Source organism: Lampetra fluviatilis, chromosome 28 (assembly GCF_964198595.1).
Source record: "Lampetra fluviatilis chromosome 28, kcLamFluv1.1, whole genome shotgun sequence".
In the NCBI taxonomy this organism is placed as follows: domain Eukaryota; kingdom Metazoa; phylum Chordata; class Hyperoartia; order Petromyzontiformes; family Petromyzontidae; genus Lampetra; species Lampetra fluviatilis.
This window is the reverse complement of record NC_136302.1, coordinates 10,798,779-10,942,957: the sequence shown is the minus strand read 5'-3', so window position 1 is coordinate 10,942,957 and position 144,179 is coordinate 10,798,779. Positions and strand designations below refer to the sequence as shown.

Sequence of the window (144,179 nt, the reverse complement as noted above, 5' to 3'; positions counted from 1 at the left end):
CCCCTCCCCTCCTCCAAAAAGAAATGTATTTTGTTCGGCACATGCCTACAACACCTTACATACAATAGAGTCAGTAGTATCTGCACACATTGACGGGGAGGGTGAGGGTGGTGGTGGGGAGGGAGAGGACATAAGTGGTGATGAAATGCCCTCCGCAGGAGTTAGAATTTCCGGCGGCCGTCAGACGTAGGCTGCCGGAATTCTAATCGTATTTACAAAAAAAACGAATGCCAAGATGTCACTTTTAAGTTGGAGATGGAGGCAAGAGGATCCAGAGTGAAGGGCACCTGAAAAGACGGCGTGGCGGGGCAGCCTTTAAGTATTGAGAGTGAACAGGGCTGGAGATTTTGAGAGAGACGGACGGAAGATGAAAAGATGAGGAAGGCACGGGGAGACGTTTGTCTTTGGCGACCGATCGAGTTTCAGGCAGTTCCTTGGACACGGTGTCCAATGATTGGTGAACGAGATAATGAGTGGATGATTGACGTCGGTGATGGATGAGGATGGATCTCTGATAGTGATGGGTCACTTATAATGAATCACTAACTGGGTTAAGGTGATATCTTTGAATTATCGGTAACCGCTCGAAACAAAAAAATGTCAAACGGTTAAAATTATCATGATGATCAAAATGTATTGATAATAATACGCTATTACATCTAATATCTAATAGTACGACACGTTGGTTCATTAACTATCTGTGTCCGGTGGTGAAGGGTGAAACAACACAACATTGTTCTGACGTATTCTTTGGGTCTTTCGGTACAGTCACGTAGAACTAATTTTTTTCTTCCAAAAACTGCTGATGACCATTGATTGCGTTGCGATCGAAACGTCGTAGTTTTTTGTAAAAAAAAAAAAATGTTCTACGTGACTTGACCGCAAGACCCAAAGAATATGAACTCCTGCAGTCACGAAAGCTTTACTGGTAGAAACCTCCTGGTTACACCAGCCCACAGGGGATTATTGTGTCCGTCCGTCGTGCAGGGAGGGGCTGGGTGGGGAGGGAGGAGCTGGGTGGGGAGGGGAGGGTGGGGAGGGGCTGGGTGGGGAGGGTGGGGAGGGGCTGGGTGGGGAGGGTGGGGAGGGGCTGGGTGGGGCTGGGTGGGGGGTGGGAGGGGTGGGGCTGGGTGGGGAGGGGCTGGTCACCCCGTGGTGCCCTTATAAAACTCAACGTTTAACCTACTCACGCCGGCTTGTGCCCGCCCTCACAGTCGGCCATATTTGCGGAATACACCACGCCGCCGTTGACCCTGGCCATTGACCGAGCAACCCAACGTTCCTACCAGCTTCCTCCGCAGCAGGAATGTGTTAAGTCAAGATTGTTCTTACTCTGCTCTGACTGACGCGCCCCTACAAGCCGTTGCCCTGAAACGTCGCCTACGATATACACTTTTAATCTTAATAGGGCGGCCGTTGGTATTAACGAGATCACAGAATGTCGGTGTTAACTTCCCCAAGACGAGTCTTGGGTTCGCGTTGCGCAGTTTGTCGCGAGAGTCCTCCGCGTGATTCCGTTCAGCCGTTGCCGCTGTTGTAGAATCAGTCTCTCTCGGCCCTTGTGGACGAATTACATAGATTTTGACTTAAAACTTTCGTGACTGCAGGAATTCATATTCTTGGTTCTTTCGGTAAAGTCACGTAGATAGAAAATAAAAATAAAATAAAAAATAAATGTATTAAACATCAATAAAAAAATGTTTGTATTTTTATTTAATTTTTATTTTATTTATATTTTATGTCTACGTGACTTTGACCGAGAGAACCAATAAGACGAATTACATCCTCAGGTCCCCCGGATCCCTGGCCCAACTCGTTCCGCGCTCATTGCTCGGAGAGGTAACGGCATGCAGAGCGGCTCAGGAGACTTCGCTTCCAGGCAGCCTCTGTCCCTCTCCCCGCTCCACGCGGCGAATTAAGGACAGGCAACACAAACTAATTCACGAACACCGCGCGCACTTTCGTATACTTCAGAAAGTTTGCCCACGCAAAAAATAAAACGCGTCGCCGAATCGCCAAGGTTCGTGTTCAGGAGTTTCCTGGTTTGGGTTGTTTGGCTGCTTCCTTACCGAACACTCCGGTTTTGAAAGAAGCGTCGTCTTGGATCGATCTTTAAATATCCACGACAGTGGAGTTATTCCGGCTTAAATCCCAATCGCCCTCACGAATATTCGAAAGTTTTCTATTTACGTAACGCGTAAAAGTAGGACGACCAGGATTGGACCGGACGTCATATATTCAACAATGTATGTTGACGGAAGGTGTCTCAGTAGAAAGATGCTGAGACGAACAGAGAGAAGTGGAGAGACACGGCAAGGAGATGTCAGCGATAGGAACGGTCAAGGGGGTCCCAACAGTCCAAAAGGCCACAGCAGGATGAAGATCTCTGTGCGCGTGGTGTTGGCGATAGGAAATGTTGCATCGAACCTCGGTGCAGGTGTGTCCAAGATCAGTGCGGATTTCCAGGAATTGAACTCAGGTCGCCAGGTGCACAGTGCAAACGACGCCTCCACTCTGCCCCTTCTTTGCCTTAATGTTTTATCACAAAGGTGATTGAACGAACAAAACCGGAGTGCCTGATTGACCCTACCAGGCCTGGCCTCAACGTAATTGGTGTCCTGGGAGATCAAATGATTTAGTTCCGCGTGCTAGAGTACTCCACTGATAATAACCATCTGGCCATTTGTTATTCGTAATGTGACCCTCGCATTAACGTTTAAACTGGGTCACGGAAAAGCAGCTCATGGGCCAACGACATCTGGGATCTTGGTGCAGATATTGCAAAGTGTGCCTAATTTTAACGAGCACCTTATTTAAAGTTCGCCTACTGTGCAAATCGTCGCGGTTGTGCTGATGTGCAGCCACCCGATAGGCCTTCAAGTTGAACCGCATGTCGTCCGCCCCGGTGTCCGACGTTTCGCTGCACGTGCCGGGAGCTTCCAGTTCAGTGAGGGTCCTGGTCCTTGGCATAGTACTCCAGGGTCAATGCTCATTTCCTGCGCTGATCGGAATTTTTCCAAATGTGCAGCTCCAAAGCTTTGGAACAACGCTTTGGCTTTGCTAACACGGCGATCGGAATCGTTAGACATTTTCACTTGTCTTGAGAAGTCGCTTCTTTACATTAGCCTTTAACCTCTAGCTCTGGCCGTTTGCCCTGCAGGTTTTGTTTATTTCCCGGCTTTCCATACATGGTGGTGCATTGGGACCTACGGATTAAATGCGCCATTTTCACAAATATCAATTATTGTTTATGGAGAGGAGAGGATTGTGAGTCTCGCTGCTGTGGAGAGATCTACGGTGAGGTGTTAGCATCTCAGAAGTTGAGGACAAATTATGAAGTAATGTGTACCCGTATATTTCTGACACCCCACGCAGTTTTGCGTCATGGATGGGCCACCCTGATTTCCCACCCCTGAAGGCCAGGGCCTACGGCGTTCATTGTCTGGATAGACAATGGTGTGGAATTTTGGATGCAAATTAACGTCGGTTTTTTTAAAATGAGAAAAAATCATTGCCCGGGTGAAAATTGAGCCAAGTTTGTCCATCGAAATCAGTGTCACGCGTTTTCCAGAATGCCATGCCCACTCGCCGGTTACACTTCACATTTTTTCTGGAAGATTTGCTGGTTTATCCCAGGATGTTTCTGTTGCGCGTCGTCGCTTTAAGATGTTCTCTGTTCATATTTTGTTTGTTGCGGTTGCACCCGACTCAAGAGCCGCATGGCTCACAGGGCTATACCAAACAAATGCAACTTGAAAAATGAAAACTTTAAATCTCGCAGGCGATGATTGTTATCTCACCGCAGGCTCTTTGGGTAATTAATTTGACGGCCTTAACGGGTTGGGATTTAAACGAGTCTCACCAGGGCTTGCGGCGCGAACGTCACTCGACAAAGAAATTGCACGGGCATTGTTATCCTAACTTCGCACAATGTACGCGCGTGTTTTCTTGCGCGTGTCAACGAATGCTACGAACCCGGTGACCCGAGTTCGATTCCCGTTCACGGCCACAACACCGGTGACTGCTATCTGAACCGGTCCTGGGCTTCCCCTAAGTTGACTCGGCCTCAAATGAGTTACCTGGTGGCAATGTGTAAAAACCGGCACTGGGGAGACATTGATCAGGCGTGATGCTGGCCACGCTAAACCTCCCGTGCCCCTGGGGTACATATGTAGTGGGTTCACAAGCGACAGAGACGGTGTAGTCGAGGCACACTATTTATTATAACTTTACAGGGTTACAATGGAAGGGGTAACGGCCCCTTCACCCGTATTGGACTGGGATACACCCCTAGGCTATCTGCCTAACTGGTCTGCTCCCAGGTCCTCCGCTAAGGGTGCTAGGGGAGGCTATCTGACCCGGCCCTGGTCAAGGCACAGGTCACGACACCCAGCCACACAGACCCGGCTCTTAGAAGAACATCGGCTCTGAGGCTCTGTGGCCGCGCCACTGGCTTGCTCTGCCCAGTCCTGAATAGAACAGCGGGTCAGAGGAGTTCCAGGGCCTATCTGCCCGGTCTTCGGTCTTCACTGGCTCTTCGCTCCTTAGCTCCCCAACACTACTCCTCGAGCTCTCTCGCTCCCCGCCTTTTATACCAACTTGCCACCGAGGGGCGGGGCTGTGTGGGATCACAACATCCCCCCACAGCCCCCCAGGGAGGTAACCGTTTGCGGACGTGGATGTAGACACCCCTGTGTACCCGTCCGTTTTCCTCCCGTAACACCACTACACATACGGCTAGACTGGGGGTGGGGGTGCAGGGGGGATAGGTGCTGTCGAAGGGAATTTCTCTCAGCAGACTACAAGGCAGAGTAGAGCGATCTTCGTGTGTGTGTGTGTGTGGAGGACAGCGCGAGAGCAGCCCTGTCTATTTCATTCTCCTGCCACTGCTGGAGGAGAGGTATCCACCCGAGGGCAGTTTGGCCTCCTCGTTCACGTCTTGGTAGAGGTCAAGATCATGGGGGGGGGGGGGGGGTATCCCACCGTGTGGGCCCCCTTCAAACTAAACCGGAAGTATTTCATATGACACTGTGACGTCGAAGCGCGCCCCCCAAATCACAAGGCCCGGGGCAGTCACCCCGAATCGCCTTGTACCCAAGGGACGGCTCTTGTTATACTGCACGGCCTTGTAAGTAGGCTCCGTGGGCCTTACGAGCTGAAATAAAATCCGAGTCTTGAGGACGCTGCTGGGTAGACAGAGGCGGGAGGGATTTGAGAAACGTGCCCCGTTGTTGTTGTTGTTGTTGTTTCAAGTGCCGCGCCGGGAGGCTGAACGGGCGATCGCTGCATTGTAAGTCCACCGTGTGTGCTGTTCCACCATGGGAGGTGTTGGGGGGAATCTCCGTTCTTCCTAACGAGATGTATTGGCTCCTCCTAGTGGCATAATGTCCAACCGCAAACGCAGGAGCGCTCGTTCAAAATAACACTCGAATGACACTTATTTTATGGAAACCGATTAAATAAAAAATAAAAACCCTATTGCTTGAACAAACTTTTAAGGAAATGCACGAGCACACATTTGAGTAAACTCGTCACATCCATCGTGAACATCGCCTATTGCCATTTGTAGGCAGAACCACAGGCAGTGCGATTGTGGTCGTGCAACCCAAGCTACGGTCCCACGTGGCGATCAGCTGGAGTCTGCGCTTCTTCATCGGAGGAGGAGGAACAGCAAACACGACACCAGCTCTCTCTCGTGAAGCTCCTCTCTTCGTCGTGGCGGGCGGACCTCGATATTGGCATCTCGCGGCAGTCATGCGCAAGAAAAGAACGCTATACTGTAGAATGAAGTTGTTGAATAGATTTGACGCTGTGATTGGCCGGCATTCCAGGTAATGTTACACCTTCGCAGACGGGAATTTGATTCATCTTTGCCTGAAACGTCAGCCTATGGAGTTTTTCTCTTACAAGAAACTGTTAATAATGATGAACCTTGGGAGGTTTTTTTTATAATTTGTATAACTTTGCTGTTTAGATTATTGTTGTCCGCTCCCGTATTCATCTCGAATGCTGGGCCCCGCTGCTTGGAATTCCAAGCGTTTGCTTTGTATGTACGTTGGACTTCTTTCGCACCGTACGTGGCGAAGCGGTTCGCCCACTTCACTACGAACCCAGCGACCCGGGTTCAGATCCTGCTCACGGTCACCACCAGTGACGATTATCTGAACCGGTCCTAGGCCTCCCCTAGGTCGACTCAGCCTCAGATGAGTACCCGGTGCAATGTGTAAACGTCGCTACTGGGGAGACAAAGGCGGCCGGGCGTGGTGCTGGCCACCCAACCCCCTCGAGTGCCGTTACGGCCTTCATAGGTGCTACTCGCTAACAGCACTTGCCCCAACAGTCTGTCAAGGCTACACGGGGGTGATCTTGTCTTTGTTTGAACTTCTTCGCGCCGTACGTAGCCAACCGTGCTAATCGGAGGTGCGGTGGTGGTTTGCGTTGTGCCCAGCGCCCCCCCCCCCCACTGCTTCGTGTGCCCCCACAAAAGCGTTACAGCAAAACGTTGGGGGGGGGCTTTGGCCCTTTTTTGTATAGCGCATGAAAAAAAAGGATCGTTACCGAAAAACTGTCGCCTTGTTTGAACATTTTTCTTTATTTTAAAGCCGCGGTGTTATTTGATGAATGCGTTGCGTTTTCATTGTCGTTGCTGTTGTTTATTTGTGCACCACTGCCAATGCAGCAGCAGCAGCATCACCAGATTCTTTGTTGAAGTTGAGGAGCCGTCTTGGTTGAGTGGCGCACGGCGATTCGGGGCATTTCTCTGCGCGGAGCGGAATTGCAAGTGAAGTGGATATTTTTGTACTGAAGTCATCTTATCGAGTGTCTCAAATGCTATTCATTATAATCACAGCCTGGCGTCTGCTGATAGCCTCCGAAATGGAAACGAGATATTGAACTTGCTATAAGACGGAACCAAACATCCGGCAGTACCAGCTGTGACTGATTGCCACTCACGTGGACCGCTACAATTACATATACGGGGAGTGTAACGGAGCGGTGGTGGATAAGCACGTGGCTTGGAATCCAGCGGTGTGTGTATGTGGATAAAGCTCGGGGTGAGTGCAGTGGTTCTTCTTAACATGGGGTGCACGCGCATTCTGTGGGTGCGAGATGCCCTTTCTGTGGGGGTGCGAGACGTGGGCACATTTTTTAGGAGGGAAATCATCGAAACGTAATTTTAGCACGGACACGTAAGTACAACTAGTTTGTTTAATTAATCCCTCTATTTATTAACCGTATCGTTTTTTTTCTTCACGATTGAGAACCAAATGGGTGCAAGGCTGCAGTAAAGGTTAAGAATCAATGGGTTAGTGAGTTATTATTACATCACAGGCTCGTGAGCTTGGGGAGGCCTCCATCCAGCAGGGGATTGGTCACAGCTGATGAGGATGATGATGATCTTCTTGGTTCTTTCGGTAAAGTCACGTAGAAGGGAAATAATAAAATAATAAAAATAAAACATTATAAAATACAATGAACAGACTCGAGGTCTGTTGATATGCAAATTCCTTTGTCAAGGCGCCCTTTCCCCTCTAACCCAGCTTAAATATACGCTACCAAGCTTGGTGGTGTTTCATTCAGACGCTGTCTTTCCGACAGACCTGTTTTTCACCTGAGGACGGCTGCTTGCGTTGTGGTCGAAACGTCGTGAGAATTGTATTTTATTATGTTTTATTTATATTATTTTATCATTTCCCTTCTACGTTACTTTACCAAAAGAACCAAGAAGATGAATCCCTGCAGTCACGAAAGCTTTAAATCGAGATAATGATGATGTTGATTGAGGCGTTGTGTGTCGTGGCTACAAGGGACGATGGCAGATGGCAAAGAATGTTGACAGAGTGGCAGCCAAAAGGGGGGGGGGGTGATCAAACCAGTGAGAAGGAGCCAGGAATTCGGCCTGTGTGCAGGTGCCAAGTTGGGATTGTTACATCACGAAAAGAGTTGAGCCAAACTCGCTAATTATTATTGTTGTGTTTCTTAACAGTTTCAATGGTGTCTTTAACAAGCGTACGTCCTCTTAATCCACGTGTACCTCGTTTGGCATCTTTTAAATGTGCTCGTCCATCAGTGCATGTCCCATGAGGCATGCTGAATCGCGTTTCAATTCGGCTTCAAACACCAGGGTGCTCATCTAGAAGAACAATGAACAGACTCGAGGGCTTAACAAACACATTGTCCTGCGGAGGGAGCTGGTAGGAACGTTTAGTTGCTCGGTCAATGGTCAGGGTCAACGGCGGCGTGGTGTATTCCGCAAATATGGCCGACTGTGAGGGCGGGCACAAGCCGGCGTGAGTTGGTTAAACGTTGAGTTTTATAAGGGCACCACGGGGTGACCAGCACCTCCCACACAAGTTTTTTTTTTACCAAATTCGAAAAAAAATTGCCCTTCTTGTTATTTGGTTGCCGACCCCTTGACCTCGGGGAAAACCTCTCGAATCTCCAGACTTATTCAGGAGGGCCCTGCCACATCAGCACCGGGGAGACAAAGGTGGCCCGGCGTGGTGCCGTCCACAACCACCCCATCGTTGCGCCTACCCGGCCTTCATTGGTGCTCGCGAACAGCGCTCGCTCCCAACAGTCTGTTGAAGCCGAGACGGGGGATCTTAGTCGTTATATGCACCGGCATGCAGCGATGCTGGGAATGTATGCCGTGCTAGGCGAGGCTGCGATTTCAGCCGCGCCCTACGTGGCCCGAGGGTTGGCCGAGCAGTTTAACGTTCCTTGAGTCAGCACTTTTAATTTTAATCACTTGAGTCTCGTCCACGAGACACCTGTGGCATCTTCAGTGAGGTGTCATGTGGCCATTCCCTTAATCCAGCCCACTCAATGCAGGCAAGCGTTTTGTCGAACAGACCACGTTTTATATAACTCAACACATCCCGTGTCAAGAAAAAAGTACATGATAGGCGACGTTTCGGGTAATGACCCTTCTCCACAGAACATCGGAGACCAGAGGGACTGCTTCCCACTATACTACCTCTCTGGCCTAGGTGTTAAACATCGCCACTGGGGACACAAAGGCGGCCGGGCGTGGTTCTGACCACCGAACCCCTTGCCGTGCCGGCCTTCATAGGTGCTGTTCGCTGACAGCACTTGCCCCTAAAGTTCTGTTGAAGCCTTTACCTTTGTGTAACTGTATTGACACCGGGCACAAGTCTGCGTTGGGGTGCGTCTTCCTTTTTGTCGGAGCATCTTACAATCGCGAGCATAACGTTAAGTGCTGTTTGTTGCTGGCAGGTTGACATTTCGGTCCCCGTGGCTCAGCCGCCCGTGATAAATCAAAACAAAAAGGCAGCGACAGATAAGTCCAGGAGATTTATTCACCCATTTGAGGGCTGTGCGATCATGGAGGCGAGTGAAATGCACGCGGAGTATAACAACAGGTGTCCTTTGCGGGTCGAGTCATCATTGTCGCCATTGTCATCAGCCGTGATCCATCCACTGCTGGATGAGTCCTACATTTTGGTAGAACCGGCGAGGTCTGCTCTTAGCCGGATGCTAAAAGCTTTAAAAAAACAACAGGGCCTTAAAAAAAAGTCAAGTGACACCCCACTCTGATAATAAAACTAAAAAAAACCGAACCAGATTTACGTGAATCATATGCCAAATCCTGCAACAGGCTTTCGATGATTCCAGATATGCGTCAAAAATTTGTGAAACAGCTTGACCCCGTATGGTTGGGATTCAGAATGAAGAGTAAATCGAAGTTCACTATCAGAAGTACAACTCGGATAAACTGTTACCACTTCGTACCGTATTCTCCGGCTTATCAGATGCACTCCTACCCAACCCCTATATTTTAAAACAAAATTTGGAGGTGCGAGATCAGATTTGTATAACTTTATCGACAAGGGGGGCACGTGTGGTTTTTTTTAGGAGCGTCTTATAATCCGGAAAACACGGTAACAAACACGTACGTTGAACTTCTTTTGCACCGTACATAGCCAACCGCGATAATGGGAGATGCAGGGGAAGGACAGCAAACTCAATACAAAAAGCGGAATAAACAACGGCATCACAGCGTTTCATGTCAGCATGAACAGCCCTGAACGGTGCTCCCGGAACTATTTTAGCATGTGCCAACATCCATCTCACCACCTTAATTTGTGCTCAATGTTTCCTCGACTTTTTGTCCGTAGGATTATAGCAGATATAGGCAGCACTTACAAAGGGTGGTCACGGATAGGCGGTGCCGTGCACTCAAGTGGTAGTGCCTTACGCAACCGACCACCCCTGCTCCCGAGACCAGCCGAACAGCGTTCTGGGAAATGTTGAGCAAGATGTGACGGCAATGCCAATGCTTTATAGATGACACGCAACCCGTAGCATGTACAGGGTGCTCCAGATATCTTGTGACCCACCATTTAATTCTCTAAAAACTTACTTTTTTTTAAAGCAAGGTTTGTTTAAAACAGAAACGAATATGCAAAGAAGAACTGAAAAAGTTAGGGGTCAATTAATTGGGGGCCACAAGACATCTGGACCACCCTGTGCAACATCGTCAGTCGCATGAACCCGGTCGGAGTTGGCGGTCTCCATGAGAGACGCCGTGAGGCTGATGTCAAACATGACCACGGTCTGATGTCAAATCGTGGTCGTGTTGTACGCTGGCCGCAACGGCGGCCTCGTCAACCGTGATCTGCCCCCAAGGTCGGCTCCCATCCCGCGGTAGCGCCGCAGATGCGTGAACGTGTTTAACCTTTGACGAGAAGTCGTCGTCGGCACCGTTCGTATCCCCAGCTTCAGTTCGTCCCAGTTCTTATCCCAACGAAACGGTGAAATGTACGCACGCCCTCCGTCAAATACGAACACCAACGTCCAGGGTGGTCACCGAAAGAACCCACCTGCCCTCTAAAATACAACACCCAAAAAAGGAACAAAATGTTTCCTACAGGATTCCTATATTTTTTGGAAGAAAAACAAAAAAAATCTATTTACACTCAAGAAATTCGGTGGGATCCGATTGCGGTACGTTGCACATCCGACGTCGCTGGGGGCAAAAGTGCAGGCGGTTTGTGAAAAGGACTAACACGTGAAACATCTTTAGAAAAATTACCGTTACACCGTGCGCCAATACTGCGCGAGCTGGAATTGGGTGGCGGTTACTTGGTTCGGGGCAGATGTGCGACGGTCGGATATGCGACGTTGTACCGCATGCAAATTTTTTATTCGCACAAAGTCTTACGGAAATGTTTTTTGGATCCCTGCCAGGTTATTGCTGGGAGGGTTTCAGCGCTGAGCCTTTATCTCTCCCCGTGAAATACAAGCAGATAAAACAACAACAACCAAATACGAGATGCTTCACCGTCGTTATCATTCAGGTGATGTTACCCACTGTAGCAAGTGCCCCCTTACTCTCTGGCAAATTCTTAATCACGGCTTCAGGGTTGGCTTTTGGCTCGACTGAGCCGATTCTGAGCCATGCCCTTAACTCGAGTCGGCTCCGAACTGGTCTCAGCCGTGTTCAGGATTTTCCGTGAGCCGAGCGAAGCCGTGGCCGAGCTGCTCAAAGCGACTGAGTGGCTCAAGCCTGAGCTAGGCCCCGACTAAGAACACGGCCCCGATGTGCTTGCGTTACTACCACGCCCTTAACATGAAATGTTTACGGTGAGTGCGAGAGAGTAACCTCTTGATAAGAGCAGCGCCGATCATTAAGGGACGGCGCCTCTTGCTGAGCTTTTCCAGATGGCAACATCTCCCCTCTGTCTGCGTAGGTTTTCACGGGTTGCGCTGTTTGAGACTATCCGATGCGTTTGCGGGTTGTACACCGCGCGTAGTTTGGCGCGGCGATGTCCGACATTTCGCTCCACATCCTGGGAGCGACTTGTTCAGCTCCTGTTTGCGGTGGCGTGGGCACTAACCCTCGACTACGATCAGTCACTGATCCTCGACAAGTGACGAGCAGCTGATTACAGAATCCGCTAGCACGCAATATGAAACCCAGATAATTCACCCGTGGGTAATTACCAGTCAACCCCATTGCAGCCGTGTCGGGGTTTCGCGGTTGAGGTGTACACCTCTCCGATGCGCGTTCGTGTTGTGCCGCGTGTCGTTTTGCGCGAGGTCCGACGTTCCGCTCCACGCGGCTGGGTGCTCCTTCGGCAACACGGGCTGCGACATTTCAGCTCGAGGGAAATGTTGCAACACGAGTTGGGAGCCCCTCAACCGGGTTCCTGGAGGAACCGAAAAACACCGCGGCACAACCCGAAAAACACATCCTGAAAGAGGCTGCCAGCACGTGGAGAGCGAAACATCGGACATGGCGCATCGGACATCTCTCGCCGTCGAGGCTTTATCCCGAATCTTCTATTTCCGCCAGGGCTTCTCCGGTTTTCCCCAGGCTCTGCCGGTATCTGAAAGGATGAGCGAAGCGACCGTTAGCGTGAACGCAGGCCACCCATCGCGTGGCGCAGTCACTAAAAACAACCGGCTAGCGCGTTTTAATCTCCAACCGCACCAACCTCTGAGTGTAATTTGCATCGTTCATCGTGACGTTTAATTTTAACCAAACTGACCATAATCATCGCCAGCGAGTGGGTGTGTTGTTGTGACCTGCAGTGTGGTGGTGGTTGAACACAGCAATGGATGAGACGAAACAGTCAGTGTCTGTTAGACCGTGTTGACGCACACCCAGTTAACGCTCAACAAATACCAACAAAATATACGTTAAAGAAATAGCAAAATAATATTCGTTAAAAAACTTTTTCTAAATCGTCATTTCCGCCTCTTAGAAAGCATCGCTGAACGTCGCTGAAAGTCGCCGAGCGGCGTTGCGCGACACTTACACCCAAATGCGGCCCAGCTGCACGGTGCCGCAGCAGCCCACGAAGAAGTTGACGGCGAACAGGGCCCAGGTCCGCGGGATGATGACCAGGGTGTACCGCGACCAGATGAAGCCTGCGAAAAAATTGTAAACGGCACCACCACCGCCGCACACCGTCACTCGGGCCTCCCCCACAGGGCTCTCTCACACGCACGGTGGCGGCGGCGCTAGGCCAGGGGTCGGCAGGCATGTAAAGACAAAGATCCCCCGTGTAGGCTTTGGCAGGTTGTTGGGAACGAGTGCTGTTCGCGAGCACCTATGAAGGTCGGCAAGGCGTAATGATGGGGGCGGGTGGGTGGGGGGGTTGTGGCCAACGCCATGCCTGGCCACCTTTGTCTTCCCAGTGCTGTTGTGGCAGGACCCTCCTTAAAAAGTCTTGAGACTCGGGAGGAGGCTTTCCCCTAAGTCCAGGGGTTTGGCAGCCAAAATAACAAGGAGAATAATTTTTTTCGAATTCGGTAAAACAGAACCTGAATATTTCAAGAGCCGCAATGCGCGTGAATACGAGACGGTGGGCGTCTTAAATAAATAATGTCACGAAGCGGTCCTTAACGAGCTGCGGAGCTGCAGGTTGCCAACCCCTGCTTGAGCTGCTTGCCCCCCCCCCCCAGTCTTCGTTAAGGGCGCATCAAATGTCAAGCTTGAAAGATTCAGATTCGAATCAGCATTGCGAGTTAATTAGCATGAAAGCGAAATAATGAACATCTCTCATCTTGATCATTTTTTTTTTACGTCTCATCCCACTCCCGTCTCTATTTTTGTCCACATCTCTCCTGTCTCACTGCATCGCTATATCTCTCGTCCATATCGCTTCTCTCATATCGATAAGAGCTTAGAACCTAAAATAAGTAATATTTAAAAATACTTTTTTTAAACACGCTTTACTTGTAATGGCAGAACTCCACGACTCCAGGAAGTGACCGCAACGCTTGCCATAACGTGCGGGACCGTGGTGATTTACAGCCAACGTCAGTTGAGCGTGGACAATTAGACCCAAGCCGGAAAACATAACATATAAAAATGAATGTTTAAAAGGACATTTTTTTTATAGAATATAGTATTGCCATCAATATGACATAAGTATACCAAGTTTGCAGTCGATAGCACATTGGGAAGTGGGTTAAAATTGAGTTACAAGATTTGAGGATACGACAACAACAACGACAACAACAGACAGAGTGAGTTAAATTAAAGTGTGTAAAAACGGGGTCCCCTCTGAAAAAAATATTTCTACTTTAAAGGCCCAAACCGGCATGACACCACCACAGCCTGCTACGCTTGTCGCTTCAAGTCACATGTGCATTGAGTCACGTGTGCCCATCCATATTCTTGTCCTGCGGCCCTCGACGAATGGACCGCTCGCCTGTTCACTCGAACGAGTCACACGCGCCGCCCCTACACGTGCCAGCGTGGGAACGGTAGCCGATCTGTCCGGCGTCGCATCCGACGCTTCGCGCCCCATCGCTGGCAGCTCCTTCGGAAGCCTCCGGGGACGTGGAGTGAAAAAATTAAACCGTTGAAAAACTCCGGACAAATCGTGCCGGATAACACCGCGGCGGTGGTAGTTACAGCCCAGACGGCGCGTGCACGCGCGCACCGGAGAGCCGGAGAGCACGATTGCGGAAAACCCCGCGCGGCGGTGAATTCGCAACCGCTTGGGCGACGTTTGCAATAATGCATGTCGAGTGAAAGCGTCTCGGTTATAAACATGCGGCGGCATCAGGAGGGCGGCGTCTCCGTGCCTCTCCCGAAATGGAAATGAATTTGGCGGATGCGCGATGATTTGACAGCGAAGAGGGTGGGGAGGAGGAGGAGTGCACCCGGCTAATCTGTCGCGTAAATATTAATGCTCCACTGTGTTTGACATCGGGAACGCGCGTCGCGCGTGAACGGCTGGGGAATACAACAAGCTGCATGACTAATTTATCACTGCGACTAATGCAGAAAATAATATCGCGCAAAACTTTCTTCCGCAGCGGCGGAAGTAATAGGTAGTGAGATGTTTACCAATTACGAGTCACAAATTTTAAATTGAAATGGAGCCAATTATAACATCGTGCCGAAAAGTGACTGCGACATGCACGTAGTTTTGTAAATATTGACGCAGCCTGCAACCAAATCATCCTGAATGTGCCCGGTTTCTCGTCGTATCTCAGAAGCTAAGCGGGCTTGAGCCTGGCTGGAACTTGGACGGGGTGACCGTGAGGGGCTTGCAAGGTGCTGTAGGCGCGAGGCTGCTCGATACGTCCCAGGAGATGGATGAGTGTCACCCCCCCCCCCCCCGTCGCGTAACACGTGGTGTGTTTTTGTGTTTTTTCTACGGATTCCCGGCTTTCCTCCGACATGAAGCCCAAGTCTCCTCAAAGGAATTGGCCAAACGCCCCAACGTAGCAGGGGGAGCCTCCTGAGAAAGAGTCTTGAGAATTGAATTTGGATCATATGGACCGGGAGGCGTGCATTTCAGCTTTTTAAACCCTGGACAAATGTTCGAATCGCAGCGTTTGTGTATTGTGCAAATACCATCAGCAGTTCCTGAATAACTGCATTGTGATCCTGTTGCCTAAGGTCACCATCACAATAAATTTCAGCAAACATGACGGTGGCCTATGATGACAAGAGGACCTCAACACATTCCAAGGGCACCCTTAGTGGCAGCTGTCCCTGTGCGGCAGAAGACAACTCGGCACATAGCCTCAGGGCAGGCTTAGTCTGCCAGCAGGGGGCGATGGTTACTGCTGTGCGTAATCCCAAATTAATAATGCGCCGTGTAATTTTTATTCTGACATAAAACTATTAAACGTCTAGCACGGTTGGCTAAGTCCTGTGCGAAAGAAGTTCAACATACATACGTACGATAATCATAATTTACAAGCACGATGAGCACAACGTGTTGAGTTTTCCTCTTAAGCTCTGCAAGCCTGGCTAAATGCCAGGAGGCGATACACATTCCTTATTCTGCTGTGGCTTCCTGGCTGTGCAGCGCAAGTGTGTGTGTGTACACGCGTGTGTAGATACAGTGGAGAGGGGTGGTGTAGCGGCTAGCGAGCAGGGCCAATACCAGTGACGATTACCTGAACCGGTCCTGGGGCCCTCAAATGAGTACCTGGTGCAGTGTGTAAAATATCAGCACTGGGGAGACAAAGGCGGCCGGGCGTGGTGCTGGCTACCCACCCCCTTTTGTGTGTTGTTCCGGCCTTCATAGGTGTTCGCTGAAAGCACTTGCCCCAACAGCCTGTTGAGGCTATACGGGGGATCTTTGTGTATAGTGGCGATGCTAGGCTTAAGGAAACTATGCAAATGCGTAGGGTCCCAGGTAGCTCAAGGGCTAAGTAACACCATTGACCAATATCTAAAACATTGCTGGACTTCCCCCCTAGGTTGAGTACTGGGAAGACAAAGGTGGCCGGGTGTGGTAACAGCCATACCATTCCCTTGTGCGCTATTCTGTCCTTAATAGGTGCTTGCTAACAGCAACTGCCCCAACAGCCTGTGTTGGCTACACGGGGTATCTTTGTGTGCGTGCAAGTATTCTGTGTCTGTCTTGGTACCCGTGTGTGCGTGTTAACTGGGGGCGGCGGCGGTGGGGGGGGTGTAGCAGAAACATCCTTGCCGGTTATTATTGCAAATAAAAAAAGATGCAGCTCGCTAACGGCACGTGCCGCCACGACAGCCTGCATGGCTACAGCAAGATCTTTGTCTATACTCATGTGCCGATGAGGTCCTTGCATGCAAGCGTGTACGTGTGTATGGCGCGATTATGTTACCAGATAAGCAGAGGACGCCGGATTGGCTTGCGCTCAGCTTGTCAGCAGGTCGCGCCATATCGGCCATTCCGGCCATCACCAGCCCCTAGGGTCAGGAAGGGTTTGGGGGTGGCGGGGGTGGTTGGGGGTGGTTGGGGGTTAAGCGAGACGAGTGGGGTTCGGGTGAGGTTGAGGAACACAGAGCTGCACAGTGGTAACAATCGTGCCTCGTAGCGAGAAGGGCCTGGGTTAGATTCCCGACCCGGGTGCCTTTCTGCGTGTGGAGTTTTTAATGTTCTCCCTCTGTTCTGCGTGGGATTCCTCCCATAGATAAAAACAGTTGGAGTGTCATCGGCGTTGGGCAAACTTCCCAGTGTGGCAGGACCCTCTTCAGACTCAGTGTGGCTTAAATTTTTATTTTTATTATTATTTGATATACAGTTGAGGGACGCAATTCCACTGCAGTCACCTTACATTTCCCTTGACGTTTCTGTCACGGAATGTTTTTAACCGAGAATGTTTTTTGAAAGCAATTTGTTCGATCCAACCGTTGTCACTGGAAGTGTATATTTTTTTTTAGTTGCTACGGACTTATGTTTTGTGCACCGTTTTCGATGTCTTCCCTAAGGCAGTTTGTTTTTGCTCCGATTTATATTCGCTGCACGGCCGTACGTAGTTTAGAAGATCTTTTCTTTTGTCGTTTTGGTGACCCCGTCTCACCTCTCGCAAATGAGACTGCGTTCTCGTGTTTAAGTTCCCTACCTGGTTCGACGAAAATCAACCTGTGACCGGTCGAAACGGTTCAAGTGCGACCGCTGCGATGGGGGGAACGAAGCGGTTGCCGCAGAGAGAGGGGTTTGGAAAACGGTGACGTTAAACAAGGTCATGAAACCGCAAACACTGCGTCCTACGCCACATGTTTACACACGCGTGGGCATGCGACAGCCACTGTCACTAGGGGCTTGCTTATTCACGATTAATTCGGTTACTGTATTCTACGTGTTGCCGAGACAATACCCGACAGCATTCTGACGATGAGCTGAACTATATTACCCATCCTAAACGCGATTCAGGAGATGCAGGAGATTTGTAAACCTCACGTTTGATGTGTGTGGAGAGCAGTGGTGTCGCGGTTTAGCGCGCTGCACGATTAACTTATCGACCCGGGTTCGATTCCCGCTCACGGCCAACACCAGTTATGATGATCTGAACCAGTTGTGGGTCTCCCCTAGGTCGACTCGGTCTCAAATGAGTACCTGGTTCATTGTGTAAACATCGCCACTAGGGAGACAACCACCCCCTCCGTGTGCCGTGCTGGCCTTCATAGGTGCTCGCTAACAGCACTTTCCCCAACAGTTTATTAAGGCTGTACGGGGGATATTTGTCGTTGTGTTGAGCTGGTGACGCGACCCAGGTGTAGTGCATCCGCCGCCCGTTGCAGAGGTTCGCGGTTCAATTCCGGCGGGCCACCCTGGTAATCGCTGCTTGGGGTGTCTGAACGATCAAAATGAAGACGTGCCGCCTGCTTCACGGTGGGCGTTAAAGATTCTGTGCTGTCGGTCGCAAGAGTAGCGCCATTGCGTGCCAGCGTTAATGGTTTCACATTTGGAAAGGTTGCTCGCAGGTTACTCCAATGGAATATATAGGAAGCAATCATCGCTACCTCCCCCGCCAGCACTGTGGAATATTGGCAGGACCCATTGAGATTCAGTGAGGCTTTCCTGCATAAACAAATGTAATGATAATGATAAAATCACTTATAAGCACTTTTCCCCCCCGCTTTATATAAAGATAACATTTGCGGGGTGCGTCTTACAATCCAGTCGCTGTGAGTGCGATCGCAGTAACTTTATTGACTTTCCGGAGCGTCTCGTAATCCAGAGAATACGGCAACGAGCTCACCCCGATGCGCGCTTGCTCCTCACCTTGTCGAGGGGCCGTTGCCCACGTGGCCACAAACACGGCGGTCAACGTGTACAACCGACTCCTCGAGGACGCAGATGATAAACGGGCGGCGCTCGTCCCACGTCCTAAACCCCCCGATTCTACGTGGCCTCAATCTAGGAATATGTTTTGCGTCATCGCCCCGGGTGATTGCGAGCGGACGGGAGCGTTTGGCGAAGCTGTGGCGCCGTCCCGACGTAAATCTCTCCGCGAGGGCTTTGCTCACCCATTTGACGAGCGGGGCGTAGAAGAAAACGGTCTTGGGTCCTGAAAAAGAAGAATGCCGTTCGCATAATTAATATACACGGCGTACGGTTTCAAAACAAATATTACATCGCTACTGTATATATGTGTTCATCCACTGCTGGATGAAGGCCTCCCCATGCCGTGTCGGTCGTGGGGGTTGTTTGACCATACTTTACCGCATTCATGACAGAAGGGGGTGAAGGGGAACACAGAGACTAGTTAGCCGTGGCTGGGAGTCGAACCGGGGTTAGCCAGGTGCATGGCCAAGATCGCTAGCCACCGCGCGAATAACAATTTTGAACATTTATAAAAAACCCGGGTTTGTTTTCGTAGGGCCTTGCACATGTGCGAGGCTGCCAAGTGGCCCCGCCGAGATGCAGATGAAACGCAAGACGGGGGAGCAGACGCACTCTGCACACACTTGGCAGCAGAAGGCCCGGCACGCCTTGCGTCTCCCCGGCTCCGCCACACACACACGCGCGCGCACACACACACACGCGTCTTCACGAGTTCGCACGCGTACAGACTCCGACGAAGAAGAGCAGTGGCGCAGCGGTTAGCGCCCACCCGCGTCCTTCGAACCCGGCAACCAGAGTTCAATTCCCAGCTGCGGGCTAGCGGTTAGTGGAGAGCGACATCCCAACCAGTCCTGAACAAACACCCCTCCACTGGGCTCTTTGTCAGCAATCCACATTAACCAGCGTGGCGAAGTATGGTCAAAAGGACACCGAACACCCGTAAATGATGGACTGCACCCATTCAGTTATTTTGTTTGTTGGGGAAATATGGTGGTGAACGGGGCAGAGCGGTGGGACAGCGGTTAGCAACACTGGACCATGAATCCCGAGTTGAATACCCGGCTAACATCAGTGAAGAGTCCCATCCGAACTGGACGTGGACACCGTCACCCCACACCCGGCCTGTATTTACCAATCCGCATTGACAAGCGCGGTGAAGTATGGTCAAACATTCCCCATGATCAAGAAGATTGATGGGGAGGGCTTCATCCAGCAGTGGATTGGCAATGAACTAAATATTTTACATTTTAAAGTCATTAAGTAAATTAAAAAATGATCAGAATTTTTGTTGTTGGGCTTGGCTGCTGTTGAGAGAATGCGATGGGTTGTTTTTTTTTCCACGTTTGATAAACAATCAGAGAAGTTCATAAGTATTTGTGCCAATTCATCGCACGGACAAAAGGAGAGGAGCGGAACTTGCAAGGCAGCATTTTTGGGCATTGGCAGCACAGGGCACAAGGTACTACACCCACCCACCACCACCCCTCACCACCACCACCCACCCACCAAAACCCACCACTGCGACCGCCAAAGCGAAATTCATCGATAAAATTCGATTCCCCCCGCTCGCGATGAACTCCGTCGAATCATTCACGTAAGATTTTATTATTCGCGATTCAAGCCACGAGCAAATAAATGATGCCGATCCTACGGTTGTCCTGACGGGGCAAACAAAATTGTAGGAATGAGTCGGGGGCGGGGGGAGATAAGGCGGCAGCTGGTGAGAAACGAGCGCCGGTAAAAACAGCAGAAAATAATCGATTCTTGAAATGCATCCGAGCCACGTTATTTTTTATTTTATCATACTTTGCCGATCCACAGCTCCAATGACCCAAAATTGCCAAGCAGCCTGCCACTAACAGCACCATGGAAGATACCGTAGCTAAAGAGTTAATAAAATCAACGAGTAAAGGTCATGGGAACGGTAGCCATGGTGGTAGTAGCGATAGAGCAGCGATAAGAAGGCGACCGACCGCCATTGCGCTCACGTCCATGACTGGAGTGATTTGGCGAGTACTGGATCATCAATCGCCCCGACTGCTTTACGTTGAACTCTATCGGGTGCGGTGAGGTAGGAACTGGAGGCTCCACGTCAGATATAACAGCAGCAGGATTCCAACTTGGGCCTAATCTGTAACTCTGTATAGCAGCAGTGATAATTGTTCAGCGAGTTACAGATGAGGGCTTTGCAGTGCAAATACAAATGAAGCTTCTTCGATGCTTCCTTAGCAACACGGACATTTCATCCGAATTGCCGGGTAAGTGAATGGTGAAATCTTATCGTGCCTCTTCTTATTTTATTTTTATAAAGAGCCTTTAAACAACTTTCTTTAAATAAAAAACAAATAAACTATTTCGATGGCAGGGGCGTGCAAAGGATTAGGAACCGGGTGCTTATAAAGAGCCTTTAAACAACTTTCTTTAACATAAAAAACAAATAAATTATTTAGATGGCAGGGGCGTGCAAAGGATTAGGAACCGGGTGCTGACGTTGGAGGGCGAGTAGGAGTTAGAGAAGGTTAGGGGGGAGGGGAGAGATGGAGGGGCGGGAAGAGGAGCAGCATGGCCAATGGCAAAGAGGCGAATCGTTAACAAGGATACACCCTGTAGGTAAGCACGACAATGGGCGCCGCAACGAGCGTGGAAAGAACGCCAAGGGCACCTTGGAGGCGCCTCGTGCGGGCAGTCACGCAGCCCACAGCCGACCCCGGGCACGCGCGCGCGAGCCCGCCTGCCCGCTGGCGGAACGGCTCAAGGGCCCACGGTCAAACACGCCCCAATGCCACGAACCCCGCGGAGCCGCAGACTGCATAGCCATAACGACGGCACGTCGCCCGTCGCCCAACAGAATCCATGCCGCCGTCTCCTGGAAGCCGAAACGCTGCGTCACACTTGAACGGTGGTCCGAAGGGGCGGACAAGAGCAAATGCCAGGGAGAAATTTCAGCCACGGGGTCAGTCCGGGTCAGCGGCCCGTAGAATATTTACGCACCCGGCACGCCACATCCAGGATACGCCTCTCACTTATTGCCGTGGTATTCTGGTCACGAGCCTCCTGCTTCAGTCTTAGATAGGCACCCGAGTCGGGATTCAAACCCAGGTGCTCCTTTCTCCGAGGCACGAGTGTTACCACCACGCCACGCTTCCTCCCTATTGGTGCGGTTGTGTTTTTATCGAAGAAACTGAGCTGATGTTCTCGCTCGTGAATGTTCTGAAGCTACCCAATAATCCATAACCGTACTGTACACCAAATGTCCAAATGATCTGTGCGGTGTTCACGCTGTCCGCTATGTCAGGTTTCAAATCTTCTGGGCTCTGATCAGAGGTATTATACCAAACTCGGGAAAGACGCGCCCTAAACGCGTGTCAGTAGAGTTCTACAAATCTGGTCTTAAACACGCATACACACAACACACAAGCACACCGACCAGATCATATACGATAAGATGCACCCACAAATTTTGCCTTAGAATACAAGGGTGGTGGGGGGGGGAGGTGTGCTTTGTGATCCAGAGAATACAGTAAATGTTACAAGGAAATTGTTAAAAACTAAATTAGATGGATATTGTTGTTGTTGTTTCATTACGCATAGTATGTTTACAGCCCCCTTTCTTTAGAAATCCGCTGCTGGATGAATTCCTCTACAAAATTAAATCGGGCACGGGGAGTTGCTTCAAATATAATTCGCCGGCTCAAATATCACTCGCCGCTGATGTCAGCCGTGGGCGGGATTTGAATTCGGGTTACTGGGTTCATCGCATGGTGCGATAACCACTGGGTCTCGACCCCACCTGTTAAGCACTCCAGAGTACCAATAATGATAATAGCACTGTATTTTACAGCCCCTTTGTCAATCCACTGCTGGATCAAGGCCGCCCAATGTTCACTACCTCGCCTGGTATACAGGAGGTCGTTGGTTCGATCCCGACCCTGACGCCTGCTGTTTGTGTGTCTCTCTCTCTCCCGTGGTCGCATTGGTTTTTCTCCAGGTCCTCCGGTATTTCTCTCCACGTTTAGAATCAACGTGTGTTTGGCTGCTATACATTTCCACATCATAAGCCACTTTGTTGAGCCGTCATTTGTGGCCAGGTCGCTTCTGAAAAAGAAACATATAGCTCAGTGGGCCTAACCTGATCAAATAAAAAGTGAATGGTTAGTAGTTAAGATCGGTCACAAGGTTTGTTTGGTTAAATGCGTGTTGGTGAAGTGGGGGGCTCATACCGGTTTGCATGCCGCCCGCCACTGTTGTTAGCCGTGAATCGATCTCAGGTCACCGGGTTCACAGCCGCAGCACGCTAACCAGTGCCCCACTACTCCACTTCTTTATCAATCCACTGCTGGTTGCAGGCTTACATCATCGTAAAGGTCTTGGGGGTGGTGGTGGTGGGGGGGGGGTGACCATACTTCACCACTGTGGTCTAGTGCGGGTTGGTGAAGGGAGGGGGCGGGAGAGGCAGGACCACACGCCACTGAAGTCAGTCGTGAGTGGAATTCGAATTCGGGTCACTGGCTTCATAGCCCAGAGCGCCAACCACTTCACCACCGCTCCATCTCATATGATAGTCTACGTTTTATTTTCCCCCCCAATTATTGTGCTCGTTTAATGTTCGGTCAAATTGAAGAAATTTAGACACAAACCTTGAATGCAACTTCCATAGACAACCCTGTTTTAGTCAGAGATGTCTTTCACCCGTTTTAAAGATGCAGCAATTGAGGCAAGTTAAAGAGTGAGGCCCTTAAATAAAGTTGCGCAAACAGCCGCTGTGCAAAGGTTTGTTTACGCAAGTTAAGCATCTTGACCAGAAGGCCACCATCATCTGTGCCCGTTTGTTCAACTCTGTCTGGCAGCGACACTGGACATCGGACTTATCATTGTCTCAGGGTCACAGACGCACTGTGCCAATGAAGGGTTAACTGGATGATCACGAGTGCAGACCGCATCGTCTGAGAGCGGTGACAAATGCGTGAAGATAAAGGGTTGGGGACTGACTACCGGAACTTCCTGCTCGCGTTCCACGACTGCAAAACGTCGCGTTCCGCCCCTGACCAGTTAACCGCCCGCACCCAGTTGCAGTGTTTGTGCTCGGTGGAGATGTCCACAAATCCAGGGCGGCCTGCCGGATTCCAACCTCGAACCTCTGCAAACGAGTGTTTATCCTGGCCACGCGTAATAAAAAGCAAGAATGCGAACTTGGAACGCGCCTTCCGCAGAGCGCCCGCTCGCCCTCGTACACAGAGAACCACGCGGAGGCACGAGGAGCAACCACACGTGAGCGGGGAAGGCAGCCACGTGATGAGCCGACGCCAATAATTGCCCAAGCTCTGCGGTCCTCTACATATGAAAATATTTTCGGCTAATTAACGAGCGAAGTCTAGTGTGTATACCCAGGATCTAGCTATACTTTGGGGCTGAGATGAAGGAGGCTGTGGAGCCTGGTATCTGGAGGGTGAGTGGTGTGACTTAGCCTTGACCCAAGCCTCCGCGAAGACCAAACTTTTCCCCATCAGGTTTAATTTGTTACCCCGTGGCTGGCTGTAAGTCAACGTATGCCGATGCCACAACGCCCAGCGGCACTGTTTGTCCTGCACGCGATTTATTAAAATGTAATTTACATTTTTATGATGCCAGGCGCTGAACATACCGCACGGTAATCACCGGGAGCCTGGCTCTAGCGTGCAGGCCCGAAAGATAGCGCGCACCAGCAGCGATGGCATCTCGCTCTCATTTACGGGAAAACATTTTTTATATCAAGTGCAGCGTCGATGGTCTCAGCATGGTCACCAATGACATTAAGTCTGGTTGTGCACTTAATTCGGATAAATTCCAACACCGAGAAATGAAATACCCTTTTGGCCATCACGCAACGAACTTTACCCGCATGCGGCACAGCAGGCGGGACAGTGCAGCCCTCTACGGTGAGAAGCAGCAGTCCGCTTGAGGAAGGAATCTCAGAGGTAGTTCTGTGTTCTGTGATATCCTCTACCGTGGTCCGCTGTCTTAACGCGACGGTGGCTGTGGCGGCGCTGAAAGAGATCCGAAGAGATTTTTGTCGTCTCAGGACTTGACGTCGCGAGCGCAACGGGGAAACAATCGATGGGAAGACAACAAATTAGATATTTTTTTAAATTAAAAAAAGTGGAACGTAGACGACGGCGCTCTGACAATGCCAAGCCTAGACAATGTTTGTGAGAGGGGCTGAAGTTTGGCGTAAAACTATGGAGGGTGTGCTAGTTGAAAAGTGACTGGGCCGCCAATTATACACGATATTTTCTAACGCTTTCCAAATCGGGTTGAAATAATTTATGCTTTGGCCGTGCCTGTCTGTCCATCCGTATAACTGTGTGAGCATGGACTATGACAAAGGCAAAGATCCCCCGTGTAACCTTAACAGACTGTTGGGGCAAGTGCTGTTGGTGAGTAGCACCTATGAAGGCCGGTACGGCACATGGAGGGGGTGGAAGGCCAGCACTACCCCCCACCGCCTTTGTCTCCCCAGTGCTGATATTTTACACACTGCAACAAGTACTCATTTGAGGCTGAGTCGACCTAAGGGAGGCCCAGGACCTGTTCAGATAATCATCACTTGGTCGCCGGGTTCGTAGCGCGGCACGCTAACTGCTGCACTACCGCGCGTGAGCGTGCGTAGGCGTGTGTGCGCTATCAGTGACGCAAACTCATTAGCCCTTTCTCTCGCTTTGACGTAGACGTCTGTTTCTGATGAAGGATTTCACGCCAGACGGTTGAAAAAGCCGGGCCTCGGTGGGGACAATTAGGGGAAAGATCATGCTGGGCCACGGCCCATTACACTGGCAGGCTATGAAACCCAGAGCCAATGAATAAAACATGTAAGTGGGCAATGAGTCCCAGGGACGATGATTTGGGCTCCTTCAAAAGAACATCGACTGGGGGCGCAGGGGTTGAAGGCGCGGTGGAAACGCTCGTGCCTCACAGCAAGAGTCGTCTGGGTTCAATTCCAGACTCGGACGCCCACATGTGTGGGAGATTGTACATTCTGCACCTGCTCTGCATGGGTTTTCTCCAGGTTTTCTGGTTTCTTCCCATAGCTAAAATAAAATAAAAATGCAACAGGTATTGGACAAACATCCCAATGCTGAAAACAATACGTTTTACTCAATCTGGATGACACACAGCAACATCACCCATACTGCCCGCCTTTTAGTTGGAAATGTTTAAGTCTGACACTCGTTTAAATATAAAATTTCAGAGCGTATGGCATCAGGGCTGTAACTTCACATCGCAGTGAGCTGCCTCTGCTGAATACAAAATCTTGTAGAGTAGGAGGCCCAGATTCTCAGCCGTGGCTCTTCTCAGGCTCGGCTCCGGTTGGACTCAGAGGCCGGTTTGAGTTGCACGTGGTTTACGAGTCAGCTCACTGTAGCCAGAGGCAAGTCTGAGCCAAGCTGAAACTCTGAATACAATGCCTGAATCTTTAATGCGGATATTTAATATTTTATTTTACCAGATAAGGCCCACTGAGCTATATAGCTCTTTTTTTAGAAGAGACGCTGCCACAAATGATGACTGTGGTTGTGTTTGCCTTTTATTTTGTCTATCTCTGATTTCAATGAAAAACGACCGTAATTCCCCAGATAACAAGAAACTCCCGAAAAATGCGACATACACCAAACTTGTTCAGGGTATCAATAAAGTTATGCCAGTCTGATTACACATAAACCCACACAGCTAGCTTCCAGATTATAAGACTTCTGTTCTAAACGTGGACATAAAGAGTGCATCTTATAGTCCGGAAAACACAGCACCTGTACAGCCCTTTTGTCAATCCACTGCTGGATGAGGGCCTTCCCACGCCATGTGGGTCGTGGACATGGATAGATGCTGGACATCTGTGAAAAAAAGTTTCATAGCACATCGGATTCCTCCAGTCTAAATACATTCTGATTCAGCGTACCATTGGGCCCCATGTATGACTCAGTGACCCGGGATGCACCCCGATCTCGCCAGATCTCGAAGTTAAGCAGGTCCGAGCCTGGCTCTAACAGCGCGTGGACAGGGGAAAGGGGGGGGGAGGGCGTCCACCGTACGTGGTGCCGGCTCACGACGCGATGTCCGGAAAACCGCGCCGGTAATTGAGCCGGCAACCGAGCTGGCAATCGAGCCGTTCTGGTTTGGCTTAGCGGCAGCACGCTGCACTCTTGCGGGGACCGACACCAACTGTGCTCTTATCGTCAGGGTCAAACTGACCCTGACGTAGTTCCACCCAGGACAAAACCTGTATTTTTTTTGTGCCGAAAATACATTTGGCGGCACCTAACTGCCCACACGCAACGGCGGGGCTGGAATTGTGCGCCCCTCGTTTTTGAAGTTGAGTTTTATTTTAAGTTCATCCTTACGTGTTATCCGTGTGACCAAAGCCCTGATGAGACCAGTCGGTCACCTCTTAAGGTCAACCCGTGGAATAAACCCGCATGCAAGCCTTGCACGCACGCAGCCAGATTATCAAAACAGGTTCCGCTCGCTCTATGCGGGTTCGGTTTATGCGATTTTGCGCTCTACACGCGGCTCAACCAGTCTCCACCAAAGAATTCGCCACATTGTGCGGTTTAAATTCACTCCACATGCGGCTATGCGGTCGCACGTGGGACAGAGTGCCGGATGATCCTAGTAGCAAGAGTAGCTACATATGCTACGGGCCCCGCACTTTCAAGGGCCCTGCGCTAAACGCTTTCAAGCTATCAATTCCGGTTCAGTGATTCTGCACTTGCTCTATTACTATAGTACTATACTGCCTTCAACTTTTACGACTGGGTGTTTAAGGTTAGCCATCTGTCGTATTATCTGGCTATATAGCAAATGAAAAAATTAAGTTACTTTACTATGCAAGTAAAACATTTGTGTTTTAAATTTTGTGTCCTGTGTGTGGTGTGTGTGCTACTCAGCAGGCAGCTGTCTCCTCGTGCAGTGCATTGTGGGTTGAGTGACTGTGCACTACGCGGTTTCGCTACGTGCGCCCTTTTTTTGGAACGCATCTACTACTACTGCCGCGTAAAGCGAGTGAGACCTGTACGCTGTCGAATGAGGGACTCCCCATCATGCCGTATTGGTTATTTGACCATACTTCACCGCACTGGTCAGTGAAGCAGGCGGGGAGCTGTAGTACAAAACAAGGGTGGTTTTTTTGCTGCACTGCCCACGACTGCCCACAAATGTCGACACCACAAGTTAACTTCTGCGTGGTGGTCACCCATCCCCAAGCGCTCGTTATGCTCAACAGCTGCTTAGCTTCTGAGATTCGGTTAGGTCAGGCAAGTAGATCACTGACTTGTTCAGGGTCTTGGAAAATCTATATAATGTGACTGGCTTTACAAACCACATACAGCTTGCATTCGTCCAGCGGTAGATCGATTAGGACGTTTTATTATTGCGATAGCTATCATGCTCTGGGAATTTGTCCAATGTGGCATTTGTAATTGCATTCAACGGATTATGCAATACAATGTTCACCCTGTACACATTACTGTATAGGCAAAAGTTTTGGGTGCGTCTTATAATGCGGCAGGCACGTGTAAACCTTTAACACGTAGGCTTTCGCGACCAACAGTATTCATCATAAAGGCTTTAGGGTTAGATCCCGCAAGCATGTGTCGTAACGACGTAACCCACCACCACCCGACACAGCCATTAAAGGGATTTGTCACGTGAACAAAACGGGCCAATTAGTTACTGCCTTGGCCCACCGGCGTGTTGGAGAGTAAATCCACGTGGTAATTACATCCAGCGTCATCGAGCGTGTGCAACCAGAGTTGTGTGAACACGTTTGGGCGCGTCTTACTTTCCAGACATTCTTATAAAACTGGCGCGATGCGGTATGTGCGGTGTGGAATTCGTGAAAACTGGGTTGGGTTCCTGTGCTGCATGATAAGGCAGGGCTTGTGTAGTCACGGTGACATGGCCATAATCTCGCGCTCACCTATACCGGTGGCACGGGGCAGACGGTATGGGTTAGCGTTGCCCGTCTCACGTGTGTATCCGCTCAACGCCCCTCTAGGTGGACTCAGCCTCAAATGAGTACGTGGTGTGGTGAGAAGTAAACATCGCCACTAGGCGGGAGACAAAGGTGGCCGGCCGTGGTGCTGGCCACCCACCCCGGCTTTCATAGGTGCTCGCTAACAGCACTTGCCAACCAAAACATCTGCCTAGGCTATACGGGGCATCTTTGTCATGAACACGTGGCAGCGCGCATATTAATTAGTGCACGTGTACAAACTTGCAAATACATAACGCGCTGGATGGAGGCCCTCCTACGGGACTCGTGTAATCATACTTCGCCACACTGGTGACGTAACACGACCAGCCGTGGGGAGCGAATGGAACTCGCGCACGGGTTCAGATTGCCGGGTTCAAAACGGAGTGCGCCAACCGCTGCGCCACCGCTCCCCTCCAACAAAACAGGTCGCTTGACACGCGGCCTCGTCTCGCTGCGAGCGGAGTGCGCCTTAAGGCGCCACGTCACACGGACGCAACTGAACTCGGTGTACTGTATAAACATGTGTGTTAGTATACAGTACAAGCGTGGGGAGCGCGAAAAACCCGGCGACTCCCGCTCACGGCCAACACCGGTGACGATTATCTGAACCGGTACCGGGCCTCCCCTAGGTCGACTCAGCCCCTTAGTGAGTAAATGACATCGGCACCTCGGGGAAGACAAAGGCGGCCGGGCGTGGGTGGTGTTGACCACGCCTCCCACTCAAACCCCCCAACAGAATTCTAAGGTTATACGACGTAGGGGGGGGGGGGTGTTCTGCGGCGGATGCGTCTTATAATCGATGTCTATGATTTATGTTGTTTTGTTAAATGTGTCTGTGCGCGTTATACGAGCCGACGCGTGATCGTTCGGGAAGAAAGTGGAACAAAGAATGAAAAAGCGTGCACCGAAATTGGCAAACGCGCGCTCGAGATGAGTGAGTGGAGTGATGGGTGAGATGAGAGAGATGAGCTCGTGGATTAGAGAACATCGCTCGGATCCGTGTCGTCGTCAATCGGGGCTGGCTACGTACGGTGCGAAAGAAGTTCGGCACACGTGCGAGAGACTGGTTTGTGCGGAACAACGCATCGCCAGAAATTCTGGGAGAGGATTGATGGCATTCGGTTTAAGAACACGAACGAAGGTGACGGCCTGAGAAGAACGTCCAAAAGGAGATGGAGCGAGCGATAAACTCAGCTTTGATTGTGGATTGACCATGGAAGTTTGACGATGATGGTGGTGATGTAACTGCGTGACCACACACACACACGCCTTGTCCCACCCGCTTTTCTCACCGCATTCGTGGTTCCAAAAGGGTCGCATCTTCGCCGGTAAAGCAAGTTCGATCCTGTTCAATGACCGATGCAATGCGGCTCTGAAAACGGCTGCCATCCTTCCTTGTTGTTGCTGCTGCTTCTGCTGGTGCTGCTGGGTTGGCGGTGGTAATGCCGATGGTGGTGGTGGTGGTAATGCCGATGGTGGTGGTGGTGTGGTAAGGGAAGGTAACGTCACCCACCCTCCTCTTTATATAGATTCTACGACAGTATGTGTGTCTCTACACTCGAGGCACACACACACACGCAGACACACACAGGCAGACACACAAATACCAGGGGCCCGGCACTAGACGGACAATTGCGCTGTGTGTGTGTTCACTGATGAATAGCTTAATAATTAAATAAACGAATGACCCACCCACCAACCCGACACGTACAATGGGCACAGCACACCTACACACAGCACACACACACACAAACCCACCCCCCCCCCTCTCCCGATCTCAAGGACAAATCACCCCCCCCCCCCGCTTCCAATGACACCCGACCTGCTCAATACGGAGCAGATCTACGGAATGCTTCCTAGGATGATGATGACGACGGTGGCGGTGGGGTTTGGCGAGCCGTGATGCTGATGCTGCACGCAAAACTCGGGAGCGGATTCTTGCGGAACGGAGTGGAATCCGCAAACCACGCCACGCTCGCTCGCTATACCGGCACGGAGCGCCGCGTTGCGACTCCATTCCGAACGAAAGGAGACGCCACGCCGGGATTTTGTGATAATTTGTTCTGGGAAGGAACGCGTTTTGAATGTGTTGCAATTTTTTTTTGCACTTCCGTGTAAAAGAGTGTAAGGGGGGGGGATGGGCTCATAATCATCCCTCCCCGCCTTCACAGGGCAAGGCAGTGGTCAAGCGTGGGATGGCACCATTGAACCATTCGTTTCGCAATTCGTGCAATGTGTTTGCTATAATTTGTGCGCGTCCTTTAAATTGGTTTGAACCGGTGTCTGGAGGGAGGGGGGGGAGCGGTGGCGCAGCTGTTGGGGCGCCGCAGAGCACGCGGGGGGGGGGGCCCAAGCAAGTCGCTTCAAGCAATTCGACCAGCAAACAAACAGCATGAGCAAAGCAAGACGCGCTCGATCGTTAGACGGGGAATATAAAAGGGTTTGTTTGAAGTGACGGAAGCGTGCGCGCTGGTAACGCCGGTGGTTGAACGCGGTAGTGGATGGCAGAGGTCGCAAACGGGGTTTGATACCTTACCTGTACCCGGCCGCACCAGGGTCGCAATCGGGTACCTGACTGCGACCCCTGGGATGAATCCATGTTGCAGGCGCGGGTGGGTTGATTCTAGGAACTTGAATTGTGAGAAGAGACTAGACGTTGGGAAATGAGTGACAAACGGTGACTCACCAGTGACTCACGGCCTACCCGTACCTGTACCCGGCCGCACCAGGGTCGCAAACGGGTACCCGTACCCGGCCGGGTACGGGTAGCCGGGTATCGGGTAGGGTACGGGTATCGGGTACCCGGTTGCAACCTCTGGTGGATAGGAGACCGAGACGGGTCGTGAAACCCGGGTGACATCAATTCGACTTGCGATCACGGCCACCGTCAGTGGCCAGTGATATCTGAACCATAATCCCTGGGCCCTATTGCTCTCCTTCCATCGAATCCGCACTGGACCCCAGCGTGGCGAAGTTTGGCGGAACGGAGTGGGATCCGTGACCATCACCGACGCGGAGTCGAGAGGCTTTCATCCAGCAGTCGATTTGGCAAAGGGGGCTGTCAATTGGTGGCGGTATAATTGTTTTAGCCGATCACCAACATCGCCCGATATCATCAGATCTCGGAAGCTAAGCTGTGGGGGGGTTGAGCCTGGGCAGTCCTTGGACGGGTGACCACCACGCACGCCTGGACATGGTGTAGGCTGCTGTAGAGCCACGTGGTGGTCAACAGTGTAGACACATCCATCGCTGTAGGTAGTGTACGTTCCATGTTCCCACCCGCGCTGACCAGCGTGGTGAAGTATGGTCAAATAACCATCATGTGGGGGGAGGCACCTCATCCAGCAGTGGATGAAGAAAATGACTTAAAAATAGGGCTTGGCTAACTGTAATCCATATTACAGAACGAGCAAAGGTTACGGTTAGTGGTGGGGATCCTGCACGTGGCCTGTAAGCGAGCAGTGGAGGCAGCGAGGGTTGGCGGATCACGGCACCAATGAGGCCGTAGAGTTCACCACATACTGGCTCGCCAGGCAATGGCAGTACAGCAAGTTGATTCATTTTCCATCTGTTTCTATCTTTACGGAGATTGAGTGTAACCCCCCCCCCCCCACCGGGAATTGTGGGTTTTCTTCCAGATACTCCGGTTTCCTCTAATATGTATAAACCCTTGTGAATGGAGTTGGTCAAACATCCCGATATAGAGACGCAGAACTTGGGCAATTGTTGGCAGCGCCGGTACAGGCTGCCTTCCCACTTGTCGATTGATGAACCTGATGAGTTAAATGATGACGTCATCCTGCTGCTGCTCTATTTAAGACCGGGAGCACGAGCAGAGCCTCACCATTCTGGCGAATTGCCCGATGATGCTGGATGCAATTACCAGCGAAACGTCGTACTCAAAAATTGTAAATGTTGTGGTTTCACTCTTCAACATACCGGTGGGCTAAAGTAGTGAACTATTTGTCTTTTGTCAACGTGACACTTTTTTGTTGATTGGCCGCGTCGGGTGGTGGAGGGTTACGACACATTTATAAATAACGCGATCTAACCCAAAAAGTTTATTATGAATATTTTCACCGTACATTATAAACAGTAACGAGCCAGCATGTATATAGCTCGTCGTATATTTTGCAATGCTCTCGATTAATTGTTATCACAATCAAAGCAATTCGCATCATGCCATGAGGATCCATTCTGATCTCTCGCGGAGCAGTGCATCCCTTCGTGTTAGACAATGGCCAACGGAAGCGGATATCGGAGAGCTACCTCTGAGAAACCCTTCTGGCAAGTGACGTCTGGTCCACACCAGGGACGTGCGGTCAGGGGAGGCAGAGCCTCACCTGTCATACTCCAATGAAAATAGCTGTTACGAAAAGTAAAAAAAAAATCAAATCAAATAAATATGAAGATTTTTCCACTGATCTGACTTATAAATGTCATTTCTGTACGATTCCAATAATTTTTATAGTCAAAATCGCCAAATTTGCGGAGCTCCGCTGCAAATACAGGGAGAGACGAGAGGTGAGGCAGCAACGAGCTCAGCCTCCCCTCTGATTGCGCAACCCCTCAGTAACTGGATGGAGCGCGGGCAATAAGCGCGTGCCTGTTACTATCTCAATATGTCACCAATTTAATGGTTGTAGACCCCTTCATTTCATGTCCTCGCCTTCCATACTCAAGGTAACTTATTTCACGTATGTGTATAAAGATATTTAGGCTCGCTGGTCTTGTCATGAAACTGCAATGAAAAAGCACCAGGGGAGGCAGCTATCACATCTGCCTCACTGAGGGGGACGTGTCTGACACGCCCCCCTCAGTTATGACACGCCCCCCTCCGTGAGGCTACGCCCCCCTTCTTGAGGACACGCCCCCCTCGGTGTGTGAATCTGTCTTTGACACAAGCCAGTGCCTCCCCAAGCCATTGACCTCACCTCTCGCGATTTGCGCCACGCTGTAATATTTTCGCGACACGTGACCTCCGATTGGCACGGTTGGCTACGTACGGTGCGAAAGAAGTTCAACGTACGTAATACGGTTGCGGTTCTTTGCAAAGCTCATGTTAACCTGAAGTTTGTCGGTATATTCTGGCCACACCTTTCGTGCGAGACGCTTGCCTTGCTGATGATGCCATAGTAAGTCAGAACCAGTAGTGCGAAGTTGCGCTGTTCAAACGAACGCTAGTGATGAACCCCCACTGTGGAATGTGTGTGGATTAAATGCTCATCTGATTTAACTAAGTCTCGTAGATGCTTAGGCTTAATCTGCTGAAACGGCAAAAGCAATCTAACAACATAGCCACCTTGAGCTCCTGGCTTTGAGCGGCGGAGTTGGTGAGTGTTACCCCCTCGTGTTATTACGGTAAGTGTTAAACATCACGAATTCTCTAATTGTGCAGTGACACGTGGAAATGTCGCTTGTTTTGATGGAAACAAACAGCACAACCCGAGCACAAATTGCGGCAATACAATTGGGGCTCTGACACTAGCCGGTGCCGAAATCAAACTGAGTTCATCCAGCGTCCTCAAAACTCGGGTCACGCTAATTGCTGTACCAACTTTGTCGCATGTGCCCACGTTATCGTATAACAGCGGTCCCTATAAATACAGCATGTTTCCACAGTCCTCAATGCACCCTTGCCGCAGGGGGAAACGAATCCTCGTCTAATTTTAGTTTCGAACATATGACGGCCTAATGCGCGCGTTCATTCCGATTGAATGACCTGATCTTGGCCATTATCGGGATTGCTAGCTATCATCATCATCGGCAGCAGGGGTGACCATTCCACTGCTGGATGAAAGCTTCCCCTAATCATGGCCATATTTAAGGGTTTTGCGATGTTACACGCTGGCTATTACGTCAATGGACAAAGCTTTTTTCAATCCACTATTGGCTGGATGAGGGCTGCCACACAGAATCCGAATCTTTGTTCTGGAGGAATCCAATTAACTGAAAAGCTCTTTTTCACGCACCCGCCATAGGAGTCGTGGGGGATATGCGCTCACATTTCCGTAAGCTCAACATATGAGTCAAGAACACTGTGGCCTTGAGAGCAAAACATGTAGTCGGTGACGTGTCTCGCCCTTCTGCAGAGCACGTGCTACTAAAGTGCGGTCAGATGTTGGAGCGTAGCACAGTACAGCTGCTTTTGCAGCACTGCCCTCTGCTGCCCACCACCTGACCTCGCAGCCTATAACACCTCAGTTATGAATAGCACCTAGGGCCTCATCTACCAGATTTGACGCGGTCGTCTGGCTTGACCACCTGAATGTGAAATTGTAGTTGTTGCTCTGCACCTACATCAGTAGTCGTACTCAAGAAGAAGATGATGTACCACGTCTGTAATCAAGCAACTTGGCGGCAGGCTTGGTGGATCACAAAGAGATGGGACTGAGATGTGTGTGTGTGATACCCAAATACGGGGCCTGTGGGATATTTGGACTTGAAAAGACAGTTTAGCAAGTAGATTCATGATTTGCTATATCAGTTGGGTTTTCTCTAGCCGGTTACCTAATATTGAAATATTTATATTTCAAACAGTCGTTGAGAGTTCCAAAGCAAACAACCCCATGAACAAAGAGACCCATTTACGAAGGTTCCACTAATCGAGTGGGTTTGGTGAGAGTGGATTGATCCAGGCCTGCACGTGTTCTAATTGGACACTGTACTGTATCGGCACATAGACCAAATCACACCACAATTTTCCCGATCCCATCATATCTCGGTAGTTCAGCGTTGACTGAGCCTGCAAAGTGAACGAAAGGTTCAGCAACACGCAGAAACGTATAAAAGGCTTTGGGCAGAAAAACATCCACTATTGTACCGTACTCTTTGGTTCTTTCGGTAAAGTCACGTAGTTAGAAGAAGTTAGAATTAAAATTTAACAAATCACGTTTCTATTGCAACACAAGCAATCGTCATCAGGTGGGAAACCCACAGCAAGAAAAAAATTGCCGAAGTGGGAGAGAGAGAGCTACGTGACTTTACCGAAAGAACCAAAGAGTATGGATTCCTGCAGTCACGAAAGCTTCAAATCAAGATTATTGTACCGTACTTATATGCTTCCTGCCTTTGGCAAACCGCACTGACCAGGGTGATCGAGTGCTGTCCCAGTAAACATGTCAAAGTCTCGTGGGGCCATCGTTGGAACGTAGTTGGAACCGTTGGTCCAACGTTGTCTGAACGTCGGCGTTTGGTTGGAACCGTCGGCCCAACGTTGGTCCAACGTTCAACGTTTACTGCGGTGTGGTCAAATAAACGCCACTAACCAGCGTGGAGGGGCAAGCGTGGGGGGGGGGGGCTCTCAACCAAACATTGTACGGAGCAGTATTGACAAACGCTGTATAAACTATGATTACAAGCGCACCTGGCCTTGCCGTGTGTGTTGGTTCAGTTTCTTATTAAAATCATCACACGACCCACGTGTGCACGTCACATCGTCACCCTCCTCCCCACCCGACCACCCCCACGACGTGTGTCACACGCGCCCACCCACCCACCCAACCCCTCCCCCGTGTCCTCGTCTGACCGCCGTGCATCCGAGCCCATGCCATATCGGCCCTTGCGTCATTGCCGCATGCAGCGACCGCACACACTGGGGGTGGTCGCGAACAGTGGCGGAACGAGTCAAATCTTCGGGCGATTCGATGGATTATCTCGGGTCAAATTTAGCCATCGATTATTTTGTAACAAAAAGGTGGTGAGCGCAGGGAACTTTCAGGAGTGCAGCGGCCTCTAGTGTTGGATATTCAACACGACGCTGATTATTTTTGTTGTTCCCAATTGTGCATTAATGACTGCGTTAGGCGTTCTGCGACGAACTCAGAGACCCCCCCCACCCCCCCATATCGTTAAGAAGCGAAGCCTTGCCTTTAAAGATCTGACAGTTCACCAGCATTCTGTTGATGAGATGCTGAGTGTCGAAACCGGTCTGGAGTTTTGCTTTTCTTGAATCAATCGTAAAAAGTTTTTTTGGAGGGAGGTTAAATGGCGTAAATATGTGTCGTTAACGTCACCTTTATCACTGATAATATTGTTCGCGAAAGCCCACGTGTTAAACTGTCTTGAATCAATGCTGCTGACATTACGCACTCACAGAAGGCCGTGCGGTTGATGGGTTGTGTCAGAAATACTATTTCTTAAATGTGAAAAGACGGGGGCGTGAAGGAAACATTGTATCTCCGATTAGCACGGTCGGCTACGTACGGTGTGAAAGAAGTTCAACATACATACGTATGGTTATCTCGTGTTGTTCGGGTCACATGAATTACATACCTGTTAACCCATCGCGGTTTACTCGTATTCCTGTACAGGGAAATTGAGTTTTCACGTCCATACGGCGATAGCCGTTTCAATTCGGGCAAAAAAATCGTCTATTTGTTTGTGTTTCTCCCTTGTGATGGGACTTTGTAGGATGAACGTTGAGATTTATAAAGGCACGGGGTGACCAATAAAGTGTGAATTTCGATTTAAAGCTTTCGTGACTGCAGGGATTTATCTTCTTGGTTCTTTCGGTAAAGTCACGTAGAAGGGAAATAATAAAATAATAAAAGTAAAACATAATAAAATACAATTCTCACGACGTTTCGGCCACAAAGCAAGCAGCCGTCTTCAGGTGAAGAACACCACGCTGCTGTCTTTCCGACAGCCCTGTTCTTCACCTGAGGACGGCTGCTTGCGTTGTGGCCGAAACGTCGTGATAATTTCATTTTATTATGTTTTATTTTTATTATTTTATTATTTCCCTTCTACGTGACTTTACCGAAAGAACCAAGAAGATGAAAGTGTAAATTGTTCTGTAATGAGGTAGGGCACTGATAAGGGGTTGACAGGTATGGAAGTATTACACGCAACCTCACATCATCGTTATCATCAGCAGCTGTAATCAATCCACTGCTGGATGAAGGCGTCATCGAGCTCACGATTCTGCGATGTAATAATCAGCCGAGCACCTGCACATGAGATGATTTCATGGCTCCATCTCCACGGTGGACGTCGTCTCTGCCACGTTCCATCCCTCTGCTGCCATTCCGTTGTTTGGACCACCAACCACCATCCCTTCACGTGTCCTGCACCAACCCCTGCTGACTTTACTTAATCGTTTAAATGAGATACGGTATTTAACCTCCGTCTGTTTTCTATAGGGGCCGCCCATAAATGACGTCACGCGATTTTGGACGATTTTTGACCCCCCCCCCTCGTCACACGGCGTCACAAAAAGTCAGACCCCCCACCCCTCAAATATGACGTCACAAAGCTCTGCGCCCCCCCCCCCCCCCCAATAATAAAACATGCTTCAAATCGCTTTAAACTATTGTCATTGTATCATTGTAGTGCGTATTTCATGTGGCGCTGTATTCTGATGTTGTAGGAGAAAACATGTATTAAACCGTCTATTTAATTAAGTAGAACGTGTCGTTTATATTTATCTAAAGTTGCGCATTTTTATGTGACGTCACATTTCTAACCCCCCCCCCCTCGTCACACATCGTCACAAACGTCTGACCCCCCCCCCCAGGTGCGTGACGTCATTTATGGACGGCCCCTAAGCCACGTCTTGTATTTCTGTCGACGCCTCTGAATGCTATTCCAACAATGCATCTGTCCACGCTTCTTTACGCACTCTTTAGTTTTTTTGTTAGTTTTCTTCATGACCATACTTCACCACGCTGGTCAGTGCGGATTGATGAGGGTGGTGGGTGGCATTTGGAGTCGAGCGTTCCCAACAACGCTGGGCATCGCGTCTCAGTTGCTCATCAGCACGCATCGCGTTCCCAGCGCTCGACACAAGGTGGCAGCACTTCAGAGGGTTAACCGGGTTCAAATCCAGCCTCCAGACAAATAACACTGGTCAACACACTTTTTCTGGAATAAGGTATTCCAACGGGTTTAAGGTAATTTGGGGGTGCTGATTCCAAATCTGGCATCAGTTTTTGTCTATCACATCAGGTTTTTGAGTTGTCAAATATTGCATTTTCAATAAAAACTGCAGAAGAAAAATATTAAATAAATGTGGATATCTACATAAAATTGTATTATAAACACACTATGCTAAAAATACAGCACCATATTTTAACACTAAAGCAGTCACTGACTCGCAACAACTAGCAATCATAAGTGACAGAGTTAATTTCGGGTACAATCAATGAAAATGGGGTATGCCAATTGCATAAAAATTAGATGTGATAGAGAAAATCTGCAGATTTGGAATCAGCACCCTGAAATTAGTCTAAAACAGCTGCAAAAGTCCAGGCCAGAATTTTTTTATTTTTTGTTGACCAGTATAATTTATCATTTTTCCACTTCATAAACAAGCGCATTGCACATGTACTTACAGTCGCTGATTTCGGTGTTTATTGTTAAAGATGACATTTGAAAGATAATCATTCTATTGTAGGCGACTGGCCGTGATTACATCAGGTGTAGTGAGCTTGATGGTTCGCAGTCTGATCACCAGTGACTTGCGCCTAAAAATAAATGAGCGGTAAATAAACATACAATTGCGACTGCTATTGTTGTGTCCGTGTGGTTTTACATGAAGCCCAGGTAAGCGGTAAGGCAGGGAAGCAGTGCTCCCAACAAGAGTTCAGATCCAAGCCAAGGTGACAACAATTTTGGCCTGTTCAAGTTCTTAGTTGGGATGTGTTCGTTCCTCGGACAAAACAGTAGTTTTTGGTCACAGGAATGTGGAATTTCCACCCACTGACTCAAGACCCTGACGGCAATGAACGAATGCGTGTTTATTGTAAATATTTTAATACCGTTCACAGGAAGGATGTTGACATTGCTTGCATGGTTTAATGTCCTCACGATAATGCATTCACGAACGCGTGCCAAATCACGTTGAGTTTTAACGTGACTGCCCTATACACACAACGTTTATGCCTTTGTAATAAATATCGAAACACATCTTTGAAGGATCATCGCTGCAGACGTTTTCTTTTCTTGGCCTTGTGTTTATTTTTTTGTGTGTGGGGGGGGTGTTTTTTCTTCTCTTTTTCAACCATTCCGAAGTTGATTATATCGCTGGAAAACAAATGAAAACATTGGGTTGTACAGATGTAGCACGTGTATATATCGAGTATTGTTTTTTAAATGCAACAAAAATGTTTTGCTCGAAAATTCCTTGGAGATAGAACATCTCGTATTGTACGTCCAAGATGTCTGGTCACACGTAGCAAACACATAACTACACGTATACATAGTTAAACAGTTTACAACTTACACAGTATTTATGCAATGTAAAATACTTTCATATGTAGTGTCAAGAACAAATCGGGTGGTAATGGCTCTTTATGTGGTCTGTGATCCAGCACGTTCCAGTTCAAGTGTCTTTGCGTAACTATGCGAGAACTCAGAAGGTCAGTGATCCGTGTCACCAAAATGGCAAACAGCTAAACAAAATAAAGTACAGCGTTGAAGCAAATAGGAATCGGTGCAAAAACAACTGTGTCGTGTGTGAAATTAAAAAAAAAATCCCTGTAACGTGAGTTGGCGCGGGCAATTTATTTTTTAGATTGATCAGAGCACAATCTACAGAATTAAGGTACAGTAACATTAAATGGATAGATATATGATATCTATGGGACCCTTTTTGTCCTGATACGGTAACTTGTACTGATACGTATGTCAAATGCATTTATCTGAGCCCTCCATTGACCTGACCTCCCCAAGGTCGACTTAGCCATAAATGAGCACATGGTGTAACGTTGCTAACATCAGCACACTCGAGGGACAAAAGCGGTTGGGTGCAAGAGGCACTAACCCACCGCCCACTCATGTAAAACCCCACTCTCAATAAAGGATCGTTAAAATCACTTGCCTCTGCTGTTGGTACAGGGCTAAATGGAGATATCTGTGTGTATGTACACCATCTGCCTCTGTCCCATGAGCTCGTGTCAGTGGTACACGTGGCCATAGCAGGTGACGGGTGGTAGTGACCAAAATTGGTCACTGGATGTACTGAACAGTATATAGTGGCCCTACTGAAAACTGAACATTCATTGACAAACCGACATAAGTGTCGACACAGTGTCGGGACCAGTCCAGAGCTTGCTTGTCTTGAATCAATGCTGCTAAAATTATGCACTCCCAGAAGGCCGTGCGGCTGATTGGTTGTGTCAAAAATACTTTAAACTTTATCATGCGGAGGGACAGATACGTGCACGAGGCATAATAACTGCTGATTTATTCTACTTCGTAAATATCGGGTAGCCTCAAACTATAGCTGGAGGCCTCTTCCAAGCTATGTACGCCATGGGAATTGTTGGACCATACTTCACCAGACTAGTCAGAATCAGAATACTGTATTTATACTGCATTAGAAATCCGATTAGCTATAAAGCTCTTTTTCACAGGTGTCCATGCGGGGCAGGTCAGAACGACACAACAACAAACGATACAAACACGTGTGGCAGGGGTGCAAAGGAGAGGAAAGGTAAACAAATCACCTAAACAACAAAAACAAATCAATCTAAACAATTTTTTGTTGTGCAGGTTGGTGAAGAGGACAGGACCGGTTCGGATATCACTCGACACTGATAATAGCTGTTGCCGGGAATTCAACGGAGATTACCGGGTTCCCGGCGCAGCGCGCTAACCGCTACGCTGCTTCTCCACTAAAGCTCACCTCCTTCCTATCCGTTTCATAATGTCAGCAAGTTGCCTGAGGCTCCCAGCGGACATCACATTTGGGCATGGCGCTTTCAGCAGGGGCGCTGACAAACACATTGTTTACATTCGTCTCCTTTGCACCCAACACTTTCCACCTCTTAGCATGCCGCCTGCATCTGATGCTAGCGGTGATGTCACCGCGGCAGTATGTTGATGACAAATTATAATTGGATGATGCTGTGCGTTTGCGGCGGTGCAAGAGCAAAAATAACAAACTACTCGATGCATTTGTCAATAATGGCATTGAAAAGAAATGTATAAAATGTGACGTTTCGGGCAATGGCCCTTCTTCATAGCACTTTTTGGTATTTAGTATGTTGTCCTTCCCCCCCCCCACACCTCCGATGAGCACGCTTGGCTACGTGCCGTGCAAAATAAATTCAACACGCATACAATTAAATAGATTCTAGAATTGAAGCTTTCATGACTGCAAGGATTCATACTCTGTTTTTTTCGGCAAAGTCACGTAGGTCAAAAAATACAGTGACTTTGGCTGTAACGGTTCCACCTGAAGATGGAAGCTTGTGTTGCCTCCGAAACCTCGTGTTTTAATTTAGTTATTTTCATTTATTTTATTTTTTACCTACGTGACTTTACAAAAAATATATATATTTCAGAGACAAAGTGGATGAGTTGGAGACTGCACTCGATACCATGGGACTTTTTATGTTTTCTCATGACCAGTTTTTTTAATTGGCACGTGAATAGTTAACTAATAGTAGCTACTAGGTAACAGACAAACCTTCCATTATCAAAAGGTATCACTAAAGAAATAAATTTACTGTATATACAAAATGTAGTTATAAAATGTTACTGGCACATGATATTGAATTTTCATTACAGTCAACTCTCAATTATCTATGTTTATGGGAGGGGAAGGTAAAGCCCGGATAAAACTAAAATCCTGGCAGTGCTAAATGCATTTGTTCGGTTATACAAATATAAAACATATTGTTTGTCTATGGGGCCGTTCATAAATGACGTCACGCACCTGGGGGGGTCAGACATTTGTGACGATGTGTGACAAGGGGGGGGGGGGGGGGGGTTGAGAAATGTGACGTTATATCAAAATGCGCAACTTTAAATAAATATAAACAACATTTTCTACTTATTTAATAGACTTTTTAATAAATGTTTCTCCTACAACATCAGAGTGCAGCGCCACATTAAATACGCACTACAATGACAATAGTTTAAAGCGATTTGAAGCATGTTTGTTTTTAGGGGGGGCAGAGCTTTGTGACGTCATATTTGAGGGGGGGGTCTGACTTTTTGTGACGCCGTGTGACGAGGGGGGGGGGTAAAAAATCGTCCAAAATCGCGTGACGACATTTATGGACGGCCCCCTATATAGAAGTTGCGGAAAGTCACTTGATACACGTATCTGGCAATGCGCGTGTGAATGTGACACTTGGGTCTGACGTGCATAGGGCCCACAACTCTTTACCTGCGGTGCACGGGCGCACACGCCCAGGTGTGCCGCTGACCCAGGCCGTTGGCCCCGGCCCTCAGTGGCGGAACAGGCTGTAGTAGGTGAGTAAGCCACAGCCGACCACCCAGCCCAAGAGCAGCAGCGCCGGCACGGCATACCGCTGGTATTTCTTTAGACCTACCGACACACACACACGTGGGCCATGACCGTGACGTGGCCTTGCAGTGCAGAGCTCGTTTCGCCGCTCGTTTGCAAGAGATGTTCACGGTTTCGAATCCAGCAGCCGCCCCGATTAATACTGCCGGTTGTAGTACTACTGCTACTAACCACCGTATGCGCAGTCTGCTGTGCTTCACAGTGGACGTTAAAGATCCCCGTGACGTCGTTCACAAGAGTCGGCCGTTGTGTGCTGGCATCAGGGTTACCCGCACCTCCGATTAGCACGGTTAGTTACGTATGGTGCAAAAGAAGCTCCACATACATAAACACATCTTTATATTCTCATTTGGGATTAAACATAGCAATCACCACCCCACCCATCCCCTCGAGGAGTTTCCACGTGTTAGAATATTGCATAAGGATTGTGCGGTTTTACTATTGTTTTTGTCGACAGTGTAAGATGATGTCTCGAAACTGCTTCTGAAGTCACTTCAACGGTCCTCTTTAACCACACTGGGAGCCCGCTTTTTATATCCCTGACAGAGATGAATAATTATTCATCGTGTGTCAGTCAAACAGAGAACCCAGTTTATTCATGTGTGAATGAACCCAGAATTATCATTCAGCAGTGCCAACTCAGTGCAATCCACTTGGCCACTCCCCAATCATATTTTTCAAAGCATTTGAGATAACGTTGTCGAATCTGATAAAATACCACGTATATTTTTTTATTTTAGTTTTCAGTTCTTACGGTGTGCGTAAGTTGTTTATGCTAGGTTTTCTGCGACATGGCTATACTGTGAGATATTGTACGATATGATTCATTATAATTGCACGGCCCGCTTTGCTAAATAATCTGAATCAAATCTGTAAATGATGAGAACAGGCCGTCATAACAGCATAATATTGTAATATCGTGATTATCAAAACTCATATCGTCGCGTCCCTTAAAAAATCGATTGTAGCACGATAAGTCATCCCGTTGCAACCCTGGCGTGTACATTTATGTACCAGCGCTTGTACCACTGCAACGTGCGAGTTCGGATAGCGGTCAAACACACCTGCTCGTGATCGCCATAAATAGGTGGCAAGGTTATGCAGCACTGAGTGTTCCTAACACTCCCGCGTCCTTAAGTGTGAAATCTTTTTTCAGAAGCGCATTTGATTCAACCGTCAGCTGTCAGGCAAGCGGTGTTTTGAAATTGTGCCACCCTCAATGGGGTGGCTTGTCAAGTTGATGCAGTAAGACGTGCGCTGGCGATGGCAAAACCGCGTCCTAGAAAATTTGCCGTCGATATTAATGAACCATGGTGCCTACGAACACTGTATAAATGTAATACTTTAAACTGGTCTTGAGTATTCGGAATCGGAATCTTTATTTATACAGGAGGAATCTGATTAGCTATAAAGCTCTTTTTCACACATGTCCAGTAGGGGCAGGACAGAAAACAGAGTATTAATTCATTGACACAGAAAATTATTACGAACCAGGTTAGAGTCAGGTTTAGGGTGGAGCAGTAAGTGGCTAGCGCACTGCGCTATGAACCCACCAACTTGCGTTGAATTCCTGATCACGGCTAACAATGTCTGTACGTATGTTGAACTTCTTTCGCACCGTACATAGCCAACCGTGACAATCGGAGGCTATCAGGGACCCTGCTATGGCTTGGCAACAATTTAAATACCTGAATGTATTATGTACCTACCGAGATTAAAAAACAAACAATCATTGGCGATTTCTGAACCGATCTTGCCCCGCCACGCCGCAGCCCTGCTTTCACCATCCCTCACTGAGCAGCGTGGTCAGGCATTGGTCAATGACACAGCATGACAAGTGAATTGACAAAGGGCTGTAAATTATAATTATTTTTAAAACCCACTGAGACCACGTTAGATCATAAACATGTACAAATTAGCTGTTGTGAAGAACAGTGGTAATGTATTTACACCCCTTACAAGCCAGAAAGTCCAATGTTTGCTTGCTCTGATTTAATTTCTCCATAAGCTTCTATACTGTGCCTTTTCTCTACTCACATCCACTGCTCTCTCATCTCATTCCACCACATCCTTCCATCTCACCCTCAGTCTCCATCTATTCCTCATGCCATGCACCAGTGAGTTATATGGTTATATGTCTGAGTCTATGGGTCTCTGTGTAAATATACGGTTCTTTGTGTCGTCTATGGGTTTCTAATCTCCATAGTCCTGCTACTTGCATCCTCTGTGTCTCTTCTCAACTGTGTCCACAACATCTGAGTCCCGCATCTCCCTGATCCCAAGAATATTAGCGACCTCCGCTAAGACCCTGCTTTCTTCATTCTACCAACTTCTTTCCCTTAGAGATATTCCCAGTTCCCAACATCCATCTCAGCATTCTCATCGCTGTCCTTTGAAGCCTCCTTATTTCTTCGTGCCCACGTCTCTCCACCGTGTGACACCACCGATCGTATCACTGTCTATGCGTATTTTCTTTCGTTTTACTCGCATCTTGCAATCAGTAACAATTTCTCAAACCTCTGTCCATTCATGCCATCGTACCTCGCCTCTTTCATTATTGTTACATATTAATTTTTTTATATTCTTACATTCCATAATGGTTCATTAAATAATAATAAGTGCATATTCCACTGTATCCTAACCAACTTAATGTAACTCTAGGGCACCCTTGCAATTGATGTTAATGTATCACGTATCTTAACTGGGACTTTATTTCATCATCTGGGTTGATACTAAATAAAGGACATTACATTACTCCGCAGCTTCCATTACCTTCCTGTGAATATTATTCAAACGCACACGACCAGAACGTTAGTTTAGAATTCGCCAACTTCTTACCGGTCACTTCCATCGTGTGCGTCTTCTCTCTCTTTCTCTGGCGAATGACCCGGCTGTGTGGCGTGTGCGCACACAGAGGACAATGGGCACATTAAGTATGGGCGCGTGTGTCCTGTATTGCTCCATGCAAGTATAAATAGCCGGCGGCTATCAGGGACCCTTCCGATGGCTCGACAGCAATGCGAACACCTGCAAGTATTTCTATCCCTACCGAGATGATAAAAAAGCAGCCAGCAAAAAGCCTTTTGGCCGCCTGCCCCATGCGGACTGTGTACTGAACATTTCATCGCCGGCTAAAAGGGGGTGGTGACCTTGATAAGTCATCTGAGATGGTTGATACTTTCTCCAGTTTGTTTATACCCTTTGCTCCTCCAATCCAATGTCCGGGCATCTCCTAATGCCCCCTTTGACTGTCGCTCTCTCTGTGAGCCACGTACCTTTATCAAAGATGCCGTCAATCCATTTAGCCCAGGCTGTGATATTTACTGAAAAATGTTGCGTCAGATGCTTCTCACAGTTGTATCCAATTGTTCAAATAGCTCATGTTACTTAATTCGCTGCATTCCCTGGCTTCTTCTACCTCTAATGGTCCCAGTCAATACACATGTATTCAATTCACATGTATATTCAGTCGCTTGTTTTCTAATTGCATGTCCAACAAATAGAAAGTTTCCTTTTTCAATTTAATTGTATTAATATTGTTGTTGGGTATCCTGCAGCTATCCATAATACATTCATGTCATTTATTTGACCGTGAAATGCTTAACATCCTTCTTTAACAAAAACAAATTTGCTTCTAGTTTGCTTTGTAGTGTCTTTGTAATTGTCGTTATGAGTAACGTTGGCTAAAGTTACATTGGTTGGCTCCCCTTATAATACCTGTGTTGTTATAATAGTCGTGCAATGTCAGTGTAGCTGTTCGTTTTTTATAAATGGCTTGTAAATATTTTTTTTTGGCATTGGTTTCAGAGCTTGAATGACTTACATAAGCTTCCACCGAGTTGAATACATTTCCATTCATAGTCTACAGAGGCTAGGCAATGGTATTTTCCAGAATTATTGAGTAAATATAATGAAAATACAATTCATAACGTGTACAATCTATCACAGACTTATTTGACACCGACTCTGACGTGGCCCTTTAAGAAAGAGGTGTCCCTTTAAGAAATTGACCTTAAAGAGGTGAGACTTTTATATATTGCGCTTTAAGAAAGAGGTGGACCTTTAAATGCCTCTTAAAGGTCAACGTAGTTCAGTGTTCTTCACTCCTTTTAGGAGGTGGGCCACTTTCACCGATAAGATATTATCAGTGTGAAGCAGAGGTCGCAAACGGGGTTTGATTCCTTACCCCTACCCGTACCCGGCTGCACCAGGGTCGCAAACGGCTACCCGTACCCAGAACCGACCTGGCCACAAATGATAGCTCAACGAAGTGGATTATCACGTGGAAATTTATAGCAGTAAAATTATCTGTCCATTATACAGGGTCTTGATTCATCGAAAAAAATATAATTAATTAATATATTTTTTAGTTTCTGCATGGCCTGTGGAATGGCCAGTGAGAAGCCCAAATCTCACACCAACCACTGTTCTCTGGGGTCACTTGAAGGCGCTGGTCAACTCAGTGTTGAACTTTTGCAGCAGCAAATTATTAATGCGTGTAACTAGCCCTGATACCATTTACCTGTGCTTACGTAATGGGTATCTCGTCTGGAGTTGTGTGATCAGGCACAATGTTGTGACACATGGAGCACGTTCTGTGAATAAAAGCGTTATTATTGGCTTTATAAAAATATTTTTTTTACTGTGATTCCAGTCTCATGGGGGACACCGTGTAGAATAATACAGGGTGTTTAAAAAAGATGGACCCAATTTCAAAGCGGTATATTTCACGATGGCAACATGTTACAATTACACAAAAAATTTAGGTTGTTTAATTATATATGTGGTGATACAGCGTTCGCAGTGGTGGCACATGCATAAACTACACAAACATCAACGAATTCGTCAGCAAAACTGCCTCAAAAGGAAAAATATATCAAAGAGACGACGTTTCGGACAATGACCCTTCTTCTGAGCGCAACGTGTGGTGTTGAAGGGACAATTTTCTGCGTGACGTCATCACGTAGCATCGTCACCACGTAGAAAGATGTTGGGTGGAGGGAATGCTTGCGTGATTACGTCATCGCGTATTAAAACCGCAGTTCGTAAAAAAGCAACGTGATGCCTCGGTACGTCATCACGCGATAACATCGATGGCGTGACGTCATCACGCACAGAACGTCTCCTCAGGGATTCTCCTTAACGCGTTGGGCGTCGCCGCGACGCGTCATCACGTAGAAGGATGTAGGGGGCGGGGGTGCTTGCGCGAAGACGTCACCGCGTATTTAACCCACGGTTCGCCAAAACTACGTCATCGCGCAATGAAATCTGCCCCGTGGCGTCATCGCGCACGGATCGTCACCAATGGCGTGACGTCATCACGCACGGGACATCTGCTCAGGGATTCTCCTTACACGTTGGGCCTCGCTGCTCAGGTTAGTGGAGCAAGAGAGGCGAAGGCGACAATTAGCCGATTATTATCGTTACGAATTAAACACCTTTATATATAACAAAAAACACGGCACTTCACACGCATCGTCCGTGTTTTAACATGTGATCATTCAGATTTGTTTAAATAATCGGTTGACGTTTTTGTTTAATACGATCATTTTCCTGGGCGGGCCTAAACGCGAAGGCCCCAATATTTTGTCACATTTTCTCTTTATAACGTTTAAAAATAAACAACAACATGCAACCCGTGCGAATCGGCACGGTAATTTGTAACGCCGCTTAATGTTCGTTTCTGTGCGTTCTTGCTGCTGCTGACGATGAATTACTGCAGCTTAGACGTGGTGATCGTGAGATGCTGAAAGCGCGGTTTCGGCGTTTTGCTAGTTCCAGGCCTATGTGTGTGGTTACACACTTAACTCTTTACATAATCTCACTCGCTTACACTCGTACCCTTTGTCGACCCAGTGCAGCAGCGGAATTCATTGTTCCACTGTACTTCTATGCTCCCGCCTTCGACCACGCTTTCTAGCGTGGTATGGTTAAATGAAGCCTCAGGCGCTCATCCAGCAGTGGATTGACAATGTGCACGGCCATACGTGTGTATTGCAATTGTGTGTAAGCGACGCTGTCATAACCTGCATGGGGATTGTGCTAGCAGGTTTGCGTGCGCTTGCAATTCGAGTTGTGCCTTTGGTCGTTTTGTCATAGAACGAAATGACCATTCGAAACTCTTGCAGCGATGTCGACGTCTGGATGTGTATGAATGAGATGTACAGTACAGCGCGCGTGGGTTAGATCTGTTGTGGATAGTGCACGTATTTTCTGTAAGTACTGTACTGCTAAAAAAACAATCGTATACGTAAGTACTGCAGTGGCAAGGTTGTGCGTTTTGTTGGTGGATGTGAGGATATCTGTGGCGAATGTCATGTCTGTGGGTTGTGGGTGTGCGGACATGTGGAGTATATATGCAGTGGTGGGGTGGGCGTTCAGGCAATTTCAAGGCGATTATTGCCTGCATTGCACGAACAATGATCTATGGCAACTTGGGTGACCGAGTTGTCTCTTGCCAGTCAAGCGCAAGCATTGACTAATTAGTGCGTATGCTGAAAAATAATTGGTCTAGCGGTTAATTGATTAATTATGGATGGGGGTAGGGGCCTGGTACGAGCCACCAGTTTACTTGACAGTCACTATATTACGCAGTCCATCCTTGCTGGTCACTCGATAACAATTAATTATGTATATCAGTAAAGCAATCGGAAGGCTTTTTGAAGTGCCATGCGTCAGGAAATCCAGTCATGCGGCATCGGGGTTTACCGCCATTGTCTTGTCAGGTGCGGGAAGCGCGTGGCGGTATGCGTCACGTGCGCCTCCGTCTTCACATCCGATTGGACGTTTCCCCCGCCCCAATTGTTCGCAAAGCACTCTCGGGGCATTAATTGTAGATTTTAAGTTTTCGTGTCTGCAAGGATTCATACTCTTTTGTTTTTTTTCGGTAAAGTCACGTAGGTAAAAAATTAAAATAAATTAAATCACGACAGTAATTACTGATACGGTAATTTTACTGTGACGGTTACACCTGAAGACGGAAGCTTGTGTTGCCTCCGAAACGTCGTGATTTAATTTATTTATTTTTACCTACGTGACTGTCTCGGGGCAGCTTGGGGGCTGGGATCAGAATGATGTAAAATTCGTGGAGGTCAATGAGATATTAGCAGGTTGGGGGTTAGTGGGCGGTGGAAATACCGCGGCGGTGATTGCGCTTGGCAATTTTGCCGGCAATCATTTCGCCATTGGATAACGAGTTTAATGGGGCGGGAGTCCATGTGTGGCTTTGTGTGCACGGCGTGTGACTGCCATTCACCTGCGAGAGCGGTGTTGCAGTACAGCGGTTAGACCAGGCGAGCTCACGAGCTCTGTTCAGTTCTTCTCAAGACCTGTTTCGCCTGGCATACCATTCCCATGTATGAACAGTGGACTCTGGCGTTTTTAGTATTCATATTTCCTAACTTTAATAACAATTCAATTTATGTAGCGCTTATTATCAAGGATCTCAAAGTGCTGTACTGGACACAGCTGCAACAAACTCTCAGTATAAACATGATATACATGTATTTTTATAATGCATTTATTAAATTAACTTAATGCCTAATACGCGGAAACATAAATACGTTTGTGCATGGAGCACTGAGATCAAGGGGTGAATTTTGCCCTGTAAATGTAAATTAATATTTGATTTCTGGCAAGTGTCCTTACCTCGTACCTCCGATGAGCGCGGTTGGCCACGTACTGTACAAAAGAAGTTCATACATCAATGGTACGTTGTATCAGGACCTATTCTTCTCCACCACGGTTTGATTTTAACGATTGGTGTAGTTATTAATGAAGCTTGACATTTGTATTACACAGCCTGGAACAGACAGCTTTATTACATACTATAGCTACAATATAAGATTGGATTTCATATGCATCTTTACAGCACTTTATATTCAATTTGAACCCTAAATAAGGATGCCTGTGGATTTCACACCTGATGATGATTGCTTGTGTTGCAGTCGATACGTCGTGAGAATTTTTATTGTTTTATATATTTTTTATTTTATTATTTCCCTTCTACGTGCCTTTACCGAAATAACCAATAATAAGGATGCCTGTGTTTGCTTGTGTATAGAGCCACACATTGCAAAGTATAGGTGTTGGAAATCTATTTTTTTTAGTACAAGACATTGGTGTTAGATTTATATGATTCTGCTTGGATGTGGTTGAATGTCAGTACAGTCATAAAGACAGAGTGTACTGGGATTAGATTTGTTTCACGAGGGGCTTGAGTGAGGGTGAGGCAAGATGTGTTCAGAACACATTGTTGCTGGATTGTGCGAAAGGTTACGTTCTGCTGGTTTTGACGGGTTTCATAATGTATGCGCGTGCTGCTGTTATATGCACACACGTTGGTTCATGTTGTAGATTTGTGGGTGTGCATGCCTCCCATGACATTTTTCTGGAGGTGGAATTCTGTGTTGTTTGTTGTCGTTTACATGATTGATATGCGTGTGTGTATAAGCAAACGCAATGGAATTTTCAGCTTTGCATTTTCTCTTAATGTTAATGACGTGGCTAAGTTTGATTTGCATTTCCAGTGATGGTTGTAAAAGCCACTCCTGGAAACAGATTAGCCATCATGGGAAATTTAATTCAAACTAAGTCAAGTCTTTCATGTTATTTGGAAATTCTAAGCTGAAATTTCCATTGTCTGCTGTTGACTGAAGGATGCCATTGAATGATTGTAATACTGCAAATTAATTGTTCATCCAAGTTGCAATGTATGAGATTGGAGTGCAAGTGTCATTGGTCAGAATTCTAGAATCTGTATAAAAATTGGCCAGAGCAGTGTTCTTATCTTCTCATTGTCTCACCATGAAGCAGAGGATGCAAATGTTGCCTGGTTGTTTGCCCAATCTGAACACGTGCTGCAAAATCCTGTTTTGCCCCCCCCCCCACACTCTTGCAGACTGCGGTGCGTGTGCCTGATACCGGCCGCCTACCATGGGGGACAGCGATGATGAGTACGACCGGCGGCGCAGGGATAAGTTCCGACGTGAGCGCAGTGACTACGACCGCTCGCGAGAGCGCGACGACCGGCGGCGAGGAGGAGACGACTGGAACGAGAGGTACGCACGGCCGTCTCCTTAGAGCCAGCCGGTGGTATGTGCCGTTAGAGTTTGGAATAAAGTTAAACGCACACATTTAGGAAAACGTGTGAATTACGATTTAAAATATATTTGCCTACCTGTGTGGGATCGAATATTTATTTCATCCTGGAGAAAAGTATAGAAAAGGTAAGCATATCACAAAAAAATACTTAAACTATGCAATTTTTATGTTAGGAAAATGCTATTTTTATCTTGCCAGATAAAGCCCACTGAGCTATTAGTTATTTTTCAGAAGCGACTTGGCCAAAAATGATAGCTACACAAAGTGGCTTATAGTGTGAAAATGTAGAGACGGGAGCGTAGACGAAAAACGTGTCATCTGTTTTAATTGCATCTTGTCGATGTGTATGCGTGGTTGCAGTCGCATGCGAACCAACTCATTGAACCTCGATCAGTGAGGATCGGCTATAATGATTTAAAACAGCGCAAGCGTAAATTTATATATTGTTTTGCAAGCACGGTTTATCTTAAACCCAGATAGTCCATCCACAGATGATCTAGAGCTAAGTGTATGTGAATCTTCAAGATTCATTTTCAGGAGTGCCAGCGTGGGGTCCTCGCGGTACAGGTCGTTTTTCACCGGCTGTTTGCCAATGCGAATTAGAAGCAAACCGCGAGTCTCTGGCCTCACAAGACATCTGAATTTGGTTCATGGCAAAGCAGGGCCACGGGTGGGGTGAATTACGCATCCTTGCATTTGACATGAATATGACTCGTTCGATACGTATGATTTCAGTGGCACGGCGCTCTGTGTTTTCAGTTGAAAAACAATCTGGCTCCACCTGAGTTGTGCCAGGCTGGCTGGGCACGGTTGTACAGTGTGTCAAAAGAGGTAAAAACAAAAGCGATGTGTCTTGCCTTGCAGGGAATGGGATCGAGGTCGTGATCGCAGCCGGCGAGGAGACTACAGAGACTATGACCGCGGGCGGAGGGAACGCTTCACTCCGACACGCAGGGAAATCAGCCCCCCACAGAAACGCATGCGCAGAGACTGGTGCGTGTAAACGAGAGAGAGAGGGACGATGTGCGTTGGTGTTGTCCCGTGACTTTTTCAGTCTGACGTTTCGATTTCAAACCGCAGCGATTTTAATCATCAATGGTATTCTGGGCGCCTCCTTCACCAACCTGCACAATGTCCAGCGTCGTGAAGTACTTTCTCACAATTTCCATGACTGACACTGCGTGGGGGAGACCTTCATCCAGCAGTGGATTGATAAAAGGCTGTAAATTATTATTATGGGAAATTAAATTGGTGTCCATAATAGTAATAGACTGTACCGTACCTGGAATGATTTGATTGAATTGTTTTATAATGAATAATTGCAGAAAAGAAAACAAAAAATGCATTGGGCCCTATCTTGGACGTTTTATTTTGTCTTCCGTTCAACTTCGGGTCACATAAATGCTAAGTAGAGTGCCTGTTGGTTGTCCAAGTTGTGTGTCTACCAGTTAACAGATGGGCATATTTACGTTGCTGAATTAAGCACACGACATCCAACTCCTGACGCGTCGATTGTCCTCGCAGTGTTTGCTGTAAGCAGAGCTGCATGGGAAGTTTCGCATTGTGACCTTAGCCGAGTGTTGGTCGGGCAATAAATCTTGACGGTCCCCCCCCCCCTTTCTCCCCTTGACTAGGGACGACCACGGGGAGGTGTTCCGTGGTGGGTATGACATGCCCTACGGAGGGGGCCCCAACTATGGACCCCCGCCCCCCTGGTGCCCACCGGAAGCGCACATGATGCCGCAGCCGCACAACCCTATCCCAAACCGGTAATGGGGCATGTACAACCCTATTCACAGCGTCGCATTGGCAGTCGGGACAGAGTGTTTGTGGAACAATTATAAATGCTTTTGTGATTAGCTGTAGTGCACTTTGGTCCTTTACTTGCATGAAACAATGTTCTTTTTTGTGCTTTTTTTTGTCTGTCTTGTATTGCCCTTGTCTGAAAATGTTAATTAATTCTGGTTGTTAATGACATAAGAGAAGCTATTTCACTTGCCATGAAAAAAGAATGTGGCGTGATTCCTCGCTCCAACTTGGCGTAACTTGCGTCACAAAGTTGAGTGCTTTTCAAACGTGTAGTGATGATAGACTTCAACACCGTGGTAACAATGTATTAGGCGTTTGGGAATCGGAGTGACTCATGACGCTCCTCGGGTCCTTTGTCATCAATACACTAAATTCAGAGGCTCTCATGGAAAACTGGAAGGCAGCCAAACCTTTGCAGTGCAGCTGTTGCTAAAAATTACGTTCTCTTTGTGTGCTCGTGTCATCACAGGGTTAAATAAGTCACCACGCATTCTTCGTTTTATTATTTGTAACTGTAAAAACACATTTTCATAACATTTGCATTGAAAAGTGGTGGATGAAAGTGTACATATTAAAAGGCCATCCGTTTTATAATACTGCGGCCTTGGATTGCTTTTGGAAAGTGCAAAATTGGTCATGAAAGCAGCTTACCAATGTGTAATGTAGGTGAATTTCTAGTCGGCGCGTTTTACCTACTCGAACATGAATTGGAAACGTGGACACGGACAAATAAAATGGAACACAATCTGAAATGTACACAAAGAATCATTGAGGAGATGCATTCTGGCAATTATTGAGATACGGAAAGAGGAACATGTGAGTTCAGAGACCATTTGCAGGTTGCTAAAATAATTCAAACTGTTAAGCCGGATTGGGCAGGACACGTTCATAGAAAGGATGATGGCCAGTGGCCAACAAATAAAACTGGAGTGGCAGTCAATAAATTAAACGTGTCCAAGAAGACGTTCACCGTGGATATGGAGCGATGAATCGGTTCATGTGCGTGATAGTTGGCATATTAAACACCGCACGATCACGTGAGCTGGCGGCAGCTTGGGGAGATGTTCATCCGGCAGTGGGATTGACCATCACTGAATAAACCGAACTTATTGAAACAAAAAGTGAGTCGGAAACCCGCTAATTTTCAGAATCGGCTAAACGTGCCAGGAACCTCTGAAAACAGAGCACTTAGATTAATTGAGGCTTTTGTGGATCTTTAAAAAAAATAATCAAATTCCTGCGGCGTCTCACGCGCAGGGTGGGCGCCGTGCCCGAGGTGGAGGCCCCGCCGGCCTACCCCATCATGAAGACCTTCAAGGAGTTCCTGCTGTCCATAGCCGAGTCGGTGGACGAGACAGAGGCAGTGCGTCGCTACAACAACTACAAGATCGAGTTCCGCCGCCAGCAGCTGCACGAGTTCTTCATGGCACACAAGGACGAGGAATGGTAAGCGGCTCATTGGCCGGTTTTGGCACGCGGTTTTGACACTTTAAAACTTACTCAGCGGCACTGGCTCTCAAATACTGACTTGAAAAGTTAAGAAATAATCATGTCCAACGCGCATTATGTAATGCTTTTTAACGTCAATTTGTGCTCGGATGTATTGACAGTGCAGAAGGCAAGTGTTAGTGGTCAGGCCAGCTTACTTGCAATTGATTATTTTTGCTCTGGTTTTGTCTCTTAAATGTTGTGCATGGCTTTTGATCACATTGGCCAGCTTTTCAATAGGCTCAGTTCCTAATGGGCAACACACCTCTGCTAAAGTTACGTTCAGTTTTGTGTCATAGTTATCATGCTCCCTCATTACGGATGGGCGGATAGACAGCTAATGCATTTATGCTTTTATCTGTAGTTGGGAAGCGTGAACGATGGAAACATCAATTAATTTCATTTTGTTTCACCGTTGTTGTTTGAACAATGTTTTTGTCAAAAAGAACAGATTCAAGTTACGTGCTGTGGTTTGTGCTGTGCTGTGATATTCATGTATCCACCACCTGAGTTGTATTTTTTAGTGAACATTGCAACTTACAGCGTGATATAATGCATCGTGATCAAATATTGTACATGCTTTAATGAGCTCCAATGCAAACTGACCACTTGTTCATAGTTGTATTCAAGGTTAAAGTTTATATAACTATTTTACAAGAGCAATTATACCATCACTTGACGTGCTGGGCAATATTGCAGTAATTAATTTGTAAGATTCAACTGCCCAGAGTAGTTTTGTCTTGGTGCCATCGTTATTTGGAGTGCGGCATTCATCCCTCCAATGATTTGATGAATTGTCGCAAATCAAGGGCGTGATTATATTGGAAAATAAATTATGACATTGTGGCAACTGGTGGCTGCAGAGATCATGAGAACCCAATTACGTACAAGGTATACAAATAGAAAATCATCGTTTCTCAGATACAGGATCTTTTGCATGGAATACGAGCTTTAAAGTTGATAGTAATCGATGAATCGTTGGCATTGTTACTTCTAAGTTACGTAAAAATATATATTTTAGCACTTATGCTCTAATGTTCCATCGTAGCATTGCCACCGGGTTAAGTGTGCATTTACGTAGAGATGTGAATTTTGAATGTTGATTTTTTGGTACATGATGTTGTGCTCTTGTGTTTTATGCACCCTTTTCTTGTGTTGCCGACATTGTTCACACTAACACAACTTTCCTCCCTCCAAAAGAACAAGGTGGAAAGGAAGAGACACCCTGAACGGACTCGTAGTTTAGATAGTGGCACTGCGCACAATGCAGTGGCTAGATTGGTTACAGTGGTTTTAGGGAGATAGGCTTAGGGACCGAAAATGTCACTGGTTGGTGCTCGCTCGTGTTGCACCGCTCTGAGAAAGAAGCAACGTGATTGGCTCAGCCTCGCCCTGTTCGTGAAGATTTGCTTTGGAAGCCCCAAAAGTTGTAAAGTGATGTGTGGAAGTTACTGTTAACAAATAAAATGCCCATTTTACAAAATATTGCAGGAAAAAAGGTAACACGTCCTGTAAATTTCGTTTCTGTTTTTAGTTTTTGTTTACATTTTTTTTCTACTAATGGCCTAAGTAAATCAATATAGATATGTGAAATGTGCCGTAACAATAATCGCCGAATGTGCTTTTGTTTCTACCCAGTTGAATTTCCAATTGTTGATTTGCAAATGTGTTTTACGCTTACCTGAGATTGCAAAAAATTAAAGTATGATTTTTAAGAAATAATTTGAAATCTTACTTAACTTGCTGGCGTTTTTAAATGTAAGCAACATTCATATTTTTTGCGCTTCAGCTTTGAGCTTAAATACTTAACGACTACGCTAAAAAAGTGATCGTTTATTACATCATTCGTAAGAGACATTATGGATAATAACTGTGTCGTGTTCATTTTTTCTCGGCTGTAAAATAAAATGTGCTTCTTCCCTTTTCTGGATCAGGAATTTGGCGGCGCTGGTTCGTCGCGGCGCGAGGCTGATGTCGCTTTCGCCGTTTTCGCAGGTTCCGCGTGAAATACCACCCCGAGGAGTCAGCCAAGCGCAAGCACGAAGCGGCCAGTGCCCTGCAGCACCGGCTCAAGGCGTTCACTTTCCTGCTGGAGGGCGGCTGGTTCAACAGCATCTCCCTGGACATAGACAAATCAGAGCAGATCATACGCGTCCTCGACGCAGGTAATTGCAGGCCGGGGGCGGGTCGACGTTGGAAGCCTGCGGGCCGGAAGAGAGGAGCTGAATAATAATACTACTACTGGAAATCTGTGAAAAAAAGCTTTATAACTCATCGGATTCCACTAATCTCAATAAATATTCAGAGCCTGAATAATTGGGCAGTCTCCGATTGGCTCGTGCAACACTAATTTCATGGTGGTATTGGAGCACAGTTGGGTTTCGGTTGTTGCAACTCGACGCAAGCTGTGTCCGTTGCTCATCCCCCTGATGTATAGCGTAGAAACCCCACATTCTCTTAATTTGGAGTAACAAACGTAAACCTATTCGACATCTGTGAAAAAGCGCTTTAAAGCTCATCGGATTGCTCCGGTATAAATAAATATTCTGATTCTGTAAACGTATTCTTACGATGCTGATTGCAAAAATGGAGGACGATTGTAAAAATAAAAATTAACCCGTAAAAACAAAGTTTTTCACTATAAATCCTTTATATGCGTGGCGGCTAGAGCCCTCTCGTCCTCTGGCTTGAGATGGCTGCCACCTATGGGTCAGATGATTGCCTGCCACCATTAAGCAATTGGTAATTAAATATGATTATTTTTTTCCAAAAAAGTGTAAAGTTATGGAAAAAAATTTTCATGAAAATAAATTGTCACGCACAACGAGTCTGTGTGCAAAATGTCAGCTCGATTAGATCACGGGAAGTGGGTTAAAAAACGACCGAAAGATTTGCACTGTCGTAAGCGCGCAAGCAAGTGAACTTAATATAAAGGATTTAAAAACATGTAATCCCTTCATTTCTATTCGGGGGCAGCGGTGATAAAAATGGAGGGTGGCACTGACCTGGACCTGCAAACTGTGGACCAGCCTGAGGACGATGGGAAAGTGGAGAACGATGGCAAGGACTTGCGCAAGCTGTCCGAGGTAGACAAGAAGATGTCGGAGTCCAGCAAGGAAGTGGCAGACTCCGGAAAGGTTGGTTCATTCTCCGGTCTCAACCTTTGGTTTTTATTCGCATCGGGAAAGTGCCGGTTGTGCTTCTCGCAAAACAATGAAATGGATGTCAATGATGATAATAGGTTTTCCCCTTTTTTCTGGCAACAAAACAGGTGTGTTGAGATGTTAAAACACCAAACTGAAACCTTTTACAAGGAATGATGTCTGCATTAACCACAATGCTAGTGGTCAGAATGCAAACAAAAAACATACTCTGATAATATATGCATTGTGTTTGCAACTGGATTGGTCCATACCAGAGACAGCTTTCTTTTGAGCCTCGTCCCAAATGGTGTTAGACCAGAGGACTCCAAAAGGCGTTTGCATTTTGACCAAAAGTATTGTGGTTAATGCAGACATGATTCCTTTAACATCTCAACAGCTGTTTTGTTGCCAGAAAAAACGGGAAAACCTATTCTCATATTTTGGTACTGGCAAAGAAGGTCCCATGATGATGTCAATGATGGTTGACAGAACTGACTGGAATTGTGATGCTTTAAAGAGCAGGGAAAGAAGATAACGGTAGACCCTGGAATTGGGACCGCAACACTGGCACGTGTCTTTAGAGATCAGCTGGCTTCATACGATACTGTCTGCTGTAACTTCCGTTGCATTTACATTTGCTGTAATCCGAATCAAAATATGTATTTATACTGGAGGAATCTAATGAGCTGTGAAGCTCTTTTACACAGATGTCGCTTCTCCGATGCACGAATTGCATCGGCACCGACAACAGAGTGGCAGCGATGAACTAATGGCAGTGGATGAAAAAGGCTTTATCCACTTGAGCTGCAATGTTGATTTGTGTCGTCATTCCCCGTACCTTTCCTCTTCCCCCTCTGCTCCAACGTTGCTTTGGCACCTGCAGGGAAGCAGGAAGCGCAAGCGAGGAGGCTCTGCGGCGAGCCCGGGCCGTGATGCAGGGAACGTTTCGGGCTCCGAATCGGACCTGGATGGAAAAAAGGGACCGGGAGATGGTGGTGAGATCCGAGAGCGCAACTATCCTTGATCAGACTTGAAAAGTCGAGTGTCTGTGTGTGAGACGTAGAGGATTGTCATGTTTGTAGGAGCGGTAGTGTAGTGTTTAGCGTACTGTACTACATGTCTGACCACCCGAGTTTGATTCCTGCTCACGGCCAACACCATTGATGATTATCTGAACCGGTCCTGGGCCTCCCCTAGTTCATTTTTACCTTAATTTACCACGCTGGTCAGTGCGGGGTTGGGTCAATTTCTTATTCCATGTGATTATCAGTTATGCAGAACATTGAAATTAACAAACTCGGTAAGGTCAGATATGCCTGGGTGGTTCAATATGGTTGAAGAACCCTTACATTCACCAATCAAATGTTTTGAATAAATTCTTGCACGCACCGTTCGGTGCACGTATGGCTCTTAACAGACCTTTCATATCAGGGAATAAAAGCGTCGTTACAAGCCCCAATACTCTCGATAGCGATGGCTCAATCCAAGCCGACCGGCGTCAAAAGCCTCCGCCCGTTTCCCGCGCCCAACAGAGAAGCAGGCGGGGGAGGACGGCCTGGAGAAGGAGTCGCTTAGGAAGGGAGAGGATGGCGTCCCCGCCAAACCGCGCGCCCTCCACAGGACCTGCTCGCTCTTCATGAGGAACATCGCTCCCAACATCCCCAAGAGCGAGATCGTCGCCGTGAGTCGCCGCCGCCGCCGCGAGCGAAGCCGTCGATGCTGCAGGGATTGTGCGTCGGCGGCTGCGTTCGCAGAATCAAAATGTTGTATTTACGCTGGGGAGGAGGAATCCAATGAGCTATATTAAAGCTCTTTTTCACACATGTCCAGTGGGGGCACGGGGTCAGAATGTTGCGACGATGCAGCAGTTTCCCGACGCTCCGATTGTCGTGGGCCATTACCCGTGTGTCGGCGTGGTGTGCGTAGGGCAGTGGTGATTCTTGACTAGTTTTGGACTAGTTGGTGACAAGACTGTGGAATTTCAGTAAAGTATTTCATTTGATTTAGTCGTGCACCTCTGATTAGCACAATTGGCTACGTACGATGTAAAATAAGTCCTACATTAAAAATATAAAATGCGGCTACAGATTTCACTATTAAACCAGAAATAAATAATGAAATAAATTGCTTCACATTTTGCCTTTATTTGTGATGCAGAAAACCAAGCATGTTAAATGGGTAATATAGATATTTAAAACTCAAATTATTGTGTTTCGTGATTTCACAAATATTTTTTCACGAAGTAAGATACGCAATGATGTTTAGAAAAAACGGACAATATGATTATCGTGGACCCTGTATCGTACGTTCTATCGCAGCGTCGTCATCACTCTCAGACCCTCCCTGCGTGCTTTGAGCTAACAACAACGGTCGTCACCCTCTCTGTTCACAGCTGTGTCGCCGATACCCGGGCTTCGTTCGAGTCGCGTTGTCAGACCCCCAGATTGAACGAAGGTACGGCTTGCTTGCGACATAGTGCCGTCCGAAAACCAAATAGACACGCTGGACAATATCTCTCCTTCATATATCTGTCTCTTATTCCTTAATGCGCCTTGTTCTTCGAGACCACAGGGGCACATCTGCTTCTGCGTGTTGCTCCGTCAATGCAGCATGGCCTCGGCAAGTTCAAATAACAAAACCTCGCCACGTTCATCAATGGCACCGCCCCAAAGAGGGAAAAATCTAACACCGTATTTTCTCCGGATTGTAATTCGCTCTGGAGTGTAAGACGCACAATAAACTTGTGGCAGGTCGTGAAGTTATGTAAGAAATCTGTGTAACTTGAACATTTACTGCTAATTACGTGTGCTGGTGATTGTGTGTGAAGTTGATTTGGCCGTGCGCTTGGTTGATTGCGGTAGCCTGCTCAACAATTTTTTATTTCACCGTTGAAATAATTCTAGTTAATAATTGTTATTAATTATTGTATTCATTCGCATTGCATTTTCTAAGCATATATATAAAAAAAATATATTGCTATGCACAAATATTAGTCTTGTAATTTGATTTTAAGAGTACTGGATCTTTTTACCATCGTTGTAAATGTGTCTGCAGGTGTCATTTACAAATAGCATATGCCAATACAAAACAATCCATAAACACATGGTTCAATTACACTATGAGACCTCCTTTACCAGTGGCAAAATATAGTAATAGGTTTTTATTACTATAATAGGTAAAAACCTATACTACATGGTTCAATGCGTGCATCGTAACCATGATAATCTGTTTTAATAGATGTTATTGACCCACCATGTCATGCCTAGTGTTGTCCCTTGCAGTGCTTGTTCTTATTTCCCGTTGTGGGAAATTGATCACCAACGTTCATATGGGTCGATGTGTGGTTGTTTGGTAAATTGGTGGACGGCTTCAGTAGCCTGGTGAATGTTCAAAATGCTCTCATGCTCTTGCCCTTGCAGTGATGAACGGTGTTAAACTGTGAGGTTTGCCGTTGTTTTTGTCACCGTAGGTTCTACAGGCGAGGCTGGGTGACGTTTGAGCGCAGCGTAAACATCAAAGAGATTTGCTGGAGCCTCCAGAATATCCGGGTACGTCATCGCTGTTGTAGCTTCGATCATTTTTAGATTGCGTACTTCCTATACGTCTGTGACCGAATTCCACTGTGGGGCGGTGCGCGCGATCGCTGAAAATCTTGGAAGCTAAGCAGGATTGAGTATGGATAGTGTTTGGGTAGGGTATTGTCGGCTGCTGTGGGGCTACATTCTAAGCAGAGGGAAACGCAGAAACATCTGTTCTGTAATTTATTATGGTCCTGCATCTACGCTCCCCAGCTTCACAAACGCACAGCAACCGGTGTGGTGAAGTATGGTCGTGTAACCCTCGTGAACCCTCATGGTGTGTGGGAGGCCCTCATCATCCCAGTAGCGGATTGGCAAAAGGGCTCTTGTGTCTTCACGTTCATTGAGTCATTTCATGACAATGAGAATGTGCGCTGCTCAGGTCAATGGAATATTCTCTCATGCAGTGACTGTTCTATAGCAGCAGGGGTGTGGGGAACTTTTCCTTTTTTGTGAGAGCTCTCATCCAGCGGTGGAATGCAGAAAATGGCTATGCAGTCACATGTGACAACTTTGGTGTTGTATACTTGGATTATTTAAAATTTACATTTTTTATTTCACTAGGTAAGACCAACTGAGCTATAGAAAGCAATTTTTCAGAAGCGACCTGCTCACAAATGATAGCCCAACGAAGTGGCTTATCACGTGGACATTTGTAGCAGCCAAATACTCGTCACGCATGTGGTTAAGAGAAGAAGAAAGCTAAATCCTGACCAAAAAAAAAAGATAATTTACAACTAAGGCGTCGTCGGAATCTCCTCCCCGCAGTTACGGGAATGCGAGCTGAGCCCCGTGGTGAACCGCGACTTGGCGCGGCGAGTCCGCGGCGTGCAGGGCATCACGCAGCACAAGCCCGTCGTGCGCAATGACATCCGCCTCGCGGCCAAACTCATCCAAGCCCTCGACCAGAAGGCGCAGCTGTGGAGTTCCACCCAGCCCATCAAGGACACCGACATCTTGGCGGTAAGAGACCTTTTTGTCGTGGAAAAGGTGTGGGGGTGGTGGAGGGGTGTGCGGAGCGGTGGTCTAGCGGTCAGTGCGTTGCGCGACGGACCCGGCGACCCGAGTTCGATTGCCGCTCACGGCCGACACCAGTCAAGATTATCTGAACCGGTCCTGGGCCCTCCTCTAGGTCGACTCAGCTTCAAATGAGTACGTGGTGCGGTGTGTAAACATCGCCACTACGGAGACAAAGGTGGCCGGGTGTGGTGCTGGCCACACACTCCTTGGTGTGCCATGCCGGCCTTCCTAGGTGCTCGATAACAGCACTTGCTCCCAACAGTATGTTAAGGCTATACTGGGATCATTGTCTTTTGAGGAGGCAGTGAAATTGATGTATGTCAATTGGAAGAAGAATCATTGGCGTCATTGTGGAGAATATATGTAACATAATAAATAGACGGTACATCTCTTTCCCATTATTTTCACCTCTTTTTGAAACATCTCATCGTCTGCACGGCCTTCTGGGAGTGTATAATTTCAGCAGAATTAGGTTCAACAAAAGGCAAACTCTGGACCGGGTTTGATGTACGGTGTCTCGTAAAACGAGTTGGGCTTCCTTGAATCATTGGTGTTCAACAATGCATTGTTAATGAGCTAAGTTCAAGTTATCGAAAGTGCCAAGTATTAAGGCAACATTTAATTTGTGCGGTTCATAATGGATTTTTGGGTGAGGCCACGTAATGATCGGACCAAATCATAATTGTGCCTGCGAAAATCTGCGTGTTAAGTTAACCATTCACTTAATGTATTTCACAATTACTGGGTATAATACAAAGTTAATTACTCATTTCCTACCCGCCATTCAACACAAATTCAAAACATACCGTTCTAAAAAGAACAAATTAAGTTTTTATCGCTTTTCCACCTTGACAATGTCTCCCTCGCACGCTCACAATCATCGCGCGCGCACACACACTTGTGCACTCCGCAGCCATTTTCGTCACAAAACCCGATCCTCAAGAACATCACGGACTACCTCATCGAGGAGGTGAGCGCCGAGGAAGACGAGCTGCTTGGGAACGCCATCACGGGCTCGGACGAGCCCAAGGACAGCACTTCCGACGTGCCGCTGGAGAGGGATGGCAAGCTACTACAGGTCAGCCTTGCCCTCCTCACCATCGCGGTGAAGGTCGCGGAGTTTATTTGAGAGCCGACGAATGTCGTTTTTTTTTGTTCGACTCGCATTAACGCTCACTACGAAATAGTCACCCGCGTCTCATTGGATCGAACAGAATCGAGTCTAGTCGGTGCTTTGTTGGGCGACCGCCGTGCACAGGTTGTTGGTACGGGCTTGCGGGGAGATGCGGTGGGCAGCAGAGGTCAGTGCAGCAAAATGTATTGTACTGCTGCACATCTCCGTGCCCTCAATCCGCACTGGCCAGCGTGATGAAGTATGGTTAAATAAAGCTTCCTTCCGCTCCCGCATGGCGTGGGGCTTATTGTGCCCCTCCATTGAGAACCTGAAAACATGTGGATTATTGATATCTACCAGAACATTGAATGCCGTTTGAATTAATCTAGGTCACTCGTTTAAAAAAAAAAAAACTGACATTTTCGGACTGCCCCTCGTCCTGGGTAGTTACCAGATCCGCATCTGGCATGGGGGAGGTGGGGAGGCCCTCATCCCAACAGTGGATGACCAGGAGGGCGCCGTGCGTGTACACACCTGCCTCTCCCTACACTGACCGCCTCTCCCCACGCTGACCCCCTCAACCCCTCGACCCCCCGCGCCCAGGTGCTGGACCGGCTGGTGCTGTACCTGCGCATCGTGCACTCGGTGGACTACTACAACGCGTGCGAGTACCAGAACGAGGACGAGATGCCCAACCGCTGCGGCATGATCCACGTGCGTGGGCCGCTGCCCACCAACCGCGCCACGCACAACGAGGGTGAGTGCGCCACGCATGTCGCGACATGGGTGGCGTGCGTGCGTACGTATTTGTGTGTCCACGTGCGTGTGCATGTTGTACATTGTGCACATTTGTCATCTGTGTGTATGTGCCCATGTTGTCTGGTGTATGTGTATGTAGTAACGTGTGTCACGTGTCTGTGTACAATAATGCATGTGTGCACACACGTATATTACGTTGTGTGCGCGTGCGCTCTCCCCGCTTGCAGTCACCGAGTACGAGCGGCAGCAGGAGGAGCGGTTGGCGCCGCTGCTGAACGCGCGGGACACCCCCACGCCCGAGGAGGCCATCAAGATGGGCAAGAAGGACCCAGAACAGGAGGTGGAGAAGTACGTCCAGGGCAACACACAGGAGCTCGGCAAGGACAAGTGGCTCTGCCCTCTCAGCGGAAAGAAATTCAAGGCAAGCGCCGCTTTCGTTTCGGCCCCGGGAATTGGTTGTGGGGGGGGACACTTTGTAAACCTGTAGATATTTACCTGCGGGCTCGTTTAAGAAGTTTGTGTATTGTCATTCGAAGGAGTGTTTTGTTCGGTGTGTCAGGAAATGATGGAGTTCCTGGAGAAAACATTCACACGAGGAGAAAATCACAAAGGCCCCCACCCCCCCCAAATGGTTAATTGGCATGTTAAACGCTTTGTACATGTAACGATTTAATTTGTTTTCGCCTTGTTGGCTGGTGGAGGGCCTTGTAGCAGAAATATGACCAGATCAAATCACCCGAAAAGCAGTTATGAATAAGATAATCGAGAGAGGATATACTGTATAGGTCAGCAGCGGAACAATGACCTAGCTGGGCTTGTGAAGACTCGTTGCACTGCTCGGCGTTCGTCAATCCGCGGTGGGGGCAACGCATTGACCTTTGACCGCTTATGCCGCCTGCCAGGGCCCCGAGTTTGTGCGCAAGCACATCTTCAACAAGCACGCGGACAAGCTGGGGGAGGTGCAGCGAGAGGTGGGCTTCTTCAACAACTACCTCATGGACCTGAAGAGGCCAGGGCCACCTGAGTCCAAGTCCACGCAGCCGCCCAATGCGGGGCCGCCCGCCCCTGGCGTGCACAGCTCCCCGGGTTCGTTCGCTCACGCGCCCGCTCCAATCTTGCACGGTACCCCCCCCTTCCTCTGCACGCACCCCTCACCAGCAGCCGCACTGCATCGTTAACCGCAGCCTTGTATGCACGAAGGGGTGGCTGAGAATGTACTTGTGGCAACGAGAGTTGAGGCGTCATACTTTTAACGAGACGTCTCGACTGGAGCAAAGTGGTTGTCGTAGTCGTCACTTGAGAGGCACTAAAATTCGCCGCCATGATTAAATTAACGTGATGCTTGAATCTTAATCGCAACCGTGACCCAGATCAGGAAGCTTTGTAACACGAAAGCTGAGATTGTGTTAACGCCTGGTGATGCTGAATGACATCTCCATTGAAATGTCGTATAAAGTTGTAAAAACTTAGCTCGCTTTTCAACATTCTAGTTTTTCTGATACGCCTAATCATTCGTGATATGATTAGCTCTGTCGGGTGGTAGAGGGTTATAGTTAAACACGTAACATTTTACCAACACGATCTAACCCAAGAGAAACTTAATTCGTTCATTATAATATTGGTCATGAAAGGCTCTATATGACGTTAACTCTGAATTTTGACAATTCATCGAATCACCGGAGGGAACAGAGGAGCGAACGCCTCTATCCTTATCTATATATGTAAAAAAGGGAAATGTGTGAATGTGAGTCTGTTCTAAATGTTTTGCATACTTGCCAACATGCTACAAACTTGAAATTTGGCATGTGGGTAATTTCCAGACTGTACACTGCAAAAAGTATAAACATAGACTTTTGTTTTGGGGGGGGGGCTCTATAATGGATATAATATATTGCATGGCAAGTGAGCGGTGACGTCACATCTGTGATGTCACCCGCATGCGGCAGCGTCACGTAGTGTGCCTGCTGACGTCACGCATCCCCCCCCAACCCTCCACGTAGGCCGTGTATCCCGCACAAATGCGCGGCGTAGCTGTCTCGATTTTCGAAGTCAACGCGACTATTTTCAGCTCGCTCTTAAATATAAAGCATAAAATACATCTTTGTGTGAAGCGGCAAAAACTCTCCAACGCTGAGCTCTGATGTCATGAAATTTGTACAGCTTATGCTGTCTGGAATTTCTAAGTAAACACGGATATTTTCAGCTCGCCACGTCATTCCCTTCCCAAGTTGCCAAAATCGAGCATGCGTATAAGTGGGTTAAGGTTGATTTTCCTTGAGTGAAAAGCATTCCATTTAGTAAAATTTATTTGTTTCGGCTTTTTTCTTTCTTGCAAACATCAATTTTTTTCAGGGTTTTTCAGTGACATATAAGGGAATATGAAATTAATCCAAGTCCCGGGCAGAGCCGGGTAGTAAAGCTAGTGTTTAATACAGTTGATTCATGACATGACTGGTGATAAAAAGTGAAATTATGCGATGCAATACAATTGTACATTTTCTTCTCCAACCATAGGAATGGGTCCTAACATGGGCTTTCCAGGAAACCCGCAGCAAGGCATGATGGGATTTGGGCAGCCAAGGCCACCCCTTTTGGGTTACGGAGGTAAGTAAGCCCTGGAATGCTCAGCTTGGTTGTATCACAGTGGCACCAGAGTATAAATCTTTCAGACCAAAGAATAAATGACAGATGTGGCCAAGCATGATAAAATTAGAAACCCTGTTGCCGAATCGAAAATATGCCTCCCTCTCTAGTGCAGCTATGATGGAGTGATAAATATTTGATATGTTTCAGAGTGGCTTTGAAATTAATTTTCTCATGGGCTGTAGAATTAACCCACACTTATCTTAAAATCTTCATGTGGCTAAACATAGCAGTAAACAAATAGGTATTTTGTTTAAATAGGAAATCATTTTAAAACTTCTTGGGTATTTGAGCTGGCTTTCTACCCAGGCACCAGTGTTGTTAATGATGCCGTCGGCTCCTCTCCGTCTTCCCACAGCGTCGCCATACCCTCCTCAGTTCGCCGGAAGAGGTGGCTATGATCCTTATCGGGGCCAAGCTGTCGGTTTCCCTGGGAAGCCCCGAGGCCGGTACGAATCACAACTCATGTAAAACAACTCTACGGGCGCGCAGATCCGTGTTTTACGTTAACCCTCTTTTGTAATGTCCTCGTTTGTGATCCTCGGTGCACTTACAAACGAAGTTGTCGTCTTGTACAATTTCACTCGTTGGTTCGCTCTTTTTGCTCTGTGAGAATTTGCACTTGTTTACCACCGTCACCTGTGCATAAGAATGTGTTGGTGCATTACGGAAAGTGTGACGAGGGTTGCGTGTTAGCGATTCTGCCCACCAAAGACGGGACACTTGTACTGTTTCACAGTTTTAAAAAAGCCCTCCAACGTATGCCGCCCAAAAGGGCATTTTTATCCACCTGATTTGATGGCTGTTTTTGAGCCTTTTTTGAGCTTCCCAGTCTGTGATAGGATTGCATAGCCTGGGAAATAGTGCAGTTTGTTTTTGCCAGTGCAAACATCACAGCAGATGAATACATATGGCTGTTATTTTTTATGTCTGCAGAGGACCCAGGGGCGATCCAAGAGCTATCATTGAATACAGAGACCTGGATGCTCCTGATGATATAGACTTCTTTTAAGGAAGTATGTTTGAAACATCTCAACTCCCGTATGCGGTAGGTAGTCTGGCGTCACGCCAGTGATGAAACAGAATGTCCGGTTGTAGTTGTAGCAGTCACTTAAACACGAATCTATAGGATGCTTATGCAGTATATTTTTGAGTAAAGTATTTACCATAGCATTGTTTCATAATGTTAACAGTGGTCTGTGTTACATTTTAAAAGAAACTTTCTTGCATCAGAAACAGACTGTACAAGAAAATAATAAATAATTTTTTTCAGTTTTTCTACAATTTGTCCGTACTTTTTTTTACTTGTGTGTAACGAGCCTATATCTTGAAGGTTGTCGATAAAGCAAAAATGTTGGATGCTTTAAATGTGAGTGCGCGCATTCAATAAGAGATTGCATCGTCATCTTTAAGCAATCTCGGGCAAAGAATCCTCCAGGCTCAATTCAGAACCCCAACTTTGAAAACACCACTTCAACCCATCTCGCCACATCAACCCCCAACCACCCCGGAGGGGCAAGACAACGGAACATCCTTCACGTGGTCTCCCCGGGCCCCCCCCTTGCCCCCCATTACGTGCGACGTGTCTGTGCTACGTGCTGCTTGGCAACACAACGGGATGTCGTCAAAAGAGGGCCCCCCACTGCGCATCGACTCGCCGATTTTTCGGTAAGGTCAGCATCCCTCACCCTCGTTCCCAACTAACTCGTTGACTACCCGGTACGGGTATCGGGATTGCACGTGCGTGTAACATGTGCGGCCCTTCATCAGTCCACTGCTGGATGAGGGCCTCCGCTGTGCCACGCGGGTTGTAGTTATTACGGTGGGTTGGTGGCAGGGAGCATAGACGTACAGCGCAACGATGGAGTTTGCTGCACTGCCCTCTACTTCTCAGAACGTAGCCCTGTGGTCTTTGTGATGACCTCATTGATAAGCGTGGTCGTCACCCAAGCACCGTTAAGGCTGAAAAATCCTGCTTAGCTTCCAAGCTGTGATGCGATCGGGTACATTCCGTGTGATTAGGTCATAGGCAAAATTCACTGTGGCTTAAAGAGATTAAACTTTAGTGTAATGCCACAGAGCGCGTAACAAGCAGTGATATCGTAGGGCACGGCATGTTACGTGGCAGTGCACAGAGAACTCTCTGTCATACCTTAGTGATTGCACACTGGTGAACATTTACAATATTTAAGTGTCGAGGATGGTGCAAACTGAGTCTCATTGTTTAATTAAAAAATGACTTGGTATAAATGTATCTGCTTAAGTCTTCCACAGCTGACGAACAGCTCAATTCACGTGGCATAAACTGATCTATTTAACAACACATTCAATATTTAAACAGTTTCAAGGATGCACTTGGCAAAGGAGCACTTCAATCATTTTATTCGAACGTTTAGCAGTTTTAATCCAGACAACTCTACAATTTGCTTAGAAATCAACAGGCACAGTAGTTACATGTTATGTTAAATTGATTTATAAAAATCTTTGTGCATTTCACATTTTCGCGCTTCGAGTTGTTAAACTCTGGCGATGAAGTCACATGGCATATAGCCTGATCCATGTGAATATAAATACAGCATAACTTATAGATTTTAAGAAATATATTTACTTACTTTTATGCACCATGCAGTGCTTGTCTTACAAAATACTGACATATCTAAATAATAGAGGATTTATCTGCCCCATTTTATTGTACGGTGCTTCAAATATTCGCTTTGCCTTGAAATACATATTTGACCAATTAGAAGGAGCAGAGGATTACGAAGCCTTATGCAATCTTTAAGCTTTTTCATAAAGCCATGATTTTGTAACGGAAGTAGTGGGTGGTGGTCACGGAATTCATGGATTTGGATGCGAACTGTAAAGTTTTGGAATTAACTATTGAAACAAAGTTAAGTGCTTCCAGGATTGGACTGGGGTGAAAAAATAACCTGCCCTAACAACGAGGAGCAATTGACCCATGGAAATCCACAGAGCCAAGGGGACATACATAATAATTCACCCCCACAATTACAGAGATCCACAGAAACACTGAGACAGATGGGCAGACACAGGGATATACACACAGGAAGTGCCACGCATGTTTAAAATTCCTCACCTTGCCTGTGAATTTCACATTAAATGACCGTGATTACCGTGACAAAATCGTAGCCTTAAGTTTTGAGTTTCGCAGGCCACCGTATTCACATGGCTCACCAATGCTCGCAGTGGGGCGGAAATAAAGGAGAATGCAGGGGACGGGAGCAGTGGGCAGCAACAACAATCCCCTACCATGAGCATATGATATGGAGAGGCAGACGGAGACACGAGGGAGAAGGGTAAGATACATGGAGAGGTTAGATAGTTTTGACTTGAAACTTTCATGACTGCAGGAATTCATATTCTTGGTTCTTTGGGTAAAGTCACGTAGATAGAAAATAAAAATAATAGATAATAAATTAAATGGAAAATAATAAAGCCCTTATAAAAAGTTGCATTTGGAGGCTTTGCCCCCCCTCTTTTCTCTCCGCCTGATGAAGACCGCTTGTGTTGCGATCGAAATGTCGTGGGTTTTTTGCTTTTATTATTTTCAATTTATTTTATATTTACTTTCCATTTTCAGATATTCTACAAAACAAGTGCAATAATTTTTAAAGGGGTCATATCAGTGGGTAATTTGCACTTTTTTGTTGTGTTCAAAGATTGGCAACTGGCATCCACTTAAAAATATTTCCCCGAATTCCAGACTTATGCGTGATTCCGGAGTGGTGCTGCATCTGACGTGTGTTCAGATGTGGAGCAAGACTGATTTTTATTCCAAACAGGTGAAAGAAAAAACAACTATACCAGATTTGACATATCTAATAAAGAATGTTAATTTGAAAGAGCTTGATAAATTAGTCGGAACGTTTATTTCACTATCAATGTTTGCTGTTTTACTGCAAAGCTGCTTGTAACTCGATAAAAACTTTTTTATGTATACGGAAATAGTGCCCATTAAATATTTTTGGAAGGGATTGATGAAATAAGTTGTCCAACATATCTTAAACCCGATTATTTATTCAGATAAACGTTGGAGGAGTTGGCTTACCCAGCAGTGATTTTCCAAAGTTTAGTTTTTTTTAATATATATGGTAATGCGTCCTCTGCATTTTATTACGCATTTCAAAACTTCGAAGTGGAAATGACATTTCACAAATCCCATTAAGTATTATCCTCAAACTTGATGTGGCATTCAATTTTGGTATATTAGTACTTGTCTGAAATGTGCACTGTTGGGAATTTTACTGTAATTGCTCTAGTTCTCTCAGAGAATTGTAGATGTTGACAAAGACCAGAAGTTACATCTTTCAGGATAAAGCATAATTACATAATCATTCTAAGTAACTTTATATTATGAAAAAAGTCAGAAGTGCAATATCACAGGTTGGTTAACAAATACACGCATTCATTTTCATTATGTTTTGTAACGTAGTTTTGTTTGTATTTGTACACACTTTTGCTACATGGCGCATGTTGAAAAAAATCTGTCAAATACATGAACAAAACTATTAAACTTTAACAGAATCCAAAATATAACCTCGCTACAAGTTTGAGCATAACATATCATGGGCTTCATGCGATAATGGAACTTAAGTCAGTTGTGTCATACACAACATTGAAAAATGCAAATGTATGTTATTTGCATACATTTAAAAGTCAACAACTTTCATAGATTTATCATGGTCATAAACTCTACTACAAGTTTTGGTGCAATGAATCATGGGGTTTGAGATCTTTGTTTTCCCAATTCATCACTGGATTATAACCTAACTACACTGAATTGAAACAAAATCCATTAGAGGTTTTTTTTTTATAAAAAAAAAAATCACCGCTGTTTATGACTGGATGACAAGTTGATTCAGTAGGTTAATCGACTTGACATCGTGACTTGTTCTGTGATTGACTCCTCTGGCCCCTTAAAAAACAGCGGCCGCCCTGACATTCTGCCTCCCGAAGGTGAGAAACCGTTGACGAGCCACACCCCACGTGACGTCACCCAAGCTCTGCCCCTCGCCACCTCCCATCCAGCGGGACATGGTACCAAAGGGTGAGAATGTTTTTCCAACTTTTTACATGCTGTCTGATTATTCAAATTAAAACGTGTACAGTAATCCATTAATTTATATAATTGGAAATTCCAGCACTACTTTTGTTCATTTCTAATGGCCAACCAGTGGAAAAGTTATGGAATGCAATTATGCAAATGCAACATTTTGCATTGTGCAGTCAAAGCACATACAATTAATGGCAAAATAAATGTTCAACTAGTTCAAAAAGGTGTTTATTGTTCTTTGGTGGAAATGTCAAATGTGGCATTTCTGGTCAAAACATTTAAGTAACTGCTCTTGGGCCCTCTGGATATTATAGAAAACAAGTATGACAATCTGGTACAATGCATCCTGTAAGGGAGCATACTTGCTTTGTGGCATCTTGAGGTCATGTAACACCCAATTTGAAAATTAGAAATCTAGACACAGTAAAGTGTGTGCACTTACACACTGGCCTTTACCACATTGGTATGATCAAGTCCAAAGCAGCCTCCATTACGATTACAATTCTATAAACCCATCAATATACAATTTTAAATATAAATAACAAAATAAAGATTCATCTTCATGGCGAGCTTTTGTCAAATAGAAAGTAACATTTTGTGTTTTGAAGGCAATGATTAACACACTTAACAAATCGCAGATTCTGTAGAATTAAGACGATATTACAGCAAACAGTCTTTATCATAAATATATATTTTTTAATAGATTCGTATTTGTTAAACTAGATTTTACATGTTATGACATAAGTTGTCATATTTATCCTGAACAGCTTCTCAATAATGTATTTCAGAAGGATCCTGTGTTGGAACGATTCGTTGGCCAAGTCCTTCTCAATGAGTGTTCTGCGTGTGGGAAACACCAAAGTTTCTGGACAGGGGATACAATTAAAAGATAGATCCACACAGACAGGGAAAAACCAGAGGACCCAGAGAAGAATCCATGCGATCACGGGGAAAAATATGCAAACTCCAAATATACCATGGTCTGGATCAAACCCAAGACCTCCTGTATAATCGGCGAGGTATTTACCATCTTGCCACCGTGGCGCCATAAACAAACCCATACAGTGCTGCCATCTCCTGACCACCGAGCAGCGGGGTGAAGAGAGTTTAACAAATCCACACAGTCTGCCAGCTCTTTCCTCAAAAATGCTGGATTCCAGCTGTACGCTCCTCTACCCTTACAGAGTGTGCTGGTCACAGGTGATGTTGACATTACCCTGCTGTAACAGCACTGACTTTTAATGAATAAGACACGTTATCTTGCAGGAGCTCCTCATCTTTCTCAATCTTTTATATAGGAAGATGGATATGTTGCAGGGCTCATATTGGGTAGTGTTTTTCCTGACCGTATGACCACGCGGGTACACGCGTACACGCCACGTAACCGGCGTTTCAGGTCCAGGCCTCTTGGTCACGTTTGCTCAGAAAGGTACCTCCATTTCCTCCGAGTTGCTGATGCGGACAAAAGACACGCACACAGTCGTACAACTTGAATGTATATTGCGCTTTTATCATTAAATAAGTAGTGTCTAGGCTGAGCCCATAAACTCACGACACGTGAGAACCCGATTTAATCCCAGGGCCTCAGTGGTGCCAGCTCAGTTCTCTAACCTCTGAACCACCTCGCCATCCATCTCAATTCAACTACTACTTAGTGGAAACTCTTGAGATCCCGTGTATTATCCTATGTGTGTCAATTTATATGCAGACCCGTGTGCCAAGCCTGCGTGTTGGCGAGCTCATGAGTGTACGGATGTCTCACCCGTGCGGACTCGGCTTGTTCCGTTTCTTCTTCCCCCGCTGGGCGGTGAGTGGCAGAGGCCCCTCAAGGGCTCCGAGTCGGTGGGGCCGGGCACTCGGGGGCGGCTCGAGGGGTCCCGGCTGGGGATAGAGCCCCAGTGGCCCAGAGAGTGGGGATACTGGGATGCTTGGAGCACTGTGCCCATGCACAGCTGTGTGTGTGCGGGCGTGTCGGAGTTTACACAAACAATAGTGTATTAGAGAAACGTTTTAATATTTAAATTTGGATTTAAGCTTAAATATACGCTGCCAAGCCTGGTGGTGCCCATTCAGACGCTGTCTTTCCGACAGACATGTTCTTCACCTGAGGACGGCTGCTTGCGTTGTGGCCGAAACGTCGTGAGAATTATTTTATTATGTTTTATTTTTATTATTTCCCTTCTACGTGATTTGACCGAAAGAACCAAGAATATTTAAATTTGGAGTTTGAAATCAGCTGCCTCCTGACATAGTCATAGATGTTTTCCCAAAACATAAATTGGAGAAATATATACAATTTCGTTAAAAAAATGTCGTATTGTCAAGGATTATATCTCGTATATCGCATTTAACACAAAGGCTTTCACGACCAATATCCATAAGAGGTTTCTTGGGTTAGATTAGTTGGGTGGTGGCGGGTTTAACGACACATTTATATTTACGCGGGTCTAACCCAAAAAAAACTCTTACGTATTATATCGCGGCGAGCCGACTCGGTACCCAGACTGCGCGATGCGTCCTTGTTAAGCAGCAGGGAGGCGCGACGGGGCTTGAAGTAGTTCCCGGCCACGTCCTCGGCTTCGGCACGCGTCAGCCGCTCTAGGAACCGGTCCTCCTTTGACACGCGTAGGGGTGAAGAGACAACAGGATGGACGAGAAGCAACTTAAAAGGTGCACGCAAACCCTACTATCCGCCCGCGAGTTGTTCAGACTCTTTTGTCAGTTAAGAAAGATTAAAAACAACAGGGGTGGCCCATTCGGTCTATTCTAGCTCGTTCGGTTGTGAGTAGCAAATCGATTCCAGTATCTCATCACAGCAAGTTTAAGTTCATTTCAAGTTCATTTATTAGGTATAGCCCTGTGAGCCATTCGGCTCTTGAATCGGGTGCAATCGCAACAAACAAAAAACTAACTAAACATGAAGAAGAAAACATCTTAAAGTGACTATGCGCAAACAGAAAATCCAAGAAAAGACCGCAAAATATTGCAGAAAAAGCACCATACACCAATGCTGTGTGCAAAAATCCTAGTGGGATGCAAGTCAAACAACAACAACAACCACAAGACAACTTAGATTAAGGCCATCAGTCTAACTCCGTACTACAACAAACAAACATGGCCAAACCAAAACACGTTTTCGAAATCATCAAGAGTCCAGAGTAATGACAGCTGTGTACTTTTGCAGAAATACTGTTTAGGCAGAGAAAGCGATGGTCGATCGACAGATAACATGTTGTAGGGGAAAGTGAGTCCTCCCATGTCTTGTAAGATGCCTGATCAGCTGTTAAGAGTAGGCCAGAATATCCACTTTAATAGGGCTCTCTGGAACTTTCTCGTATGGAGCAATTTTAGCACTGCATGTTTAACTTTAACATAGAGAGTGGTGCCAATTTTGTTCTCCAGATGTATAAGTATCACTAACATATGCCAGCTCATGTGCAGCTCCTTCACAATGTGGTGGTGATAATAGTGCAGGTGATGATGACGATGCCGCTGGAGTGGGTGGTGCTGCTGATTTGGTAGTGCTAAGGTTACGCTTAGACTAACGGAGTAAAAAATATTACAAACAAAACTGAAAGAATACGAGACGATAAAAATTTGACGAAAATAATTATTTAATGAAATCGGGATCCGTTAACGTAAGAAATTATCAATCGTTACATGACAATGTATATGTTGAACTTCTTTTGCACCGTACCTACCCAAACATGCTAAACGGACGTTCAGACCATGGTTGTGGCTGTAACCTCGCTCGCAAGCTGCTGCTGACGTGTGTGTGTGTATGCAGCCTATCACATAGGATTGCCTAGCGCCGACTGACCGGCTGATAGACTTAGCACTAGCGTTATATTCTAAAAATAGATCTTCGGTTGACGACCGAAAGTCAATATCAGTTTCGGCCGAAATCGAAACCAGACCAAAAGTTAAAAATTGACTTTCGGCCAAAACCGAAAGTAAGCCGAAAGTGGCCATTTGCCAACTTTCGGTCGGCCTCTACTGGTGGTAGCCCTGCTAATGATACAACGCGGGAGGGGGGGGGTGGTGGTGTTGGTGATGCTGGTACCGCTCCACAGGTGTGCTTCTCACGCGTTGGTGGTTCCCGTTCTCGTGCGGCGGGGTGCGACGCGAGGGCTTGGCTTGTGCACCGCCGCCACCGGCTGCACTCAACACAGGAGTTAATCGTGCGTTCGTTATTCATTCAGTCATTTTTAAATCTCGTCATAACCCCAAAAAGTGAATCGAATTGCTGGAGGGTATGGATCATTGCATGCCGATGACCACATTGCCCATAATGCGCCTGATCTTATCGGATCCCCAAAGAGGAGCAGAGTTTAAATTTGGATGGGCGACCCATAACCTGCAAGGCTACGTGATGTATGTATGTTGAACTTCTTTCGCACCCTATGTAGCAAAGTGTTAATCGGAGGTGTGGGGGAAGGGCAACGAACTAAACACAAAAGGCAGTTCTAAAGAATCGAGTTTTCAATCTAGAAGATTTAAACGTGCATAGCTCCAATAGCTTCCTAACATCGACTAGGAAGAGCATTCCAGCAGAAGCACATCTGAAAGTGCGTGATGGTCTCCCAAATTTGTGGTTGTAGGGAGGCCCTTATTTAGCAGTGGTAGCAAAAGGGCTGTACTTGTACACATACGTGAAGCATTACATGCCGAGCTGACAAGACAATTGAGACAAAGCACTGCAAAGTTAATTGGAAAAATTGTCCTTTGACAGAGGACTGACTAGTAAAGGTGGGGGAGGCCTTTTCCTGACTGACAGCCCCCATCCAGCAGTGGAGCTACAAAAGGGCTGTGCATGCCCGGAAGAGGAGGTACCTCCACATTTTACCTGGCGGCAGGGAGGTGCGCGTGACGACCATCTCGGGCAGCCTCCAGGCCTGTGCGTCCTCGTCCCACGTGGCCTCGCTGCGCACGCGCTCCAGGTTGGCGTAGTTGCAGTCGCGCCGCAGGCACGGCGCCACGCGCTCCAGAAGTTGCTGCTGCAGCCGCAGCTCACGCTGCTGCCGCCGGATCGTGTCCAGGTAGTCGCGCCGCTCGCTCTCAAACTCCTGCTGGATGTCGCTGATATCCGCCTGCGCGGCTCGCAGCTGCAGCACGCGGGCGTCCGAGCAACCCGGTTAGCGGTGCCACGGGACGGTTCCAAGTACAGAATGGGTCTCGGATGTAGAAATGTGGTTTCTTATATAGCGAGGGTGGAGACCTCTGGCCCACGGGTCACAGGCAGCCCACAACTTCCATTTCATATGGCGCATTGTCACAACTTGGCAATGTTCTGCAAATGCTTATTTATGTTTTATCACTTTTAACACGTAGGCTTCCGTGATCAATAGCCGTAAGTGGTTTTATGGGTTAGGTTGCGCAAATATGAATGCATCATTAAACCCGCCACTCGAATTGTAAATGTTGTGGGTTTACTCTCCAACACACCGGTGTGCTGAACTAGAAGCTAATTGGTATGTTTTGTTTGTGAAAAACCTTACTAATTGGCCGTTTTGGATGGTGGCGGGTTTAACGACACGTTTATATTTACGCGATCTCACCCAAAAAACCTGATGGATTATGTTTTATCGCTGCAAACAACTTGGCCGCACTAAAAAGGGAATATTTTAGACCTGGAAAAATAGCGGCCGACCGCTTACCTTCTTGCGGCCCTTGTTGAGCTGCCGCTCCTTCTCCTCCGCCTCGTCCCTCATGGAGTCAAAGACGCGCATCACCACCTCGTCGCTGTCGCCCGTCCCTTCGCCGTCGGCCTCGTGGTCCAGGCGCAAACTCTCCATGAGTCGCCGGTGCCGCTCGTCCGCCAGGCGCCGGCGCTCCATTCGCCGCTCGTGCAGCTCGGGGTTGTGGGCCTGCTCCCCGCCCACGACGTCGCGCTGGAGCGAGCTCAGCCTGGGAAGCAAGGCGAGAAGCGCACGGCGGTGCTCGCAACAGCCGGCCTGGTAAACTAACATCATGAAAAGGGCTGATCACCACCGGCACCTACAACACTACCAAACCACCAAAATCACCAGGGCTATCAACCCTAGCACCAGCAGTAGCACAAAAAGCACCAGCATCATGATGTACACCACAAGCCCTAATTTAATGCTAAGGGATTGCAGAGAGCAACCTGAGACAATGCAAACCACGCTATCAAGAACATAATCACCAACTCCAGGGGAGATCTTCCAGTTTCAAATTACCCCGCAAATAATGGTCCGTTTTGAACCATATGTATAGCCGATGCAGCTATCTCCTCCAGCGCCATTGCCGTCACTAAATCTCAAACCGTGCATCACATAGAAACAGAACTGCCTGCTTAGATCAGTTGCTGGCATTGTTTTAGATATTCACCAGGTGACTCCTGAAGCAGGCCACCGACTCAAACACGCCATAAGCATATTCAGGTTGCTGATCCCTCAATTATAAACAATTTTCATGTTCCCCAGTTAAGGCCCACTGAGCTATATTGCTATTTCAGAAATGACCGGACCACAAATGATAGATCAACGAAGTGGCGAATCATGCGGAAATATATAGCAGCCAAATACTCTAAATGTATGTTTCTGAATGTGGAGGGAAAAACCAGAGGACCTGAAAAAAATCCACGCAAACCAAAGGGAAAGATGAACATGCAAACTCCAAATATACAGGCATGGGGATTGAACCGATGTCTCGTGCATACCAGGCGAGAGGGAGTTACCATCTGGCCAGCGCAGCACCTCCCCTACCATACGAAAGGTAGAAGCTCTGCATCTGCCTCCCCCGCTCATTCCAGTACCTGCCAGGGTCCTACCTGCGTAGCACCTCCTCCTTCTCCAGCAGGGCAATGGTGCTGGGCTGATCGGCAGCCTCTGCCTCCACCTCTGCCTCCGATTGCGTGCCCTCCCTCAGCTCCTCCACGCTCTTCACACTGTTGATGTGACGCGCTACCTGCGCGCTGGCCGCTCGCACGTCCGGAATCTGTGGGAGCAGAAAAACGCGTGGAGTGAATGGACGGGCACGGTTTTCGCAGCGCACTCGTGTCCTCCCATACTCAAAGCAAGCCAGTGACTTCCCCCTCGACTACTGTTTACAGCTCTGAACCAGTGGAAATTCCACATTCCTATGACAAGGGCAGAGTCTAGTCCGAGAACAACCACAGTTGGCTTCCCAACAAAGTGGTACTTATTTACGATGAGTCATCCCCCAACTCGGAATTGAACTAGCAAACCTTCCGATTACAATCTGTTAGCTCTACAGCTGAGTCACCTGACTGGATACTCAATACACTGCCATGTAATGGAATTACTATGATTATAAATACATTGTTATAAAAAATGTATATTTTTGTACGTTCACTTCAAAATTTTAACAATTACTCCCAATGTGAGTCAGGGGAAGGCGTGGACTGAGACCCATTTGGGCCCCGTGCAAAGGGATGTCACACCGGGTGCGTCACAAGACGTAACGCGTTCTGACATCATCGTGAGGCACGTGCTCCTATCCTCATTGGGACCTATGGCTATGCCCAATAGCCCTCGTGGTCTCAGTGTGCCCCAGGTACCCATATCCTCTTCATCTCTACCACTGGCTATTGCAAGAGGCTTCGCGTAAAGCTGCGGGGAGTGGGTGGTGGCTTGGCAGGTGAGGAAGCATCTACTGAACTTTCGCACTGTTACCTGTGCTTGGGGCAGCGCCCGCTCCACGCTCGTCAGCGCCCGTGGGGCAGCTGTGCCCGGCCTCTCCACCTGCTGCTCGCGCTTCACCTCCGCTTGCACCACCACCGCTATCACCAAATGCAAACACACGGCTTCAATCATGTGTTCTTTTTAGAAATGGTGTATCTGCTAATGATCATTAGGCATGCAATAAATCGTCAATTAAAATAGATTCTTATGATCAGGATTAATATATCAAATGATGCATATTAGTACCGATTGTTTCATGAAAATGTCCAATTATGTTGATGTGACTTTACACGTAATAGAACAATGAGATAGAACAAACTATTTATCATTCTCAAATAAACTTGACAAATGAGTAAAAAAATAAATCAAATTGCAGTTCGACGATTTGAGTATTTACGGAGAGAGAGAGGTTTGGGAGGCGTGGTGAGTGAGCCGTTGTGGATGTAAATGTCTGGGAAGAGTGGCGAGTGACTGAGTGGGGAGGTAGAGAGGTCTGGCCTGAGTGGTGAAGGGCATTCTGCACCGGTGAGGCGCTCCTCCACGGTGGTGAGCTTCTTCTCGTAGGAGACACGCAGGGTGTCCAGAGCCTCCTCCAAGCGTGCCTTGGAGCGCTGCTGGGCCTCAAAGTCTCCCCGCACGCGCGACAGCCGCTCCTCGTACTCCTGGTGGGGGGGGGGGCCGGCCAAATTGTGGTCATGAGACGCAAACGCACAAAGGTGGCGAATGGCTGGGTAAGCAGGGAAGAGAGCCCTGGGATTATTAGGGACGGGCTGCACAAGGCGAGAGGAAAAAGGGCCTTCGTGCATAATGCTGCATTGCATTTACTGCAAGTGGTTGTCAGATTTTATTGAGTACTTTTTTGGGAAAGCCATACCAAGGTGTCTAAAGAACAGTTACTAATCAGTGTATTACCTGCTATGACATGGATGCTGACGAAAAAACTGCAACAAGTGTGTTAAGAAGCATGCAGAGATGCACGCTTGGCATTACACTGAGAGAAAGAGTAAACAGATGGGTTTGGGCAGGACACGTTGCTGGAAAGTTGGCCGGTAGGCACGTACCTGTCGAATCTTCTGCCTTTCCTTCTCAATTTCAGCTTGGTGATCGACAGCTGCAATGACTTCCTCCTTTGCTCTTGGTACCTCTGCTTTAAAGACACAAGTGGAAATTCTTGGAATTATTTATGCTTTCACAGCTTAATACAGTCATAGTGTTGCACCTGGAAAGCTAAGTTTCTGGAGTCGAGCACGAACCACATCAGCGCCCATCCAGACAATGCAACTACAGAATGTCCAAGAAATACTGGGTTCAGGAGTGGGGTGACCTGGTATATATCTATATTCTAAACAGAACCACATTAAGTCCATGAATACTACATTATTCCATTTACAACTTCTGTTATTTACATGATCAAAATATTACAATATAATAGGCGGTAAAACCACCGATGAAACCAACGAAAACCTCTATTTTGGAACGCACAATACAATGCCTCAGTAGTTACTACACCGTACAGTATTAGCCTGGGACTGCCTTGCGCGTGAAGTCTAAGCAGTACGAAGCCACAGCTAACAACAAGCCACCATCACTTTGTACACTAACATTTTTTTACTTTTATACGCCCATTTTTTATTTGCCCCCAATTTTTTTTTACTTTTTAGGGTTATCCTTACCCCCCCTCCCAAAAAAAGACACTATTTGCAGGCCACAGTAATATGCAGCCACATTATTTTAAGGAAGTAATACATTGCAGAATAAGGGAGGCTTGCTCAAGTTTTCTGAGGATGGGTTGGGGTGTGAGGGGGTTGGGGAGGGAGGGTGGGGGGGGTGCAGGTTCTGACCAGATCGGCCGGGAGCTGCAACCTGTCCCTGGAGCAAGGCCTTGAGGCGGGTGATTTCCTCGCGGTACTCGCGCAGCATCGCGTCCTTGGGGTCCTCGTTGACACGCGGGCGGTTGCGGATGCTCTTGGCGCGGTTGGCATAGCGCAGAGTGCTCAGCGACTCCTCGTAGTTGTTGTCGGCGGGAGAGATGCACGCCACCATCAGCGTCTTGGTGTTGCCGCCCAGGGAGTCCTTGCGAGCGCCATCGCACGTTGTCAACGAGGCCACGTCAGTCTCAACACTCCCGATCACTCCACTGGCTCCCCATCCAATCCCGATCAATTTCAAGATCACTCACCCCGTCTTCAAGTTGCTCCGTAAAATTGCCCCTGAATACCTCTCCCCCACCCTCATCTCGCTCGATTTGCTTCCACGCACACTCTGCTCCAGCATGCAAGACTTTCTGTGGAAGCCCCCAGTCGACCTTTGCTCAGTGCGAGGTTGCCCATTCTCCTCTGCTGCCCCCATAGTTTGTAACGTTCTTCCCCCAGCCATCCATGCTGCTGACTGCCTGCCCCTGTTCATATCCCGCAGCAAGACCTTGTTTTTCACCTCGACCTAAGACAGAGTGCTTCTAGCTGAATAATACGTGCCCACTTTTTATGTACAGCGTCTTGATATGAAGTTGAATTCATACGCGATATAAATACAATTGTACTGTTATCGTCAACCTTGTTAATATTTCTTCTGTCGCAATTCATCACGATCACCATTACCATCATCGTCAACAGAGAACATAGCAAGTGTCTTGACTGCAGCATGGATAATCTAAAGTACAAGAGTTGTGTTTGGACTTCAATAAACACCTGCATCGTTGACTGGCTTTTTGTTTTGACTGATCAACATTTCAACGCGATTACACCGTCATCCGCATGTTATGTACATGTATAAAACATTGAGTATTGAATCGACAAATGAATCACAGGCGAATTAATCAATATATGCCTACCTAGAACATGTGCTGTCCTTTTCTAAATCTACTGCTTATGAGGTGGGCCTGCCCATGATTTAATTTGCCCATTCTTCATGCTGGTAAAGTGCCTTTGGCGCTGTTACACTACCATGGCCACATTCCCAGCTGTCATTTGTTTACTGCAATGGATGATGAATGGCCTGCATTCTCATTATCTTACATCACCTTGTCCAAACACGTACACTCGCGCAACTCGCTGGTATTACATCCGTTGCTTTTTGATTTGCCCGCTTTTAAGGTGAAGGCCATGTCCTCCCAAATAACAAATCTGCACTTAAGAAACGCAATCACCTTTTTCAAGCGTTTGGTGTATTTTCGCTCAATGCTTGCCCTAATTTTGGTTCTTTTGCAAGCAGAACTCATGGGACAAATAAAGCATCTTTCAATAAACCGACAGCAAATTAAAACAGAGTTGCCATTTTGGGATGGGGGGCGCACCTGCAGTAGCCGCGTGAGCTTGGAGTCGCGGTATGGCACATGCTTGGAGCGCCCATCCACGAGGGCCGAGATGACGTTGCCGAGTGCCGACAGCGACAGGTTGATCTTCGTGGCCTCCTTGAGGCGGTCGCCCTGCGCGCCGGTCTTGGACTGGCGCTCGCTGCCCGCCAAGTCCACCAAGTTCAGCTTGCCCGCGCGGATGTGGTCTTCGCCCTGATCGTCTGTAGCACCAGCAGATGGCAGCACGGGGGTTACATTTTGCGAGGCGCGGAGCTCAGAAATGGGGGGGGAGGTACGGACATGGCCGCTCGTGCGTATTTGCAGTTCTAGAGTTCGAGTTCTGCGGCCACCCTGGTTAATACTACGAGTGTATTAACGCAAAATACGCACCATCCGCTTCACAGCAGATGTAAAAGATGGCATGATATTTCTAAGAACAGTAGGCTGTGCGTGCCTGGCCTGTTTCACAGTCCAAAATTTCAAAACTCGAAAGGGTACTCGCAAATCACTTAATTTGACATTGCAACATTACCTCCTACTGGCAGACTACTCGTCTGTGATACATAACACTTACGTGGTACCCTTGGATTTGAAGAATGGCTTGAATACCAAATGTACTAATTATGATTAAATAGGTGACAGCAGTGTGTATAGCCAGGTGTAAGTGTTCAGTGCAGTGGGATATGCCCATGAAACATGGAAAGTGCAGAAAGATGTGATGAAAAGACAATGCTTTTTGAGATGCGGTCTTTCAGGAGACTCAAAGTAAGCCGGTGTGATAAGACTGAAGATGTCCTGAGATAGCATTATTTTTTATAAAACCACGACAAGCAACAATTACTTAGAAGTCTGATGACAGACAAGGTGGCATATGCAATGTCCTAAGGTCAGCTGGAGATATGAAGAGGATGATTCTGCGAGGGAAATGGAAGAGAAGAGGGGAAGAGGGAGAAAACATCAGCTGGTGGGACATTGTCATCAGCCAGGTGAGACTCTCCATGAGAGACACTGAATATTGCAAATGAAAGCATGTCACGGACATCGACCCTTTGTCATGAGCATCAAACTCGATAATACAACAGTAGCTAGATTATCTATCTAGTACAATATACATTGGAATTTAGCTCATGTGATCTGAGTAACTAATTTGACATCTCACAATGTGATTACTCATTTTATAAACCCCGAAGTGTCGGTAGTCAAGAGCCGAATGGCTCACAGGGCTATACCTAATAAATTAACTTGATACTGATATTTAAACTCGCAGCACAATTGGTAAATAACTGGTGGGGAAATAATTAAGCTCATAATTAACACGAAAAAAGAAAACCTCACATTTCATAAAATGTTATCTACACAGGATGCACTTGCAAAAGAAAGCAATGCATGCAGACATGTGAGAGTGCCAAACCTAGTGGGATATAAGGTGGCCAGAAGGTGGCAGTACAACAGGCAGATTCATGAACCTGCCTTGGCAGACTTTTGACCGTCATCTGCGTGTCTGCACGTGTTTTCTCCGAGAACTCCCTCCATAAAAGCCTAAGCACTGCTTAAATTAAACTGGCCCAACATCCTAATGCAGGACTGTTCAAAAAGTATTGAGATCAGTGAGGCCTTCCTGGATAAATAAAGAATAACACTTCAAAAACATGCCAAATGCTGAGAATCAAAGATGCTTAATTTTTACGAAAAAATCACACTTATCCTTTAATAACAGATCTCAACAGACTCTCAACACAGAAAAATAAACCACACACATGGCATACAAAAAAACTAAATCAAGGGGAGAAAGCGAGAGCGCCCAGGGAATGCTAAAGATAGAGTGCAATTGCCATACCAGTGGTGCACATCTCCAGGTGGATGCTGAAGATGGAGTGCGAACGCGACGAGTCTTTGTTCATTAGCGTGGCGCCCGTGGCGCGGTTACTCCAACCCGCCTGCATGATGCGCTCGCACTCCGCCACGCTGTGCACCGTGTGCATGGACAGGTCGCGCACGTACACGCCACGCTCGGGGTGCTCCTTCAGCTGTGGGTCCCATGCAAAGGGCACAACAGGTGCATAAATTGGCATGGGGAAAGGAGGCACGGGGGAGACGCAACAGGGATTGGTGGCACGGCGGGGAGCGGAGACACGGGGACTCGAGGGGGGATCGGTGGCACGGGGAGAGGAGACATGGGGATGCAAGGTGGCACAGGGGGAAGTGGGAGTACAAGTGAGACAAGTGGGAAATGCGGTTGTGAATAAAACGTTTGTGGAGAGGGTAGAGGGGAAGTGATTGGAAGTGAGAGAGAAGAGGGAAGCAGGACAATGACATGCACGGAGTTGAATAGTGATGATGATGAACTGTAAAAAATGTTTGCAAAAAATGCCGTAAAAGAAATCAATTGAGATCTTTTTTGTTATTATTTTGGTGTGGAATATTACATAAAGTAAAAAAAATGTAATATCATGAAGAAAAAAAGTCACATGCATTAGGATGCGTGTATGAATGAACAAACCCCTCACCCACCTCAAGCCTCTGCTTCGTGTCTTTTCCAAGCAAATCTCTTATCTCCTCATTGTAGATTTCCAGATACGAGGCTCGGAAAAGGAACTTGGTGTTTTCCGCGCACTGCAAGGCAAAAACTATGATTTATTTCCAACGCGAATGACACATCACATTTAATTGACAATCTCATCTCTGCAATATGGCCCGATTCTTTTTGCAAGGCATTGTATTTCAAATGCAATGCTAATTTAATGCAGCATGCTATCCTTACTGTTATAATGGATGTCAACAGACTCTCACCCAGCGGAATTAAAATCTAGATTGAAAACTCTTTTCTTTGGAACTGCTTTGTGTTTAGTCAGTTGTACTTCAGCCCCGCACCTCCGATTAGCACGGTTGGCGACGTACAGTGCAATAGAAGTTCAACATACATAAAAGCAAGCAAAGGCAGAAAACGAAACGTTAAGCGAGAAGGTTGGCAAGGCAGCAAGAGTGGCAAGGGATGTAGGCAGCGCACATCTCCAGGTGGATGCTGTCGATGAAAAATATTCCAATTGCAGTTATTCCTCTTGACATTTGCTTTAAATTCAGGGCACAAATAACCAAATTGAGAATTAAAAACTGTGTTGTGTTGCACAAGCTTTACTGTGTTGAGACACAGGTACTGTAAACACCACTGAAATTTACAAAAAGTTAAAAGTGGCACTAACGAAATTCCAGAGGTGCGATTACGAGTAGGATTACGGGTTAACAGCTGATAGGCTTGTTGTCAGCGGCATGGCTAGCACTAGTGGCCAGTTGGATAGTTGGTTATGGTTAGGGTCAATGAAAGGCTAGTTTTCTAGTTGGTAGGGGGTAGTAGTCGTCGGTTGGCTGGGCAAGGAAGGTTAAGGTCAGGGCTAAACTATAATTGGCAATCGCGCTCTGCCCCAAAATGGGTGACGACCCCCATTCTATCCTCAATGTAACCTATAGCTTTTTCCAGATTTTGCTCTTAATAATTTTTTGTTGCTTAAAGTGCGACATCTGAATTATTGCTCTTGGTGCTGACAACGACCATGACCGTGACTATGGCAGCCAGAACAAGGCACACACCTGGATGCTCTCGAAGATATGCTCGAACGCACGCGGTATGACGCCTCGCTGGGCAGATGGCTCCGATACGCCCTGCATGGTAAAAGACTTTCCGCAGCCCGTCTGTCCGTACGCAAACACCGTCCCATTGTAGCCCTCCACCACGCCCTGGTCGGAGTGAACACACCACCACCTTCTTTAGCGACAGGTTCATAGCCACACATCAATATGAAAGCCCGGCGTTCGATTTGTCCATCAACTAAATTATAAGATCCCTTCAGAAGGCCTGAATAAAAAGGTTATAGGAAGTGGACCCCCCCAGATATGGGGGTAAAAAGTTGACCAACAGGTTTCCAAATGATTTCGACCCCCCCACCCAAAAAGAAATAATGTATTTTGTAGACATATGCCTACACACCCTACATATATAAATCAGTAGTGTCTGCACACATTGGGGGGGGGGGAGAAGGGGACACCAGTGAGGCACAAAGCGCTGAGAAGCCCTCCGCAGGCAGCGACAGGTCGCCGGTTCTTGTGAAAAAAATGGGGTGTTCTGCTAGAGCAGTGGTTCTCAACTTTATTTGGCTTCTATACTCCTTGTTGAATTTTGTTTCAACCGAGTACCCCCTTTCCTCACCAAACATGGTTCTGAGAAATAAATGTATGAAAAACGAACATCAATAATGTAAGCATATTAAGCTCACCTATACCCCCTGGAACATTTCCACATACCCATGGTTGAGATCCACTGTGCTAGAGTATGATTCCGGATGGTTATTGTTTAGATTGCAGATAGTATCCACAAACTTCACTCCCCACTTGGTCAAGGAGTAGAGGAGTTATATTATACAATAATTACCATATTCCACAAATTATGATGCTCTGGAAAATAAGATGCACCCGATGCTTGTAACCAGAGTCAAGACATACCCCCAACTAATGCTTTAAAATACAATGAGAAAGAGTCTTATAATACAAAGAATGCAGTATGACAATCTCCACATTCAATGGCTACGGACTCAGTATTGAGCCTACTGTTCACACACTTCTCTGTAATTAAAGTTGCATAATCAGCATTTGTCTGCTTTGTTGAAGGGAGAAAAACACAGACTCAAAAATATCACGATTGTTTTGTCCAAAATGTTGTGGGTGTCTCGTAGCCATGTCTAAATATGTTGTGGATGTCTGAAATCCCACGATACCCACAGAGGCTGCACCGCTGCTTTAGGGGGCACCGGTGGGATATTAATTTCCTTTGTGCGAGGGCTTTAAGTTGACCCTTCTCATGTTTTCTTTATACAGCCCCTAACAAGCTTCCTCTAATTGGTCCTTTATGCGTACAGTGTTAGAAAGCCCTTCAAAACGGAATTCATTTTTTGCCACTTCAGTCCGGCACTGGAGTAAAATGAAACAACAAAAATGCCTTCTTGAAATGTCTTTGGGTAGGAAACTTACCAAACCACGATGAACTTGGCCATATAAAGTGGTGCTTGTTCTGTCCGCATCCTTGTAACATTAGTTGCCATATATATCATGAGCCAAGACTTACACAGGAACATCTAATATATTTGCACTGATGCCAGGGTCCTATTGTGAATAGTAAGAAGATAATCCTTTTCAAAATGTGCTTTTATTTTTTGACAATATTTTAAGGTTCATTGCACAATGTTTCAAAACACTTCACTCTAAATCAACTCCGAGCTCATAGCTTCTCTGAAACTAAGCAGGTTGAGCCTGTTTAGTGCTTGGATGGGTGGCCTCCAGGACTTGCATGGGACTGTATTGTAAAACTGGTCCTGCGAGGTAGTGAGATGGCAGTACTGCATTGAGGTTATCTGCGAGTTACCGGATTTCCTCTCACATGCCATTCATTCATGGAATTAGCCAAATAATGGAGGAACCCTCCCGAAAAGGAATAATTAGACTTTTGACTCATTGAGGCTTTCTTGTGTAAACAATTGGTATTTATTTTAATAAACCAAGCACACGAACTTAACAAATCCTGAAGAGTATTTCTCATCAGCAAAGCTTGCCTGCACAATGAACAATCGACAATATTACTATGATTCGGATGAATAACTCAATTAGGCTTTCCTAGATAAATATTATTGCACTGTATTATTAGCCATATTAGAGGTTTGTTTTGGGTTAGATCGCGTAAATATGTGTCGTTAAACCCGCCACCACCCGACACAGCCAATTAGTAAGGTTTTTCATGTAAACAAAACATGACAATTCATTACTAGTACAGCACATCGGTGTGTTGGAGAGTAAACCCACAACATTTACAGTACGACGTTTCGCCAGTAATTACAACTAGCATCATCAGGCGACAGCCAGATTTTGTGGAAAAATTCTGTTTCAGGTGGATTTTGTGAATGTTGTGGGTTTACTCTCTGTACTAGTAACGAATTGGCTACGTTCTGTTTACGTGACAAACCTTACTAATTGGCTGTGTCGGGTGGTGGCGGGTTGAACGACACATTTATATTTACGCGATCTAACCCAAAAGAAATACTCTCATAGATAATATTGGTCGCGAGACTTTATTATCATTATAAACCCATCGCTCTGCATTGCAGGGCTGTCAAGGTTAGCGACGTCTTGACTTGCCATTCAGAGGTTGCCTTTAAAACCACCGTGACGAGGCACTTGAACCAGTGAACACGTTTCTTTAAAATCCCTCCCTCGTCTGTCCAACTCGCAACAACTAGCAACAACTAGCAAATATGCACATCGCATCGTGTGGTGGGGTAAAGTGTGGGCAATGCCCACCTCTTCCAAGACGTATTAAGACCTCGTTTAAGTGGAGGTCCTTCCACTAGCAGCGGCGTGTCCAAGCAATTATTTAGTATTTACATTATATTAGTGCTGCTATACATTTCCACATAATCACAAGCCACTTCGTTAAGATATCATTTGTGGCCAGATCGCTTCTGAAAAACAAGCTAACAGCTAAGCGGGCTTTACCTGGTAATATAAAAAATGTTGTTTCATTTGTACGTTTATTGTAACGTTCTGACACGCCCCGACAGGACATCTGTGAGAAAGAGCTTCATAGCTCATCGGATTCCTCCAGTATAAAATAAATATTCGCATTATGAATTACGGGGCTGTAGCTTTACCATCTTGTCTAATAATAAAAAAAATGTTTCATTAGACATTGTAATATATGGGGGGGTGGAGGGGGGGTGGAGGGAGCTCTACCTCGACCAGCGGGTAGGCGATGTCGTTGTAGATTTGCTCCGTGCTGCTCTCTATGAAGTAGGTGCCATCGAAGGTGAACTGTTTGGGTTCATCCCCGGACCCGGGCTTCTGAATGAAACACTGGCCCCGCACCGTGTCCATGCTCACGACCACCTTACAGCCCAGGTTCTTCTCGCGTTCGTTCGTGGGCCGGCATCGAACCACCACCTTCACTGCCTCGGCCGCCATGGCTTGAGGCAGCCAGTGGAGGAAGGGGGGGGGGGGGAGTTCAAGTTCATGTTAATTTATTAGGTATAGCCCTGTGAGCCATTCGGCTATTGAATCGGGTGTAACCGCAACAAACAAAAAACAAAAACATGAACAAGAAAACATCTTAAAGTGACGATGTGCAAACAGAAATCCAAGAAAAGACAGCAAAATATTGCAGAAAAAGCACCGTACACAAACACTGTGTGCAAAAATCCCAGTGGGATGCAAGTCAAACAACAACAACAACCACAAGATAACTTAGATTAAGGCCATCAGTCTAACTCTGTACTCTGTACTACAACAAACAAGTAGTGGTGGTGGTGGTGTGATTGATTGTGCTAATGTGCGTGAGAGTTGAATAGTCCGTGCGACCGATTAGCAAGTGAGTGACTAATGTGTGAAGTTAATTCTAGATTTGAAGCTTTCGTGACTGCAAGGATTCATACTCTTAGGTTTTTTCGGTAAAGTCACGTAGGTAAAAATAAATAATAAAAATATATAATAAAAATAATAATATTTTATTTTTTCTTATAATTATTTTATGATTATTAATTTTTACCTACGTGACTTTACCGAAAAAAACCTAAGAGTATATAATGTGTGAAGCTCGTGGTCAATAGTTGGTGTCACAGTGGCAGGAGATGAATCTGCCCGTGCGTGAGATGAACCTAAGATGCAACCGCTGTTGTTTACGCGCGATTGACGAACCCACTGGTTTGCGATGTAGTGTAAAATAGTAAGAGTGGCCAGCAAGTGTGTGTGTCGCAAGGCTCGAGCGAGAGACCTCGTCAATAACCGAGGGTAAATAAGAGTGGAGGGTAACAAAATCGCGTGCGTTCGCTAATTACAAACGCGGCCCTTAAAACTTTCACGCCTCCGCTGTAAGATCCTGGCCGAATGTTTATATCTATATTCAGACGGCTAACCCGTTCGTGTGTACAAACTTGCACCCTTGTACATAGGCCGACGTGAGTATTGTGACACGTGTATAGTATACGTTACACGTGGACGTAACGCAATTTGCTGTGACATAAAAATAAATAAGTGAGCCTGAGCAAGGCCTCGGCTTCTGTTGGCCGCCCTGGTTCCCGTTTTCGCATCGCAGCTCAATCGCAACAATGTCGATAACAGTTCACGTTGCTATAAAAATAAACATTCGGTTATATAACACTGCATTTTAAAGGAATATAATCATCAAATATTGTAACGCCGTTACACGATCCCATACCTTGAGCCGGGTGAAGGCGTCACGGTCGCTAGGCGACCGGGGCCCCGGCCGTCGCCTAGCTCGTCGCCCATTGGTCAAACCGCGGACAGGCGGCACCGCCCATTGGTCAAACGGCGGACAGGCGGCACCGCCCATTGGTCAAACCGCGGACAGGCGGCACCGCCCATTGGTCAAACCGCGGACAAGCGGAACCGCCCATTGGTCAAACCGCGGACTGGCGGAACCGCCCATTGGTCAAACCGCGGACTGGCGGAACCGCCCATTGGTCAAACCGCGGACTGGCGGAACCGCCCATTGGTCAAACCGCGGACTGGCGGAACCGCCCATTGGTCAAACCGCGGACAGGCGGAACCGCCCATTGGTCAAACCGCGGACAGGCGGAACCGCTCATTGGTCAAACCGCGGACTGGCGGAACCGCCCATTGGTCAAACCGCGGACTGGCGGCACCGCTCATTGGTCACCCATCCCCACGCGTGGAGGAGGCCCAGGCCTGAAACGTCGCCTGCTGAAATTAAAGGACACTTTTTCCCCCCGCTTTAAGGCGACTGCTATTTACGAATGTGTAAAAAAAATCGACCTGATACATAAAAATCAAACGGTCGTTCTTCAGACTCTCTGGCCTTGTGATAATTGCCAATACTGTAAATAGTAAATTGTTACCAAGTAAATCCGCTCTGATTGCCCGTATAAATAAATCAGTGGCCACTCACGTGTTTTTGCTACCTTACCTGCTGCTGCAGCTGCTAGGATGACCATTATTCGCGTGATGGTTATGTTCCTTGACGAGATCAATAAGGTACTGTGGTTAATACTGGTAGGAACCTCCTGGTTACATCAGCCCACAGGGGATTATTGTGTCCGTCCGTCGTGCATCCAAAAATGGGAGGGGTGGGGCTGGGTGGAGAGGGGCTGGGTGGAGAGGGTGGGGCTGGGTAGGGGGTGGGGCTGGGGCTGGGTGGGGAGGGGCTGGTCACCCCGTGGTGCCCTTATCAATGTTTAACCAACTCACACCGGCTTGTGCCCGCCCTCAGTCGGCCATATTTGCGGAATACACCACGCCGCCGTTGACCCTGGCCATTGACCGAGCAACCCAACGTTCTTACCAGCTCCCTCCGCAGGAATGTTTTGTGGCAAGCACTTCGTGCGTAACGAGCTCGACATTACAATGTATTCGTTCAGCAACCGGAATCTATTATGTGCGACATGTCAGTAAACCCCGATCCGTGTCACTCGCTGCATGATCCACATGCGTCTCAACTCTTTGTTGCGTGCTTATGTTGGCAGCACCGTTCGGCGTTTGTTGTGGGGGGGGGGGGGAAAGCTCGCGCCTTCTGCGCCAGGTTGGTTCGGCACGGACCCAGTGCAGTTTGGTTTAAAGTGGAGAATAAAACCATGTTTTTTTCCCCACCAAAATCTGTGACATCCATCACGTGCATGTGTGATTGAAAAAAATACAGATACAATATCAATATTTTTTATTTATTTTATTATCGTAAACATTTCTAAGTAGCTGAAAGCAAAAGCATGTTAACGTCAATTTCATGTGTCAATCTAAGCAGCATTAATCCATGCAAGTATAAAAAAAAAACCTGGATTCTTAACGATGCACCATCCAACACATTGGCAATGGGAAGACATTAAACATAGAAAACAATGTATTCTGGTTTCCTATATTTCATTTTACTAATATTTAAAACTTTTAAAACCTATATCGGTATATTATATGAATATATCCGAAGACTAAAAAGGTGCACTTGTAAATACATTTGTGGATTCAATAGGCCCAGGATGATAAAACAGCTTTCAACATAAATGAAACGATTCAAGTGAAATAAAAATGCTGTGGAGGCATAATTTACTTGCTACAAAAGCTGTGGACCTGCCACACAAGCATGAACTTAAGTGGAAAGTACATATTTGCTTGACTTCAATTTGATTCAGTAGAAAAATGGCAGTGATGTGTGAAAAGTGAGGAAATGCACCCGTATCGTTTGTAATGTATGGTACTGTGTACTTCAAATGGCAGAAGCAGCGGTTTGGCAGAGTAAAAAACACATCAGAAAAACAACCGGCGGAGTCTAAGAAATGTCTGTTTCAAAACAGTAATCAGAAATTCCTAAGGACTAATTCTTACCATGTACAAAATAACAGCTACGAAACAGTATTTCGAAACTACGAAAAAACTACTACAAACATCTTGTAACAAAGCTAAAAGTTAATATAAAACATAAAAAGCCCTCTTCGGTGGTAACACATAGGCTCACCTTTCAGAGAAGAAAAAAAATGGAATGCTCCATTACCAATTAAACATAAACACGGCACAAGTGTAATTAGTTGCGGAACACTGCGTTTTCAAGGTGTTTTTTTATATATATTATAAGATCGTCTACTTCTGCAAACACTTCTGGAGGCTGCTTTTTGCAGGCAGGCAAACTCAGACCACGCAGCACAAAAGCGCGTTAACCCCCATATAACCACCTTGAAAAAAACATCCACTACTTAAAACCAACCGTACAGCACATCCGTGCCCGTACGTACACCAAGGCCTCGATAACGCTCTTCTGCCTTGCATTCTGCTCACACTTGAGGCTCAGTGAGGTAACACGAAGTTGGGGTTGATGAAACTGTTCCCCACAACTCCAGTCTCAGGTCAAGTCTCTTAAACGTTTCAAAAGGCTCCAGTAGCCTCTGGCTGTGATCGTAATTCTCAGAGGAAAACCAGAGTGCCTTACCACAAATTGCAAATCATCCATCAAGTTTTTGCTGTTGTTCGATACAGGGATTAACTTTTTGCACGTGTGGTCAGTCCATACAGCTGCTATGCAGCATGGCTATATACCCTGCTGGCTTCAAGACGAGGCAATCTCTGGCAAGCATTGACACTTGGGGGGAGCATCGCTCCCATCTTAAAGCGATACACCCCCCCCCCCCCCACAACATGAGGGGCAGCTGGATTACGGTCGGACGACACCGTACCCAAAACTGCTATATTTTCTTCCGACGCTGGCACTAGGCACGAGGGACTACCTCTTGTGGCTGTTGCTGCTCATAACTGTACGTACAGAGAACACTGTTCTGAGATAACATTGATCAAGTGTGATGGACGAATCAGATAGAGTTTCCCCACACACAGTGGCACCACCATGTCTATATCATTGAATGCACTAAAACATCTACACAAAACAATTTTGCAAGAAAACCACATTGCGATGTCATAATTCTGATCTTATAAAAAACAGGGAGGCCCCAATGATTTTTAATGCGACGCAGCGTCACTCAAACAAGTGGTGATGTACAGATTTTATCAAGTGATTGTACAAAACGTCACTAAAAATTACATGCACAACACGCATGTACTCTGGACGCAATTAGTCATCTGTACCCTCCTCCTTTGGCGCAATTAAAAAATAAATTTGCACCAGCAATTTTTTTAGTTTAAAATAGGCTTGTTACTTCTCTGGTGGACTCTTATCGTCTTTCTTATCCATATGCTCCTTTTTCACAAGTGCCTTCATGATCCTACGCAGGGGGGGCAAGGGAAATTGGACAGTGTTACTTTTTCTTTTTAAACGAAATTTGTAACAAAAACAGTCATCATCAAGTGTTTACAGTAAGTCCCCGGGTTGCGGAAGACCCAACTTACCGAAATCCGACTTTACGGAAATGCTCCCACCTCCTACACATTCCACAAGTAGTGACTAATTCCATATCTGAATTTTCCATAAATATGCTAAATTCCTCTGTTGATATGCAAAGTCCTTTGTCAAGGCTCCCTCCTCCTCTAAACCAGCTTAAATATACGCTGTCTTTCCGACAGACCTGTTCTTCACCTGAGGACGGCTGCTTGCGTTGTGGCCGAAACGTCGTGAGAATTGTATTTTATTCTGTTAAATTTTTATTATTTTATTATTTCCATTCTACGTGACTTTACCAAAAGAACCAAGAAGATGCTCCCACAAATTTTGTAAAAAAAAATTTCAATATAGGAGGTATAAGCCCCGCCACCTTACGCCTCGCTCCACCAAAACGCCTTTTGGCGTCATCTTGTCCAACCCATGTGAGACTAGGCTCTAAGGAAAGCTGTCCTCGGGTGTGGACCAATCAACTTCAAGGACAGTGCACATTATCAGAGTTATGTTTTTTGTTTGCATTATGACTGCAGGTATTGTGGTCTATGCAAACATGACTCCTTGTAAAAAAGGTGTCAGTTTTGTTGCCAGATAGAAGGGTAAAAAACCAATTATCATGATTGCAGCTGTAATAACAAAGACAAAGATCCCCCATTTTTTGCCTTTACAGACTGATGAGGCAAGTGAGTAGCGATGAAGGCTGGCACAGCGCACAAGCGAGTGGGTGACCAGCACCACGCCTGGCCAACTTATCTCCAGAGTGACAATGATTACACGTACCACCAGGTACTCGTTGTAGGCCGAGTCCACCTGGGGGAAGCCCTGTACCAGTTAAGATAATAGTCATCAGTGTTAGCCATGATCTGGAATCGCACTCGGTGTGCTGGGTTCGCAGTGCAATCGCTCCATTTCTGTTCCCCACTGTTAAACACACACACTCATACACATACTCTGCACCACACCTCACCTTGGCACGAGCTGTTGCTGCTGGTGCAGCTGCTGCTGGCGGTACGTCTCCATGGCTTGCTGCGGCACCAACTGCTTCATTTCCAGGCTCTCCTTCACATGTAGCAGCAGCTCGTAGTTCTCACGACCGCGCACCTAGGATGGTCGAACGGGACAGCAAGTCAGCTGGTTAAGTGTTGGAAGACAGCACGGAACAACATGCTCTGTGGGTAATAATGAAAAAAACCCAAGTACATGCATACGCATTTATCCTGTAAAATGCTTTCCAACATGCGTTGGAAATAGCAGCTATATTAATGTAACCTTCCAAGACACGAAATGCGATATCACGTGGCGCGCGAGATACGCCGTGGAGAGATGACCATATCGTGGTGAGGCGAGTGTGTGCACATGGCATGTGACAAAAATGTGATGGCCGAAAATGCTCATCCGTTATTGCTGGTATTATAAACTCTAACGTTTGTGCACTCCCTTAAAAAACTATTTACCCGATTTTCTAAACTTTGTCTTTAACAGAAACACAATTTTAAACTAAGATTTAATTTACATGAGATCATCCTGAAGAGAATTATCATCGACCCATGTTGGAGACACACAGATGGATATAAAGGCAGACAGAGTATTATTTTCAACTTTTGTTGGAAAGCATTAGGAAGGATGGGTGGGGAGTGCATGCATCATACCGGGATGAGAAACAGTTCTTCCTTTTCGTCTGGACGAGAACGCTTTGTGGGGAGGTAATGCGCCTTCCGAACTGTGGGGGCAAACACAATTTCACTCCACATTTGCTTGCATTTCATTGTGAATTAAGGCATCCGCCAGCAATTAGCTTCTCTACTTACACATGCATCCGGCAATTCGGCTCACGGCGAATTACTAAAACTGTATATATGCCGAAAGCACAGCCATGCCGAATTATCCCCAATTAAGAAATCTCAAATACCGAAATAACGAGGTTTTACAAAGTATAGTTTTCACCTGATGACGATTGCTTGTCTTGTGATCGAAACAACGTGATATTTTTATTATTTTTTTCTATTTACGTGGCTTTACCAAAAGACCCAAATGAATATTAATTCCTGCAGTCACGAAAGCTTTAAGTCAAGATTTATAGTTTAAAAGGTTAGACGTCGCCTCTGCTTGCGTGGCCACTTTCGACCAGCAGATGGCAGGAGCTTTGCTCAAAAGGCGGTGCAGCACTCGTGCCCACCTGTTCCTGCTTTTCTAATTCTGGCCATGAATGCTCCCCTGGGGGCCCTGCAATACAGGAATCCCCCCGCTATACACAAGGGATGCCTCCCTGCAAAATGCTATTACTTACAGCGAACTCTTAATTCCCCAGACATAATGTTCAAATCAGGGCTTGTTTTCCGAGCCAACATTTCTGGGAGAAAAAAAAACGAGCAACTAAATTTCACGTGTGCAAAAATGCATAAGATTACAAGTGAACTTACACTCATAATACAAACAATTAATAAATAGTTGCAGAGATGCTTTAAGAGCTGGCTGGATGGCTAAGTACAGTGCGAAAAAAGTTCAACATAAATAGGGTAACCCCCCCCCACCCACCCCCAAGTGTTACACATCTGCTAAACACACAAAACAAACGTAGAAAAAAATCAAGCACCACCACCACCACCACACAAACTTGGCTCACGTCTCTTCCCAGTGAAGACGCGTACGGAGGGGCCCTCGCTGTCCGAGCTCAGCGTGATTTGACCGGACGCAGGCAGCACCAGGCTGCTCCTGATCCCGCCGTTCACAGCCAGCGGCGGCGGGGGCGGCGGCGGCGTCACACGCGCGGGCCCCTGTTGCTCACGCTCCTGCTCGCGCTCCTGCTTGCGCAAGTTCTCCTCGTCCGACTTGCGATCGCGCCCGGGGCAAGCGCAGATTCTGGCCTCGAAGGAGCGGCGGCCCAACACCTGGCCACTGCAGGTGGTGGGAGAGTTGTCACCCATGAGTGAGTGGGGATGGGGGTAAAAGGTGGTGGAGGGGGGTAAGGTGATGGAGAATGAATGTTGTGGACCAACAACAGGGACACACACAAACTGATCTTTTCTTTACACACTCACGAAATCACGAACAGAAGATGCTCAAGAATGACTGCACTGACACAAATGTAATCAATAGCATAACAGGTCATCAAGTGTGTAAAAAGGTAAGGGTGCAGCCGTATAAACTGCTTGCTTATACCAATGCTCGTGGAAAGGCCTCTTACTCTGGCTGACTCATCAAGGCTGGCCAGAGATCAAGGAGGTAAGTGCACTGTGCACTTTACTCCACCACACGGGGGCGTACACCAACTGAGGTGCAACCAATTATATAACTGCCGCACTGCAAGATAAGATGGCATCGAATCGACGACAACCTTTGAATTGCAAGTCCAATGTACTGACTATTACATCAGCGTGCAAGTGTTAACGTTCTGACCAGCCATTACTGGACATCTGTAAAAAAACAGCCTTATAGCTCATCGGATTCCTCGAGTAATAATAAATACAGTAAAACCTTGGATTGCGAGTAACTTGGTCTGCGAGTGTTTTGCAAGACGAGCAAAATTTTGAAATAAATATTAATTTGATAAACGAGCGAGGTCTTGCAATACGAGTAGTGCGTGTATACGCTTTGTCTGCCGAGTGTCACGTGATCACAACTGATATACGAGTGCTTTGGATTACAAACACGTTTCCGGAACAAATTATGCTCGCAATCCAAGGTTTTACTGTATTGTGATTCTCACGTGTAACCAGTCACCACTGTCTTGATCCTTAGTAAATGGCCAAATAACACGCATTAACATGTTGTGTAATATGCGTGCATTTCTTTACGTCCGGCAAGAGTTGACCGCAGTTGGAATATTTAAAACGGCAAATTGTTACTGGCACTCACTCGCTGGCTTCAAGAGTGATGATGACGGAGATGGGGCGGCGGTTCATGCCACCCACGCAGCTGCTGTTGCACATGAAATTGAGCAGCACCGTGCTGAAGTCAGTGCCCACCTGGGTAACACACACACAGGTAGAGAACGCAGAGCGTTGGGCACAGAGACATCAGCAACCATTCACAGGACTGGTTGTTTTACAACAGCATATTAAGTAGGGATGTAATCATTCAGATTGGGTGTACTATTCGACATCCAGGAAACGGTGGCCTAATACTGCCATTAAGTGTCTATCAATGAAGGCAACATTACGGGGCGACTGTTGTAAATATTCGATTTAAAGCTTTCGTGACTGCAGGGATTCATCTTCTTGGTTCTTTCGGTAGAGTCACGTAGAAAGGAAATAACAAAATAATAAAAATGTAATTACAAATAAACCATAATAAAATATTTTATTATGTTTTATTTTATTATGTTTTATTTTTATTATTTCCCTTCTACGTGACTTTACCGAAAAAACCAAGAAGATGAATCCCTGCAGTCACGAAAGCTTTAAATCGAATATTTACAACAGGGAAATAATAAAATAATAAAAATTGAATTATAAATAAACCATAATAAAATATTTTATTATGTTTAATTTTATTATGTTTTATTTTTATTATTTCCCTTCTACATGACTTTACCGAAAGAACCAAGAAGATGTTGTAAATATTATTCGGACAGGATGCTCAACAGCTCGACGATGAATGAGCAACCCCAAATCCTCCTGAGCTTCCGGGCCACTCAGACAAGCGGCTGACGCCAAGTGGATACCTGCGGGGGCTCGTAAGGCAAACGCACGCTCTGGCGGCCCGTGTTCTGGTCGTCCACGTAGTCGGCCTGGACGCTGCCCTCCACCCGGATGAGGTGGCTTGGCGGGGCCAGGTTGTTTCCTGCGCACAAAAGTAGCAGAAGCTGCGATTACTCACGTGTTTCTGCTGCTCAAGTTGATCGTCGAGGTGGCGCTCAACTCCTGCTTATAATAGTTCCGAGGCGGTGGTGAAAATTCCACATTCCTACTGGCGAGGGGTTCTCTCCATCGGACAACTAAAATAATAATACTCATTTTAACGACACCAGAGGATGATTATGGGTTGAGGTAACCCCCCACCCCCACCCCCAATCAGGATTCGAATTTGCAACCTTACCATTGCTAGCAACACGCTTTACTGCCGAGCCATCTGGGTAAACCCTAGGACTTCCTTGCACCTGCCAAAGACTTACGTCAATTGGCTTTCACCTTGGTTATAAAGGTGGCTGACCTATGTATCATTGAGTATATCAGAAGATACCTGGGTTTGATCTTCCACGAAGCTCACGGTCCACCCCTAAACCACATCAGCTCCACAAACCATTGCAGTAGATGCGGATACCTGATGCACATATGGAAAATTTAAAACTCCCCAGTAGTGCACGACTGTAGTCATCCAGAACAGACCATATAACGACGCGATGCCCGATCCACAAATACGAAGGAGCCATCACGGCAATTCAACTCTGTTAATCCTGACACACCTCAAAGTGAAATTGTAGTTGTTGCTCCGCATCTACATCAGCCATACGAAATAAGAAGAAGTGTTTATCATATACCTGTTAATTGGCCCAATCATACTTCATGCGATTATGTTATTTCATCGTTAACCACAGGACGGAGACGAAGGCGAGTGAAACGTTACCGTCGTTGAACTCCTTGGAGATCTCGTGGTTGGGGCACCGCTTAACCACCTCGGTCAGGTGGTCGGCCTTCTTGTACACGGGCATGGCACGCACTGCGCAACCGGACGGCACCGGGGTCGCCACGCGCAGCTGCACCGGGCACGTCTTGCCGATCTGGCAGTACAGCTTGTTGAGGTCGGGCGAGTACTGCAAAAGGTAAAAACACAGATCCCCCCCCATATAGCCTTAACAGACCGTTGAGGTCAAGTGGTGTTGGCAAGCACCGATGAACACGGTGGCTACGTACAGTGTGAATGAAGTTCAACATACATAAACTAAAAACGACACTTTTTTTTCCCCACGTAAGGCGCAATGAGCTCTTTAGCTTTTTCAGAAGTGACCTGACCACAAAAGACAGCTCAACAAAGTGGCTTATTACGTGGAAACTTAGAGCAGCCAAATACTCTAAATCGCATGTTTCTAAATGTGGAGGGAAAAACCGGAGGACTTGGAGAAAAATCCACGTGACCACAGGGAAAACATGCAAACTCCAAATACAGGGTGTTTAAAAATGATGAACACAATTTCAAAGCCGTATATTTCACGATGGCAACATGTTACAATTACACAAAAAGTTACAAACGGCTTAATGAGTTCTCAAGTTTTACTAACCATTTTACAATTTTATTATGTTTTATTTTTATTATTTTATTATATCCCTTCTACGTGACTTTACCGAAAGAACCAAGAAGATGAATCCCTGCAGTCACGAAAGCTTTAAATCAAAATTTTACAAATGCTCGATGTGCCCTCCCACCTGCTGTACGGACAACATCGAGACAATAGTTGAATTCGTCCCAAACGCCTCTCTTCTCACGTTTTCCTCTGAGGTGCGTGGTCGCCCTGTGCTCTTCCCCTTACATCAACAGCCCGTTTCCTCAAATTGTCGGTACCAACGACGAATGCTCTTTGACATTGGCAGATCAATGCCAAAACGCCGTTGAAACGCACGCTGCACCGCAATTACGGATTCAGTCTTGCTGAATTGCAGAACGCAAAATGCCTTGTGTTGCGGGGTCGCCATCTTGCGGATGACTAAGGCTAGGGGCTGTTTGTGCGCTGGGAGAGGCATCTAGCGGTAATCATTTGAAACTCTATGCCCCGCCCTTTCAAGTGTTAAGAGTTTCAGTCATGGGCGGTTCGTGGTTGCAGAGATATAGCGATTTCAAATTGGGTCCATCTTTTTGAAACACCCTGTATACACCAGGCATCAGGGTCGGGATTGAACCCACATCCTCCTGCATACCAGGCGAGGTAGTTAACATCTTGCCACCGTGGCGCCCCTTGATGATTAGGATGAACCCATCAATGAACCACGGGAGTGTGGCCAAATCCCCCACCGTCCCGCTACGTACCGTCCATGTGGCCGACTTGGCGATGCTGCACTGCTGCCAGGACAAGTGGAAACTGAGGCTGCCCGGGTAGTCATCGGTGGAGGGGATGGAAGGGCCGGCGATCGGCGCGTTGAATGTTGGGCAAGCGGGCAGCTCGCACGGCGGCTGCAGGTCCAGCAGCGCCGATTCGGAGTCGGGCATCGGTAAGTTGTCAAACGGGGACGACTCCAAGTCCGGATTGATCATGTTATACATCTGCTATGGTGGGGGGGGGGGGGAGAATAAACAGTCGTTGGTTTAGTGTCAACCCCGACAGCTGGTCAGAGCCTTTCAGGGCAGTTTCCGACGAAATGGCCACGCTCCTCCTGTTTCAGTTGCGGTCTGTGGAATGGTCGCGGAGCTAGGACAGATGTCAAAACTTTTTTTGTTTAAATAAAGTTTCAAATTGTTTGCTCTGGAGAGATCTTGCCAAGTCATGAGAGCATCAGGGTTCTGATAACCTGATATCGTTGCCTGCCCAAGTATGTTCAAGTCTCTTTGGCAAATGGCTTCTCAAGTGAAGGTCAATGCTCTTTTAGGCCGATCGAGCCAATTAATAGGACTTTTGCTCTAAGAGAAAAATACATGTTACGACGCAAATGCATAAAACTGTGAAAAAGTGAAAATCGACATGCACAGGGCATGAGCTGGCGCTTACTACACAGTGCAAAGCTCAATTTGGATTCCAATGTAGTAAACAGACTTGCTCTAGAAACCAGTGACCTTAAGTTTAAAACTACACAGGAATAGTCAATATCGCACACCTCATTAACCACCTCCTAGAAGAGCAAAATAATGGAGTTTTAATTAAGATTTGGAAATCACCAAAAAGTTGATGCCTAAAATCAAATCAGTCGAACCAATATTAAAACCAATTTAGCAAGACCATTTTTAGACTGGTTTTATTCAGATAGCAATCATACACAAAATGTAGTTATTTTTAGATGGGCAATAATATTGCCACACAACAGCTTACTCTAGAGTGACTTCACAAGAGTCTTTACAATATTCTCATTCACAATTAACTTAAGTAATATGCAATGTAAGCATTACCAAGTCGTGGCCGGAGAGTGAAAGGGCCCAGGGGTTATCCTCCGAAAGACAAGGCAAACTAGTCAGCTTACTTTACTTATAACAAATTATCAATATTTAAAAAACCATAAACCAAATGCACTCCCACACACAAGCAACCACAGATCTCTAATGTAAATGCCCCGCAGACAAATTTAACCACTGACAAACCTAAGATTCTTAAAAATAGCAACACAGGAATAACCCAACAAACAACCACTTTATAAATAACCATACGGTGTAACGCGATGGGCGCAGTTGCATTGAATTTTTTTTTTACTGAAAATACATTGAAATAGACAAAATAAAATCACTTACCGTTGTTATAAAATAATTTCGTTTTGCTAAAGCCCAGCAAGGTCATGACAACGGTGACAGAGCACTGATGAGCTTATCCGTCTCCAGCTTGTGGCCACAAGCATGGGTTTACTGTCCCTTCCAACAAAAGGGTGCCTGCCTATAACTAATTTAGCTGGAAAATGGCACCTTAACTTAACCAACACCCGTCCTGGCTTCAAGAACATTTGGGTTTTTATTTTTTACGTAGTATTATTATTAATGCTGCATAAACAATTATTATGCAAAACTTAAAATCGACAATCTTCGCACTTCACCAACACGATGGCCTCCTGGGCAGGCAATGTCACACGATCGAAATGTTATCTTCAGTTAACGAAAACTTCCTAACATCCGGGTGCCAAAAGCACGTCAGTTACAAACGTGCAAATTATTTACGACCATTGCAGCCGCGCTAGGGTAGCCACGCATGTACGTTTCTCTATTGGGTTAAAAAAGACCCCAACTCCACCAGACTTAGACGAGGCTGAGGGCTCTTATTTTGTTGCACGAGCACCGCCCAGGTTCACCATAACCACCCCCCTCCCTCTGTGACGTCTCACCCCCCCACCACCCCTCCCCCTCGGCTTAGACATGCCCGGGCATGTGAGCGTATCCAAGGCCAGTTGCTAGGGTCGTAGCACACACATATTCAGCTAGCAAAGAGAGGGGGGGGATGCGAGCTGACCAAGACGTGGTGAACGAGTTTCTGCCACCAACGATTTTTAAAGGGTGGACGAGGACCTGAGGATTGCCACGATCAGCTGGAGTGATTTAACCCCCCCGCCGCCCCCCACCATGTATGAAGGCTCATTCATGGAGCAGAGGCCCCCCCCCACAAGCAATTATTACGCTTGTTCTGGCTGACGTTGTGCACCGCAGTGCAAATAGGTGCACCATCGATTTTGTAAATTCACGTATTTTTTCACTCACTTGCGTCCAAGTAAACTTTAAAAAAAATCATCATCATCATCAGCCATGGTCAATCCACTGCTGGATGAAGGCTTCCCCCAAGCTGCTGCTGCCACCTCTCACGATCCTGAAATGTAATACATGCACCTAGCACCTGCACAATGACCGATTTCGTCGCTCCATCTCCCCAGTGAACGTCCTCTAAATATAAGTTTTGGGTCAATAATGGGGGAAAAATAGGTGTTGCTTTGTCTATGCCTCGACAATTTAAAACAACCAAACGTTTTTTTTTATACAGATTCAGACAAAAAGCGAATTTTAACATCGCAAATGAATTGTTATAATTTCCAGGTGTGTTTTTTTATTGCTTGCAAGTCTAAAATATTCTATGCTCAAGTGGGTAAGGTGTATACAATGAACGCTCCCAACAACACTTGCCGTATACACTCCAGGTCTCGATTGCAATACTTGTTTGGTAAATGATAATTACAATAGAAGCTATCGTTCGTTGTAAATTACATTTGTAAGGCTATGTCTTGTTATTTTAAATTAATTGTCTTGTACGTTATATATTCCCAACGTTGGGCATTCATGTCAAAGAATTTTAGGTGCATCGGTCTGAGATGCCGTTATTGACGTGAAGTTCACTATAAACATGACGATCGACTGAATCAGCTCACACTAAGGCATACACCAAGGAAATGTAGCAACCTACTCTCTCGAAATTTAGCACAATTGCATATTATTCCTATTACAATAAATTAAGTGAACAAAAGTCAAGATACCAGACCGCATTGAAGAGATATTTTAACACTTCCAATGTAGCTACAATTTAACTGGTATAACATTACCATTCACCTGTGCTTAAAGAGGTGAACAGAATTAACCTTTCAACATAGAATAATACAAGTCCAGTTTCATAGCCAGTGTCAAATGCAAGCTTGTCAAAAAAAAAAATCGCTTGATCAACTATACAATAGAAATGCGGAGAGGAAAATGAAGATGTACTTACATCCATCATGTCCAGGAGGCCAACGCTTCGATAAAAGACGCACAAACACAGAAAACAGGGAGGGTGGGGAAAAAAACATCAGGAGTTTAAGTCACAAGGAAAGAAACATTTGGCTGTACTGCAGCAGAATGAGAAGAGCTCAAAAACTCCGTGCCAAGGGTAACGTCTGGAACCGACAAAACTTGGTGAATCAGAACCACAAAATCACTCAGTTGCCAAACGGTGACTCGCCCGCCAGTTGACGTATCTGCACACTTTCGGTGAGTAACAACTTGCCAACTCCACGTGTTTATATTTTTACTAGCAGGACGTACTCGGCGTTGCTTACAGACACATCGACTTACACACGCACACAAAGATCCCCTGTATAGCCTTAACAGACTGTAGGGGCAAGTGCTGTTAGCGAGCACCTATGAAGGCCGGAACGGTACAAGAGGGGGTGGGTGGCCAGCACCACGCCCAACCGTCTTTGTCTCCCCAGTGGCGATGTTTACACACTGCACCAGGTACTCATTTAAGGCTGGGTCGACCTAGGGGTGGCCCAGGACCGGTTCAGATAATCGTCACTGGTGTTGGCCGTGAGCGGGAATCGAACCTGGGTCACCAGGTTCATAGCGCAGCGCGCTAACCACTACACTACCGCTCCCCACTCACACACACACATCAACCTACACACACATATGGGCTTACACACACACATAGACTAAGACACACACGCGAAAGAAAATTTCCCCCTCACCCCCACTGAACGCGTGTCACTTGGTAGAGGCCGTCCCCCCCACCGAAGGCGTGTGAGTTGGTATGGCCGAGCGCACGTAAAAACTTTATAAAAGATAAATCTCACTAAATCGCTAATTTATCTCATTCAAAGTTGAGGGACGTCAAAAACGATTAGCGTTTGCCCATCTGGGGCTTACGGCGTGATACCTGGCTAATTTTATTTGACGTTAACCCCACCATTTGAGAAACAAATACTTTGCAAGTGTGCGAACACACAGACGGACAGACAAAAAAATGTCTTTTATAGGTAAGATGGAATAAGGTATGCACGCGAGGTTTGACGGTGGATGGGGTGGGTGGTTTAGGGTTCTCCGAGGCGGTTAATTAATTGCAGATGTCACCCCTCTCAAGTCGTCACTTCTCAGTCTCCGTAAAAAAGTTAACAAGATGCCTCTTTTGGGAGGTGAGCATTTGTCAGAGCTAAATGAAGGCTACGGTCCATGATACCAATGATAACATAACTCATTAAGGAAAACGGAATACCATAATTCACAGAGAAGCCGAGTCACTTATATTTAAATTATAAATGAATGGAACCAGTATAGGTAACAAAATGATGACATCTGAATATATCCCCTCAATCATGCCCCCTACAAATTTGCTCACAGTACAAACTTCTCATTCTTATCCGGTTTCACAAATGAGTAATTGGAACCGTTTGAACAGCTGGAATACATCTGAGACCAAAATATACGAAAATTAACATCTATTGCAGTAAACTCACGTAACAATTTCAGCAATTAAGTATAGCATTCTAAATCTGATCAACGGAAACTGGTGCAAACTTTCTGCCAATGTAAAAACAAAGTCAGATTCCAATGTCCATAAATAAACAGTGGTAAAGCAAGATAATAATAATAATATTTCCTTCCGTGGACTGCAAGCAGCAACAACAGGAAATTTGGTTAATCGCCAATATGAAACGACAACCCACAAAGCAGTGGGGCATCTCCCGATCAATCCCATCCATTTGAACCAGGTGGCAGTCCGCTGGCACACCCAAAGTCAAATTTTTCAAGGGAGACCTGAGTATAACAAGAACATATTTTTATACATTTAAAAAAAATGCATCCCAGAATGCCTTCAGAAGCAACACCCTGCTGATTGGAACAAAGCTACGGTCAAAACAGTCCCGGGGGTTTGCCTTGTTTAAACAAATGACCCATGGGTCGAGTCATTAAATGTTATTTGATATTGGCGATTAGAGAAATGCCCGAACCATGACATTTTAACGTCACGCTAAACATTTAACGATTTAGTGATGGAAAAAATGATTCTTACGTCCACGATATATGCATCGAAATTAAGAATCGGTTATTCAAGATTCGGTGCAAATTATGTATCATACATGCAATAATTTGTTATTCAAGATCCATGCAAATCATTATGCTTGCACTTATTACCTTCGAAAATGCTGCCAAACAAGGCAATAATTAATGAAGCATAGAATCAATTAATAATACCAGAACTTTGCACCCCATCAAATCGAGCCCAGAGGGCGGGGAATCGCTACGTTTGATACTTCAGTAATTATGTTATACACTTGTGCGAGGCCGCCGTGATAAGCCTTACCCCCCCTGCCAGACGCGATCGAAGTCGTCGACGCAACCCATGTTGCCTGGTGCTGCGCCTTCCATGGGCCGGTAGCGAGGCGAACGTGGGTCTGCAAGGAAGGTCGGCTGGGCGAATTCGAGCACGCACGTGTCCTCACGTGCAGCCAACACAGAGTAGTGTTCAGAAGGGTGGTGACGACCGGTGCCGGCGGTGGGGAGGTGAGGGCTTAACGGCGGTGGTCCGGGCGGCCGCTCGAATGCTCGGGATGGAGGGTTGCTCAGGAGGAGGCTTTGGGTGCAGGCCTCGGTGTTACTCCACAGCGACTCGTTTCTGTATTGCGAGGGAGTAAAAAGAAAAATAAATGGGCACAATTCAATAAAGTAGTGAATACAGCAACAAACCAGATGTGGAAACGGTCAACGACGTGAATGTTTCTGGCGATGCGGGTCTCCGAAGAGAGTTTTAAGATCTTCAAACCTCTTACAATTGCTGCAACACAATGGGGATAATTATGAGGGCACCAAAGCCATTTTTGCTAGAAAGCAAGGGCAAGTACAAAACGTTTCAAGTAAAAATTCAATGCGAATTTGAAGGTGTTTTATCAGCAATTCGCCAACTAATAGACAAAATGAATGGCTAAGTCACTTAAAATGTAATGTCTTAATGGTTGCTCTACAAGTCATATGCAAGTATAAGTAAACATTTGGAACCCATGCAATTTGCACCAACCTAACAAGTAAGCAATGCTCAAAACAATTAAGGTCATTTTTACTATTTAACGAGCACAGTTATGCATATTTAGTCTGGCTTTCCATGTGTTTGGCTAATTAACATGTATCGTAACACCCTTCTATGAGTCAAATGTGCAATTGTTGGATGGGTTTACTGTGAATGCAAAATAAACAATGCATATTGCGTTACAAACAAAGCATTCATGCAATTTGAACATTACAAGAATCGCTGTATCTTCCGAGTATGAAACTCTTAAAAGTAACAATACATAAAAACGCTAAGTCGGCGTATCTGCTATTCACCAAATACCAGACAAAGAAACAGCATGGTTAAAAAAAAATGTACGGTACAACTCAATGTCTAACTTAGTGGACTAATGCGTGGTTTTAGAAGAGGATGGACAATAAAAAAAAGTGGTGGACAATTTTTCTTTATCAACAGAGGAACTTTGCTCGACTTTTGCAATCAGCAGGACCAAACCTATTTTTATAACAGAGTACTGGAATGCAAATCGGGCAACCCCACTGGGGCAATGCTAATAGCACATTTTTGAGACCATGGCCCCCCTTTCATTTGGCTAGTCTTATGATGGCGAAGGACGTTAATTTAGAAAGTATTGTGTTAAATAAGAACTCTACCAGCTCTCGCCCATCTCTTAAAACACAGCAGTGTCTTTGCTTAGCGTAAAAACACTGAGGGGGTGAAATCGGCAGTAGAGAGGGGAGCCAAAGCAAAAGGCGGCTACGCCCAAGGGGACGTGCCTGGGCTTGCCTGGGCAAAGAAACCCACGTGAGGCTCAACAGCCAATCATGGTCAACATGGGCACGTGACCAGCAAAGTTCCACCACACCTTTAGGGCACCTACTACCCCTTAAGGGTACAAAATGTTGACTTTAGGTGCAAAAGCTAAATAGTTGTATCAAAGACAACTCATTGTTAAATAAAGGATCACGTTTATTATTATTATCAAAATGTATTTTGTGCACAAGCGCTTGATGCGACAACAACAAAATCTGCCATTTAAAATAAATGGAACGGTTGAGATGAGATTTCAGGCACTTTGCGATGCAGAGGCATTAAAGTACCGTACAAATCCAAATTCTCACCCTTAAATCCATATGAACCGTACCCCTAAATCAGGGGTCGGGCAACCTGCCTCGAGACGGACACCACCGTCTCGTATTCACATGCATTGCAGCTCTTGAAATGTTGAGTTTTTTTTTTAAGTTTCGAAAAAAATGTCTCTTCTTGTTATTTTGGTTTGACGACCCCTGCCCCAAATAAAATCACTACACATCCACCAGCAACATAACAATGGTGATAAACTGCAAAGAGACGCATATGGAAGTGTTACATTTTGACCCACTAACCTACACCCATGTCTACCGACTGCCATGCGAAGGTAACAGATCAAAGGCGTTACTTTAGAAGCAGTGCAAACGCGCCCATTTAATACTCAGCGAGTGCCCTTCCAGCAGCATGATACACACAAGTGATTTCCTCCCTGGTGAGTCATCTTTCAGCGAGCACTCCAGACGCGACCATGGTGCCATCTCCTGTTTGGAGCCTGCCACTGCCACTTGAACCTGCCACGCTCATCCACTTGAGTTGACAAAATGACATCCGTGGAGTTTTAAATTTGGAAAGTTGACGCAACCCGAAAATATACAATTGCCAAAATATTTAGCGGTGTTAATTCTAACTGAAACTGTGGACACTTTCCTTCCCCCCTCCCTATCAACATCGGAATAATATTGATTTTAATTCTACATGGTGTGCACCATTATTCTGTTCGGAGGCTAACATGGTGTCATGATTAGCACACTGGCCTTAACAATGCAGAGGTCGCAGGTTCAACCTCCCAGTGCGGCAATTGAAATCTGCAAGTTTTTTGCATTCCCCACTCCCCATCTACCCGTCAGGTCGCGCATAGCTGGGTAAAGTGTGGGCACCTCTTCCAGGATGTCAAATACTACCCAGGGGTAGCAATTGCAGGGTTGCACCCATGGGTGTCAGTAAATGTACGCATTCTCTCAGCACAACTCAACTATTCATACGTTATGTTTTACATGTGAATATTACAGCCGCACTTACATATAATATAAATACTATACTTAAATTACTCTTTCTGCTTTGAACTTAATACTCCTGGAATGTCCATGTATATCACACTTTAACACGTAGGCTTTCGCGACCAATATCATCCATAATTTAAAGTAAAACATATTCAACTTCAAAACAAAAAACGGAGACAATAAATGCATAACTGGCAATTAAACCCATGTATCTTACAAACCATTAGATGCCGATGAATGTTCTGAAGAACAGTAATGTACGTGCCACATTTATTTAATAAGTGGAGTAAAGCAATGGAATCCATTACACAAAGCTTGCAACGTTGATATTAGTTCACGATTGCCGCACGCACAGACCATTCATTAATCCACGCTAACCATTACGTTTCACGTTTCCCAAAGCCGCCTGTTGTAGCCTCAGACCAGACGAGCGCTATCAAAAACTAAGACAACCCAAAAAAACACGAAACGGCTGTCTGAGTTATTCAACTTTGCAGCGGTACAACCCCGCCAAAAAATATTCCGAGTAGCGACGCCAGAGTGAAATATAAAAGTAATATGAAGTATAATAAAAAAAATCATGCAACCATTTTTACTGCTGTTGAAAAGTCACAACCACCACCCAGACACGCGCGCAACAACTGGCACACATTTCCTGCATTGCAAGGGAAAGTTTGTTCTGTGCACACGCACAAGTACAAATAATGCACACTCATGGAGAGTGGATACCCACCGCGAATAGCTCAGAAAACAGGTGGGAGGCACCCCCCAAATCCATGCAAGCCCAAACATCCCCACGACCCAGCCCATCTGTATACCCAACGTCAATTCCATTCCTCTCCGCAAATGGCTGCAATGCCAAACGGAGAGCCTCTTGCATGAAAAAAATTAAAAGTGCAGTCACCGACCACACAGACATTATGCTCTGTGCTTTTTTAGCCCAAGTGCATTTATTGATTCCTTTGATCAAATCACGATACTGTACTCAATCTCGTCAGATCTCAAAAGCCAAGCAGGATTGAGCCTGGATTGCGACGGGATGGGTGACCACTCACCATGTGCAAAAGGCAGTAGTGAGCGGTGCAGACAAAAACCCTTGTTCCGTACATCCCCCCGCCCCCACCACCACCTTCACAAATCCGAACTGACCTACGTGGTGAAGTATGGTCAAATAGCCTGCAAGGACCTCTGATTACTGCCATCCGCTCAGTAAGTTGCTCGTTACCCTGCCAGTGGAGTACATGTGTGCTGCTACGACGTGAGAGCTGCCAGTGGTGAGCGGTGTGGGTTTTACCCTTCAACCCAAACACAAAATGCACAGCTCCCCTTTCCAAGGCTGCAAACAGGAAACTCCGTCCGGATGTAGACAGATTAAAGCTTCATACTCCAACATACATTTAAGCCCCCCCCCCTTTTTTTGGAGCCTGCCTTTACATCGGCCTGGGCATGCCCTTCCACCAAAGAAAGGAAATGCAAAACAAAAAAGCCTCAACTCTCCATGTTAGCCATTGGGAAAAGTGGCAAATACAGTACTCCCGTGTGTGGCTGCAGTTATGAACATCAAAAACGTAAACCAAGAACTTCGCAATGCCCCAATATATACATAATAGAGCAGTGTATCGAAATTCACCACCCTCAAAGCAATTGAATTGATACTTCACTGGAACTGAATCTTAAACAGTTGCTCTTCATTGGCAATACGTATTATATTATACTCCTTTGCATGTTGATGTGATGCAATGCGTTGCAATATCACTAAATTTGTTACGCCATGGGGCTAGTATGCTCGTGACCTATTAGAGCGATCCACACAGTGGTGTGGTCAAGCATGGTGCTAGCCACACCACTACGTGGCTAGCCCCATTACCTGGCCACACAGAGACCCCCTTATTGAGCAAAGTTCTTGGTGCTAGCCACACCACTGCGTGGCTAACCCCATTCCTGGCCACACAGAGACCCCCTTATTGAGCAAAGTTATTGGTGCTAGCCACACCACTCCGCATGGTTCTTGACACACCACTCCGCATGGTGCCAACCAAATCACTGTCGTCTTTGTCTCCTTAGCACTGATGTTTGTAAAGTGCACAAGGTACAATGTACACACGGTGGAGTCGGCCTAGGTAAGGCCCCAGGGTACCACGTGGCACTGATGTTATCCGTGGCCAGAAACATCACTCTCTCGTTATATTTCCATAGCCCAGTGCACACACACACAAGTGCTGCACACACAGAATCACGCAGATTCCACAAACCTCCACAACGACACATAACCAGGTGATGAAATTAGTTGCAATTGGGTGCAATAAATATAACTACATCGATATTGTATTCCTTGGATGTTAATGCATTGCAATCTCGATACACACGGCAATGCAACACGTTTGTCAATGCTGGTTAAGGGGCTACCCACGCTAATTCTTTGGTCATACTTGGGGCATAGAACAGTAACAATAATGTAATAATGCAGAGGTATATTGCTGCAATGTCCTCTTGACAACAACGAAGGCAAGAAGCAGCAGCAGCAGCGTAACAACGCCTGTGTCTCTCTAAACGTGGTGGTCGCCAGCCGTCTGAGACAACAATCCACGACCAAAAACTGCTTCGGCTTGAGTCCCCCATTGAGATTCGGGAGCAAATCCGGGTAATGTTTAGTCGCAAGCTACACACAACAAAAAATTGAAACGTGTGTAAACAAAACCCGATTAAATTTAAGTAACCGCTAGGAAATCGCTCCGTTAACCCCGAGCCAACAAATATCACCCGTGAGTTCTTAAAAAGCACACCACACATACGTGAATGTCAATCTCGCTCTACGCCCAGAAAGACCTTAGATGCACTTTGCTCAACAAGAGGGGTCTTTATAAGTGATATAGAGTATAAAGTCTCCCCACCCCCCCACCATAACAAGCCTATAACTTGTAGCAACGTAGCTGACACAGCAAGCGGGTGACCAGCGGAAATAACATTCACCTACACGTGTAGTAGATATTACACCGTGTTTACATGCGACGAAACAAAGTGAAAGCCCAGCCGTCGTAGTGTGTATGTGTTAAGCACTTCATTCATTCCACTGGATCGAAGCACTTTTAAATTTAGATTGAGAAACGAATTTCTTTCGCACTGTTTTGTGTGTTTAGTTTGGTTATTCCTCCCCACCACCTCCCGATTAGCACGGTTAGCTACGTACGGTGCGAAAGAAGTTCAACATATGTAGATTCGCTATTATTGTCCGTATAAATAAATCGAACTGGCAGACCCTTTTCATTGCCATTTAGCTCGTGAAAATAGGATACTGCCATCATACGCAAACAATATAATAGAATAACACCGTCTTAGGTTTGACTCAGTAAATAAATAAATAAAATGCAATGGACTTATGCTAATAAGCAGGGCTACGCTGTGGTCAGGAGATGGCGGTACAGCGAAATCCATTGTTGTTGTAGTGTACTGAACTCCGTCTATGCTCCCCCGCCTACAAAAATACGCACTCAGGGTGGTGAAGTATGGTCAAATAAATATTCACAGAAGTAGGTGGGGGGGGGCTCATCTAGCAGTGGATTGCAAACAAAGGCTGCACATGTAAACACTGCACAGTACTGCACAATAATCCGGAGGCTTAACGTATTGCACGGCACACACTCGTTACATTTCAAACGACACACCAATGTATAATCGTTACAAGTTTTAAATGCATTGGAGAAAGTATGCAGTTTAATCCAAATTTAAAAGCTAAACAAGTGGGCCGCTTGGGCCCAGGACACTTGAGCCTATAGCAGCACGGATGGATTGGACGACCGCGAAGGATACTAACGGAGCGGGCAGTCACGGTAACGAAGCGCATCGGAAAGCAAAGGGCGCTCCAACCAGCAGCGTGGAGGAGACGCGAGAGAGCGCAATGACTTCAAGACTTCATCCAGCGGTGGACTTACCACGATTGAAGAACTTTGGTAGAGGAAGGGGGGTGGGGAAGGGAGGAAGGGGGGGAGTGGGGGAGGGGATGGGGGGGGAAGGGGGGAGCCGGGTGGGGGGGAAGGGTGGTAGAGGGGAGGGGGGAAGGGGGGTAGAGGGGAGGGGGGAAGGGGGGTAGAGGGGAGGGGGGGGAAGGGGGGTAGAGGGGAGGGGGTAGAGGGGAGGGGGGGAAGGAGGGTAGAGGGGAGGGGGGGAAGGGGGGTAGAGGGGAGGGGGGTGAGGGGAGGGGGGTGAGGTGAGGGGGGTGAGGGGAGGGGGGAAGATGAGTGAGGAGAGGGGGAAGGGGGGGTGAGAGGAGGGGGGAAGGGGGGGTGAGAGGAGGGGGGAAGGGGGGGTGAGAGGAGGGGGGAAGGGGAGTGAGGGGAGGGGGGGAAGGGGAGTGAGGGGAGGGGGGGAAGGGGAGTGAGGGGAGGGGGGGAAGGGGGGTGAGGGGAGGGGGGGAAGGGGGGTGAGGGGGGGAAGGGGGGTGAGGGGAGGGGGGGAAGGGAGGTGAGGGGAGGGGGGGAAGGGGGGTGAGGGGAGGGGGGGAAGGGGGGTGAGGGGAGGGGGGGAAGGGGGGTGAGTGGAGGGGGGGAAGGGGGGTGAGGGGAGGGGGAAGGGGGAAGAGGGGTTACCCACCCACCCCCACGTTACACACACAATGGAAGGCAAAATGTTAAAGAGATTTTCCACCCGTCCCGTCTCCCATTGCCTCGAGCGAGAACTTCGACATCTACAACAACCAAGAACCGGCGCAAAAGTTTGAATGAATTTAAGCAAAGACGACAACGGAGGCGGCACTCAACAGCATATTTACATTATCCACAAACCGCTTTAAAACACTGTAGGCCCCAATGCATTCTGCGGTGAAAGCGGCATCGGGGGCCTTACAACAACCATCACCACTCAACCAACTTCGAATTAAAACTACAGACTCCAAATTCAACGCCGACACACTTACCCGGGCTTTCTTTTTCCTCGGCTTCGGTGTGCTGCAGCCTCTTAGCCGACTGTAGAACGGTGAAGTTTGTGGGTTTGTTGTGAGGAGAAACCCCGCCAAACTGCTATACCGCGCGTCCCGCTCACTGAAGCGCCTTAAAAGCGGTGACCCCCTTTGGTGAATTTAAAACCACAGACTCCAAACCTTTCTTCGGTTCGTGGCCTTGTTCACCGTAGCACGGTGAAGTCCGTTAACGTTGATTAGAGTTTGTTTGTTTGTTAAGAGAAGACGGAAAAACTGCAGCGAGACCACGCGTCCGCACAGCATGAGTTTTGCCCACACGTTTGCATTTACTAGCGCGCATAAGGATCGACGGCGCCGATGGGCAGGGCGAGGGTGGGGGGGTGTCACGTGATCGCGGCGCCGGCCAACCGCCGCGCGGGAGCGACTTATGCGGCGTGGGAATTCTAATCGGGTCGCGTGTTTGGGGTGACGTCACCCGACGTGTTGGGGGGGGCTTGTTAAATGTGGCCCCGCCCCCCTCCATTACCTGTGAAGAGTTTAACCTAAATTAATACTCTTAGCTATATGTGTTTAACGTCTTTATGGCGAATATAAATAACAAATCTGTTTTTTTAAACGAAAACTATACGTCTCCTTCATGTATCTGTCTCCACGTTTAAAACTAGTTTTTTTTTCCTTTAAGAGCTTCACAGATCATTGGATTTCTCCAGCATAAATAAATGTTCATCCAAGACAGCCCCTACAGCCTTCTGTGTTGTGCTTCATTTCAGGGGCGTTGATTTAGGACACGCAACATGAGACGATACTGCGTGACCGTCCACCGATGAGACAGTAAACGTGGAAGCCCCATGCACAGCTTTGTGTTAATCAGTGCTGTTGAAATGTTGTGCTGTACTCACAGAAAGCCATAGATAAGGCTGATGGAGTTGTGTCAAATGAAAACTTCTATATTGTTATGTTTTCTGAGGGACAGATCAATTAAGTTGACAGCAACAAACGCAACACATTCGTCAATAACACCGTAGCCTTCAAAGTAAAAAAATATTACATCAGTGACATTTCGGCAAATGGCCGTTCTTGTGTTGTTTGTTGTTGTAACTCGCTGACACGCCCCGACTGAAAAGAGACTTCATAGCTCATCGGATTCCTCCTGCAGTCGAAATAGAGATTCTGATTCTAATCACATCAAGAGTCCAGAGAAAGAGATATGGTCGATTGGAGTTGGAGATTGCACTACTCGCCATAGGGTCTGATAAGTTTCTATATGGGTCCTATAGTTATGCAAGAGAGGCCAGAGAGAATGGATAACAGTTGGAAACTGCACTAGAAACAAATTGTAAATGTTGTGGGTTTACTCTCCAATGTAGTCGATTTGTAAATGTTGTGGGTTTACTCTCCAACACACCGGTGTGCTGTACTAGTAACGAATTGTTATGTTTTGTTTACGTGGCAAAACATACTTATTGGCTGTATCGAGTGGTTTAAGGACACATTCATATTTACGCGATCCAACACAAAAAACTTAATTTATGGACGATCCACCATGGTGTACACTATGCCCCCACTATGTGTGTGCAGTCTTCACAGGCGCCCTTATCTCTCAAACTATACCCCATGGTTTACACCATGCCGACACAGTGTGTGTGCAGTCTTCACAGGCGCCCTTATCTCTCAAACTCTACACCATGGTGTACACCATGACCCCATTGTGTATCGTGCAGTCTTATCAGGCCCCTTATCTCTCAGACTGCTGTTATGTGCTAGGAAGAAAGGATATTGACCGAAAAGTTGCCTATTATATACGTTTTCATATTAAGGCAGTGTTATTGGTGAATAATTTCAAGTTTTCCTTGATTACAATAAAGCAATATCTCAAATGGTATCGTGATAACAGAATACTGATTGTGATGAAGTAATTATTGCTGTATTCACCCAAGATTGACGTGGTTGATTGAAATGATTGTACAATTAATTTTACCGCATTGTACTATGCTACAGGACAGTACAGTCGTTCTATAACTGTGCCATTTCATAGTCCAGACACCCTTTAGCACCTTGCCCAATGACCATTTTAGATTTTCACATTTTAACTAATTTGGCCAAAATCTAGTTGACCTAGTGGGTAGTGTTCAGATGTTAGACTGAATGTGCAATATATACCGTTGTTTTATGATAGTAAAGGTAATAAACCTTTAGGGCTGTTTCTGTTAGTTGATACAAATCCTGGATTAAAGGCCTCCCCCACACTTGTGTTGGTGGCCATGAGAGTTGGTTGACCATAAAGTAATAATGATTAAAGTACAATTGTAAAATATGAGCTGTAGTTTAAAATAACATCGTTACGATTGAATGTACTGTATGGCCTTTACTTTTTTATATTTCATTATCACCGGTTTACTGTTATGAAGTGAGGGGGTAATGGTTCAGCGGTTTAGGATGAAGATGTGAGTGTTGGGAGTTAAGCGGTTATCATTAGCGGTTTAAGGTATATAGGGTTTCGGGTCTGGATTGATTATTTAGGGGTTCAAGAATTAGAATAGTGCTAGGGGTTATGATCAGGAGTGCTTCAGGCTGATTTTCTGACGAAAAAATCTGCACCTTTGGTATAAAAGATTACTGTGCAATATTCAGCTCATACTTTACATTCAGCTCCATTTTGCTCTGTCACCAAAAAGGGTGTTTTCAGAGCACTGTATAACTGTATTACTTATTGATCTAATATAAAGTACAGTTTTATACGATCACTGTGCCTACAGTATTTGGTATTTATGTACAGTACTGCAGAGTACAGTATTATTGAGAATTACTGTACAGCATTAATTTTTGTTACTGGATTGTTTAATTCAGTAAACTGTTATTTAAGAATACAGGACAACTTACTTTTATCAGGAATCCTATTATGCGACTCCTATTATCCGATGTGGCCATTGGGTCTGCAAAAAAGAACTCATAATCTGCGGCATCAGTGTTCATAATTTCACAATCTCCAGTGGTTTCCCTCTCCCGTCCCTCAACGGACAATTGGAGTAAAATCGAACATTATGAAGAAAACAATCGAGGATAATAGGATCATCAATAATCGAGGATCAATGTATTCCTCGATTCATGTTTTTTTTCTGGGTTAGATCTCGTCAGTATAAATGTGTCGTTGACCCGCCACCACCCGACACAGCCAATTAGTAAGGGTTCATCACGTAAACAAAACGTGCCAATTAGTTACGACTTTAGCCCACCTGGTGTTTACGACGTTTCGCTGGTAATTACATCCAGCATCATCGGGCGATTTTATGCCAGAAATTCTCAATTTGTAAAAATGTTGTGGATTTACTCTCCAACACACTGGTGGGCAGAAGTAGTAACTAATTGGCTAAGTTCTGTTTACGTGTCAAAGCTTACTAATTGGCTGTGTCGGGTGGTGGCGTGTTAACGACGACACATTTCTACTTAGGCGATCTAACCCCCCCCCCAAAAAACTTTACTATTAATAATATCGGTCGCAAAAGCCTACTAGGTGGTAATCAGGAATCCTCGATATTGAGTCCCTTATTTCAAACACAAACGGCTGAATTCTCTCGTCTTGGCTGCCATCGAAGCCATAAAGCCCTGTTGCTCTCAGCTGGAAAATGGTTGCGTCATAAATCAGCTGGGGAAATCCCCTTCTCTCGTGTACCCTGCCCAAGTAACGACATCCAGCCGCCCAAGATCTGTTGTTAACCATTAAACGAGGCCAGAGACGACTTGGTGTCCTGGCATTTGCTTAGGTTTGTGGGGGTTTTTTTTCTTCTACGGTGGCACTGTAGAAGAATTGTCACATTAACCTGTTAGACGGGACCCTCTCTGTCACCTGTAACACAGTTGTTGTCTAAGACACCTTTAAGTGCAAAATGGTATTTTTTCCACTTGGTTTGAAATGTTAAGAGTCAACGCCGAGGTTGTAAATAGCACCTTCAAGTGCTGTTAACCACTAAACAACACGAGAGACTTTGGCTCCTGGCCCATGCTTTGTTTTTATACAGTAAATAAATTGTCACATTAACCTGTTAGACAGGCCCTTTATGTCTTCTGTAGACAGTTGTATAAGACACCCTTAAGTGGTAAATGTGTGTTTTTTTTTCTTCCACTTACGTAGTTTAAAATTTAAGGGTTCGCAACAAACACGGAACGTTGGGCCAACAAACACGGAACATTGGGCCAACATTGGGCCTATTGTTCCAACCACATGTCAACGTTCACCTAACGTTGGCATGCTGACTGGGTAATAATTGTTGTCGTGGTGTAATAGCACAATACTGGGCTTGAAATGATTGTAAAATTCATTTCACCGCATTGTACTATGCTACAGAGCAATAGTTCTGTAACTGTGCCATTTGAAACGATGGTGGCAAGTTTCTTAAATCTGAAATACCTTCATGCCTATGTACGCAGGTTGGTAGGGTAAAGTGTGGGCACTCCCACCTCTTCCAGCATGGAAGAGTAGGCCAAAGCACCCTCTGAAGGTGCTCTGTAGAGCTCCCTTTAGTTGAGCCCCTACTTCCAGCAGCGGTTTAAATACATTACAACACTGCTGCGAGTATTATAATTGCAGGGCTGCACCTATACCTCCTGACATTAAAAGCAGTTCAAGATAAGGGGAAAATATTAATGAGTTTTTCTGCAATGGGAATAGTAGTACTGTACAGTGTTGTCAAAGAAGACAAAGTGTAGTAATAGTAATTTACTAGAAACCCCACGACTTAGATTCAATTCCGAGTTACCGATAAATGTCTTGCCACAAGTAAAATCTGATGCGATTTGACACTCACAGTTAGTGGAAAATCGATATCTGTGGCAGGGGGAAGTACAGCATATCAGTTGAACAATACAATGTTTTATTTTTGTTTTTACTGAAGTGGAACATTGCAATGCTACACTACGCAAACATCAACACCACCACCATGGAATAGCAAGCAGTACAGTAAGTAGATCAGTGATAAGACATTTTCACAGCATCTACCTGCGCATATCACGTTTACAGTAAACATTTAACATCTATAAACATCCATGTTTTACGTGCTATGAGGAAGGGATATTGCCTGAAACGTCACCTATTATATATTTTCATTTTAAGGCAGTGTTATTGACGAATGTGGCGAGTCTGTTAACACAGGCATAGAGACTTTCCAGCCGTTCTATAATGTATGTATGTTGAATTTCTTTTGCACCGTACGTAGCCAACCGTGCTAATGTATTCACAGTGATGTCGGCTACATAAATTGCAGATCCTGTTATCTACGAGGTTATCGATACATTTATTTCACTCATCGGCAAAAAAAACATTGTATATAATTGGGATTAAAATGATGAATTTGCTGATGAACTGCACTTATCTGTAAAAATTTGTATTGCGAATATTGTAATCGAAAGCCGTTACACAATGGAGGAAGGGGGGGAAATGCGGATAAAGGAAGAATATGGGAAGGAATAATACTGTAAATACAATGAGTTGCAGGTAATAGGGTCGCAGATAAGACGAGTTTGAATGTCTCTACTGTCTGATACCACGTGTAACCCCTGTAGTGTAGTATGACATTGTATTTTAGATACAGTGATTTAGAAATCCAAACTCATTTTTATTTGTCCATCCATGAGCCTGTCGACCACATCATACTGAGTCATATAATGGCTCATCCTGTCTGCATGGCAGGCGGGATAAGCCGTGTATTGCCTTTAATTTAAATGAGAGAGAAAAATTACCCCGTTTTATTCCCACAACGCTAATCCTAGACTATTTTCAAAGCCCTCTTCCCATGCCTCAAATTCTTTAAGTAAAAAGTTCGGAATAGTTTTTTTTGTTTGGTTTGCAAACTGAAGAAATAACATGGACCCACTGCCATTTTGTGTGTCTGAATGGCCACGTGTTGGCACTGTGATTGTGATTTAGACATCATCACCCTACCAGCCATAGGGCGGGCTTATTCTGGCTTGGTCCATCCACTGTATCACCAGGTCGTTTCTATTTTTAGCAGCACTTGGGTAAACAAAATAGATTACTGTATGTCGGGTTTACGTTTACTTTCGTGAAAAAGGTCAACTGTTAGTATGTAATATGTAGTAGCGGTGCCTCAGGGTGGTATAGCATAAGCAAGGCAACCATCGACCATGGCTTTGGATGTTTCTCCCACTCCGCTCAGTATCTTATTCGATGAGTTTCTTTAGTTTGGCTGTTGCAGCCTTACTTGGTAACATGAAAGTAGATTTTTTGTTGTTAAAATTTTGTATCCTTTGGCATTTCAACTGCGTTGTAAAAATCCTAAACGCTGTCTGCTGTTACTGGTTTTAAGGGTTCACTGTTTAATTTGATTCCTTACACTGGTTGTTAGTGCGATTGGTACTCGTAGCAGGCCAATGACGTGAACATAGCTGAGAGAACGAAACGGAACAAGTCAGAAACAATTAAAACGCGACGGGCAAAAATTGTACGACTGATTGTTCAATGAAATCACAACCGCGAATCGTGACAGTTCATCAAATCTCTCGACCGTGAAACCATTCCATGCCGACCATCCAGCCACCAATCTCATTATGCGAAGATCTGTGGGGCGTTTGGCCTGTTAAAATGCATTCTCGATTGCCCGTGGCGGAATATCCAGGAAACAAATCTAAAATCTTAATCCTGGGGCGTGTGCTCGTTTAATTATTCGCTGCTCCTCACTCGTACGGGGGGGGGGGGGTCAACGACTCAATGCCCACATGGCTACACACCCATCAGCGTGTAAACCAACTACTCAGAGGCAATGGCAACCGACGATGACATTCTGCATTACCACCTCCAACCCGTGCTGTGAAGGTAAACAACGAATGCTCTGAGTTGCTGAAGCCACATTTACATTACGTTTCGCAATATCCCCATTTTGTTTTTTTCGGGACACTCCCCCATCCCCCATTACCCTGGATAATCGCCAACTTGGGGGAGGGGCACGGTGGCCTGGTCTACAGGAGCTCGTGGGTGCGAACCCGACCCTGACGCCTGCTGTATATTTGGAGTTTGCATGTTCTCCCCGGAGTCGCGTGGATTTTTCTCCGGGTCCTCCGTTTTTTTTCCCTCCACATTTAGAACCCAACATCACGCGTTTAGAGTATTTGGCTGCTATACATTTCCACACGATGACCAGCCACTCCGTTGAGCTGTCATTTGTGGCCAGGTAGCTTCTGAAAAAGAGCTGTATAACTCAATGGGCCTTACCTGGTAAAATAAAAACAAAAGTTTAGTTTAGAGAGTTGACTGCAATGTGCGAGGTTGCTTATGTCGAGGTTGTGATGTGAAGAATGAGGGGGGGACAGCGGAAGGGCAAGTAGCCAACAGGGCTCCTGAAGAAGACAAGGCATACGATTTCCTGTTTCCTTCCCAGTCAAATGGTTGGGAAAGAGGCAATGCCTCCCCGCCTCTGTTCTCTCCATCCCCTTTGTTCCCACGCCTATGAGAACAGCTGCCCATCCACACCCCCCCACCTCCCTCCTGGCTGGGAGTCAGAGAGGAGTGTGGATGGACGGAAGATTCGGGGGGGGGTGGGTTGGGGGTTAGGATGGAAGGAGAGTGGGTCGTGAAACTTGAGACGTCGAAAACAAAATAATTTCCTGGGCCGGAGCGTCTGCTGTCTGGGCGTGCATGCAAACGCACATGGCATAGTGGCATAATGTCACTTAGCACGCACCATGTATACAAAGAGGGCATCTATATACAGTACTGGCGCACGTGTGTTTTTGGGAATGGTCGTCGCCACCCACCCCTCGTGTGCCGTGCCGGCCTTCATAGGTGCTCGCTATCAGCACTTGGCCCGATAGTCTATTAAGGCTGGACAAGGGATATTTTGTCTTTGCAGTGGTTTGCTCTTCGTGGTACAATACTGGTGACCTGACCTTGATTTCTGACCCTGGTATCTGAACCTGTTCTGGGTCTCGTCGAGGTGGATTCAGCCTCAAGTGAGTGTATCCTCGATTCGTATTCGTATTCGCACCCGGAAGACAAAGGCGGCCACATCACTCCCTTGTGAGCGATGCTGGCTTTACTGTACGTATGTAATAGGTGCTCACTAACAGCACTTAGCCTTACAGTATTTAAGACTCACAGAGGTATTTTCACGTCTAGGCAAAATAGATAAGCAATTTCTCCATTTAGCTGACTCTACGTAAAAAAACTAAACATTTACACAACCATCAGGCCCACGGCCTTTTGGCAGTGCATAATTGCAGCACCTCTAGAGGGTGTTTTTGGCCTACTCTTCTACGCTGGCCTGACGCCTTGAAAGAGGTGATGGTGCCCACACTTTACCCCACCACACGTGACCTGCCAATTGACCGACTGTTGCGTACCCATTTATACTGCTGAGTGAACATAAATAAGGTAAGAAACGGGCAATGAATAGACGAGGGTGTGTTTTACAATGTGAATAATAAAATAACTCTTACTTATTTCTGCATCAACCCGTGTGGCATAGTGAGTAATGGTTTCCAGCCACACTCTTGCGGTGACCCAGGCAGTCAAAACCATTCCAGAGTTGGAAAACTTTAATTCAGTAGGCCAGTGTTCTTCGCTAATTTCCAGAGGAGGTGGCCACTTTCGCCAATAAGACATCATCAGTGTGAGGGCCGCCGCATCATTTGAAACCCAGTGGCTGGCCGTGTATTTTACACCTAGGCCTTCAGTGCTATCCTTCCGCAATTAAACCGCCTTCGAATAACCTCACCATGACACTAGGGCTATAGGCTATTGTCATTCAACGTAACCACCCCATATTCACAGCCTATATCGAGTGGAATAACGTGATTTAACACGAGGCTCAACACCTATGAGAGTTACAATACACTAATTGCAGAGACAGGAAACCATCAAGGATGTACCACTATTACGCAGTATGACAGGATGCTGCATCACAAATAGACATCGCATAGCCCAAATCAATCTCATTACCAAAGAAACAAGAACAAACTCACAACAACCAGTCACATTTACTCATACGACCACCAATTAAGCAAAAATGCCGTAAAACACAAATAACACAATCAGGATTCAACAGGCTTCCCCACAAAAAAAAATCTAAAGCACTACATCTAAAAATCTACACGTCACGAAAGAAAGTTTAAATAAATCTTAGATGACTAGGGGTTGTTCGGGAGTGCCTGCGGCTCCCCCTCACAACCATTTACGGCCTTTGGCCAAGAAAGTCACGAAAAAAATTGCACACGAACGACGCATTCACGCAAGCACCCGATGCCGACTGACTGAGATGACTGAGATGAGTGGCTGATGCACCACCTGTACCAACTTGCAGAGGTGTGGACTCGAGTCATGCGACTTGGACTCGAGTCAGACTCGAGTCATGATTTTGATGACTTCAGACTCGACTTGGACTTGCCTCATCTTTGACTCGACTTGACTCGGGACTCGAGAGCAAAGACTTGAGACTTACATAACAATGACTTTGTCCCACCTCTGCCAACTTGCTGTGCTTTAGCCACCCGGCGCTCCGCTCGTTGTTGTGAGCGTCGCTCCTCCGCCCTCCGTTGTTGTTGGAGAGCGACTGCCTTAACAGACTGTAGGGGCAAGTGCTGTTAGCGAGCACCTACGAAGACCGGCACGGCACACGAGGGGGTGGGTGGCCAGCACCACGCCCGACCGCCTTTGTCTCCCCAGTGGCGATGTTTACACACCACACCAGGTACTCATTTCAGGCTGAGTCGACCTAGGGGAGGCCCAGGACCGGTTCAGATAATCGTCACTGGTGTTGGCCGTGAGCCGGAATCGAACTCGGGTCGCCGGGTTCATAGCGCAGCGCGCTAACCGCTACACCACTGCTCCCCATGTACACACACACATACGTACACACACATACATACACACACACGTACACACATCACACCGCTCCAGTCGTTCTCTGCGCTGGGTAGGGGAAAGTGAAGGGCGACTGAGTTAAGCAATTCCCGCAATGGTTAGAGTCGGTGGGATTTTTTCTAACCCGCGATATTCCTCGTGCCCGTGCGGGGGTGGGTGGGGGGCAAAAAAAAATAGCCACTGGGAGATCGCTGGGGTCCAGAGCCAATGCACATGCCTGCAATTCCTAGGAACTCTGGGCATGCGGAGTGCTGATGTGCAAAACATGCCCGTTGCGCAACCATTAGCAGGGACACTTGTGGCCAAGCCGGGCGGGTGTACGACGACTCTGGGAGTAGGAGTGGAGTCCTCTGGTCAGGGTATTCGCGTGTCAAGCAAAAGTCCCCATCCCCTCGACCATACCAGATGAGTGGGGAGCGGCGAAAGGATTTGCATTTGTGTGCAAAACTGTGGGCGGGGGGGGGTTGTTGTTTCCTTATTATTGGTTCTTTGGTTAAAGTCACGTAGAAGGGAAATAATTAAGTAATACAAATTTTACAAATAAAATTCTCACGACGTTTCGACTGCAACACAAGCAATCATCATCAGGCTATTGCACACAAACGTCGTGAGAATGTTATTGTTTCGTATTTTTATTATTTTATTATTTCCCTTCTACGTGACCTGGAATATGAATCCCTGCAGCCACGAAAGCTTTAAATCAAAATTTGTTGTTTTCTTGTTAAGTTCAGTTCGTCAACTATCACGGGAGGTCATTGTGTATCCCCCTACCGGATTGTCCATCCCACTGTCGCCTGCCAGCCATCGCTATCTCTGTCACGGTGCTATTAACCAACAAGTCAACAATGGAGGGTTTGGCTCCACGCGTCGTTTAATGATTAATGACAACTTTTTTTAGTTTTTCTTTGGCAGAGTGATACAGACGACGGGAAATCCCCCGGCGTTATCTGACGCAACGTTTGTTCAATTCGGAGCAAGAGGGGTCCGTCCACCACCAAACGAAGGCAGATAACGGCGCAGCAGCAGCAGTTGATGACCACAATAACGATGATGCTAATTTGTAACTCGCACACATTTTCACTTTGCCCGAGTGCAGCGACACTGAGGTGCGGAGTCCAGGTCAGAGATCCGCTCGGTTAAAAGTCAAATAACAAACAAACAAAAAACATGTTGTTTTGAGAAAGCGCTTGAAGGTAGGCAAAGGGTGAGGACTGCGAATCTGGATGAGGGATGGCGTCGTGCCAGATGGTGGTAGTGGAGGAGCCACCAGTGGTCTGGACTCTCTGGTCTCGAGAGTATCTCCTAAGTCGAGCTGTGGAGAGTTCTGGTGGTGGTTTGGGAGGTCACGGAGGGCAAACCCGTCCTGTGGGGCAGTGGAACAGAGGCAGGCGATTTTGAAAGTGATTCTGATTGGGATTGGGAGCCAGCCAGCTTCTATCCTCTGTTGGATGGCATCTTCCCACACCACGTGGTCATCTCTCGCGCACGCCCCAGTGATGTTACCATCAGAATTTTTTTTAAACTCCGGCACGTGACCTCATCTCATCGCTCCATCTCCGCGGCAGTCCCCCCCCCCCCCCCTCATCATGGGCGAATTCGCTCCTTCAGCTGCCAATCTGTCGCCAGTCTCGTCCACTGTTCCATCATTCCTTTTAGCCACGATGTGTTGTTTCCTGCCCAAGCCCGTTTAAGTACAGCGTCTATTTAGACTGGTAATGTATGGATGTGTGTTGAACTTCTTTCGCGCCGTACGTAGCTAACCGTGCCGATCGGAGGTGCGGTGGAAGGACAATAAACTAAACACAAAAAATGAGTTCCACAGAAAATAGTTTTCGATCTAGATTTAAAAGTGCACAGCTTCAGTGCCTTCCTAATATCAGAAGAGCATTCCAGACGGCCGCAGAAGCGCATCTGAAAGCGCGCGATGCAGTGACCGTCTTTGTTCTATGGTTAGCCAAAAATCGCTGATGCAAGGATGAGATACACACATCACAGTCATAGCCAGCCACCTTTTTGTGTTGTTCATGACACTTCTTATGGAGTATGTATTTCATGCCGAGTTGACCTAGGGGAGGCCCAGGCCAAAATTCAGCTGACAACTGCTGACAGTGCACTGCGCACGGTTGTGCGGCATTCGTTGTCCGATGCGTTTTCTGCAGGGCGCCGAGTGGTTGTTCGTCGCGATGTTCCACCTTTGTCTGCACACGCTGGGGACCTTTTTTGCGGTTCCTTAAGTTCAGTTCCTTGACGAAGCTCCCAACACTTTGGGAGCCAAAACTCATTCTTAATGGACTTGGCCTAAATATCCCAAACGAGGCAGGACCCTCCGGAAGAGGAGTCTTTAAAGTCTTTAGCGAGGCTTTTGTGGTATGGGTGGTGGTGGGGGGGTGAATAAATGCACACACGCTCCAACCGAGGGCACGCACGCCGTGGCCACGCGTACACACAAACAACACGGGCGGCACATGGGCAAACCCAAACACAGCTGCCATCCGCACATTTTTATTCGCCGGACTTGTTATTAATGTGACGGCTCCCCTCCCACGGGGTGGTTGGGGGGGGGTGGCACGTCCAGACAGCTTTCTGAACTCAATCCCTTATTCCCGCGTGCATCGCCAATCAACATCTGCACGGCCGCACCGGCTGCGGAACACAGGCCCTGGACTATGTATAGAAACTAGATTCGAAACTTTCGTGACTGCAGGAATTACTCGTTGGTTCTTTCGGTAAAGTCACGTAGAAAGAAATTTAATAACATAATAATAGAATACGACGTTTCGATTGCAACACAAGCAACCGTCATCAGGTAAAAATGAATGAGAAAACAAACATAGTGCTATGTATAGACTTTGTTTTGATTGAATGTTGACCGTGGCAATTCATAAACATGCTTCCTGCTTGGAAATTTTATAAACAACAATAAAAAATACGAAACATCGTGCGAGAGAACTCTTATTCAGCGGTGATGTGCGGGGCCAATATGGCCGACTGTATTATCCACGCGGTTATCCGCGAGTTTTCTCCACTTAATCGGAGCAGGGGGTAACGGGATTCATTTTCAGCGCGGGTAATCTTGTCCACACAAAAATGTACGCGCGTAATTGAAATCCATCGCGGCAATTCATTTATGAGAAAAGTAGTCCGACAATCGCGGAAGATTGTAAAGGCAGGGCGACCTACAATAGGAATTTTCGCACACGCGGGTGATAGGATAACGGATAAGAGGAGTTCTCCTGGGCAAGTTTGTCATCGTGAAAATTGGGCCTTTGCCTGGTGAAATTAAAAAAATTTGTTTAGTTTAAATAGTTTAGTCGTTGACTTTTTCGGCAGATATTTTAGCGGAGTCGTGCCAACGTGCCGACGTCTCCGCGTTTTGCCGACGACCCGGCAAATCGCCAAGCCAATGTGCCCGTTTTCGTCTTGGCCAAGACTAAAGTCTGGCCCTCTGTGCGCGGTCGTGTTGGGGCGGCTTCACATTCCCGGCGCTTGCTGTTTAGGGGGGCAGATGACTCAAGTGTAATGTATACCGGTGTTTCTCCCACGTGCATTTCTTGCATGAATTACATTTTCCAAGTTGCTTAAATTCTTCACAATCTGAACAAGTGTTTACTGAATGCACTCCAGAGAGCAGCGCCCAAGTTAAAGTCAATTCTTTTCATATACACGATCTAATGTGTGGGATGTTTTGAATGATTTTGTATATTTTTGACCCAACAGAATGGTTTCACGACGACTTATGGAGATTGATGCCATAAAAATGTGTGGGGGGGGGGGGCTGGCTTGAGTCATATTGGCTCAAGATAGAGGAGGAAAGTGGAAAAAAATGATGAAATGTGCAGTGGATACTTACTTGTTTGCCCATGTATCGTAATGATGATGATATATTTTTTTCTAATGCGTTCATGGTAAATAATTATTCGTGCGTGTTTGACAAAGAAATAAAGTGGATGATTGATTATTCAGCGGATTTCGGGGGGGGAAGGGGGCACCGGATTTTCAAAAATGCTGGATAATCACTAAAGAATGATTATTTAAAATAGATTATTTTTTAACATTCTTGTATAACATTATGTTTTTAGGTGTTGTGTACATGTTTTTTTAGTGCTTTACATTTGTTACATTTTCCGAAATTGGCATAAATAAACACACACATAGACACAAATAAATATCCTACTCTAAAACAGTTATTGTGTTTACTGTACCGCACTTACCACTCCAATCTCGAAAACTCTGCATGGGGTGATGTACGTGGTAGTACTATGCTCTCGTTTTACCAACTTGTGTTCGATGATCACCGGACTGATGATGCAGCCTTTACACCGTTTCCCCGAATTACACGCAATTTTCGCCGGCTCGCATTGTGTATTTTTTAAAAATCTATTAGTCATTAAAAATTATGTACGTGCAGTAGTTTCATTGTTTAAGCTGTATGTATGTTGTGTGTAATGTATTGTATATAATATTCGACACTCAAATCAAGCATAGCTATTTTTTTTGTCAGGCACGTGGTGACGGTCGCCGGACTGGGTTACAGTCTTTGGAGCGGTTTTGCCGGTTTCGCCGGATCGACCCCTTATCATTGCCCTACCTTACTGCAGACCATTTCAGACCTTATTAATCACCTTGTGCCATTATAAATCTCAACATTCATCCTACAAAGTCCCATCATAAGGGAGAAATACAAATAAATAGTGTAAAACAATGTTTTTTGCCCGTATTGAAATGGCTGAATACCATATAGACCTGAAAACACAATTTCCCTGCACAAGAATACGGGTAAGCGGTATGGGTTGACAGGTATGCATTCTAGCTCATCCAACCTACCAGCGGCCTGGGAAATATGATAATGGTGAAAAATTATTCACGTATTTCACACTCTGTGGCTATAATAACTGCATGCACGTTGTCGTAAATAACCGCTTAACGGAGAAGAAAAAACAAACGTGGTGTACATCGTTGCAACATATAACACGAATCACACGGTGGAAAAATAACTCCGTTTTTTATCTCCATTCGAACAATGTCTGATTATCAAGAAAGCACGGCAGAGTATTTTAGAGGACGCAGTGGCTCGTAAAAAAAATGGCATGGATATCTGACACCGGTTAATTCGCTTAAATTGAGCCTAATATATAAAAGATATCTGATCCACAGACCACCCATGAATAAAAAATATATACCAGGGCAAGCTGAGCAGACGTAAACATGACGAGTGTGTGAACTGGCACCGAAATACACAATTCGAATGCTTGTTGAATAGTTCGGTATTCTCATTATCCTCATAATCGTATAATGAACATAATAAACAATATTGTTTTAGTTGTAATATATAGTGGTAGATGCTCACCCCGAGATCTCATTACTCTGATAGTGCATTGTCTTTGAGCTGTACGCCTTTTGGCGTCCTCTGGTCTAACACCGTTTGAGATGAGGCTCAAAAGAAAGCTGTCTCTGTTGTGGACCAATCCGTGTCAAAGACAATGTATATATTATCAGAGTATGTTTTTTGTTTGCATTCTGACCACAAGTATTGTGGCTAATGCAGACATGATTCCTTGTAAAAGGTTTCAGTTTGGTGTTTTAACATCTTAACACCTGTTTTGTTGCCAGAAAAAAGGGGAAAAAGCTATTATGATATCGTGGTATCGTTCACTCAAATTGTGTCTTTAAATCGTTGAGGAACCCAATAAAAGCTGAGAGGCAACAGCCAGACAGTGAGCTGGCACTGCCAACGATTTCCCAAGATCTGCAGTCCTTTATTGCCAGAGAGGGTAAAACCTATTTTAATTGTTTCATCAGTCCAATTTCTTACCTATAAAAGTTATTTTTGTCTGTCTGTGTGTGTCCTTGTAACGCTTTTGACTGACAAACTGTTGGATTTACGTTTCAACAAAGTACACAGATACGAACACTCTCTATTTGTTTTTGCCCTTGGTCCAATGTAAACGAAGAAAATCACACTTTGTAACAATGTACGCATCTGCGCATGCGCGGAAACGCCGACTCGCGGTTGATACTACTGTAGTGTCAGTAGATACTACTGTAGAGTCAGTAGTTACTACTGTAGAGTCAGTAGATACTACTATAGAGTCAGTAGATACTACTATAGTGTCAGTAGATACTACTATAGAGTCAGTAGTTACTACTATAGTGTCAGTAGATACTACTGTAGAGTCAAAAACTACTGTAGAGTCAGTAGATACTACTGTAGAGTCAATTGATACTGCTATAGTCAGTAGATACTAGTGTAGAGTTACTCTATTGTATGTAGGGTGTGTAGGTATATATGCCTACACAATAAAAAAAACTGGGTTGGGGGGGGACTAAAAACATTTTTGGAGGGGGGGGGGGTCGACAATGATTGGAAACCTTTTAGATCAATTATTTAAACCCCACTTCATATACCTCTTAAAATATTGTTGATGAACAAATGCTATTTGTGTATGTTTATCTTATGCCACTTTTAAGAGAAGACAAGTTTTAAAATATATTTTTCCCCAGGCAAAGCTTGGGTACTTCCTGATAGTATACATAGCTGCTTTCAGCCAATTAATGTGTGTATACATGTGGGAGGAAATCAGGAGCACCCAGAGAAAACCCACACAAGCGAGGAGACAACACTCTGTCCTATACAGAAGGGACAGATATTAGTCCATGCTTCCTGTACTGCCGTCTCCTGGCGAGCCCTGGTATTGCACCTCGGCGCCCATGGCTAGGGAGTTTCCCAAGATTTGTGCCCCCCCCCCCCCCCCGTATATCCGTCGTGTGAAAATGTGTTATAACACATTCCTGCGGAGGGAGCTGGTAGGAACGTTGGGTTGCTCGGTCAATGGCCAGGGTCAACGGCGGCGTGGTGTATTCCGCAAATATGCCCGACTGTGAGGGCAGGCACAAGCCGGCGTGAGTAGGTTAAACGTTGAGTTTTATAAGGGCACCACGGGGTGACCAGCCCCTCCCCACCCAGCCCCACCCCTCCCACCCCCACCCAGCCTCACCCTCCCCACCCAGCCCCTCCCCACCCTCCCCACCCAGCCCCACCCTCCCCACCCAGCCCCTCCCCACCCTCCCCTCCCCACCCAGCCCCTCCCCACCCAGCACCTCCCCACCCTCCCCTCTCCACCTAGCCCCACCCCTCCCATTTTTGGATGCACGACAGACGGACAAAATAATCCCCTGTGGGCTGGTGTAACCAGGAGGTTACTACAAGTATAACCTCGTTAATCAGTTAAATACAAATTTGTCTCATTTACAGCTTGTAATTTTAGTGGTATACTATTTATTTTTTGACATTACAGTATAATACGATAAAAGGCAATATAAAATAAGGGGAAAACACAGCCACTGAAACAATACAAAAAATTACAAGGCGTATTCGGTATATCCGCCCATGTTATATTGCACATACTGTGTGTATTTTTCTGTTATAAGGCAGTGTTACTGAAAATCTTTTGTTAAAATTAAAATGTAATGCCATTTGTCAATCACAGGCCTGACGGTCCACGGACAAGAGCAAAATCCGGTATCGCCTAAGGTAGCAAAACTGCAGTCCGATTTATTTATACGGACAAAAAATAGTGAATGGACGTGTGTTGAACTTTTTACGCACCGTATGTATGTAGCCGACCGTGCTAATTGGAGGTGCGGGGAAAGGTCAAAAAACCAAACACAAAAAGCAGTGCTAAAGAAATGAGTTTTCAATCTAGATTTTGAAAGCGCATAGCTCCAGTGTCTTCCTAATATCGGAAGGAAGAGCGTTCCAGACGGCCGCTGAAGGGCATCCGAAAGCACCGCGTGATGTGATGACCGTCTTTGTTCGATGGCCAGCCAAAAGCTGCTGCTGCTAGCGAGGATGACCCGGGTTTTTGCGTGACGGTTCATGCTCCCTGTATAAGATTGCTCGATGACCCCAACAATTTAAAGTGTGTATCCACGTAATTCACTGCTATTGGCCACATAAACAAATTAGAAAAGCTAAAGTCATAGCCACCTGAGGTGGTACCGACAAGTGTGATATCTCTTGTGGGCTCAAAGACGACAAAAGGGGAATAGAGTAGAACTATTCTTGGGTCTTTCGGTAAAGTCCCGTAGATAGAATTTTTTTTATAAATAAAAATGAATAGAAATAAATATATCTAAGTGACTTTACCGAAAGAGCGAAGAATATGAATTCCTGCAGTCATGAAAGCTTTAAGTCAAAGTTATATAATGCGACGTTTTGGGCAATGACGCATTGTGTTTTTTTGGTAATTAATTTCGTCCATAATACAGGTTTTTTTTGGGTAAGATCGCGTATCTAACCCAATGTTTTTTTTTATCATGGATAAAACAGGTCGCGAAAGCCTACGTGTTAATTCCTTTTGTGTGTGTGCACCGCCGCCAATGGAGTGTCACAATTGTTTAGTCCTTTACTTAATTACTTTAACATTGTACGATAAGCGCACAGTTACACGTGTAAAGCAAACACAGAGTTCACACGCGCGTTAGATAACGGAGGGAATCTTTTGGGGGACAAAAAAAACCCTCTCCCCATCTTTTTGGAACAAGATTAAAACTTTGCATTGCAGTTTTTTTCTTGTTTGCAATTCATTTTCGAGTCTGGAAAGTCCCCATCATTTTAAAGCGCAGTCATTTCCACTGAAAATGCCAAATTTAGCTGTTGGATCAGAGGAAATATATATTTATTAGTATTATTTTAATAAAACCCAACAGACCACAAAGGGGTTTCAGAGCGATGTATGGAATAAATGTTACATATCAATGTTAAAAAGATAGCCCATTGAACATTCACCAATGGTGTTAACCCTGATAGGAATTTAACTTTGGATTGCCGGGTTCATAGCGCACCATGCTAACAGATCTAGCCATCGTTCCATCCCCATAAACGTAACCGTCATTGCAAATGAGCTGCAAGGTAACAGAAACACAGCGGTGTTTAAACAATTGTTAGTCGTGTCACTAACTCTATAACAAGCCACGAATGTGGGGCCCATTGCACGTCGGTTCAAAGTCATTATTCAACTTCTTCACCGCGAAGCAAAAAGTGAGAAACGCCGCGTAGGTTGAGTTGTTTCGGCGCTTTTAAATCACTTTTTAACACGTCGTGGACTTTCTCCACCAAATACTCTCCATGACAACGTTTTTGTCCTCACTTTAGATCGCGTAAATATTAATGCGTCGTTAAACCCAGCCACCACTCAACACGGCCAATTATTAAGGTTTGTTGCGTAAACAAAAAATATTTCCAAAATCATGAACAAACACAAGATCCATGTCCGATTTAACACAGTACATAAATTCGTGATCTTATCCCATCTGTGAAGGTCAAGATTCCTGACACGCAATATCCAGGCGTCTACAAACTAAACTGTATCTGCGGCAGCAGTTACATTGGGGAAACTAAGCGACATGTCTGTGACCGTGTTCGTGAGCAATAAGAAAGATTTGAAACACGGTAGAACCAATACTTCTGCCGTGGCTGGTCATTATTTTAATGCGACTGGCTCACACGAAATTGATTTCTCTAACACGATGGCACTTTGCGAGCCTACTAGCTATCAACAAAGATCCGTTCATGAAGCCATCCATACATACAGACACAATTTCAACCGAGAGGAAGGTTATAGACTCAGAAATCATTGGAAAGATGTCATCAACCACTTTGGGTCATGACTTGACTTGTGTTTTCTTGTCAATCAACCTCCACCATCAGCAGTGTGGTGTGTGGAGCGGGGTGCAGGGATTTCCTGGCGGCCCTTTGCTGCATTGGCATTGCTGCTGCATTGGCATTGCTGCTGCATTGGCATTGCTGCTGCATTGGCATTGCTGTCCCACACATGCTCCTGGTGCTGCTGATACACTTGGGCTACGCCCATCTCCAAACCTTTATAAACAGTTTGCTTTTAGAGGCTAACCCCTTTTTCTGATGATGACCGCTTGTGTTGCGATCGAAACGTCGTGGTATTTTTATTCTCTTTATTTTTATTATTCTTTTTTCTATCTATGTGACTTTACCGAATTAACCAAAGAATAAAAACGTTCCAATTAGTTACAAGTTATTCTTATTTAGTTACAAGTTCATCACACCGGTGTGGTGGAGAGTAAACCCACAACATTTACAATTCTAGTACGACGTTTCGCTGGTGATTACAACCAGCATCATCAGGGTAAAGGGGATATCATCACTGTGAGTTTATCAGGCGCGAATACATACTTGGCAACCCATTATCAGTGCCTACCCTATTACAGACCAATGCAGACCTTATTGATCACCCCGTGCCCTTATCAATCTCAACGTTCATCCTAAAAAGTCCCATCACAAGGGAGAGCACACAAACAAATAGACAAAAACACGTGTTTTGCCCGTATTGAAACGGCTGTCTCAGTTTCCCTGTACAAGAATACTGGTAAACCGTATGAGTTGACGGGTTAATGTAGTCATATAAATTACAATGGATATTGTTAATCTGAGCATATGCAGGACCTATTATTGGTCGGTTTATTCACAGTTCATAAATATTGAATCAACATACCTGCATAGGCATTCAATTAAACAGTGTATCACTTTAAGGCATGGGTGGCCAATTGTAACATGTAACGCCAAGCGTATTATCAAGTGATACATTCTTGATTTGAAGCTTTCGTGACTGCAGGAATCCATACTCTTTGGTTCTTTCGGTAAAGTCACGTAGGTAGAAAAAATGATTATTGTTACAATTGGCCACCCATGCATTAATCTCAGTTGAGAAAGACAGGCATTGATAACGACTCTAATACAAGATAATCAGAATTCATAAAGTGCCTAAATTATGTTGTATCTCAAGATAGCGTGCGATTGTGGGGACATCTCTGCATGTCGTTAGGCGTGATGATGTCGGACGTTTTGCACCACGTGCTGGAAGTTATTTTAGGGACTGGAACTAAACGTCGGACATCGTGCCAAACAACACGCGGTAACCGAAGAAAAAACTAAGTTGGAGATCAATATGGGAACATGCACATTGTGACATTGTGAGAACTCGGGAAAATAAGATGTGGGGATTGTAGTACGGCTCACATAACGTGCAATTCTAACCAATATATTATCGTATATAATATTTTGCTATTCGGTGTCCGAAATGGTCACTTGAATGTTCTAAAAGCAATGTCAGATTACTAAGTTGGAAATTGTTTGAACAAAAACTTTCAGAAACCGCTTTACCACGTGAACAGTGGGCCACTGTGGAAATTAATGTTGGCAGAACAGATTTTATTTCAAGGACATGTCTGTCCAATACAATGACTACATATGACGATGTCACATCACGGCTTGTCCGTGGTATTAATACGAGTGTAGTCCAAATCATTAAATACGACAAATTATAGTAAATGTGTTTGACAAAATTATTTCCAGTCAATCAATCCCCCCAGGATTTGTAACGCGCTGCCTTATTCGGCAAAACAAAATATCCGAGATCAGAACACGAACGGCACAGGCGCAAATGAAACTAAGTTAAACTAACCAGAAGTGAAAATACACGTGTTTTTGTTTTTAAAGTGCGGTTCTTAAAAGCACCGATTGTCGCGGCTGATCTGACTTCGATCGGCAGGGACCTTTCCAGACAACGGGGGGGGGGGGGGGGGTGCTACAGACGAACAAGCTCGGTCCGTTCTGCCGGCCGAAGCCGAGTGGACCTCACACACCACAGAAGCAGCAGCAGCTGGACCATTAGCAGATGAGCGTAGGTTTCGTGATGGTACTTTTAAGATGCCAACATCATTTCAACTAGATTTGAAGTTTTCGTGACTGCAAGGGTTCATACTCTTTGTTTTTTTTCGGTAAAGTCACGTAGGTAAAAACAAATTAAATCACGACGTTTCGGGGGCAACACAAGCTTCCGTCTTGTTTTTTACGTGACTTTACCGAAAAAACCAAAGAGTATAATTTCAACTGTGTTTGTGTGTTCTGGCAGCTTACAATAAAGTTATATAAATATGAAAAAAACAACAACTCGGAGCTGTTTGGCGTGGACACACTTTGGATTTAGCTGCTGGAAGTAGTCAATACAACATGGCATGTGTGTCTATGACGGCCATTACGCCAACAACAATTATTATAATTACAATGCTTATTTACTGAAAAAGAGCACTTTCCCCAACAGTTGTAGGATACGGGGGGGGGGGGGATCTTTGCCTTTATCTCCCTCTCCTGTGCTAGGGGCGGGGGGGGGGATGCTTTGTGCTCTCACCCGATGCCGTCTCCAGTAGACGCGTGTGCCCTCCTGGCTCCAGGGAAGGAGCAGCAGTAGCCGAGCTCGGAGGTGACGTCCACCTGCCAATTCATCCCGACTCTCTCCTCCGCGAGCCTCTTTCCTTCTTAACTGCCTCCTGTCCAGCTCCGTCAACCGGTGGGGGAGGAGGGAAGAGAGGAGGGGGGGAGGGGGGTCACCACTTCTCCCCCTCGTCTCAAAAGCCACCAATCAGACCGAGCTGGAGCAATTTAATCGGTCAATCAATAATTATTCCTCGTCCGTCCCACCCCCGCCGCCGCCACCATCACCGTCGCATCGTTCCACCCCAGCTGGAGCACCATCGAAGCGAGGCGCCGCTATATGCTGCGAATGGACTCGGCACGTGGTGCGTCATTCCGATTGGAATCTGATGTCGAGGGCGGTGATTTTTTGTGTTTTTTCTTATCTACAGATCACGTGGACCGTGACATGCCACTCTTAACCCCCCACCCCGCCGCAAATCCCATCGTTTGTTTGCTCGCTCGCTGTAGCTCGCTTACCCCACACCACCCCAGAGTGTCGCTCACCGCGTGTTATATCATCTTCCTAAACGCGCCCTCGCCCCCAAAAATATCGCACCACAGCTCACACGGCCAACGTCCCCCACCAACGCCCCACGGTCGGATTAACGCAGGGAGGTCTTTAGAGACTCTAGCCCAGGGCCCCGTATTGTAAGCCCCCCTCCCCTCCACCCCTAAACAAAAATAAAATATTCTACTTTATTATGGTTAAAATGCAATATTGTAGCACGATGAGAAATCATATCGTGTGATTTGTCCCTTAAAGGCAAAGCAACAATGTGTATTACTACAAGTTAATATACTCATCCGTATATATACTCACCCATTCGTTCACTCAGCCACTCACACATCCACTCATGAATTTATTCACCCACTATAATAGGAGAAAGTGATACTGTAGCATTATGGTAAATCATATATTGTAATTTGGCCATGAAAGCTATATAATCACGCTTGTGTATACTGTATCTACACATCCCTTCATTCACTCACCCACTCATTCATTCACTCACTCAATTATCCACTCAGTGACACATTCACTCATCCATTCACCCACTCACTATAATGGTAGAAACGTGATGCTGTAGCACTATGATCATCCTTATAGTGTCATTCGGTGATGAAAATCATAGCGTCACGGTATACGAACTTCCAGTTGAGCGCCAAATTTATAACCGCATTTTCATTTCAAATTTTCATTTTGCTTTGCAATTCATATCTCGTTTTCAAAAAACCAAAGGCCCTCAGAACCTCAAGATTCCACCCCGCGGAACGAAAGGACGAATGAAAGGGCTCGCGAACACAAGAACTGGCAGAGAAACGAGCAACTCCAACAGGAGATTAAATTCCGACCGTGCAAAAGGAACCACAACACGCACGCGCCCCTGGTTTCGTTCTGCCTACAGAAGACGCTGCACCAATATATCACACGGGCGCTACGCCCATCGTCTCTTCGCACGAAGTGGAAAATTTAGAAGAAAAAGCCCCACACCACCCAAACCGCGAACGCGGATCAGCGTCGCAAAATAACAAAAAACATCGCCCCAGATCCTCAATCACGCTGCCTCCACCGCACCCCACAGCATCGCTCAACGGGCAATGGGATGGGGCAGCCTAAACCGAATCGCTTGTGTTGTTGGCTCAATAAACCGGACCCACTTCTCACCTGAAGACGATTGCCCGTGTTGCGTTCGAAACGTCGTGATCAATTATTTTTCTATCTACGTGACTTTACCGAAAGACCCAAAGAGTGTGAATTCCTGCAGTCACGAAAGCTTCAAATCAAGATCGGACCCACTTATTGCAAAATGTTCTTGTTGTCACATTTAACGCGAGAGCAACAAGTCAAGGGAAGGGCCTTGAGAACGATTTACGGCTTCCTCCTTTCACGTCGTTCAGCAAATACGCCGTCGCTTTGTTAACACTCCGCTACCTGATTTTGCGCAGCCTCAAGCCCCCCCCCCCCCAGGCTTACGTTGCTCCCAGCATCGATCGGCCTTTCTCGTTATCCCTCGCCTTTCAGCCACCACCACCACCACTAAATACCTACCCCTGTAAATCGCTTTGATTGACGTCGCTTCGATATTCGTCGCCGCACCTTTCAAGAACGCATCCCCGACGTTAACCGGGGTATTAGTGTACTATATATATAGAGATACCCCCCCACCCCCTCAACCGATTGCAGCCCCTTAGCCCCCCATCAAACTTAATCTAGCCCTGCCAAAGCTCACCCTGTCTACAAATCGTGTGCTCCGCCACATCACCGCCCTTCCCTCCACACCCCCTCCCCTTCAACGCCCACACACACACACAGCAAAAGACAAAGATCCCCCGTATAGCCTTAATAGACTGGTGGGGCAAGTGCTGTTAGCGAGTGGCACCCATGAAGGCCGGCACTGTGGTTCACGAGGGGGTGGGTGGCCAGAACCACGCCCAACCGCCTTTGTCTCCCTAGTGGCGATGTTTACACACCGCACCAGTTACTCATTTGAGGCTGAGTCGACCCAGGGGAGGCCCAGGACCTGTTCAGATAATCTGTCACTGGTGTTGGCCCTGAGCGGGAATCGAACTCGGGTCGCCAGGTTCGTAGCGCAGCGCGCTAACCACTACACTACCACTCCCCACATGCACACACAGCACACACCCAAGCAGCACACACACATGCAGCACACACACACGCACGCGGAGCACACACACACATGCAGCACACACACAAGCAGCACACACACATGCAGCACACACACATGCAGCACACACACAAGCAGCACACACACATGCAGCACACACACGCACGCGGAGCACACACACACATGCAGCACACACACAAGCAGCACACACACATGCAGCACACACACATGCAGCACACACACAAGCAGCACACACACACGCAGCACACACACGCAGCACACCACGCACAGCACACACGCAGCACACACGCAGCACGCACGCGGCGCACATACACGCAGCACACACACACAGCACACACAGCACCCACACGCAGCACACACGCAGCACACACACACAGCACACACACGCAGCACACACGCATCACACACGCAGCACACACGCATCACACACGCAGCACACATCACACACGCAGTACACACACACAGCACACACGCAGCACACACGCAGCACACACGCAGCACCCACACACAGCACACACACAGCACACACGCATCACACACGCAGCACACACACAGCACACACGCAGCACACACGCATCACACACGCAGCACACACACACTCAGCACACACGCACGCAGCACACACACACAGCACACACGCATCACACACGCAGCACACACACACACAGCACACACACGCAGCACACACACAGCACACACACACACTGCACACACACGCAGCACACACACAGCACACACGCAGCACACACACACAGCACACACGCAGCACACACAGCACACGCAGCACACACACGCAGCACACACACGCAGCACACACACGCATCACACACGCAGCACACAAACACAGCACACACGCATCACACACGCAGCACACACACACGCAGCACACACGCAGCACACACGCAGCACACACACACGCAGCACCACACACTCAGCACACACGCAGCACACACGCAGCCGCTCCCAGAGCTGCCCACCCCCGGCCGACGACGTTGGCTCTTTCTTGGCCAATGGAGAGTTTGTGAGGTGCATCGCGGGCAGCCTTCTGCACAGAAATACACACAAACACGGGCGCATAGATACCCCGGGCACAACAGCAGCAACACGTAGGAACGAGAAACACAGAGACAAAGATCCCCCGTGTAGCCTTAACAGGCCGTTGAGGCAAGTTCCGTAAGTGGAACGGCACAGGGAGTGGGTGGATTGGCAAGAAAAACCACGCCCGGCCGCCTTTGTCTCCCCAGTGGCGGCATTTACACACCGCATCCGATTCAGATATTCGTCACTGATATTGGCTGTGAGCGGGAATCGAACTCGGGTGGTCGGTTTCATAGCGCAGTGCCCCACTTAGAAACACAAAGATAAAGTTCCCCCCTATAGCCTTAATAGACTTGGGGCAAGTGCTGTTAGCGAGTAACACCTAATGAAGGCCGGCACGTCGCAGGAGGGGGTGGGTGGGTAGCACCACGCCCGGCTGCCTTTGTCTCCCCGGTGCTGATGTTTACATACCAAACCAGGTACTCATTTTAGACTGAGTTGATCTAGGGGAGACTCGCTCACGACAGTACATAGAGATACACATACAATACTCTACACACACAGTAACTATACGGGGTGGTCCAGATGTCCTGTGACCCTCCCATTTAATAATTATCTAAAACGTAATGTCTTTTTTGTTAAAGTAAGGTTTGATTTAAAACAGAAATGAATGCGCAAAGGGGGAAAAAATGTTGGGAGTCAATTTATTGGGGGGGGGGGGGTCACAAGACATCTGCACCACGCTGGAGTGAGCACACGCGTATGTGAGCCCGGGTTCCCCATTGATCCGGGCATGCGAGCACACACGCACGCTGTACCAGAAAGTGGTCGGGAGATGGCAGTACTGCAAGTGGGTTGAATGAATTGGTGCCGAGCTTTGGAGCGTCATCTCCTCGTCGCACGCGATGGGGCTTCTCCGGGCTCTCCACTGACCTCCCACACGCGCAGTAGCAGGACCCTCCTGACAAAGACGTCTTGAGACTCATCGAAGCTACGATGGCCAGCTTAGCATTGGGCATTTTTCATTGTATTATTACTATTAGAGAAAAGTGGTCGCGTGGATTTTTCCCCGGGTCCTCCGGTTTATTCCCTCCCAACATTTCGAATCAACATCACGCGTTTAAGATTATTTGGTTGCAATACATGTCCACGCGATAAGCCACTTTGTTGAGCTATCATTCGTGACCAGGTCGCTTCTGAAAAGAGCTATACAGCTCAGTGGGCCTTAGCTGCTAAAATAAAATGTTTAATAGTAATAGTTTACATGACATTTCATACAGCACATGAATACCAAGCACATACGCTCTTACAGACTACTCGAACTTTTAATTCGCGTAACAAACCACTCAACATATTCGTCAATACCACTGTGGCATTAAACGGAAATATATATAATGGGCGACGTTTCAGGCAATGGCGCTTCTTCATAGCAAGCCGAAGACACGTCGCAGTCATAGTCACATGGCGCATGGCTTAAACGCATCTGAGCCATCAAGAAAGGACCATTGTCTGAAACGAACGACTTTTTTGTGAAGGCCTCATTGGCATCATTGACGCATGAGTTGGGATTGTTGCTGATTGTGCACCTAGCATGGCACAAGCGCCGCGGTGCGGACGTCACCATCACTTCGCGGTGATCAGCGGCGGTTGTTGTTGTGGTTGTTGTTGTGCTTTGCGCACCACTGCCAAACGAGCAACAGTAGCGGCAGCACCCAATTCTATTTTTAAACAACACCACCAAGGTGAGAGAGGCGCGTGTGTGTGTTACTCACACCCGCCGATGATAAGATTCGATCGCATTTACAAGCAAAAGCTGAACAGGAGAAAATGCCGTCTCATTTATAGCAGTTTCGAAAACTCGGTTCCAGGAATAAGTCTTAGTACGTGGATAATTTCACACTGCCGGACACAAAGACGCCCCGTATAGCCTTAACATACTGTTGGGGCAAGTGCTGTTAGCGAGCACCTATGAAGGCCGACACGGCACACGAGGGAGTGGGTAACTAAAACCACGCCCTGCCGCCTTTGTCTTCCCAGGTACTCATTTGAGGCTGAGTCGACCTAGAAGAGGCCCAGGACCGATTCAGATAATCGTCACTGGTGTTGGCCGTGAGCGGGAATCGAACTGGGCAAGGGTTCGTAGTGCAGTGCGCTGACCTCTACACTACCGCTCCCCACACTGTAGGACACACACACACACACCACACACACCACACACAAACACACCACACACACACCACACACCCACACACCATACACACCACACACACACACCACACACACCACACACACACCACACACACACACCACACACACACCACACACACACCACACACCCACACACCACACACCCACACACCACACACACACACCACACACACACACCACACACACACACCACACACACCACACACCCACACACCACACACACACACCATACACACCACACACACGCACCACACACACCACACACACACACCACACACATACCACACAAACACACAACACACACACACACCACACACACACCACACACACCACACACTACACACACACCACACACACACACCACACACACTACACACAC

The 144,179-nt window shown here is 46.5% G+C and overlaps 4 protein-coding genes across 12 annotated transcripts; 1 reads left to right on the top strand and 3 right to left on the bottom strand.

Moving 5' to 3' along the window:
• Positions 1-9,297: 9,297 nt before the first annotated feature.
• LOC144942770 (mitochondrial pyruvate carrier 2-like) lies at positions 9,298-30,329 on the bottom strand. The gene is made up of 5 exons (XM_078869677.1): positions 29,856-30,329; positions 18,740-18,780; positions 16,591-16,675; positions 12,789-12,900; positions 9,298-12,356 (listed from the first exon to the last, which is right to left on the bottom strand). Exons 1-5 carry the CDS (start codon positions 29,950-29,952, stop codon positions 12,296-12,298), a joined length of 396 nt encoding a protein of 131 aa, XP_078725803.1. The 5' UTR covers positions 29,953-30,329; the 3' UTR covers positions 9,298-12,295.
• A 17,781-nt stretch (positions 30,330-48,110) lies between these two features.
• Positions 48,111-68,731, top strand: SRRT (serrate, RNA effector molecule). Of its 2 annotated transcripts, none has more exons than XM_078869676.1 (19): positions 48,111-48,198; positions 51,723-51,882; positions 52,790-52,918; positions 53,560-53,694; positions 54,992-55,180; positions 57,218-57,387; positions 58,199-58,359; positions 59,249-59,360; positions 59,898-60,046; positions 60,758-60,819; positions 61,835-61,913; positions 62,712-62,906; positions 63,877-64,041; positions 64,681-64,834; positions 65,064-65,257; positions 65,739-65,922; positions 67,351-67,440; positions 67,838-67,928; positions 68,416-68,731. In XM_078869676.1, exons 2-19 carry the CDS (start codon positions 51,758-51,760, stop codon positions 68,489-68,491), a joined length of 2,460 nt encoding a protein of 819 aa, XP_078725802.1. In that variant the 5' UTR covers positions 48,111-48,198; positions 51,723-51,757; the 3' UTR covers positions 68,492-68,731. The 2 variants fall into 2 exon arrangements, with proteins under 2 accessions (XP_078725802.1, XP_078725801.1); XM_078869675.1 differs by having other exon boundaries at positions 65,739-65,958.
• A 1,113-nt stretch (positions 68,732-69,844) lies between these two features.
• KIF17 (kinesin family member 17) lies at positions 69,845-91,827 on the bottom strand. 3 transcript variants are annotated; one of them, XM_078869671.1, is made up of 17 exons: positions 91,761-91,827; positions 90,284-90,513; positions 87,098-87,244; positions 86,024-86,125; positions 85,350-85,539; positions 83,513-83,733; positions 82,062-82,293; positions 81,282-81,367; positions 80,744-80,882; positions 80,212-80,318; positions 79,347-79,513; positions 78,211-78,460; positions 77,400-77,658; positions 76,640-76,710; positions 75,023-75,167; positions 74,316-74,505; positions 69,845-74,005 (listed from the first exon to the last, which is right to left on the bottom strand). In XM_078869671.1, exons 2-17 carry the CDS (start codon positions 90,509-90,511, stop codon positions 73,975-73,977), a joined length of 2,565 nt encoding a protein of 854 aa, XP_078725797.1. In that variant the 5' UTR covers positions 90,512-90,513; positions 91,761-91,827; the 3' UTR covers positions 69,845-73,974. The 3 variants fall into 3 exon arrangements, with proteins under 3 accessions (XP_078725797.1, XP_078725799.1, XP_078725800.1); XM_078869673.1 differs by having other exon boundaries at positions 81,282-81,364; XM_078869674.1 differs by lacking the exons at positions 69,845-74,005; positions 74,316-74,505 and having other exon boundaries at positions 75,066-75,167; positions 76,617-76,710.
• A 1,410-nt stretch (positions 91,828-93,237) lies between these two features.
• On the bottom strand, positions 93,238-137,929 carry LOC144942774 (tumor protein 63-like). 6 transcript variants are annotated; one of them, XM_078869685.1, is made up of 11 exons: positions 137,845-137,929; positions 108,052-108,363; positions 105,700-105,724; positions 102,351-102,587; positions 100,956-101,142; positions 100,054-100,172; positions 99,246-99,355; positions 98,014-98,285; positions 97,040-97,110; positions 96,358-96,491; positions 93,238-95,280 (listed from the first exon to the last, which is right to left on the bottom strand). In XM_078869685.1, exons 2-11 carry the CDS (start codon positions 108,114-108,116, stop codon positions 95,211-95,213), a joined length of 1,290 nt encoding a protein of 429 aa, XP_078725811.1. In that variant the 5' UTR covers positions 108,117-108,363; positions 137,845-137,929; the 3' UTR covers positions 93,238-95,210. The 6 variants fall into 6 exon arrangements, with proteins under 6 accessions (XP_078725811.1, XP_078725812.1, XP_078725813.1 ...); XM_078869686.1 differs by having other exon boundaries at positions 102,351-102,584; XM_078869687.1 differs by lacking the exon at positions 137,845-137,929 and adding an exon at positions 115,750-116,060.
• Positions 137,930-144,179: the final 6,250 nt, after the last annotated feature.

Bases quoted from the DNA above. Each gene is read 5' to 3' on its own strand.
- LOC144942770 (XM_078869677.1), bottom strand. From the start codon at position 29,952: ATGGCAGCCGTTTTCAGAGCCGCATTGCATCGGTCATTGAACAGGATC. The intron at 18,781-29,855 runs GTGAGAAAAGCG...CTTCTTTTTCAG, and splicing joins CTTTTGGAACCACGAATGCG to GACCCAAGACCGTTTTCTTC. The intron at 16,676-18,739 runs GTGAGCAAAGCC...TCCTGACCCTAG, and splicing joins ACGCCCCGCTCGTCAAATGG to GGGCTGGTGATGGCCGGAAT.
- SRRT (XM_078869675.1), top strand. From the start codon at position 51,758: ATGGGGGACAGCGATGATGAGTACGACCGGCGGCGCAGGGATAAGTTC. The intron at 61,914-62,711 runs GTACGTCATCGC...TCCTCCCCGCAG, and splicing joins GGAGCCTCCAGAATATCCGG to TTACGGGAATGCGAGCTGAG. The intron at 67,929-68,415 runs GTACGAATCACA...TTATGTCTGCAG, and splicing joins CCTGGGAAGCCCCGAGGCCG to AGGACCCAGGGGCGATCCAA.
- KIF17 (XM_078869671.1), bottom strand. From the start codon at position 90,511: ATGGCGGCCGAGGCAGTGAAGGTGGTGGTTCGATGCCGGCCCACGAAC. The intron at 87,245-90,283 runs GTAGAGCTCCCT...CACTCCGACCAG, and splicing joins TCGCCTACCCGCTGGTCGAG to GGCGTGGTGGAGGGCTACAA. The intron at 78,461-79,346 runs GTAGGACCCTGG...CTTGCTTCCCAG, and splicing joins AAGGAGGAGGTGCTACGCAG to GCTGAGCTCGCTCCAGCGCG.
- LOC144942774 (XM_078869685.1), bottom strand. From the start codon at position 108,116: ATGGAAGGCGCAGCACCAGGCAACATGGGTTGCGTCGACGACTTCGAT. The intron at 105,725-108,051 runs GTAAGGCTTATC...CTTTTATCGAAG, and splicing joins GATCGCGTCTGGCAGGGGGG to CGTTGGCCTCCTGGACATGA. The intron at 101,143-102,350 runs GTACGTAGCGGG...TACCTTTTGCAG, and splicing joins CCAAGTCGGCCACATGGACG to TACTCGCCCGACCTCAACAA.